Genomic DNA, 122,111 nt, shown 5'->3' with positions numbered 1-122,111 from the left:
TTCTGCTTCTGGATGCAGAGCAGAACCAGAACCAGAAGATCTGAGAGGTCTAGACGGTTGGTACAGCAATAACAGATCTTTAATGTATTGTGGTGCTAAACCGTTCAGTGATTTACAAACTAACAGTATTTTAAAGTCTATTCTTTGAGCTACAGGGAGCCAGTGTAGGGACTTTAAAACTGGTGTTATGTGCTCTATCTTCCTGGTTTTAGTGAGAACGCGAGCAGCAGCGTTCTGGATCAGCTGCAGCTGTTTGAATGATTTGTTAGTCAGACCTGTGAAGACGCTGTTGCAGTAATCAATGCGGCTAAAGATAAACGCATGGATGAGTTTCTCTAGATCACGCTGAGACATCAGTCCTCTAATCCTGGAGATGTTCTTCAGGTGATAGAAGGCCGACTTTGTGACTGTCTTAATGTGGCTCTGAAGGTTCAGGTCAGAGTCCATCACTACTCCCAGGTTTCGGGCCTGAACGCTGGTTTTCAGTTGTAAACTGTTGTAGACAGTGACAATAACATCAGGAAGGTTTACTGATAATATAGATCAATGTCCACAGAATCTGAAAGACAGGAGAGGAGGTTATGGGATGTGCAGTATGCTCTTTTCTGTGCATTTTATTCGCAAAGAATAATATTGCATAACTGATACTATTATGTTGTCTGTATTGTCGATCGAATTGCTTCAGGAAGAGATAAAGCTCACATTGTGACTGCTATCCTTTTCTCCTAATTTGTGACAACTCTACATAACCCTACTGAGGATTTGCTGTCTCAAACTCATTTACCTCATTACATATGTATGTTATTCTTCTTCTTCTCTTCTAAGACTTCTCTCCAGAAGAGGTTTTATCAAAAGTACAAGCAAATGTATTGCTGTTAGCTAAAGTTCAAAACAGCATGGAGAAATGTAATGAAACATTGTTTTGAAGAGGAAAAAGTTTAGCAGAAATGCTCAAGAAAATATAAAGAAAACACAATGTGACAAGAGCTGCTGCACTGGGAGACGAGAAAGCTAATTAACCCACCAACATCCCGCAGTGCAGTTGGCAAACACTGGGATGTTTCTTTTTCCATAATTCAATTTGTATAACCAACAGAAAAGCTACCATAACAATGTTATTTCAACTGAAGGAAGACAGTACTGCAGCAGTTGCCAATGGAAGTCTGTCCTTTCTCCTCTCTGCTCCTTAACTCGGATAACAGATTTCATTACGCTCATAACTATAGAAGGAGGCTGAGCTCATTATGGCCCATAATCCAATCTGAGCTCCCTGAATTGGCAGTGCAATGACATAACAATATCGTCCTTGGTCTAGAGAAGGTAGAAATGTTAACAAAATTCCAGCATTGCAGCGGGAAAAAAAAAAAAAAAAACATTTCTGGCTGTTAGGCGGCACTCAATGGAATCACAAGGTTGTAGAATAAGAGCTACATTCATATGGCTAACAAATGACAGCAAAAGAAAACTAATAAATAAGATAGCTGATAAAAATATCTTCTGGATTATTTATTCAATCCTAATACTGGGTTCAAGTTGCTAGGACAGACGAGGAGTAATTTTAACCAAACATTAGTGGGAGAATTGCCACCAAATGTTGGACATCAATTCTTCACACCAGATTTGCTCTGTAGTAATGTAAATGTCAATGAGTTGTTTTAATGATTTTAGTTCATACTTAGAAATGAGTTTGTTCACTCAAATTAACAGTGGCATTTTGCCTGCTAGCAAGCTAGCACATGCTACTGCTAACTATGTTCAGCATTCAGACCTTGACAAAAGAGTTAAGTCAATACAGACAGGCAATGTGTTATACATTGTTAAATGCTATGTATTAGTTTTGAAAATCTTGAAATTGCTTCTTTTAAAATTAAAATCTTAACAAAAATTGGTCAAAATGGCCACACAGTTTGGGTACAAAGATATTAGAAAGATAGCCATTTTCAATTATATGCAATAACTTGCAGGGATCACTGAACACCTTCATGAGATGAAATAAGAAATGAAAACTAATAAAAGTATGTTATATAATGATGTAGACTAAACATCTGTGGGTTGTGTTAATAATCTCAGTTAATTCTCAAGAACGGGTTTGTTCATTTAAGCTAATATTTATATTTTACCTATTGAGTGGGTAGCACAAACTAAGGCGAATGTTTAACATTCACACTTTGACAAAAGATCTGGTCATACAGTCAATGGACCTGCAGATAAATAATATTTTATACAGTGGTGTTTATAAAGAACACATTTTGTTAACCTAATTGTTTGTGTGCAAAATGGTTTTGGTAGGGAGGCTGAGTCAATTTGTCTCTTCACTAATTTGTATCAATATTTGAAACTATATTTTCATTTAATCCCTTTTCCACATAATTTTCTTCAAAGAGAATGTACCTGTATGAAATGTTATATTGGTAGCTCTCATGCTGCAGTCTCAAAGGAGATTCTAATCTGTCTTGATGTGGAATAAATTCAATGACATAGTTTCCCTAAAGCATACAGACATCAACACACGCTTTTGATTAAAACCTGCCATACACAGTGGCCCTCCAGCTTTTACATTCAGAGCACACACCAGACCTGCAAAAGAGCATAAAACCCTGTTTGGCATAGCAATTGTGATTAATAAGACAAAGTTTTTGCCCTCGTTTACTTTATGTGCTTAATGTAAATATCCCAGATCAGTTGCTTGCTAAATGTTTCCCTTTCCTCTTCTAGAAATTTCCAGCAGTTCCAACCTTCATTTGTGTTTTTCTGAGCATTTCGTTTCCTAATAGGTGATTAAACTGCTCCAAACGCACAATATCTTCCTGAAACACATTGCAGCATTGCCCAGCACCCACATCCTTGAACAATGACGAGCTTTAGGAGAGGACAGAATTAAAATTCAAAGACAAGGCAAGTTCATTTCAGTCTCACAGACCTCTGTGCAAAAAGCACTTGACTGATTTTAATCACATTCTTATTTATTTCAGCTTGGAGCTCGGCATTACTATTTGGGAAGCCTGCAGCGCCTTCATCATTTTGTTGGTGTGTGGCAACAGCGCCATCTAGTAGTCTCGTGCGGGAATTAAAGGAGACCCGCCAAAGCTATTAGATGTCAGTCTAAAAGCTCTGCCTTCACAGCACTGCTGAACAGCAAACATTAATTTGCAGAGTATGGTTTCACTAAGAGCGCTTTATCTCCCTGTTTGTTATCCACCCCATTCAGTCAGTGTTATTGTATACATCTATCTGCACTTTTGAGCTATAAGACTGCCAAACAGAGGGAGTGAGTCATGGAATACGATTGGCATTTGGCAAATACAGGAAAATATCCATCTGAGAGCCTCTGCATTGTGTTCCTTAGAATGAGAAATGAGAATGTAAACAAAATTTGCATTGAAAAGGGTGGTTTCTTTCTCAGAGATGACCTTTTTTATGTACTGCTCTGACTCCTATAAAGAGCTAAAATCAAAACAAAGAATAATTCACATGCAGTACCTTTAAAAAGTATTCCTACCCTTTGACCGATTCAAGTTGTGTCAAATTACAAAAGCACATTTTGATGTACTAATTAGGACTGCATGTGATAAACCAACAAAAAGTAGTGCATAATTGTGAAGTGGACAGAAAATTAGACATGAATTCTAAAATAGTTTTTTGTTAAATGTTACGTGCAAGTAAATTATTTTCCTTTTTTTTCTGATACCTTAAATAAAATTCAGTACAATCAACTGCCTTGAAATATCTCACAGAGGACTTTTTATGATCTGATGAATTTCTTCTACAAACCACCTGAATCAAATGAATTGCTCGTTACCAGGCGCTCTGCAGAGCTGAGTGACATACCGATGAGGGAGTTTAACCATTGGATTCAGGTGTGTTGGAGCAGGAACGCACCAAAAGGCGTAGGATAATATCTCCATCTCCCCGTGATGGAGGCTGCAGTAGACTTGAGTCTATGGCGGTAGTGTGCCCTCCAGCAGGACAACAGGTCTATACCTAAAGTGAAATAGTTTGTATCATAACCATGTCCTACAATGACCCTTTCAAAGACCAGACCTAAGATTCAAATCAAATCTGTGGTAAGACTTGAAAATTGATGTTCACAATTGAGCTCCTTCTAATCTGATGGAGCTTGAGGTGTTTGAGAACGGGGGGGAAAAAAATCATTCTCATCATGTGCAAAACGTGGAGGGACATTCTAATGAGCCTGCAATAATAACAATATTGATTGTTGTTGCAAACAAGAAATACACTTTTCTGACATTTTGGGGAAAAGTTCTTAAAACCACATTCATCACATTCTTTCCTGCATGCACTGCTTTGTATTGATCTACCGCATAAAGTCAAAGTAAAAATACTTGACAAAATATAAAAACATTAAAGGGATATGCATACTTTTGCAACTCTTTTATGTCACCAGAAACGCCTTTTTCACAAGCACAACTGTAATTATGCCGTATTATTAGCACAGCCCTCTGCATGGCCAAACTATTTTCATTAGAAACTGAATTGGTTTGTGGGGAAGCTTCATGAGCTCATTATGGTTGTGCTATAAAAGCAGACTGTTACGACTGGATTAAATGTGTGGGCTAATCTTTACTGCGGTTGTTTCCCTCATCTGAAACACTTTTTTTTATGTTTAAAGGCGGTGTATTATGTAAAACTGACTTTTTAAAACTTTATATGATGTTATAATGTTGTGCCCTCATCAAAAACATACCTGGAGTATTGCTTTAGATCTTCCATGCAAGTTTGAGAAATCCTTCAATCTTCTGCGAGTTTAAAGAGGTGCCTAAACACTTGCTCCCATAAAGTGTCTCTGCACCTTCTCCTCTCAGCTCCACTAGACTAGTGACAGCAACAATTAGCAAACACCTGGTGGAACTGCGCATCTGCTGAGGTCATCATACAAACTACTTCTCAATCCAACGCACCTCAGAACAGTTGCTAACGGCATAATAGAGGAGCATTGTTGTGATGAGGAGCTAAAGGCAGTGTGTTGGAAAGACTAGGATCTTCTTAAAGGGACAGAAGCCCATTTTCAAGGCATCCAATAAGGTCATTTTTTAAAGCTGTGTTTGACATTTTTAAAGCAACTTCAGGCAACACACTTGATTGTGGAAAATACGTAATGCCATCACTTTAACAACATTTTAGCCCAGTCCACACATTCCTTTTATTTTTCATGCAACTCGGACAGAAGTATTTGTTATTATAAAATCCATTTTCTCTGTTTGTCTCAAGGCCCTTCCCAGCTGGGTGTCTGACAGTGTTTGTGTGCACTCTGCCATCATTAAAAATGCATAACCTCTCTGCAAACAGTGTCCTGACAAGCATCTAGAGCTCACTGGATATCAGTCATTAAAATTTAGCAAACAGGCCAAAGCGCAGCCTGTAGGTGGATAGGCATCAGGTTCCCCCATTCAGGCAGTGGATAAATTTTTCAAAGTCCTATTACCTCAAGGCGGTGCACTGTGACATTACAGTTGTGTGTCTCGGCTGGAAAAGCAGTCGAGGTTTCAGAAAAGCCGAATCCACAATAACAATATGAGTCTCGGGGTGGCCATACTGATTCATTTACTACTGTTGGTTGACAGGGCTTATACTAAAAAAGGTGAGTTGTCATTTTTTATCCTGATGGAATACTATTTAGATTTAATAGGAGTGTTTTATTTTGTAGAGGCTATATATACAGATAAAGCTGGGCCTCCATTGTTCAAAGTCAGAGTGTAATACAATTTCATGGATTGTATCAGCTGCCAAGAAAACAGTGATATCAGTCAGGGATAAGCAGTAAGCCTTCCCATATCTTTTCCTCTGAGCTAAACTAAAACATTGCTTTTGTAATTTCTAGGTGTCAAATGTGGAGGCATCCTCTCCGCTCTGTCAGGTAACATTTCCAGTCCAAACTTCCCAGGCTTGTATCCCTACAACACTGACTGCTCCTGGCTGATTGTAGTGGCTGAAGGCTCCTCAGTCCTCCTCACCTTTCACCACTTTGAGCTGGAGTACCACACCAGCTGTGCTTACGACTACATCAAAATATACAATGGCATATCTGAGGACGAGGGGAACCTCCTTGGGACATTTTGTGGTGACATTTCCCCACCTCAGTTCACCTCGTCTTGGAATGTCATGTCCATTATTTTCCATTCGGACCGCCATGTGGCCCACAGGGGCTTCAGTGTTGGCTACAGAAAAGGTAACTGGTTAGATTTAATGTAACATGACAGATATATTGGGGCTAAACTCTGCAAAACTTCTGCTGACTTTGTAACTCATGAATTGTACCTAAACATCCTGGCCTTGTGTACATGTCTAGAATTTAGATACAACAATCTTAGACTGTTTTTAAAGTTTTCTATTGAGCTTAAACATTTTTACTCTTAATGTGTGTAAAATAATGCTCTTTGTAGACTGTTGTCAAAGAAATTCACCTCAAACTACCTCAAAGGCAGGGTGGTATAGTTGAGCCCAAAAATGATACAGACCTGGTAGATTTAGGTTTAAAGTAATCTTAATTTTGTCAACTTGCTTTTCCTCCCAAGGGGTAATTTTTACCTTTTTGTGAGGCCCAGGCAATGTCCCAACTTTACTTGGCTCCCTTCAAAGATGTTCTAGCAAAGATAAGAGTGATAGCAATTAACCTCCAACAGGGCAATGATCCCATCCAAGCATTTATTTTATGTTTTACAAGAATAATAAAAAATCATCACCAAGAATAAATCATCAAACTATCAGTGGAAATACAGAAAAAGATAGTCAGCCATTATAACAAGGGCAAGTGGAGTACAATAGACTCCCAGCATTCGCATATGTTAGGGACCACAATCACCAGCAAATATATGAAATCCGTGAATATTTAAGACCCCCTCTTATAATGCTTGGAGCCACATATTCCAATTGTTTAAACACCAAAAAATATGCCTCAGCACATGCCACAGTCACTGGCTACCCTACTGAAGAGGGCAGCATTAACAGCCTTCTCTAGGGGGTATAGAATCAGTGCCAATAATTAGCCTGTCAATCATTCTAAGGGGGGTTGTCAGCAATTGACCAATTGGCAGTCGCTATTTGTTTCAAAGTATGTGCCCTTATGCCTCCAACAACGAAACCCGCTAATTGGACTATTAATTCGGACAACTTTGGTTAAATGCTGCTTGAGTTCAAATTTGCTCTCAAGTGAAATATTGTTAGTTCCTGTTCCTTTTAAAATTCGTCCTAGAGCCAAGGTTCATGACAAAGGCAGGGAGATTTTGCTATGACAATGATGACGGTGCTGTGGACATTGTGTACAAAGCTGGTTTCCATCTCTTTCAAGCAAGGACGACTCATTCCTCACAGATAAAGCCAATCAAAAAAAGCTTTCTTATTTTCTGAAAGCCTTTGGGAAAAAGATGAAAGAGGACGTGGATTTTAGATTTCAGAATTCAAAATTGACAGTCAGAGCATGTGACATTTCTGTATTTTTCAAAACTTTTAAAGATTAAAAAGAACCATATGAAAAGAGAATGACAATTCTGGAGAAAAACATCAGCCAGGTAGTAGACAACTGGAGGATTGACAGCACATAATCATCCAACAGGGCAATGATCCCATACTGCCAATGTGATCATTGTATGTTTTAAAGAATTTAATCCAATCTAATGTACTTAGCAAAAAAATCAACATAAATGTTTTTGGAAAGGTTAAAGTTTAGACTTAAATCAGATCCTGAGATTTTTGAGGGCCTAAGATATTTGACCAGACCGAGAAAAGCAAAAGTAAACAATGGAGAACTGACGTTTGTTTATTGCTCGCCAAAATGGATCAGCAAGCGGTCAAGCACAACTTTCAACTTTGGACATTAGACATCTTTTGCCTTTGAAATATGCCTGAGGTGCTTCAATGGTTCTTTGATCTTTCTCAGATTACAACAGCATTTTAAAAGATGTGCTTCACATTTCAACAAGTAACCATTTTTTTTTTCTTTTTTTTACAATGTTTGATCAGTGTAAGAGTGTAGTGAAGTGAAGGCTTTAACTATAGATAAGGGGAATTTTACCTCCACACAGGTAAAATCTGAGAAGGTAAGGAGAAATGCAGAATAAAAAAAATAGCAATTAGAATTAATTTGCATTTCCAGACAGTATTCACCGTGCCTTAGTTTTTCAGCATTACAGTTTTATACCCTTCAGTGGATTATAGCAACAAAGTGAAAAAAGTTGAAACTGGTGCAATTTTATTGAAAATTAAAAAAGAAAACCGCAAATACTGTGTACTATATAAGCATTCGCAGCCTTTACTCTACACTTGTCTGAGCACCTTCAGCAGCAATCACTACCTCGAGTCTTTTATATGCCTCCCTCTACAAACTTGGCCCATTGTTTGGGGCATTTTCTGCTGTTTTTCTCTGGAGATGCTCTCTGGCTCAGGCAGACTTAATGTAAAGAGTCAGTAAAAAGGACTTGGTCTTTACAGCGATGTTCAATTAGATGAAAGTCCATCCTCTGACTGGGCTGCTCAGAGATATTTGCTGACGGCTCCTGATGCCAGTGTTTGTGAGCTTGGCTGTGGGCTTTGGGTCACTGTCGTATAAATCTCCCAAATTCTTGCTTAGGTACATAAATAAGGGAGATGTTTGATGACATGATCCACATTGAGTGATGGTTTCTGGTTAAAGGCATTTTTCTTACCATTTAACAGTTTTTTTCCCTTTTTGCCTCCTGTCCTCACTAGACATGTGTGGTGGAGTGTTGACTGGACTATCCGGTGTAATTTCCAGCCCAGGCTACCCTCAGGAGTACAGCAACAATGCAGACTGCTCCTGGACAATCCACATGTCAAATACAAGTGTTGTCACCTTGGTCTTCCTGGACTTCCAGCTGGAGAACAACGAGGGATGTAACTTTGACTTTGTTGCCCTGTTCGATGGGCCAACAGTCACCCACCGCCATCTCGGCAAATACTGCGGGACAGATAAACCCCTCAACACAGTCACTACTGCTAACCAACTCCTGGTAGTCTTCAAGTCGGATTTCAACATTGGTGGGCGAGGCTTCAAGGCTTACTATTACTCAGGTAAGAACATTTCCTAGACTAACTGTCAATAGAGTGGAAAATAAGGAAAACATTGAATTAAAAAAAGCTCATTGATGAAGCTGAATGTCTAAAACAAGTCACTTGAAGGACTAACAAGATGATTCAAATCGAATCCTTTGAATTGAATCAAAGGCTTTTCACATTCTGCAGCAATGTGAAAACCCATTAGTGGTCCAGTCAAAGTCCAGACTGGAAAACGTGTGAGTGTGACTTTGTTGAGTGTAAATCTAAAGGCATGGACAATGTGCACAAATGTTACGTCTGACTTAAATATTTCATTTTTTGTCTCAATTGCAGCTATGAGTTTTTGATCGATACCAGATCGATATCTGTACTGTGTTCCATCAGTAGCTAAACTACATGAAAGATTATGGTTGAGCTGCGATGCAGATATAACCTTACATCAATCTCCAGCTTTTTACCACTTGAGCTTTAACTACTTGCTGCTAGATTTTGTATGGACGAGTTAAACTTTAGAATGCATAACCTACTCATTACGTTTGTGCAATGCAAGTAAACAAATGAGTCAGATTCCCAAAACTGGAAACCTATAAACTTAAAGGGAGTCCTCATAAACTTCAATTACCTGCTATAAACTTTAGCTTTTAATTTTAAGACTGCTTTAAATAGCACCCTTGAAAAGAAGTAGTAAAGTAAACACAGAACAGAAACCTTAATGAAGATGGCTAACTACTGACATTCACTTCAAATAGGTGAATGCCAACAAGTTCTATCGGCTGTGAGCGGCAACTTCAGCAGCCCACATTTCCCCAACATCTACCCGAACAACATCAACTGCCATTGGAGCATCACCCTGGAAGCTGGGTACCGCATCAAGCTCTTCTTTCCTGTCATGGACCTGGAGGGCCGCAACAGTCTGTCAGACGAGTGCGACTACGACTCGGTGTCGGTGTATGACGGGGACAGCCAGGCAGACACGCTGATGGGGCGCTGGTGCGGCAGGGAGAAGCCTTCTTCCCTCGTTTCCAAGGGGAACAAGCTGCTGGTTGTCCTCAGCACAGACAGAAACGAAGCTCACAGAGGGTTCACCGCTTCTTATCTAGGAGGTAAATGTGTTTGTGTTTGTCTTTTATCAGGAGCTAATGGGACTATTAATTGAGTGTATCCTGTGGGGACTGCAGGTTAAAGATATGTACTCCCCACTGAGTACACTGTTTGCAGTATTAATCCCAACTAAATTTGCTCTTTAAATTCTAAACATTCATCCCAGCATACAGCTCTGCTCCGTGTCGTTCCTATTCTGCTCACGAAATGCTTGAATATGTTTTCCTCAGTGGTGCCGGTGAACGTTAGCTGCACCAGATCAGAGTTTACCATCCTGATTCCTCAACGGTCGCTCCCTCAGCTGGACCGAGAGAGCATCTACCTTGGAAACCCGACATGCACAGCTCAGCTGACAACCACCTCATATAAAATACTGGCCCAGTTTGTCAACTGTGGTACAGCCAGCCAGGTAACTGGCTCCCATACTCTATAACATCATGAAATGATTTCTTGTTTAAAAAATAATTTGCTTTTACAAAGATCTGTACAAAAAAAAAAAAAAAGGAAGTGGAATATTAAAAAAAATGGTTAAATATTTTAGTTTTAGTGTTGTAGATTTAAAATCAGACTTAAAAAAATAACAACTGCAAGCAGTTATTTCAAGCACTGCCCCGCCCCGCAAATTCTACTCTCCACATTCCCACGAGGCACCTTTTAGCATGTGGACCAAGTTAAGGATTTGCAGGACAGTGATTGCCATTATAATAAGTTTATTCTATGGTTGGTAGAGTACAAGTAACTCATGTCTAAAATCTATGAATCTATATTTTATAAATAAATGACCAAACTATTTCAAGGTCATGTCTACACGTAGAATAACATGAAGCTTCTATCATGTCCAAGGATTCAAGTGCCAAGATTTATAGAATATGCAGCTGATAAAATATGACTAAACTTATTTTGTACCCATTTTGTGACTGATAATCCTTTACAGAAACACCGCAACATCACCATGCTGGTGAACAAGCTCTACATTGATTTCTCTGATGGGAAGCAGCAGAACGTGCAGGAATACAAGGTGCAGTGCGACGCCTTAAGGAAGGTCGCGTCTGTGTCAATCATTTCTGCGGAGGAGCGACGGCTGGAGGAGCAGGCCCAGCAGGCGGAAAGCGACAACAGCGGATACGTGGCAGAACCAGAGGCAGAACCTCATGACTTGAGTGATATTGTCTTCATCAGCATCTGTGTTCTGGCTGTCATCCTCATGGTGATAGCGATTGTTTGGTTGGTGCTTCTTTAGTGAGTTACATAGAGATCACCGACAAGTTCTTAAGTCTCGATTAATTTTTATACAAAAAAAAAAAACATACAAAATTGAAAAGAAAACATAACTTTATGATGTTGACACTGCTCTCTACATACAGCTATATGTTACCTGCAATGCTTTGCACAGAAATGTGCACCAGTAAACGTTTCTGAATGTGTCATAATAAACCAAGATCTACTAACAAAAATTTTAACTTCTAACTTTTTGTACTTTTGATTGTTTTGTACATAGATTTTCAGGTACATGAAGGAACTGCCAGCTATGTAAGGTTTTCTATCCATCTTGCATCAATGAATGTGATTCAAGTTGTGCTGGGGATGCTACTTAAGTGCTTTGGCAACCAAATATTTAATGTGACTTTCTAGAAGCTAACTAGTTAATTTGTGAAATGTGGTGGTGTATAAATTTTTTTTTAGCAAAGTGATAACTCTTAAGAAAATTTTTCTAGCTACTTTCTGACTTAGACATTGAAAAACCTAAGATGGTTCTGTAGGAGTACTTTGGGAGATGAAAATATGCTGTTTTTAGTTTATTTTTGTTTTTGTAAGGTTTTATGAAAATGTTTTGCTATTAAATACAATATAAAACATGGTCTGTTTTGCATTTTCTACAAGTGACATGTTCAAGACATTGTAATAATAACCCCCCAAAAATGTGAGAAGACATTTTACTAACTACTTTTTAATTATTCTGGTACAGTGAATCACAGAGATCCTGCCCAGTCGGGCTTTTACAAAAGTTCAGGTTCAAACTTTGATTTGACACATTCTTACACAAGGTTTGAGGAGATTGTAAATTTTCATACTAAGGTCTTGCAAACCAACTGAACTCAAGATTAAATGCTGAAACTAAATCAAACGGTGGCTTAGCAAAAACTACTGGTTAAAGGGCATTTATGCAACCAGCTTTTGTGTGTGTTTTCCCCTCTGATAAATTTGTTTTTCCACCGGAATGGCACAGAATATATCATGTTAGAAAATGATATATTCTGTAATTATTTATTACAGTCCTATTTTTACACCGTATTTTAACAGGGCTGTGTGTGTGTTTGAGCCACAGTGGGGTTGGGTTTTTTCTGCTTGTTTTTAAGAGTTTTAATTTTCAGACAAAGTTGAACTGACAAGAGGTGAATCCACAAAGAAGTTTGATCTGTTCTTCTCCACTTGTCATGATAAAGTGTCTTTGGGAAACTTATTGAACTCATATAAAGGGTCAATAGTGTTAGATACAATTTATCTTCCAGAAGTATCGTTGTAGCGCTGTTAATGAGCTGCACCAGCGGTGACCAGGTCCAGAGCTACTATCCTGCAACTTTAAGATGCATTCTTTCTCACACCTGACTCAAATGACTGAAGTCCCTCATATTCAGTTATTCTGATCTGCATATGCCCCTTACTGAGCCATTCAAGTGTGTTTGAGAAGAGATGTATCTAAAAGTTGCAGGATAGCCGTCAAGGACTACATTTGAGCTGTGCTAAATAATTGGTGAATGAACCTTTACTGTAAAAAACCTCTAAGGCAACACTAAAAAAAATTATGAAACATGTATGTTTACAATAAAAAATGTCATCAATAAATTTTGTATTTAATTGACATTTTTTTCATTCGGTTTTAAAACAAAATTAATGACATATGGTACAGTATTGTGAAAGTGGAGATATGCTTGTCATATTAAAATTAAAGCATTTACTCATAAAACAGCGTACATTTACTGGCGTGCCTCAAAGTACAAAAATATTCTGCATTTTCCCAGCCAACAGAGAACACAATGAAAGACTAAAAATAAAATTTAAAAAAATTCACAGGCATTAAAATCTCTTCCATAATAGGTCAGAGTCACCGTCCGTCTTGCAGTCACTTATTTTTTGTATTTCGAAACCAGCTGGCTGACTGATATTTTGCCGTCCTTTACTTCACTCCTGACGTCAGGGTTGTGTTTGAAGGCGAACACCAGCGCCCTGACTGTCCGTCTGTATGAGCTGCTGACTAACCGGGAGCTCTGGTGGAAAACTTCTCTCTCTATGTTGTCTATCAGACCAGAGTCCTCCTGTATCACATACAGACCAACAGACAAAAAATACTTTTCAATTCAGTTAGTTCAACAATCTGTAGGAATGAAATAGAAAATTACCAAAGTGTTAGGAAATAAACCAGCAAATAATAAAAAGACGATGACCACAGAATATGAAACCAACAAACCTGATTTTAACAAATAGCTTAGTTTTGTTACAATTTCAACTAACAAGTACAGAATTTGGTGAGAGTCTCACTTGTTGCTACTAAATCTCCAAGAAGAGATTAACTATAGTAAAATAAACAAGACACCTTTAAGGATTAAAATCTATCCTATTTTTTATTGTTATTGTGAAAGATTTCTTATTCTGACCTGTATTTATCACTTAATGATCATAATAAATCCAAATTATTATGTCTGAAATCCACTTAAAGTTGTCTGTTTTGTCAAAATTGCAATTTACATGTTTTACTCCACCATTTATTCCATGGAAGGATCAATAAATATCAACAAATTCACAATTATTTAATAGAATGCACATAATTTGTGCAGTTTAGTGATAAAAATCTAATTTCTTTATGGATTTGGAGTCCTGAAGAAGACCCGAAAAGATGGTAAATGTGTGAAATGCCATTAAAGTTCTTTGTCCTGTTTCTCACCTTGACCTCCAGTGCTTCAGACAGTAGTCTCCGAGCGTTGCTCCTGAGCCCTTCAGACTGTTTGTCAGAGCGCACTTCAATAGACGGCTTATTTGAATTCTCCTCAATGAAAGTCCTCCAGTCAGTGTAAACTTTTGCTGCCAGAGAACTCACTTCAGGGTCTGGATGCTTCCGTACTTTGTCGACAGTGTGACCTAGGAAAAAAAAAAAAAAAACCAGAAGGATTAATTTAGCCTCAGGTTAGTACGCAATAAGCTTGTGACAAACTGGACTTTCAACAATAAAGAGTAAGTAATATTTAAGACTGAGTTTTGAACTATGTCCAAAATGAAGACGTATGGTAAATCTGCTAAAAGTGCAGCACAAACATATTTTAACCTCTACAGATATCTTCTGATTTTAGTTTTTCATCGTACTTAAATGTTTCATATCCTTAAACAACTTTAAATATCAGACAAGCTGAGTAAACACAAAAATAATTGGCAATTAATCAAAGTTTTTAACCGTAATTACCACACTAGATTATTTTTCCTTTATTGTTTCTTTCAAGCAATAAAGAAAAAGTATCCTCGGTGGTCAAAATGGTTAGTAGCAGTTAGTAGCATTGTCAGCTTGCAGCAAGAGTGCTCAAATCCCTTTCTGGGATCTTTCTGCAATGAGTCTGCATGATTCCCAGGATCCTCAGAGAAGGACCCATGAGTCGCTGGTGGGATTATTCGTTTCTCAGCTGGACTGGGAACGCCTTGGAGAGAGGAAAGTCTGGCCTTTTCTGCTTAGGCTGCCAGATTTGGCCAAACACATTAGATGGATTACTTATGTTGTTGTTTTAAATCAACTATGACTGCATAACTTTGGGCTGTATTTCTTAATATAGTAATAGAAAATGGCCAGTATTTTAGGGCCAAAATTAATTATCTTGTTTTTATTTTGACCGTTTAATAACAGATCTCTTCTGTGTGGTATATCAAACCAGCAAAGAGCAGAAAATGATGATTTAAAGGTTTCTCCTGTGTGTACCTATTTTAGTGGACCTGAGCACTTCTTTGGATGGGATCTTCTTGCTCAGCTCAGTCAGGGCGTTCATCAGGTTCTCCTTGCTCTGATCTGGCAGTTCTAGCGTCGACTTATAACGTAGGATGTCCTCAATCACAACTACCCTCTTGAAGAAACATTATGAATAGTCTATCATTAGTTTTAAATGTAGAAACGTATGTTGTTTTTATTCACACTATGCTTAATATCTCACCCGTAGAGACTCAATTGTAGCTTGTCTGTAAACTCTCTCGCCGCTCTTCGGTTGTTTGGGTGTTTCTCCCTTGGGAAGCCGAACGACAAACTTGTCCATCTTCAAATAAAAGTATATTTCTTCAGCTACAGCTTGTTAGCGTTAGCTGAAGTAAGCTAACCACTGCTAACGGATACAGTTTGCTAGATAAAAACAATGTTCTCGTTAAATAATTTGCAATTAATATTAAAGAGAGATTTTATACATTTGATCATGCCATTTGTTTGCACTCTCTAACCATGTTTACGTGTGAGAAAATAGTAAAAAATAGTTTCAATAATGATATTGAATTACCGACGGAAGCCTGTTTGTAGCAAAAATTATGTTGCCTTCAGGTATTTAGGGGAAAAATGTCTCTAGGTTGAAATAATCAACTAGTATAAAATGATGAAATGACTGTCAAGTAAACATAACTAAAGAAAAGAATAACATTTGTAGGTGCACTCATACAATATCCAGGTTAGTTTAAATGTTAAAAATAAGATGTGACTTTAAAAATGGCAATAGGAAAATATATTTTTGAAAAAATTTCAAATATATATGAGATAAAACGTAACAGAAAATAAAATGACATAAAATAACATTTTAAAACATTTCACATTACATCTCTAGGTAGAAATTGGGTATAAATTACCACTTTTAAAAATATGAACACTTATTTATGAGTCCGTAAACGCAACCTTAACGCTAAAAATCTCGCGAGATTTACAGTTCCGCTTAGGGTGGACGGGGAAGAGGAGTGGAGTTGTTTGTTTGGGTTTTCACAGGCAAAATGGGAACCTTTTCTTTCGTTGGTAGTATTTTGGGACTTAATGTCCTACTTGCTTGCACATTGGCGTCTTCAGACGTGTTTGACAGCGTTCTGGGAAGCACAGCGTCCTGCCACAAGTCCTGCGGAATGACATACAGTTTGCACACGTATCCACGGGTGAGTGCTTTTATCTTGCTTATGTCAGCTAGCTTGCGCTAACGTTATGCAATTTAGCTAGAGGAGATCATTTAGGTTTACTTATTTGAGTGCAGTTCTATTATTTGATGCATTGTTGTATAGAAATCGTCGAAAAGTGCGTCATTTTTCGCAGAGGTATTCAACTGGTCCTTCGGGTTTGTTTTTGTGCTTTCAGGAGGAGGAACTGTACGCCTGCCAACGAGGCTGTCGTCTGTTCTCCATTTGTCATTTTGTCCGTGACAGCGACGATTTAAATCAGACCAGAACCGAATGTGAATCAAGTAAGTGTATGCAATCTATCATCTTCCACCTACAACGTTCAGGATCGTCAGACTGTTCAACACTAAATGTAAAGCTCCACCTGACGCTAAATAAAGCTCCACCTGACACACACAAGGTTGATCTAGAATAATCTCTAGTCGCATTTGAGTAGTTTTCTGGTGTAAAAATAAGTTTAGTCATTGTGTAAGCGTAATTGACTGTACATACTCGGTACTCCCACCCCTCTTGTTTTCACGTTGAAAATACAAACTTTAATGTGTTTTTATTGGGATTTTATGAGTTAGACCTACATGAAGTAGTGCATAAGTGTGAAACGAAACTAAATGGATACTTAGTTTCATAAAACATATTAAATACCTCACTTTAAGATTTTTTTTTTTTTTAAATAAAAACTTCCACTTCACTATGATGCACTACTTGTGTGTGATTCTCCCATCATATTAAATGACATGAAATATGAGCAGGCACCTTGCATAACAATTAAACAATAAAACCTTTCTCTTGATACATTTTGTTGTAGTCTTCTAAACCTGTCTTGCTGTCTGTTACTCCAAACTCATGCAGCCTGTCGGGAAGCCTACACCCAGCCTGATGAGCAGTATGCGTGCAACATGGGCTGTCACAATCAGCTTCCCTTTGCTGAGCAGCGTCAGGACCAGGTATACCGGGAGTTGAATCAATGCAGAATTTCTCTCAAGAAATAATGGCATCCTTAGTGTCTCTGTTGTTTTCTGAACAGTTGGAGGCCATGATGCCTAGGATTCATCTTCTGTATCCCCTCACTTTGGTCAGAGGATTTTGGGATGATGTAATGAGTCAAGCCCACAGCTTCATCACTTCCACCTGGACGTTCTACCTTCAAGCTGATGATGGAAAAGTTGTTATTTTCCAGGTATTGCTCTAATTAGTTCTAATAAGCCTGACAGTGGTAGGTCATTATATGCAACAGATTTAAAAAAATCCAGTTATCTCCTCTGCTTCCCAGTCTGAACCACAGATTAGGATTTTCTCCCAAATTGAACTGGACAAAGATTCAAAGGAGGAGCCCCAGAAAAGCCGTAAGCACATCAAATCTTATTCTTTTTATGCAGCGGTCTTCAATTAAGAACAAATGCAAAACGTTCTGGCATATAGCACAGCTCAACATTATCGTGCATCCACCTGCCACATGAATGTCAAACATTTTGTGTCCAGTTTTGAATCTTGCTAAATGTTTGTTATCCTGACACAGACCTATTACTGAAGCATAATCTATAGTTTAATAGTTGAATTCTGGGCCACGCTGAGCTTAACATTTAGGCTGCTTTTCCCATTCCAACACCAGTTTGTGATCATTTTTTCTTCCTTAACTCTGTCTAAAATTCAGCTGACAGAATAGGTAGAATTACAGCTTTTTGCTATTTAAAGATTTTTTTTCTACTGAGTCAATCAACAAATGTTTAAAAAAACGTTTCTAGTTTGTAGTGAAAAACTTATAGTCAACACTACAAGAGTGTTTTTTTTTTGTACATTTTCTTCTTATTGCAAAATACAGTACAAAAGGTTATTGCAAATTTTAAGTCCTCCCCCAGGTCCCCCACTCAGTCATCAGCTGTTTAAATCAGTTTTAAACAGCTGATGCAGCATTCTCAGGTTTTGGATGTTGTTTCACATCTCAACCAGCCTCATTTCATCAAATGGCTACATCTTTTATCAGATTCTTCTTATTAATCTTTTGATACAACAAGACAATATTTAGCAAGCTTACACAGAGCATCTTAAAATCTCGTTCTAATGTCCTTGACCTCAATTTCATGTAAAATATCTGGATTATTTTAAAACTTGAGAATCTGCCTGGAAAGCAACCGTGATCTAGAAATGCAGCAAAGGAACTGTAAAGATAAAACATAAAGGTGCATCCCTTATTTTTGTAATTCTCCTTTTTTTTTTTTCTTTCTTTCTTTTAAAGTCCCCCGGCTGAGCAACCCTATTTACAAAGAATACCATCGGACTTTAATCCAAGAAAGAGACAGAGAGCTGAGTGGTGAACGCAGCTATGACGACGGCTACAATCTTTTCAGCTGCCTGTCGAGGTTTGCACATTTCTGTTGCCTAAGCAACTTTAGTAACACCATGGTTCCACGTGCTGCGGAGCTACACAGACCAACTGTGATTTTCTCCACAGGAACCCCTGGCTGCCTGGGTGGATCCTAACAACTACTTTAATTCTGTCTGTGTCGGTCCTGATCTGGATCTGCTGTGCTACTGTGGCAACTGCTGTGGATCAATATGTACCCGCTGAGGTAAGCCCGGGGTTATTTTCTTTGTCGTGGTTTCTAGGTTGTTTGTTTAACCTTCAGACCTGTTGCTCGTTGTGGCCATTTTCTTTTCAAAAGGTTCCAGAAACCTGAAGGTTTTCTGGAACATCAAACTGTTCAAATGTTCTGGAAACATTTGAAGATTAACATGAAGTAAAACCTACAGTATTCAAGAGCAGTTCAACATTCAGATGTTACTGTAAATTATAGACTATGAGCTTATACTTACTACTTAAATGTTTCTGTGACACATTACTTAAAAGCATGCACTTGTTGCCCCTTCAACATTTCATTTTGTCCTTTTTAAATATCAGTTTTCATAACAAAATGTGAAAAGTTTAAGGAGTATGGATACATGTCGAGATGTCTTTGTAAAACCTGCAGCCGTTCTGACTAGCTTAACATGCAGACTGAATGCATAAAGACTCCGTTTTGTTTTCCTCTTCCTGTAGAAATTGAGCATCTATGGGGACAAGGACTACATCAAAGAGCAGAAACTGATTCCTTACCCAGCATCCTCTCTGATTATCATCACCTCCAAAGGGCCAGAAGAAGAAGCGGGGCCACTTCCTTCCAAGGTGAACCTGGGACAGTCCAACATCTAGAAAACAAGACAGCAATCCTAAAGGAAACTTTCCTATTGATCATTGATATTCTGTTTTTTTTGTTTTTTCTTTAATCTCCAATTTAAGGCCTGAGCTGGTTGTGGTCTCAGCAGAACTTTCAGATCATTTACGTTTAACTGGTTTGTCCCTGCTTTATTTAAACCTGACATTTGGGTAATTAAAACTTTCTGTATATTGGTATAATTGTGTTAAAGTATATTGAGGGTAATAAAGGAATAAAATGTTTTAGGGGTTGTTTTTTTTTCCTGCAAGTGTGCATTAGTTCTGTGTTTTTATTGAATGTAATGAACTGACTTGAAGTGATGCAAGTTTTTACCCAAATCCCCCTTTGTTAATGTTTGTATTGCAACATCCTGATTCATTTTACAGTAAAAGTATGTGCTCCTAATTAAATGAAATGGTACATGCAGTTAAGTCTTTCTTGCTCTGATTGTTTCCTTGGTAATAAATACAAATAAAATATACAACTGTGAAATTGTTGAATTAGAATCATATTTTAACCTTTTGGTAAATTACGGAAGAGAAAGGATGACGATATCGACTCTGCAGCAGACAGTTAAAAGCAGAACTGGTGAATTAGTAGGGAAAGTTTAAATTTGTACTCTACAAATCAGCCAAAAACAGAGAGCTCAGGAAAAGTAGGTCTGGCATAAAATATGTGCAAGAATACTGGGGGTAAAACATCCTACAAAAGTTTTGATGATCATCTTACAGTAGGTAATGTCCATCGTCTATATAGAAAATGTCAGTGAGGAATTCTACACATATGGGTTTTGTTACTGTGTGAGTTACAGGAAACTTGCATATAACTTGATACTCAGTTTTATGATTATTAAAGTACATTGTGTAGTAAGTTAAAAGCTGCAGAAAAAAAAGGCACTCTGGCAAAATACAAAATTTTATTCATCTTAAAAAAAATAAAATAAAAAATAAAGCCAAAACACTTCCTTTGTTACGTATATGTGAACTGCTAATAGTTTGTGTGAATGCAGCATGTTGACTGCCGCTCCCATGTCTGATTATTTTGGAATGCTGCCCAGAGGATTCCATTATTCAATAGCTGTTCAACAACTCCGTGTCCTCTGCTGTGAGAACTAATGAGGATGAGCGTTTTGTCTTAGTCGGAGGGCTTTGATGAGAAGCGTCACACTTGCTTGACTCTTGCTTCGTCTTTGCAACGTTACAGGTGGGATTCCTAGCTTGGAGACATTTTGTTGTGGATGGATCCATTTTCCCACACAGATGATTGTTTCCTGTTGGTTTGTAGAAGTGTAATTTCTCCATATTGGTCTGCTTGCCATCCTCACTGACCAGTGGTGCTGCATTCAGTACCTCTCTGACAAACTTTTGTCTGCCAACTACAGAAAAAAAAACACCTCAGCACTCAATTTGTAAATTAATTAACAAATTAAAATGAAAAATGTAACAGACTTACAGAAGCGAAGTGCTGAGGCCCTTGACTCTTCCATTTTCTTCGGTTTGGGCGTCTGGCAGCCACTCGTTTCCCACTGATTTACAACCTGGAAAGAAGATGAATGTGGATAAATGATTCTGCTTATTGAAACAAATTATCTGCTCTCCTGGTATTGGCTAAAATTGATTACCTGTTCTGCCCATCCTTCTGTTTTACACCCCGAGTGATCAAAGGTGTTCAGTGGTTTCTCCGAATGAATTAGCCCTAATAAGTTCCACACGGTTGTCTTCAATCCTGTGCCAAGCTCATATATAAACGATAAGTTATTCCCAGGCCCAAAACAAAACAAAAAAATACCCAGATAAGTATAATACACCACAAATCGTGCCCGTTAAGCAAGATGTATTGTCTTACATCATCTACCCTAATCCCTGGTTTTGACATTTTCAGCTTTTTGATAATTGAAAAAGTTATATTTCAAGGAGCTACTTGAATTTATAGTAGTAGTGAAAGGTGCTTTAAGAGAATGTAGGCCACAGTTGTCCAACTTCATTTGTAAAATAAATGTAAAACTAGGTATCCATTTCCTTGAGCTTTACAGGTACATTCTACTTTGTGTTGGTCTGTCACATAAAATCCAAATCAAATACACCGTTTGTGGTTATAACATGACAGAATGTGGTATGAATCTTTCATGACACACTCTTCTCGTCTTACTTTCATGTTGGTCCCAGATGCATCAAGCTTCACCAGCTTTGGGAGACAGGTAAGGTATCTCAAAGCCATTTCTGAGAGGGGATTGCCTGTATAAGAAAGAAAAAAAATCTATAATATTATACAGTTTATGTTTGCAATTGGTGCTCACCAGACTCCATTGAAATTACGGACAGGAAACATCCAGGAGTTCCAGGGAGTCCAGTCCTTTCTGCATCACCCGGACAGGCGCGGTCAATCTTTGCAGGCCAACATCTGACAGATGGTTGCCACCAATAAACAGCCGAGTCAGGCTGCTATGGAAGACAGGATTCAGAGTTAATGCTATCTTTTCTGCTTAGTGCATCCAAAAGAGCCAAGCCTTACTTCGCCAGTGACGTGGAAGTGAGGTGATGGAACAGCTCATGATCATCTCCTAGTCTGCAGCCAAACAAATCCAGAGACTTTAAACTATGAAATGCTTTTATCTCGGTGATCCGCTCATGCAGGAGTGGAAACCTGCAGAATAAGAAAAGCAGACATGAATGGCTGCTATCTACGGCAAAAAGAGGCAGAGAGGCATGGAGGTGAGGAGATAACAATATACCCCAACCTGTTTCTAAGACAGAGTGAGCCCAGCACCAAATCTCCATATGCGTCACTGAATAATTTCAAGGCTTTCTGAGAAATATCTGGGTTTAAAAACACGCGGTTCTCTTCTGCTGCCACAAAAAGTCTGTCGCCTATTTGCTCTGGGAAGCCAACCAAAGAGTCCACATGCTGGATGTTGTCAGTAACGAACAGCAGAGTGATGTCAAAGAGGGATTTAGTGGTGTATCTCAGACTTCCTTCCTCGTTGTAGGTGAAAATGAAATGCTCCTTCCTCAGCACAAACGGATTCGTCCTCCTGCATGATGATGACGGTGGTGTTTTTGGTTGTGCCAGAATAATGTCACTCACACGACGAAGGTTGCCTCTTTCTCGAACATAAATGTTGCTGCTGTCCATTACAGACACGCAAAAACGTCTCTTAACTTAACACCAGATTTGAATACTCTTAAGTAGATCACAAATTCACCCCAGAGGGTCATTAGCTTAGCTTAAACCATAAACAAAGAAGCTCCTTTGTGTTCGAGGTATTCCCAGCTACACCTTGTCATCATTCTCAGTATTGTATGTTAGATTCCTCACGACCAGTATGCAGCTTTCACAGGCATGATCAGATCCCTTTGCTATCATAGAGCATAGACACATTAGAAGAGCAAACGCATAAGAGGCTTCTACGTCGCTTCGCCGCCATATTTATATGGGGTTCCATTTGTGTCAAAAATGAAAGGGTTCCATTTGTGTCAAAAATAAGTAGAAGTCATGTGTTGATGTTGTTGGTCTACTTTTAGATGTGCCTCTGCTGCATTACACCTGAATAGAATAATTAGGTCATTAGCAAGGCTCTTGAGAACTTATGTACACAGGAAGGAGGTAATTAAGCTATTTCATTCCAGCGTTTTGTACTTGTGGCGCATCTAAAAACTGCAGGACAGTGGCCCTTGAGGACTGGAGTTTTGACACCCCTGCTTTAGAAGAACAATTTCACACTGATTTTGAGTCAATGGAGCACATGACTTGGAAGCTATTGAAGAAAACATGATATTATTTAATATTAAAATTATTTAAAATATTGAATATGACTTAAAAATTCAATAGAGAATAGTGTGTCTCATGTAACCCTATAACTACGACTTTTCTGTGTCAGTTCGTCACAAGGCAAGGCATGTATTTACATTTGTTTGTCAGGAGTGTTTGGTTAGGACATTTGTTGGCAGTCCCTAAGTGAACCTCGTTTGAGGAGAGAGCGGGAGGGGGTGGTCGATGATCAATCACAGAAGTTAAAGAAATTCAGACAACTACTTGAACCAACAACAGGGGGGAGTAACATAAAAAAATAACTGCAAGTGGTTCACTGCTTTACTGCAGATGAATTGACAAGATGACAGTGAGTAATAACCACGACGCAGCAACGACATAGACCAACATCTACACGACTTCTACATATTTTTGACACAAATGGAACGCCATACATTGGCAGTTTATAATCTCAGTGTATTACCGCCATCAACCGGACTGAGGTCAAATTTAACTAATCCTAGCTTTCAAATGCCTTTACTTTATAAAAAAAAGTAAATAAAAAGTAAATAAATTCTCTCAGCTAACTTTGTGTCCTTTAAATACTTTATAAGTTATTAATTATGCAATGTCATTGAAGTTTCTGTAACCATAGTTATTGCTGTGTTCCCTAACTAATTTACTGGCTGTTTAATCCTTAAATTTACAATAGAGAGTTCAAATAACCGAGGATCTTATTAGAGTTTTACTCCATGCTATATTAATCATCCCCAAATACCTTATAACTCCTTTGTTATGATCACATTTCCAACATTTCTGCTCAGCTGTCTACCCACAGCTTTTTTAAAGGGCCTTGGCCATGTCCCACAATCACCAGTGCAGGGGAAGAGTTTCACCCTGTCACATCAGCAGTAAAGGCAATAAACCAAAAATATTATAAATAGTAAAATCTTAAGAAAAATATTTAAAGATCACATGTCTATAATAAAAAACGGTTGACTATAGTATTTAGCTGCAATATCGAAAACATATTAACTGAGATAAATGTTGGTTTGGTATTTTCAGAGGTAATAGTTGGTCAATTTTAACTGACAGATGAGAACATCTGATTTTCATTTGTTGTTTACTTTTTCTAAACGATAACCAACATTAGTACTAAGATGTAAATTAAATATATAATATATATGAATCAATTTGATGAACATTGTATAGTTTTATTCTGGAAATTACACTTCTAATAACATTTGTGTCGTTTTCCAAGGCTACTTTCCACCCACAATATGGCGGACTCTGTGACCTACACTACAACGTACCATTGTTTCATTCAAACTTCAGAGTAAGAGTCTACTAATAGCAGTCCTTCTGTAGATCTGGATATATGCCAAAAACACACCTCAGTTTACATTACTCTTTTATAATTAAATATTTTACAGTTATGATAACTGTTATTTCACCATGTCCGCTAAATACATAGCCAAATTCATGTATCTAAACTCTTATTTTGAAAATATCTCACCACAGGAACGAGTCATGTTTACCTCGTTGGCATATCCTGCTTCGGGTTTCCCTAGCTAATAACGATGACATAATTTTTACGAATTTTTCGCAGAATTTGGTAAGCATGGGTTTAAGAAAATCGACACCTTTATACTGTATTTCACAGTTACAATAGTAATAGGAGTTTATTTATTTATTTTACTGATATATTGAAGTTTACCAGTCGAAATTGGTTCCTAAGTAAGCTAGCTTCCTAAGTTATTGTGTATCTATAGTTTTAAAAATGCATTTAACCTGGAGTCAACAGATGTAAAACGTCAACAGTCATGTTCTTTTTTTCATTCACAGCTTTTAGGATTAATTTGTTGCCTCTTTGCCAGCCTGCCAGCAGATTCTCAAAGAACAAACATTTCTACTGACAAGGGAATGGCGTCGAAAAATGATCCATTTCAATTTCAAGGTGAACGTTCTCCCTGAACTGTCTCTCAAAATTTAATGTCTTATAGATATAACACATTAGTAAGTAGGTGTCTATTTTTACATAGATTTGATAGTTAAATTCATAAGAATTTTTGTCAAAATAAATAAAGATTTAAAGAGCTACCCACGATTTTTCACATTTTGTGACGCAATCACAAACTAGTGTGTTTTTTGTAGCGAGTGTGTGGCTGAGCAGCAAAAAATAGTGCTTAATTTTGAAGTGGGAGGATACGTGGTTCTAATATTTCTTTACAAAAATCACAAAAGTGTGGCCTGCATTTATATATTAATTCAGTCTAACTTTACCTGAGTACAACCACACACCACGCTATTTTGTAGCAATATTTAATTATAACTCAAAAACTACAGTACATCAATTTATCAGTCCATGGTGTCATTTTGTCCTGACATTTTGTATGTTAATGTGCGTATTGATTTTCATGAATGAATGATGATCTGCAAAATGAGCAAGTTTTAGTAGGTACACACTTTCCTGAAAGAACAAACACATTGATCCAGATACTTAACATCTGTCCCATCTAACAGAATTTGATGAAGCTGGGACTCTTCTGGAATCTAACAGAGATGCAGTCACCATTAGCATTGACGATGAGGATTTAAAATCCAAGAGGCAAAGAAGTGCAGTTGGTTTTGCTCAAGATGTTGGTGATGAAGAACCACTCATCAGTGAGGACAGAGAAGAGGTCAGACCATGACCCTGTTATTGGAAAGTTATTTGCTTCTTGAAATGTGTATAAATCAGATGTTTAGATAACTGTTTTTTTTTTTTTTATTCAAGCTTCTGTCTGGGAAAAATAAAAATGCTCCTTTCTGGACATTTGAATACTACCAGAAATTCTTTGACATTGAAACCCATCATGTAAGTCACTTTGTTTCGTCCCTGTCTCAGTTTATATCATCAGATTAATTACTTCAGAGCAAATGTATCTCAAACCTGGTTGAAATCTGACGTGTTTTTAACTCTTTCTTTAGGTAAGGGAGAGGATTCTTGGCTCACTGGTGCCGTGGCCTGGAAAAAACTTCATTCAAGTTCACCTTCGTAAAAACCCAGATCTTTATGGTTAGTTCTGACTTAGTTTGCACAGTTGTTGTCACCGATTATTTGTGGTGGTAGGCTGATTTATTTCCTTTTACTATTCATAACACATTGAAGTTGTAAATAATGATGCTTTAAATATAAGTATGTGTGTGTCTGTAGGACCATTCTGGATTTGTACCACCCTTGTGTTTGCCATTGCTATCAGTGGAAACCTATCTACTTTCTTGCGATACTTTGGCAACTCAAACTATAAATATACCGCAGAGTTTGGAAAAGGTGAGTTCAGTTCAATTGACGCTAAACATGCTTGATAAACGTCCAGCTTACCTCTTGCACCGTACGTGTTTTCCAGTGAGCATAGCTGCCACGGCCATCTTCAGCTATGCGTGGCTTGTGCCGCTTGGACTCTGGGGTTTGCTGCTGTGGAGGAGCAATAAAATCTTGAACTTGGTGTCATACTCGTTTATGGAGATTGTCTGTGTCTACGGATATTCGCTGGCAGTTTACATTCCAGCTGTGGTAAGTCCTATAAATATGTTAATTATGCTACTGACATTGTTCTGCAACAAATTGAGCCTTCTAATGCTTTAGTGAATCATATTATTTAAAAAAATTATTATCTATGCAATGCTTTGCATAAGTTTTCTCAAGCTTCATGTCACATTTCAACAAACAACCTCAAGAGATTGAGTTGATACATTTACACAAAGTTTTAAGAATTGTTTTTCTATTTTCAGCGACAGCTTCTTTCTTGGATTTTGATCTGTTTGCTGGCTTGGCCATTCTAACACATCAACATGCTCAAATCAGTTGAATGCAAATAAACCTTCCTGATGGTTTGAAAAGGTTTTTCTTATCTGATCAGCCCAAATCACTCCTTGCTTTTACGTAAACCGTTGCTTTGAAGCGGTGTGGATATTTTTGCAAGGCACTGTAGCTGCATAAGTTTTAAACAGAAAGCAGAAGACATGAGAAGGTTAGGGTTGAATATTTAGAAGCTGTATTTGTTAACAATAAACTTGTAGTAATTAAAAAATTAATACTTTTCACTGATGCCATGACAGCTTTTGAGGAAATATATTTCTGTATGTCATAACTCTGACACAAATTGTTTCAATACCAGGTCCTGTGGATTCCGCACGTTGAGTGGCTGAGGTGGCTCTCCATTGTGGTGGCGCTCTGCCTGTCCAGCTCAGTACTGGTGATGACTTTCTGGCCTGCACTCAGAGACGACCACCCCAAAGTCATCATAGCGACCGTAGCAGGCATTGTGCTGCTGAATGGGCTGCTGGCAGTAGGCTGTAAGGTAATAATGCTGGCTTCCGATGCTGGATATGTGAGCAAACAAATATGGTCTAAGGTTTATTATCTTGATCTGGCTCTCTGCCTTCACATCGTTTCTAATTTAGTTGATTCTTTATAACCAGTCCACGTTGGCGTAAGTAACAATGATTGCCTGAGTCTCAATTGTTCTCAGTGATCTCAGAGAACAATTGAGACGGCTTTGTTGTGTCAGTCACAACAAAGCCTTGTTATGACTGACACAACACGGCTTTGTTGTGTCAGTCACATACAAAGCCGTGCCATATTTGCGCAGCTCCTACCTGTGTGTTTCTGGGAAACAAATGTACCTGGTAGTGTCAGGTTGTTCTCCTCTTGTCAATGGAAACTTTGACCATGCTTGCTAACTGCTGGCACAATGGGCTGTTTGATGACTTCTTAATGTGAATACTGTCAGGTCTGCAGCCATATCCAATGTCTTGTAACATCTATGTAATTGCTCTACAAAGTACAGTAACCCTATGTCTGAAGAGGTAATAAGATAAATGGGTTGTAAGACTCTTGCATTCTTTTCTCTATTAGCTCATATTTTCCTCGCACCTAAATTATAGTCTGAGATTGATTGTGGTTTTAGCTAATGGATTCAGTTGTTTTTCTTGACATATTTTAGCATTGAGCTTTCAACAGTTAATTGCAGAGATCAGACTTTGTGAAGAAACCCAATCTGGATGCCTTCTTATAAGGTCTAGTATCTAACATTTTTGACCTACGAATCTAGAAAAGGTAGCAGTGAGAAATTTTCTCTCTTTTTTCCAAGATGCATCTAAAACTTTTTTGTATCACTGTATTCAGTGATGTGTTTGACACATTATTGATCACATTATTCTAAAGGTGATGCCTGCTACTGTGCTATGTAAGAATTACTTGTGAGGTTCCTCAAGACTTAATTTTCTGGTCAGTTTTATTCTCCGTGCTGCCAGGACCCAAGCTGACCAAGAATAGGAAATTTAGTTTTTCTCTGAAAACTTGAGATGTCTAGAAACTGTTGACTCATGTGAAAAAGGATTGAAAACCTTATTGTTCAGTGAAGAATACCTCATCAGTTTGTTTTTAACATTTCTTACTTTTTTGGTTTATATTATAATTTTGACGTTTTTTTCTTTTTAAATTATTCTTTAATGTTCCTTATTTCAATTTTTCTTGTTTTTAATGTCTAATTGCTTCACTCCTTTCCTTTGTTTTTACATACATAAGTTATTTTGTGTATGATAAACTTGCCTTGCCTTTGCCTACAGATGTACTTCTTCAGCGAAGCGAAGCTCGGACCAGGGCATGTCAGTCCCCCTGCAGCAATTATCACCAATGGAACATCGTCATGAAGGACCTGCATTCACCGGGTGAAGGTAAACAACAGAGCTAAACAGGCTTATTTCTTAAGTATGTTTACTTTAACATTGATGTCACAATTGCTTTTTTTTGTTATCAACTGCAGGCCTATATTAATAGCACCTATTTTTTATTTGGGTAAAGGATCAAGTGTCTCTTTTTGATCTACTTGAGTCAAAAACCAGACCACAAACTTTTGTCTTCCCTAAGGTGTGCATTATTCTGTATTTTTAAATTACAGGTTCTCCAGTTGCATTATTAGAGAGACTCAAGTTCCTGCGTTGATGAAGTCATGGGTGGACTGGATTTCACTGGCCCTTCCGGATTAAGGCCTTAAAGGCCAACTTGTAACTGTGGTGCAGCGGCATGACCTCTGAAAATGAAAACTGTTCTCCAGTATGTTACTTCTAATGGGATGGCTTCTAAACTTACTTAAGTTAATTGGGGTGTAGTATTACACAGCACACACAATGTTATTGTGGTGGTGATGTTATTTCCACTTTACAGCACTGTTAAAATGTAAAAAAAAAAAAAAAAAAACGTGGTTGGTGATTGCAGGATCAGTGGTATTTCATTGATCTATTTCTTTTTATAATTTTTATAGTTGTTTCATACATACCCTCTGAAGGTAAAGGTGTTGTATTTTCTTAATATCAAGTGCCCTTAACTATTGCCAAAGCCTGGCAAGATGTCAAAGTAATGTCTGTAAATATTCTATAAATAATTTGTTGTCATTATGGCAAATTATAGTAAAATCTATTAAAATCCATGTTAATTTGTGTGTTCAAAGTTAATGTAGAGGCAAAAACTGCATACAGGGCAATTCTAGGGGAAAACCTGATGGCGGTTACTGGAAACTTAAGAATTAGATCCACCTTCCAGTCGGGCAACAATGATAAACATACAGCCAATGATACGATTAAAATGATTGAAGCGTATTAAAAATCTTGACTAATTCAAATGGCCTTATGGAAATTGCTGTCTACATTCACTGAACATTCGATTTGACAGATGTTGGATTGCCTGGCAATAGTGGTAGAAGTTTGCCATGAAACTCCTACCACTGCCTTTGTCATTGTGTCCTTGGGCTAAACACTTTATCAACCTTGTCTGTTGGTGGCGGTCAGAAGGGCCGATGGCACGATATAGCAGCCTCGCTTCTATCAGACTTCCCCAGGGAGGCAGTGGCTACAATACAGTTGCTTACCATCATCAGTGTGTGGTGTGTGAATGGGAATGACTTGATCTCATGTAAAGTGTCATGTAAAGCCAATGTCATCTCATTTTACCTTTCTACTTCAGAAGATGCTCTACTTTGTATGGATACTTAAAATCTATTGAGGGTTATGTGTAATGTGACAAAATGTATAAAGGTTCAGTTATTTTTCAAGGCATTGAAGAAGAACTGAAGAGTCGCATTAAAATGTCAACATTTGCAATTACTTGAACTCTTTGCCCTTTTGGTGCACTTTAAGGATTTTAGACTTGAGAACCTAAAGTCACCCCAGCTGTCATCGGGTAGCAACGTGACCCTTCTGCCAGTGTTGGAAGTTGCCTGTCCACTTCCACAGTTGGACATTTTAAATATTTAAAGGTGAAATTGTAACCAATAGGTATAGATTCAACATTTACAAGAACGTGTCTGACTTTAAAAGCGAACGCTGGGCTTTAGTCGCCATCCAGCATCGGACTCATCCATCTTAGCTGTTGCATGGAGGGCTAAACCGATAAAATCTAGTGTGACAGTTTGAATGACCTGCGGTGGAAAATCTTGAGCCCTGCAATGGACCACATTCAGGCACACAGCATAGTTCTGTTACAGGGAAGAGATTGTCATTAAGACTTGGCCCATTGTTTGCACTGATTAACAAGGGCCGACGTTTTTAGATTAATTAACAAAATAGGAAAAAAATTGGGTCACTTGACACGGTGTCAAAGGGATGGTGGCGCCATAATTAATGGTCATTCTAGCCTCAGCTTTGAGTTACACTGGAGCCTACTTGTCTAACTGATAACCCTCTTAGACGAATGTCACCTACCTGAGTCGCAGACATGCTTGCGGATTCATTAACACCCCACTAAAGGATTCCGTTTTTCCCTAAAGATATGTAGTAAGAATTTTTCCTCCGTTCTTGATTTGGAAACCTCTCCGCAGGATGGCTTCTGCAAGTGGTCGAGCTGAAAAAGCCTCAAAATTTGAGATGCTGAAACTTTTGGAGAACTGCCGGAAGGAAAGAGATGATGCTTTACAACGGGAAAGTGCTCTCAGGGAAAAACTCAGGCAGAATGAGACGAGGTTGCGTTCAACTGAGGGCCTGAAACAAAAACTGAAGATCTTGACTGTGGACAACAAAGAGCTTAGAAAGCAAGTGAAGGCTCTTCGGACTGATATCGGACTGGAGAGAAGCCCCAACTTTGCGGGGAAGACCACCAAAGACATAGTCAATGATTTTGAAGAAAAGGAGCGTGAGTGCAACTCCTTAATAGACAAGACCGGGAAGCTTAGAGTGACCATTGATGACCTGACGGCAGAGCTGTCCAATGTGACCACCTCCAAGATGCTCTTAGAGGACCAAGTGCAGTCATTACAGCAAAATCTCAAGGATATGACAAATAATCAGCGGCGTCTGCTGAAGCTATGGGACGACAAGAAGACCCAGAGGGAGCAGCTCGCTCTTCCTGCAATTGTTCAGAAATCCTTCACCCACAAAGAAGTTCAAACTGACATGTCCATAAGCTCATACCAGAAGCTCCCACCTAATGCTTTTGAGACCAAACAGATTAGACAGGATGGAGACAAGGACAATTTATCTTCCTTTGGTAATGTCTTTCATTATAGCAGAAAGAGTTCTGTGCACAATGAAACCTAAGGACTTCAGTTCTGGCGGTTCATGCAAGGATGGTAACAGTGAGACTAAAGTGAATGATTCAAAGAATTTCTGAATTACTATGCTTGATACATATCTGTAACCAAGAGGCAAATCCTATAATATGACATGTCAGTTGAAACTGAACTGGTTCAAAGAACAAATTTGTATTGTGAACAATGACTTAGGCTTTTTTATATAAGTTGTTGCTGTGTTGTCTTTTCTGTCTTTTTATAAAATAAATATATTGACTTTTTGTGTAAATAATATAATATTTTTAGTACACCGTACAATGAAATTCCGTAATGGTAGATATAATACCTGTTGAGAAGCCAGTGGACACATTGGGACTGTGTCCACTGGCAGAGGCCATCTGAGATGTGTGTATATATATATATATATATATATATATATATATATATATAGATGCCAATTTATTAGGCTGCAAGAATGTATAAGCTTTAAATTGATTAATTTTGAATATTGATGGCATTAAAAACATGTATGATGTTGAACATATTCTAATTTAATACATGCACATTTCATTGACATAGAAAATCATCTAAAAGTGTATTTATTTCAGTAACATGTTATTCAGACCATGTGGCTGTTTATTTTAGCTAACTGATGTCTGGGCTTGCAGCTATTGAAATGTGTGATGTGATAACTGGAGCAGCTGAGGAACTGTTCAGCCTGTTTTTTTCATTAGTCCAGGTAAGGTGATTCTGACAATGTCTCTGTTTCACTAACATCTTAACACAAGGACTGATATAGTTGTAGCCCATTTGGATGCCTTTTTCAGGCAATAACTCAAGCTGCACCACACATTATGAATTCAGCTGTCTCTCTATGAATTTTCCCAAATGGTCTTTAAACCAATGTGTGCTATCCCTATTGCTTGCACACCTTTCTCTACCATATTTTTTTCTTCCACTTAATTTCTAACATACTCTGTGAAGAACCAACATCTTTATTAATGGTTTTCGGTGGCCTTCCCTTCTTGTGGAGTGTGTCATTTTTACCATGTTTGTGCAGGTAATCTCATGACAGTAAAAAGCATTTCTGTATTAAAATATTTTTATTGGTCTTATTTGTTGTCCTAATTTTCAGGATATTTTATGAGCTGTAAACCATGATCATAAAAATTACCATAAATAAACAGCGTATTGAATCTATATTAAAAATCAATTTCACTTTTTGAAAAGAATTACTGAAATAAATGACAATTTCAATTGAATTATATACTGTTGTACTTTATCAAGCTGGTATTGCCGAAGCTTGAAATTGCGCCGAGGACGATTAGAGACATTTTTTTGCGGAGCTTTCCAAACGATTCTGATCCCAGAAAGTTGTAGGAATTCCCATTGAGCCATTATTTTCGTGTTGATTTGTCTTGATGCCTTGAGTTGAGTTTTATTAGTGTTATTTTACTGCGTTTTCTGTGGACTAAAACTAAAACCATTTTAACAATTATGTATGTGTCTCATTACGTGTTACCAACTCTGTACTGCATTTATGTAGAAAAAATATATTTAAAATAAAACATTTAACAGGCAGTAGAACGGGCAACTTTTAATCGGGGTCCTTCAGATGTGTCTTGAATGCATGTGGCGCGATGTAGACGATGTGGATACCGTAGGCTAAAATAATTTGACAGCCCGAGAGCTGAAGACAACTTTTTCGCAGAGTGGAGTAATTTTCAAACAAGCATCATGTTTCCTTCAGAAACAAGCTGCTGGTTTATCCGCAAGGTGAGTTCTTTTTAATAACAGTTCACTTATAGAACTACAAAACTGGATCGCTAAGCTAAGAGGCTAACCTCTACCCCATTTGTTTATGCTAGCTTCCTGGAGTTCAGTTTTATAACTTACTGTTTTTAATTTCATTTTGAGTTAGCTTAATTTATGTAAAGCAGATAAATAAATAAAAAGCAGGAGAAATACGTTATGAATTTAAAAGATCCAAGAGTTGGGAAACAAAAAGTTTGTGAATATAATATTAGCAATGACATATTGTACGAATATTTGCATTAGCAAAGACTTGTATGTTTAATAGTGCCTTTCTCGGTTTGGTAAAAAATATCGAAAAAATGTCAGTCACTAAATAAAACTATCTAATTTGGCGAGTTGGAGCTTTTCCAGATAGTTTTCAGAAGGTAGAAGAAAAACCGGCGTGCTGTGTAGGTTGTAAGTTTTTGATTATGCTTATCTGTACAATATACAATCAACGGGTTTCCTCTAAATGTAGACTTTAAACAACACCTTTGAAGTAAACAGAGCATTTGAAAACAAATTGAAAAGTTGGGTAAATTTGTCACAAAATGCGCTTTTGCATTGCAGATTTTCTCATTCAGTAATGGGTGGTAGGTTGATTTATAATAATAATAATAATAATAATTAAAAAATAGAAATCATTGATTCTCAGTGTGGAAATTCGGGTTGACCAGAAGCAAGGTGACAAGTCGAAACATTCAGATTTACTCAAAAATAAAAATATTAGGAACAGAACTAAGAGTAACATAATATAAAGTGAGGGTAAATTTACAGCATAAGAAAAAAAACTGTGGAGTTCTTGAAAATGGCATAAAAATAGACAAAATGTATGTGCATCTTTGTACATAAAAAACAATAGAATATTTACAAGAAGTGAAACAAACCTAGCAGCAGGGATGTTATTTAGAGAATAAATATGGCAAGCTAGTATTTACTTTACTTACAAATGCTTGAGGAAATGATCAGTTGGGTTTTGTAGCGTAAATGTTTTTCTTTTGTTGGTGTAATACTGCTGCCTTCTCTGTTCAGGTTATTTGGTGGAGAGCTGCTGCCAGCATTGCCTGGTCTGTCCTGTTGTTGCCGCCCACCACAGCAGTTTTTGTATTTGTCAGCAAGTTCAGTTTTCTGCACCCCATTCAGACTATTTCAGGTCAGTCGCCATGTTGGTTGTGCTCTTTGACCTGTTTATCTGACCCAGTTGAAAGTGTGCTTTAAACAATAACAACAACTTTTCTTTTGATACCAGAATGCCTGTCTCTGCTGATGAGTTCCTGTTTGATTTTCTCCTTCATCCTGCTTGGTGGAGTGGTCACCATGGTTGGGTTCTTGAATTTAGAGTACTATACAGGTGAGTGGCAGAGAGCAGTAAGATTTTTTGGGTATTTGGGACAGATGCTTCTTGAAACTTGGTTTTAAGAGAAAATAAAGAACTTCTTTGCATTTTAAATGGCATTTTTATCTTTGCTTACTGCCTGCTTTGAGCAAAAATACACAGTAAAAACATTTTTTTTTTACCATTTCTATCATTTTTTCTGTTTCTGGATCATTACTGGGATGTTAAAATAATTATCAGTTCATTATTTTCAGTTTTTTGCCAGCGGATTCTGTCCAGTTGTTCACATATCATGTATTTCTCTGTATCTTTAGTTATCCCGACTATTGCCTGCTCTAAAATCGCTTTGCTGGGTCAGCTGCTTCACCCTCGCCAGGTTATCAACTCCTTTGCCCACTGCCTGATGGGAGTGATTGTAGGTTGGTGTTGTGCAGTCACTGTTGGTAGCAGATATGAGACACTCGGGTGCCCGTGTAAAAGTAGCGATGGGTAAGTCGATGCCAGGCCAAATTCCGTTTTAGTTTTCAGTACTTTTCTCCAACTTTAATTGCTTTGGTGTCTTCTCATCCTCTGCAGAGTTCCTCAGATGGGGCTCAATGAGTACCACCTGGTCTTTTTGCTGGCGGGAGCATTTGTCGGCTTCTCTCACAGCCTCCTGGGAGTTATCCATAACATAAATTATGTCTCCTTCACTGCTGTTCAGGTAGGAGACAAGAGGGCTGCTTAACCATGCTGTTCAGTTTTCATACACTCATCATTAACGTGACTGATCTTATTTATTGCCTTTAATAATTTATTTGAAGCTTTTTGCTAAAAGCAAAGAATGATGGAGTAATAAACAACTGAGTTATTTTTTTCTTTTTTTTATGTCGTGGATTGTTTCCAACTCCAACAGATTACTGGAGGTGAAGACATTTTTCTTCTTGGCAGAAGAGGCAGAACTCTTTTTAGCAAAAGAGAAGCTCCATATTTAATTTAGATTTATGCACAAAGTTCTTGTTTACAAAACTTGTTTAACTTGTTTGTTGCTAAATGCTTTATATGCATTCACAGGAAGGAAATAGGAAAGATTTAAGATTATGCTGGGCGTAAACATCTTACCTGACTGATGGCCTTAACTCAAATAGCCAGCATTAATCCCGAGCTAAACTGATTTCTACTTCTATACTAACAGTCCACCGGTTACTGTTTCCTCAGCAATACAAATATCTCCACTTCAAAGGGTCCCTGCCCTTAGTGCTGAAGTGCAGCGCCATTCAAGCATTTTACTCTATCAGGAACTTCACTGTTGCTTATTTCTTTCTGGGTGAGTGACTTGTTTCCTAAAGAATTTTTAAAAAGTCATCTTAACCATAGAGTTTAGCTTTGTACTGTTATTCATTGCACCTCATCGCAATTGTTATCAGTTTTTTTTTTTTTTTCCCCTGCACATTTTGATATAAAATGTTTTATTCAGGTTATATCCCAAAAACATGGATCTGCAAAACTCTGAATCTTCATTTGGACAGGTTTGTGTTTTATACATAAGTTCCGTAAATGTTTTGGGCCTTCAGAGCATTGTGAGGAGTTGGATAGGCATCGTTGTGTTTGAATCTCCTCTTCCTCCTCCAGCTCTGTCCATCGTCTGGACAGCATAACTGGATTTGTGGACCTGTCCCTCCTCTACCACCTCTGGATCAGCGCCACCTTCCTCCTCTTCACCTGGTACACCACATTGCTGCTCTTTAGGATCTTTGTCACAGAGGTATGTGAACTGATTGAAATGCTTTTTTCCAAGTCAGACCCAGTAGAAGTGACTTTATATTTATTTGCAATGGTTTGTTCTGAATTATTACATGGCACTATGTGATACAGTTTTACTTTTTAGTAGACTCAGCTTTGACCCAGTTGTCTTGGCTCGCTGCCTTCCTGCAAAATACAAATGCACGCCATACATTTCAGTTATTTGTAAAAATAAATAAATAAAACTCAGTAAATCAGAGGAAAGTTTGTGTTGTAAAATGTCAATGTTGAATAATTCAAGTGGTATCAATATTTTGCAAGCCACTGGCAGACATGTGAAAACATTGTGGATAATGTGTATATATTTGTGTATCTTTTGCAGGTGTACAGTTTTCCTGTGCAACCAACTTTTACTGAAGATTCCCGCCAGTGTCTTCCCAGAGTTCTCACTGACCAACAACCAATGATCTTGAAGGTATAAATATCGACTCGCAGCTTGTTGCGCAGTCATATTTTTGTTGTTTGTTTTCTGACTCTCTTCTTCTAAATGTCAGTTCCTAGCCCTGCAGGACTTGGCTCTGCTGTCCAAACATTCTCCATCCAGGCGCAGTGAAGTCTTCAGTCTCAGCCAGCCAGGTCTGCCACGTTTTCCACATGCAGCATAATTCTTTGTGATATTTCGTTCTTTTATTCAAGTACATATTGATATCCAGTTTGGCTTTCAGCAGTAGTTTTTTTTCCGTCTTTTCTAGGCGGGCATCCTCATAACTGGAACGCTGTCAGTAGAGAGTGTCTGGCTCTGCTGGCCGATCTGACGCAGAGACTTGTGGCTTATCATGAAACCGTAGCAACCAACGGGAGGGCCAAATCTCTGTCCAGTGGCAGTGAAAGGAAGACGTCATCTGACACATCATGTAAGTTGCTTACAATCGTTTGATAAAGGTGAAGCCTTTCAGATCACTAAAGTTTGATCATTTTTTTCTTTACCTTAAAGTTTCCTCTGGTACAGAAGACCTGATGAGTCCAAGACCAACTTTCCTAACCAAGACTCCCACTTCGGTTTTCGCCCGCTCTTTTGCCGGAGGTCCACACAGCCCTCTGACGGCACCGTTCACGCCCGACCTGGACAGCCCCTTTTCCTCCCCCACCTTGCGGCGGCTCACCGGTCCGGTGGATCAGTGCTCGCCTTGGCACGGCTCAGTGCAGAGCCCGCACATCATGAGGCGGGCGCCCAAACTCTGGTCCACCTCCGCAGGTTAGAGGAGGGTTAAACAAAGGCCACACTCTACCTTTTAAATCTCTTAATGTTTAGCAGCAAGGCCATTACTTATTTACTTCTGATGTTTGCCTATTTTGAACTGTATGGTGGTAAGTAATGAGAATATTGTTCTTTCAGAGTCACAGGTCAGCAGCAGCCCACCACGCTCTCCAGCCTCGGTTCCCAGCCCCAAACAGGAACCCACCAAACCAAGTTTCCTGGCCCAGTTCCTTCAAAACAGAAAAGAACAGGTACTGAAATGTCACAGTTATAAGTTTGTTACAGTGCCTTTCAAAAATATTCACCTCATAATTTGATATTTTGTTGTTTAAAACCACACATTTCATTTATTTTATCATATTTTATTTTTATGTGTTAGACCAACACCAAGTATTACATGAATTAAAGGAGAAAAGTGCTTCCAATGTCACATCAACTATAACCAGTTAAAACCACCAAAAATGAACATAAGCAACACTTAATCAGACAATACATAATTATTAACTTCAATAACCTGATTAACAATTAATATTCCTAAATAAAAAAAAAATGTTTGCTGAAAATTAACTTCATTTTAAATATGTTGTTTTTGTTTAAAATATTCTTGAAATATCTTTTAGAGAATATAAAAGAACAACTTAGATTTGGATTAAACTTCACTGAAATCACATTGTTGCATTGAACTGAGTCTTTTTGCTCTTTCATTAAAGTGAGAAATGTTCTGTGTTGTATTTCTAGCAGGGTGATTATTGGGATAAATCACTATTTTTATTATAACCTTTTTTATAGTGCCTTTTACATAAGATCCCATTTGAAACACGTTGAAGTTTTAAACAATCAAAGGTTGTGAATACTTGAACAAGGCATTGTATGAGTCTGTCCAGCTCTGCACTTCAAATTTAAGGCTTTCTTCACTCAAATTCTCTACAGAGATCATAACTATAAAATAATTTCATGAGCTTTTTCTGAATTTGTTTTTTTTTTTTTTTTCTTTTTTAATTCAAGGCTTTCTGAATTAGTAAAAGTGTTGAAACCAAATATACAAACACCACCTTATCACTAACGGGGTTTGAAAATCACGTTTGTTTTTTTATTTTCACTGGAAATATGCCTTCACCTTAAAAAAAAAGGTCTTAGTTGAGTGTGATCACTTGATTTAAGCTCTTTTTCTGTTTGAAATCAAAACATTTCTGCACTTAATTGTTTCTCCCAGGTTAAAAATTTCATGGCAAAGCGGGTGCTGATAATGTATTTGTTTAACAAGGTAAGGACGTGTGAAGCATGTGCATGAACACCGAGGGGCGGCTGCATGCTCTTATCTGACATCACAGATCTTCATTTGTCTAACAAATCACTAATCTACCTTCTGGTTCTGGGCCTAATCTTGCCGGCATTACTAATGTAGCTCTTTTCCATCTAGCTGTTACACTGAGCCTGGCTAATTACCTTGAAAGCTTGGATTAAGGAGTCATGTAACGCGTGCTTTGAAACTCTTGCTTGATGATGAAGCCTGTGTTATTTGTGCTTATCAATTATTGACAAAACTTTGCTTTTCTAATCACGCCGGGACTTTTGTAGCGCCAGATATCTGTCAGCGTCGCACAATTGGTGGTACTTTGTCTCCTGAGATTTATGCTTCTTCCTCTAATTACTGCAACATGTAATGTGGCCCATAGACGTGTCCAACTAACAACTCTTGAATTTACAGCTGCGATCATTTAAAAGAAACCCGACCAAGACGGCTTATGCACTTAGATTCTCTAGAGACTTTTGCGCTGCTAAAGTACAATGTTCATAAAATATTTGAATGATTTAAAATATGCAGTTGGTCATATTTTGAACCAAAGAACCCAAAATTATGCTTGGAAGAATCGAATATATTTCCATACAGGTACATCTTCATAAATTAGAATTTCATCAAAAAGCATATTTTATTTAACATTTACCTTTTAAAAGAGTAGTATTTTGTATTTGGGAGTGTTTATTTTAAAAACTACAGTTAATTTTTTCTCTGAAAATTATAATGCATTAAACAGAAATGATTGGGGTTTTTCTGCTTTGTAATGCTACGTTGTGGACTACAGTGTTGAAAGGATGATGTAGAAGTTAGCTACAATGTTATTTCTTGGAAAATGTCATTTGAGAGAGTTTTTTTTTTTTTTTTTTTACTGGTAAGTACTGATGAATACTTGGGTTTAAAGACTTTACTCAGTTATTGAAAAACTTTACAGTTTCCAAACCATAATGTTTTAAAACTGTGCTACCTGCCCATGCTTCATCCATGCAGGTGTTTGAAACTCAGCCGTGTAATGACAGAAACGACACGGCACAATGTAAGACTTAAAACAATTCGCGTTTTAGTGATGATCTAATTTATTGGGATGCACCTGTAGTCTTCAGAGAATCTTCAGAATCATAATCGAAAACTTGAATTGCCATCACAGCTGATCTGTGAAGCCGTATGGTTTCTCATTAGTCGGTGTTGCATCTCACAGACAACTCTCACTGACTGACTTTTTGTCCTGCAGCTTCCAGAAGCCTCTAGTCAGGCCCTCTTCGCCGACAGCCAGGCTCACATCTGGGCGTTAGAAGGTAGGACGACATGTCTGTGTTTCCGTCTGGATCAGATGGAACTCGTTAGTCCAGCTTGTTCATCGTTGTCTCCTGCATCTGCCCTGCAGCGCTGTCATACCTGGTTCAGGCCTCCTTCACAGAGGACCAGTTTGGGGTTGTTCAGACTACATTACCCAGCATTCTCAGCTCCATGCTCCACTTACAAGAGGTAAGTTGACATGGTTTAATGTGGCTCTTTACAAGGTAAATTCACTGAATGGTGCAGTTATGGTTTTCTTAGTTGCATCCCTTATATTTGGTTCATTGAAAGTGTGTATTCAGCTTAATGATGGTGTTGGACTCAGATTAATTATGTTGATTCATTTCTAATTTTTCATGTAAAAATCGATCCCACATGAGATAACAGCTTTCAATAATTAAAATGTTTAAGATTAGCAAGAAGTAACTCGGTACATGATTTTTTGTAACATAAATGTAAATATTCATGAACTTTAGTATCGTAGAGCAAGTTTATAAACTCTCTATGATCAAAATCTCTAATCTGACAGCAAATGTTTTTAATTATAACATGTGGTTCACATGAATGACCTACATGTGATGAGCCCTAATTTGCATTATTTGTAAAATGTTGGCGGTGGCGCCACTAATTCCTTCCCAAATGCTTCCCGCGCCGCACGTCAGAAGCCATCTGGTGTGGAGAAACGACGACTTTCGTACAAAACTGAAAGTCAGCCATATGAACGCTCAGTTTTAGTTTTACAGGAGACCGTGTGTCTCTTCCTGTAGTTAAAGTCCAGCTATGTGATTGTCTCAGTGTGATCCAGTATTTTTTCTGTTCCAATTCATGCAATGCTGGTTGTGCCTTTGCATTAATGTGGCTATTCATATTACCTTGAGTATATATTTTAAGCTAACTTTCTTGACTATATCACTATTTCAATGAAAAGTTAACAGCTTCTTCCATAGCAGCCAGATTGCAGCTTCACATGTTTGACAGACTAACGTTTGTTGTTGCCTTTTTCCACTTCTAGGCTGTAGATCGACACTTTAAGCTGCCTCATGCTTCCAGTAAGCCGGTCAGGTCCGCCAACAGCATGGAGGACTTTACCTACAAAACACTGCGCTTTGCTCTCAGAGCCACGCTCAAGACTGCCATTTACAGGATAACCACCACCTTCGGAAGTCATTTAAAGTAAGCTGTGCTTGATTTTTTTTTTAAAATACAGTAATGGATGGATTTACCCTTCTGCATACTATGATTAAATCATTTTTTTTCTGAATTTCAGCGCTGTCCAGATGTCTGCAGAGCACCGAAAAAGACTGCAGCAGTTTCTGGAGTTCAAAGAATAAGACTGCTCTGGTTTCTGCTGCTCATGTTTGATGTTGTGCAGATTTTTGCTTGTTTGAACACAGACTTAAAAGAAATGAGTGAAAGCCTGATGGTGCCTCCTGGAGTATTTTCTCAGCAAAGTTACAGAATGTTTTAGACGTCTGATCCCGACTTCTACATGCAGGAGAAGCAAACAAGCTTCAAACTGTAAACGATGGACTACAAAAACCTTTGTACACTCGGGTCCTTCAACAAAAGGATTGCTGGTGAAGAAAAAAAAAAAAAAAGATTGGTTTTGATATGCAACAGCCTGTCTTTGCCAAAGTTCTTTCTGTGTTCATCTTTCAGTAATCCAGTTTCTTCTTGGTGCAAGTGAAACTGCCACGATTAACAGAACCAGTTTTGAAGTTAAATGTCTAGTTGTTTAAAACCTGTTTAGTTCTGATTTTGGAGTTTCCTTCCAGTTTTTTTTTTTTTTTACATCTTCTCAGTTAACAGATCAGATCTCTGGGTTTAAACATGTTTAATGTGTGTGTGTGTGTGTGTGTATCAGGATTTTTGCTTGATGAGGATGTCCTGTCGGATGAGTCACATATTTGATGCCGCTCTTTGAGTAAATGTTTGCCACTCCTATTATGAGTTTGATTTTCCACTCAGACTTGAATAAAAAAATGAAAAACTAAGATTTATGATATTTTGAATTCTTATAATGAAAACCTACAGACCTTATTCCCCTGGGATCTAAGATTCTAGGGTGAAACCTAGAATCTTTCAGTCAAGAACTTTAACATTGCTAAAATCTTTTCTCTCAATTACTGGCATCTTCATACGTCTATAAAGCCTTCAGATAAAAATCCCATGTAAATATTTACTCCAATTTCACAAAAATCTGTAATTGGTGTCATAACTTTGGTCATCCATAATTTGTACCATCTATAGAATACAAATATTTGGTTTTCTCAGCCACACTTCAAAATGGGAAATACAGGAGAATATGCCTTTCAAGTTAAATCTTTAAGAAATGGTAAGAAAAAAAAGGTGACCAAAAAACAAATCTCACTGGTGGAAAAACTTGAAATTTCTAACATGAAATGAATCTGAATTTATTTTAAGGTATATATTTATCAAGATAGATCTGTACCAGTACTGACCATTTTTGTTCTAGGACCAAAGCAATGACAGACCACTTCATGACAACATCAAGAGCATCATCTTTTTCTTTATTGCACAAATTGTACATATTTCCAAATAAACCAGTAGAATGCAATATTAGGCAGTGGTGGGAAAAATAGTTTAATCAAAGCCTTTTCTTTTATACGTATGCAGGATGCCAAAAAACAATAGCACGTGGGAAAATCTGGATAGAACTGTTTGAAGTTATGGAACAATAATCTGAACAAGAATCAAAGTTGCAATACTCGTAATGACAGCTGTCAAGAAACGGGGAAAGAAAAATGAACACGTCAACGTTTTCTCCTGTGGATTTTAAAAGTATTTTGTCCTCATACAGTATAGAATATAAATCTCTGCATCAATACCAATCAAATGTTTTGACTTTTTTTTCTCTCCTTTTTTTCTGAAGTCAAACAGCATTTGCTAAAGTTTTTTTTTTTTTTGTTTCTTTTTTTTTTCTTTTTCGTATTTTACAGTTCTAATATATATTTATATATATATGTACATATAAATTCAAACTAACTACGGTTCTCATAGAAAATGAGAAAAGCTCGACTTTATCGCTCTCACACAGCAACTGGCTGGCAGGCAGACTGACCCAGCCGCTCCCTCCGCCCTCATCTTTCAGCCAGTGTTAACAGCGCAGACAGGACTTATGTGCCGAGTGCAAAACCAAAAGCCCTCCAACCTGGGTCAAGTGTTCGTTTCAAGAGTTCAGTTTAGACCTTCTTGCCAAAAGCTTGAGGGATTCGCTTTTAATGCTCGAGCATGATGCTTCAACACAAAACTTGTTCTTTACAGTCATGGCAAGAAAGGATAAGGTGTAAGGGAACAACAGAAATCACTGCAACCGAGATTATTACGTTCTTTCACTCATAGGCAGTGTTTACATTTTAACTGGTCCAGGTGGGGTCTGGCGCTTTAAAAAAAACAAAAAAAAACAAAGAAAAAAGCAATCACATAACCCCCCCTGAGAGGGTAAATTCACCTCTGATTTGTCATGTTTATCAAGAAGTGAGTTGAAGCTTTCCTGTTGTAGATGAGTTTCAGTTTGGAGAGAGAGGGAGGAAGAAGAAACAAAGGACACGACCTCTTCTCGGTCAAGAATCACTCAAGTGCAAAATATCCCACCTCAAAAGGGACAAAAAAAAATAAAATTAACTCCGCTTCTGTGTTTCCTATGACAAATTCAAGATGATGGCTCCTCCCCCATCATCAAGCTCGCTAAATCGTCCCTGATTCAAAGTGCAACCAGTAGTGACGAAAAGAACAGGAAAGCACGAAGATAATTATGTAAAAAAAAAAAAAAAAAAAAAAAACTATCGTCTCAAGCTGCTCCAAATTAAAAAATAAACAAGCAATTATGAGACTGGGGTTAAAGCGGAGCTCGCCCCCTACACAGTCTAAATCTTAAAGGGAGTCACATTTAGGGGATAGTTGAAGGTATACGCCTAAATCCTTTCCTTTCAGCTGAACTCTTCCTCGAGAGCAGGAGTCGTTTAACCCAGATTGTGCTTATGGGTCTGCTGGTGATGTAAAGCTCGCTGCACATCGCACCCGCCTTTCGCCACACACAACTTTCCGAGAATACGTCAACAACACGTGGAGAGACAGGGGGCCTCCGAGTGGTTCAGAAGGTCGTAAGCGCTCACTAAGCCTCTGTGCACAAATTCCCACTAAAGAAACAGGATCGTGGAAGTGTCGCAGTCTACAGTCGGCGTGTGCACACATCGTCGTCGCTCTGCTTCAACAGTAATAGTACGTTTAGGTAAATGTGTCTGCTTGCTTGTGTGTGTGTGTGTGTGTGTGTGTCTGTGGCTCATGCCAGTGTGTCAATAGTGCTTGCCAATGTGCATCGATTCGAGGGCAATAAATTGTGAGTATCAGTTGATGTATGTGGGTGTACGTCTGTTTGTCCGTGGCTCAGGACGACATGCACTGGACGTGGTCGGGACCGCCGTCCTCTTCGTCGGAGGAATCCGGAGAGCTCCAGGACTCGTCGGTGTCTGCGTCTGCTCCCTCGCGCCGAGCCTGCGTTGAGACGGGATTACTTTCACTGAAAACACAGCTGCATCAGGCACATCAGGCTTTAAATCCATTTTGTAGAACCTGTGCACTGTTAGGGCGCCCACTTTGATCCTACATACTTATTTGATCTGTAGTTTTTTAGACTTCAGTTTATTTATTTTTTAGATATTTTTTGTAATAGCCAAGTTTGGCATTTACAACATAACACTGAATAAAATGTTATCAAAGGTATCAAAAGCAATTTCATTGACGTGTTTTAACTTTAATAAAAAATGAGCAATTAGGGCTCAAAATTATCTATTATCACTAATTATCTATTATCAATTTAATGTAGGCATCCGATTGTTCCTCCAATAACAAATGACATTTTATTTAGTGTTTCTTAAATTTAAATTTATGAGGAATTAATTTTTGATTAACATCTGTGTGCCAAAAAAATAATCTTTTGATTAATACAGTTTTTACTTTAATCTAAATGAGAAATATAAGACCAAATGTATTAATTTGATCTTTTTGGCCATCCATCTCCATATATGCTGTATACTTTAAAGTGCAAATCTTTGTTTACATTTCATTTTGTAGTTTGCAATAAATTGAAAAGGTCACATTAAACAGAGAAATAGCTTTTATAGGAAAGTTATTGGGTTTCAAAAATAATTCAGATTTTTTTTTTGTAGCAGCAGCCATAATTAATCCACCTTGTAAACCAGTATTTTTTCTGTTAAAAGTATATTTTTAACATGAGTTTTTAAATTTTTAAACTGAAATGTTGCATTTTGCAGGAATATTGGCGACTTATTTTGTTTAAAGCATCTTTGTTCTACCTAAGTGGTTCCTGCCAATATCCCAAACCGAACACAGTGAAAAACAGATCATCTAATGAAATCTTTGACTCACCCTTGGAGGTCGTCTGTTTCTCATGTGTCTCATCAGGAACCACAGCAGCTGGGTGTCATACTGGTCGCCATGACGCACGCTGTCTTCATCGCGCTCCCTCTTGTTTTTCTTCATCACCTTTCAGAAAACAAGAAGTGATCGGTGTAATATGAAGATGAACATCATAATGACCCCATTATGACCCCAGCCTTTAAGCAATTAGGAAAAGGATTGAGTTTCAATTAATCTGACAAAAACATTTTACCAAATAAAGAGGCAAGGACTCACTTGAAGCCTTTTGTACCATATTAAATAAAACCCTTCTGTAATTTCCCATAATGGAGGCTCTTTGTTTTAGTTTGAACAAGGAAAACCAGACAGAAACTTACCAAACCCATTCATAGTGGTTATTTAGATTCCAATCAAGCAGGATGACTTTAGAAATCCATGTGTTTTACTTTATCCATCAAAATCAATTTTAAACAAATGGGATTGAGCAGGAGTCATACCTCTTTCAGGCCCTTGAGTCCAGTGGGGTTTTCAGCAGTGGGCGCCCACAGTTTGATATCATGGTCCAACCCACTGGTCGCCATTCCTGGCAGATGGGGGTGCGGCTCCAGACAATTCACCTGGAGTTACCAAACAATCACTGAACATCACAAATCCTAAACTTAAAAGCAAAAAGTGAACGGAACAAAAATCTGGTGAGATTTACACAAACCGACTCCTTGAAGTTTAAGCTACAGTTTAGCCAACTCTTGTAATATTTGAAAACATACATTTTGAACTCTGCTGATCAAACTCACCACTCCTCCTCTGTCTCCCTCCATGAACTGGACGATGCGAGCAGAGTTTTTGTCCCACAGGTAAATATGACCACAGTCACTGCCGCTGACCACAAACTCACTGCAGGGACCGTAGAAGTTCACACCCTTCACTGTGAAACAGAAGAAATGCAGAGTCAGTGTGAGAGCTGGAGGGAAACTCAAAATGGCCGATTCGTTTTACAAACCAACGGATCTGAGAAGTAGAGAGACGTACTGACCCAGGCATGCAGATTTTAATTTCTTTTTAGAACAAAACCTCATTATGGGATGAGTAAAGTAACAAAAATGAGTTTCACTAAACTTTAAAATGGCAAGTTACAAATAATCTTCCTCCCATAGTAGAGCAGAGTGCTGCTGTTAGTGTAACAATTAGGTATAGTTTGTTGAGACTTTTAGTTTTTTCCAGTCATTATTGAGACTAACATCATCCATTTCCAGTCAGATGATTTCTTCTTCTATTTAAAGTTGCTGCTTTATTCGCAAAAAATAAATACCTGTGGCGTTATTGCGGTGCCCCTTATATCTCCTGCGATAGTCTGCCCCGTCACTGTGGTTGGAGTCAAATAGGTAGATGTCTTCGTCATTGTAACTGGCCAGGAGTTCTGAAAGGTCAACAAGTAATTTAAATGTCGCAACATTTTATACGTGTTAAAATTCATAAAAACAAAACAACCAAAAAACAAAGAGGAAGAACAAAAAGGAGGACAAAATCCAGCACATAAGACACAGAGGACAGAAGGAAGGACAGAAAGGAGAAAAGAATGATGAACTGAGAAAGGACACAAGCATGAACAGGAGGAAGGACAATACAAGAGAGGGATGGAAGAAAGAAAAGGGTGAATATTGAGAAACATAGACAAAGAGAAAACAAGATGGAAAATTGGAAAAAAAAGTTACTTTTTTCACACTACCCAGATCTAGAAAATACTCTAATTTAAAAGTTCCTACATTTCCTGTTGATTCTAGAGTATTGTGTGTGAGCTTGAGATAATTAAACCTTCAACTATTGTTCAAAGCTCATCCAAATAACTGATAAATGTATACAGCTGATGCTAAATCTAATCTTAATGTCCCTCTGCACAGACAAACACACATAGGAAATCTTTTATTGAGAAACACAACAGGTCAGACTGAGACATGTTGGTACTTTAAACTGACAGTAAGCCAAAAGATGAAAAACGATGTAGTTCTACCTGTGCCGTCGTGACTGTACACAAGACAGGTTATGTTGGTTTTAGACTCGCTGGAGACCAGATGTGAAGGACAAAACTTTTTCAGAACACCGTTGTTTTCATTTTCATTAATCTTCCTCTGATCATAAATTCTAAAAAAATAAAATAAAAAAAATAAAACAAAGAGGAAAAAACGTGTAAAAAAAAAAAAAAAGTCATGTTAAATTCAGAGGTCTTCTAATAAATCAGGCAGGATAACCAACACAGGAGCCAGAGCACAGCTCATACCTTACATACTGATCCCTCCCACCAACTGCAAACTGCTGCGTCTTTGCTGGGTTGACAAAGATGGTGTACAGTCCCACTTTTTTATCGCCCTCCTTTACAACCACCAGTTTACTGCCAAACAGGATATAAGGAGACAAACGGGAAACATTTGTGAGCTGTGTGATGACCAGGATCATTTTAAGATGCGGTTCTTGTTCTTTTCTTGCTTCAACGCGTTGCAGTCAAACCCCAAATGATGAACAGAACTCACTTGGCGGGACGATCCAGGCGCAGATCGATACCGAACACCACGGCGTCCTCTCCAGCTGACAGAAACGAACAAGGCGAGTCCGGCTCCAGGGCCAGCTGATGGAACGAAGAAACACAAAAGTGAAAATGCATAAGAGTTGGCATGTCACCTCAGAAGTCTTTCACTTTCTGGTTTGCAACAGCCTTTGTCGGCATGCTCACCTTGTGTGCTGCTCCTTTGTGCTGTGCTACCCGCTTTGTGTTCTTGCAGCGCTGCGTGGCCGAGAGCTCAGCGACTCTGATCTGACCGTCACGAGCGCACATGGCCAAGGTGGAGTCTCCGCTGTGAGGCAGGAACTTCGCCTGTTGGAACCCAAGAGCAAGAAGAAAACTCATATGAGTCACATGCAGATTGTAGTTTTACTTTAATCATTTGTATTTATTTTAGTAACCTTTTACATTTTTGTATGAGATCATTCTGTGTTTCAATCAGCAAAATGTCCTTTGGTTTGTGACCTCCTAAATACCATCAGTGATAAAAAATTTGTAATTTTTTTTCTTTTTACTGAACACAAACATTGCAAAGAATTGACAGGGTTCTTACATTTGCTTCAGGTCAAAATAATTTGTTTCCTCTCATAGTTTAAACCTGATTTTTAAAATAGCTTGAAAAAGTGTTTGCTGATGATATTTCTGCAGGTACTAGGCATTAAATATGAAGCTACGACGACGAGAAAAACTGTAAAGAGGATGGATGGACAAAATGAGAGAGAACGCATGGATGGCACTAAAGAGGATAGATATATGGACAATGATGGATGGACAGACAGAGGTTGGACAAATGGACATTTCTACATATTCAGCTCCTGATAAACTTTAAACAACCCAAGAATAAACTGACTGCAGATTCTGATCCGTTCCTCTCGTCCCCGCACCTCACCTGAAACACATTACTCTTATGTCCGCTGTCAAACTCCAGCTCCGCCCGCCGGATGGCCCAGTCCCAGATCACCACCCGCAGGTCGTCGCTGCCAGACGCCAGGCGCGTCCCAGAGGGGTTGAAGTGCAACGTGTTGACGCAGCCAGTGTGCCGCTCCAAGCGTCCCTGGAGCTCCAGCCTCTGCACGAGGCCGCGGGCTCCACACACGCGCCGGACAAACTGGTGTGAGTTCCTGCCGATCTCCCTGGAGCGAAGAGAGGGCACCGCCTGCCACGTCGGCCCACGGAGGTCGTGGAGCTCGGCGCCCAGCCAGGACTCCATGGCCTCGTTGTCATCGTCGTCGTCATCGTCGTCCTCCTCCTCCTTTGGCTCATCGTCGTCGTCGTCGTCTGAGCTGGAGGAGTGATTAGTGCCCCCTCCAGGTCGGATTCTCTTTCTAGCGGCCCTTTTCCCTCGATCCTTCTCTTTGGCCCTCTCTCGTCTCCCACTCTCGCTCTCCCTCTCTCCGTCCTCCGTGAAAGAAAACAGTCCACTGCCGTCCATGCTGTCCGTGTCTTCCTCCTCCTCCTCCTCCTCTCCTTCTTTGCTTGCAGCTGTCTCTCCTTCTGCCTCTGGTATGCCTTTGTCTCCAGACGCTTCTACTGTTTCTTTGGGAGCTGTGGAAACAGGAAAAGGCCGAGATGTCAAGGCAACGCAGTCTCCGTGGGAGATTCACAAAGATATCGTGCACAAATTAAGAAAGTTTTTGTATTAATTGACTAAAACAGACAATGATGGAATCTAAACTTTTGCAGAGGAAGCTGAACATCTTGTGACAGAGTCTTTTCAACAAAACCAATTGCATCCCTACATCATGGCTGTTGTAGTTTAGTAACAACCAAGTTAATCGGCCAGAACTACAAATGACAAATGCTGCCACATTACTTGTTTAAAAAAAAATGACAGAAGAATCAATAAACGAACAAATGTAGAGATTCAATACTTACTGGAGCATCCTTGAAAAGCTGGACATATTTCTGATTTTTAAAAGCCTATAATTAAGATTATACAATATAATATTGCTTATGATTCTTTAAAACCTTGGAGAAATGTTTTTCAAATTTAGAAAAAAAGCTAATATGAGCAAGTTAATCAGTTAGCAGAGCATGCAGGTGGCCGTTTCTACTGTAGATTCCCAACTGTAGCTTCAGAACATTGTTGCATTAACAAATGGAGCAGCGCTCATTTCAATTCCAGATCAGGGCTGTCTGTGTATTCAAAGACCAGAAATATTTCTGAACAACCAAATATGACTTATGATATAAATATTGCAGTAAGATGGGCAGTAAAGGTAAATGCCACTCTCGGTTTAATTGTTCTTACCCTCTGTGACCTTTAGCATCTTATGGATATTCATGCTTCTGCAGTTTTGTGTTTTAAATGAAGGCTAGAGACGCCCAGCTGCCTTCATGTAAAACTCGTGAAGATTAAGTCCTGAACGACTGATTCTAATATATTTCTAAAATTCCTAATTTAATTACAAAAGAAAAAAAAAGCTGATAAGCATTGGATTAAGCACACAGGTGCAAATTGGTTTGTTTGGAAGTAGTAACAGACAAAATGGGGACAAGGAGGAACCAAATGGTGAAGTAAACTGACCTGGAGCACACTGTGGCTCCTAAAATTTTCAATGAAACAGAAAAAGAATACAAAAGTGGCTTTACCGTCTTCAGAGGAAGATTGTGTCTGACTGTCTTTACTTCCAGAGGCGTCCCCGTCCTTGTGCTGCTGCTCTTCTCCGGGCTGTTTCTCATCTGAACCACCTGATAAACACAAGTATTTTTTTCTGATAAGCTCGCAGGTCCAACAGGCACAAAAGCATACATGGCTATGATTAAGTCTACAAAACTGTGCATTTTTATATACTGCACCATTAAGCACAGGGGATTTTTCGTCAGCTTCAGCCATTCTGTCTCCTTTGGGTCCTGCGTCGTCCTAAGGTAGAAACTGTAAGATGTCAAGCAAGTAAGAAGCATTAAATATATGCTTGCTGACCAAGCATGAGGATAAAGTAAGAAAAGAAAGCGAAAACAACCAAAAATTAAATAATCTCCGTCGCAGCTTAGCCGTTTAACTTTAAAACTTACTATCAGCCTACTTTTACCAGGTCTACATTGCTGCACCTAACATAACACAACTGACTTCCCAGCTAGCCGACACAGAGGCCCAACTAATGCCGTGTTTGCTTTGTGGTGTCAGTCTTCTGCGACTGTTGTTCAACCTGACACTCGTTTCATCGAAAGTAAAAGCTACATAGTATGTGTAAGGCGAACAAACATCGAAGCTAAGAGAAGGCATTCAAGTTGTACTCAACAAGCTAGCTGTCAAAATGCGGGTACTTTAAATTGCTAACTTAGCATAGCTAGCGTTACCTCTACTCGAAGGCCCGACGAGGCGCACTTCTTAGTTTAGTCCTAATCTTTATTGCAGATTTGTTTTCTCCACCTCGCTACTTGGCAAACGAGCTAAGTGCCCTGACTATGAGTTCTCTGACGGGAAATACACGACATTAGGAGAGCCTGCATTAAGCTGTCTCTTGCTAAAAAAGAAAAAAAAAGTCAGACAACAATACGAGCTAGCTGCGTTCACACAAGGTTGTCTTCTGCTCTGTTTATGTTTTGACGATCCAGCTTCTTTTTTTTTTTCTTGCACAGCTCCATTTCCGGTGTCGTACGTGCTTCTTCTGTTTATGATTTTTTTTAAAAACCGGAAGTTCTATTAAAAAATAGTCACACCACTATTATTATTATTATTATTATTATTATTATTATTATTATTATTATTATTATTATTATTATTATTATCAGCAGTAGTTGTATTTACTTTACTGGGCTTTTTGTCTGCATTTATTTATTAATATCTGAATTATGATTATAGTAATATCCTATGGGAGCTGGTTAGAGAAGTTAATAAATTGTACTCAAGACTTTTACACAAGTAGAATTAAAGTCAAAATTACTCAAGTAAGTCCAAAAAGTATTTTGGTAAAATGGTTATTCCAACACTGTTTTATCATAACATATGAATTTATTTGTGAAAAAATATGGAATGAGTCAGGTAACGTAATATTTTGTGCAAATTCTTGTTTAAAAAAACAACAACAAAATACTAAAATAGTAATTGCAAAAACCAAATAAAAATAGGTTACATCAATGCAAAATGACAACTTCAGGAAGAAGAGACAAACATATCCAAATCAGTTGTTTTCACAATGTAAATCTAAGTAGTCAGTAGGACATTTATATGTTAAAACAGAACAAAATACTTCCAGTGAGACGCAGTAGCTACTGTTCGGTGTACCTTCATTTTACCTCCAAGTGGCACAACAGACTTAGTAGATACAAAATACCAGAACAATGAAGCTTGTATGCAAACAAGACATTTGACTTTAATTTAAGTTGGAAGTAAGTGTCTGATGCAGTTTGCCTTGTTATTTATTCAGAAAGTAACTGGAAGTGGCTAAAATAGCCAGAAAGTGTAAGAGTAGCATTATTAACAATATTACTCAAGTAAAAGTAAAAACGAAGGATGCAGTAAAATTGCTCTAAGTAGTTTTTTGTTTTTTTTTAAAGTTACTTACATAAATATAACTGCTTAAACATACTCTGTGTGCTTTATTATCTATATGAAATATATACAGCAATAAAGTATTTGCTTTGAGTAATTGTACCTCTGTGATATAATCAATGTATGCCCTAACCTGGAGGAGGAAAGTGAGTATAAAATGGCCACTGTTTTGTAGATCTTTTTAAAAATATGTTTAGGCATTAATGAGACATTAATACTGAATATTCCTGTATATCTGGCTGCTATAACTGAACATTATTTGACAAAACAATCAACCAAAACCTTTCAAGTATTATGTTTATTGGGATGATGTTCTCATTCCCTGTGAAACTGTGTTTATTGTTGCCATCAAAACCCAGTTGTATTATATAAGGTGAAGAATTATATTTGGTGCTCAGAGGCTGTGATGTTTCTGTTTTATTGCAGTCAGATGTAAATAGAAAAATATCAGGGGTTCAACAGTGGCAGAGAGAGAATTTGTTCTGTTGGAGGTGTTTTGGGGTCAACCCCTGCTATTGAGCCTTTGGCATAAACACAGGAAGGACGGAGATCCCACGTTTCATCCTGAGTTAGGGAGCCAGATGTTTCTGAAGTTTCACATTATGAGGTAGACAGAACAACAACAAAAGCAATTCTTTATACTTCAGTATGATAAATTTAACATAATGTCACACAAGTTTACATATTATGTCATAACTGATGAAGTGAGGGGGTAAGACACAGATCCAATGTCCTTATCCTTGCAGATGAAAGTATTCAGCTTCATGATGACACCACCAACATGTTTCCCTGAGTGGGTGGTGGGTTCATTTTACTGAGCAGGGTTAGTCTTCAGTCATGTTTGCAGGCAGACCAAACATTTCTGCTTTGATCTGTCCACCACGTCTTCTTCCACATGTTTGTTGTGTTCCTCTGTGGGTTATGATAAAGTATGAACACTAGATGGTATTGGTTTACTTGCAACAGTCACTTTCATTTTGCCAGATTTTTTTACGTGCACAGCAAACAGGTTTTGTGTGAATTTCTGAACTGTGAATTTCTGCAGTTCCTCCATAGTTACCCTGGGCTTTTTGGCTATTCCTCTACTTAGTGCTCACCTTGCTAGGCTAGTTAGCATTTGCATTTGTGCCATACTCTTTTGATTTTCAGATGATGAATTGAACAGTGCTCTATATGTACCTGTAATTTTGTAATTTAACCCTGCAATAAATTTCTCCACAACCTTACGCCTTAAATAAAGCAAAAAGTATATATGTAAAAATAATTTATTTTCAGGCGTAAATTGATTACATTTCAACAATCCAAATTTAAGTAAATAATCTCAAATCTTTAAATAAATAAAAAGTCATAGGTTCATGGCAACTAGTTGCATTTACTTTTTGGGAGGAAGAAGTACTTGGTTAATGTTATTCTGAAGGATAGCTCTTGAGTACAATTTATGGATACTCTACCCACTGTGAGTAACTTCACTCAATGAATAATATATTTTAGCCATAAATGCACCAGACACTGACACCCACCAGTTTATGTTAAAGTGAGACTTATTGTTTGCAAACAAGATTTGTTGTTTTAGTGTTATTTTCTATTTGCTGAGCCTGCTGAGCCATTAGGATGGCACACCTATACACACACACACACGCACGCACACACACACACACACACACACACACACACACACACACACACACACACACATATATATGTATATATATATACACATATATATATACATATAAAATATACCTTCATAAATCTTTATAAAGTCTTTAAAAAAAACAACCCAGAATTTGCACATTACATTTGTTGGCTTTCTGATTGTAAAATCTAAATTCTGATGTTATCAAGCAAAATACGTTTTTACTTTTACTTTCCATAACTTTTTACTTTTATTTGTCTACAAATATATTTGAGTAGTGCTATTTTTACCTAAGAAAAAAATTTGGTTGCTGAACCCACCTGTGATCACAGGGAAGATGAATTTTTCCCCATTAACAGCCAACCTTTTATTTATTTATTTATTTATTTATTTATTACATGAGACAAACCTGTCACAGCCTCAAGCACACAATTGACATTTCCTCTTATGTAGCGAAAAATTAAACAAAAACAAAACAACAGCAACAACAACAAAAACCAAAACGTATAGCAACGACACATCTGCACATATGACTTCTACTTATTTTTGATACAAATGGAACCCCATAAAATGGAACCCCACAGCATCGCCTATTTAAAATTAAAAAAAAATTGTGGCGGGTTTATGATATTAAGTGGCATGGAAAGTTATAGCTATGTCTATACAAGACTTACTAAAGGAGAGGTAACGGCGAGTTCTGTGCAGGAAGGGGAAGTTTAGACAGTTTGAGGGGGGTTTCACATCAGCCAGCCGCCCCCGTGAGTCGCAGGAAAAAAAGCTGCAGCGACTCGGTGGTCCCTCCAGAGGCGATGCTGGAGTTCACGGACACGAGTGAACGGCTCGAGGAGCGTCTTCTGCTATGACGCGCGCGGATTTAAAGCAAGATCAAAGTTTTTAATTTCATTTTCGCGTTGACCCGCTGTTCACAGACAGCGGAGATGGAGTACTGGAGGCAGTGCGCGGTGTGGCTGATCGGCTGCAATGTTCTGCCGGCGAACCACCGGGTCACGGCGGACACAGCGCAGGTGTTCGACCTGGCTCAGACCCTGCGGGACGGGGTGCTGCTGTGCCAGCTGCTCAACAACCTGAAGCCCCACACCATCAACCTGAAGGAGATCAACCTGAGGCCGCAAATGTCACAGGTAACGCTCAAACACACTACGAGTCTGCTCGTTCTCGTTACGCGTGCGGGGAAAATGTGAAATTGGCCATGAAAACGATTTAATAGTAAAGCCAGTCATAGCCAAAAAACACAATCCAGACTGTTTCTGAACAGTCTGAGTCGAATCATTTAACTTTTCATGTTAAATGATTCGATTCATTTAGTGTGGATCAAACTGTTCGATAAACACGACATACAGGCAGCAGGAGTGAACCTACATAGCCTTGTAAGTGATGGCCAGATGGGGCCCATAATTTACAACACCAAAACCAAAACCGACAACAGAATTTCATTCACCCCTTTGCTTCTTCCCCATTTATTTCTTCATTGTTTGTTCCCCCATAAATTAACATTATGCCCCTCAATTAATTAGAATATCATTACAAAGTTAATCTATTTTAAGAATGAAATAAAAAACAAAATGAAGCTCATATAATCATTACATACAGATACAGATCTATATAGACCTTTTCCTATTCTAATTTTTAAGACTATGACATAACCTGTGAAAATGCAAAATTCAGTTTCTTAGAAAATTTGAATATTACAAAAGGACAATGGTAAAATTATACTTAATACAGAGATGCTGGCATGTAGAATCATATGGAAGAATGCTGATCGAACAGTTGTTCAGTAGAAAGTCACTGACATCCTCCAGATGGTGGTTGTTGTACAAACATCTTAGCTAAAGATGTTTGTCTGTTCAGACTAGTATTGAAGCATGTTCATGGAAAGTAAAGTGAAAGGAAAACGTGTGGAAAGAGCCTTTTCAAGCAGATATAGGAGTGGACATGTCAAAAGCAGCTGGAGAAAGGCAACACCAGTAAACAGGGGCGGCTCCTGCATGTTTTATGAGACCTGTCCAAACTCTCTGAGTTTATTTTGTAAAATTTTGTTACTATGACAGAATTTGATGTTTAATCTAATTTAAGTAAGCCTGTAAATTAAGTTTTTAAGAATTTATATCCTAAAAAGCATGTTGAACTGATAATCTAAATATGTAACCATCTTGTCAATTGAGGGCGGCGAAGGGAGTCAAACACATTAAAAAAGGGAACGAGAAAGCATCCTAGCATAATATTAGTATTGTAATTAATTACAAATTATGCCTTTAAAAGTCCTGTATGTATAAAAATATGCACAGAGGACAATAAAGCAACACAGATGAAAGACAAGCAGTTTTTAAGAAGATTAACACACCAGGCTCACACAAATTTGAAACACAATTTATATTGGCACTCTGTAATATAGTTTTGCATAGTTATGAACCAACATTTACCCTTAATGCACTGCAAAAAAAAAAAAAGCTTATCAGATCAGCATGAGTTTTTTTCTTTCTAACTTTTGGCTCGATTTTAAAATAGATCTAATAATAAAGACTTGACGCTTCAGGCAAACATCTGGAACAAACTAATCTTCAGCATCCAGAGTTCTTTGGTGTTTTGCCAGACTGATTGGTATAAATGCATTCTTCGAGTTATTGTCGATGGCTTTTTTTTTCAGTGGGTTAATTCGTTTAAAGCTAATTAATTTGTTGGAGTTTATTTATTTATTTATTTATTTATTTTTGCAGAAGCAAGTTGGAATAAAAATTTCCGTAGAGTATTAAAGTCTTTGCAGCCACTGGAGAGGGCTGATAAAATCCTGACTTTGATCCACCCGTTAGACAGGAAACGTGCCGTTTTTGCAGCAGGAGAATGCTTGCTTGAGGAGGAGTTTGAAGCCCAGTAGCAAACACTTTTAGACATAAAGAGTGTTGAATAAGAATTAAAAACATAAACATTTTTCTCAGGAAATTTAATAACAAGAGCTTCCTTGTCTATGTGTTTGTGATCACTGTCTTGTTATTAAGAATGCCCCAGTTAATTTCTCCATTTGTCTTTAAGTTATATGTCTGCTGACGCCACATGCTGAAAAAACACGCTGAAACTATGATGCCCACCTCTCCAAATTTTGTATTTTGGCATGCTTTTGTAAAATTATGCGGAGTGACTGATTTCAGTTCAGTTTGAATTCAGTTTATTTATACAGCGCCGATTCCCAATGTCATCTTGAGACACTATACAAAGAAGTCATTTCAGTTCAGTCACACATACCTTCCACTTTGTCCTATTTATCAAACAAACAAATTCAGCTCGTTATTCAGGTTAGTTTACGAAGTTTTATTATCTAATGAAACCCAGCAGTTTGCATTGAATCATTGACTTGCAGCAACTTTAATTTTGATCTCAACTGACTGGGTCAAAAATTTATTATTTGATGCATCAAGATGCACACATGAATGATGGTAACTTTTTCAACAAAAGAAAAAACAAAAACAACGTCAAAACTCGATTATTGTAATTTTTATTTACAACCTAAATATAAGGAAAAAAGGAACTGGGGAGCACCTAAATGCAGCACCCAGACAGTTTATGGTGAATATAGCATGCTGGGAAAAAATCCCATGACAAGATCCATGCCATATGAGGGATGTTTGAAATGTTCAAATTTCAACAATGAGGTGGAAGTAAAACACTGCAAACTGGAAGCCTGTCAAACTGCAGATGCTAAAATTCCCACTAACTCAGGAAAGCTGAAGATAATTACAAAGATTGTTCCCACTATTCCCATTATAGCAGCTTTGTAGCAGCCTTTGGATTTAACATCCGCCCTCCAAGATGCTTCATAGAAGATACTTCATACCTTACAATGAGACTAAAACAGAACAAGGCGATTACAAGCATGTTGTGGCGAGCCATAGTTTCTAGAGACATGCGTGTCTGGGGAGGGATGTGGGTAACTGTCAATTGATTATGATGGCATCTTAACCTTCTGAATTGTAATCACGTCAATTCAGAGTCCCCGAAGACTCCCAGTTCCAATCCAGAAGCTTAGAATAAAGTCTGTAACCAATTTTATCAATGTGTTTCAGAACATGTAAGGCGTGTGAAGGTCGTCACAGAGCATTTTAGTTTTACACATCATGAGCAGCTTCTCGTGTGACACCTTGGCAACGAGAGACCTATTTATAGGCTGTCAGTTGATATTCATTCTTCATTAATGGGGAGCTGGATTGTACTCTGGACAACGGTCAACTTCACAAACACTTTGACATGTTCGGTATTTGTTTTCCCTGCTGGACAGATTGCGTTTTCTCATTTGTGTATATTCTGACAAGACAAAAGACATTGCACCAATGTGCATTAGCTGAACGTGAACAAAGCCTGGTAGGTTAATTTGCTTCTAACGAAGGCAAACAAGTCACCGGATGAGTTGTTGTGGTTTCCATAATATTTACGGATAGCTTATAGGTCACTCTTTGAACCTTGCTTCCTGTGCAGTCACAAACACAGATAACGTCAGAAGTGACAATAGCTTCTAAAAGCTATGAGTTAGAGATCATAAAAGGAAACAGAAGGAAGTAGATCTAACAATAACTTTGCAAAAAGCTATTACTGCAAAAAGAAGAAGAGAACGTACACAATATCGCAATTTAAAGCGGCACTAATTGGACTTGAAATCCTTTCTGGGTAGATACATTTTCATGACCTAATTATGAACTGGGGTGGTTGGTATATGCTCTGGCCGTTCCATCTATGTCCTTTTTCCCCCTTCATTTAAAGACACTCAAAGTGAACTCGGAGTACAAGGACCCAAACAAAAGAATCTTGTGGCCTGCAGCTGTAGGCCATATGAGTATACGGTTAAGAGAGGCATGTGTGTCAGTGAGCTCCAGATTTGTAAATGGCATTTTCATTGTTCTCCACCCTCCCGAGCTATAATTTATAGAAATGAAAATGGGGACTTGAAGTGGATGAAGACAGCGAAAGAGGGAAGCATGCTATGAAGTCAACGTGTTAAGTTCAGCTAAACATTTTGGTTTCAATGCAAATCTTTTTAGCACAATGTGTCTCACCTCTTCATAAAAAGCAAATCACAAACAAAATATAATTTGACTGTACACAGAAACATGAATCATCAAAGTAAAACATGAAATTAAGGCTGCATAATACAGGTCTGCAAGAAATGTATTGCTTTTGCAGAATCACTGTATGCGTCGCATGCATAACATGAACTGCTGAAACTGGCTTTTAATGATTATTTCCATACAGTTCTTCAGTCATAATACAGTACTAAAAACATCAACCCACAATAGCATTTTAAAGATAAACCACAAGATAGTCTGTAGCTTTTTTTTGTTTCATTCTGCCTGAAAGAAACAGAACAGCTACGGTACAAGGGACTGTACACAAGAGCTCTGACTCTAGATTCAGAAGCATGAGGCTTCTGGTGCTGCACAGCCATCATGTTCAAGCACTTCCTCTGCAGAGTACCAGGGCCCCAGGGGCGGTGGAGTGATTACAGGCGTCTCCACGATGAGCCGATGAGATAAAAAGGAGCCTATCTGTTCTCGAGAATCTTCAAAGAACCTTCTCAGGTTTCATTTTGAGCGATTGCATAATCACATTTTAGATCAATTGCAGTTTCACGAGGGTTTAGAAAAATTAATTGCACTGGTAAATTTGTTTATCCATTATTTTTAATTTTGATTTATTAGAAAAAAAAACAACCCAAAAAACATTTCTTGTACGACACAAATGGTGAATATGAATTTCCGAACTCTTTAAATCCTCAGTCATAACCATACACGCTCATCGTATAGCTGACACCTGGCTTTCCACTGACCCATAGATCCTGGTGGGAAGTGACACTAAAAGAGGGCACAGTTTGGGGTTTCGTTCGTACTGATAAACGTTTAGTTTTCACTTTCAGTTTTCAGACCATGTGGATCACATTCACTATGATAGGAGTAACTTCATACTCCTTGTGCTGCCGGTATATTGTGTATGCCAGATTATATATATATATGTATATATATATATATATATATATATATATATAAATCACTGAAGATGTGCGTTAGTGATGGAGTGATGGTCTTCTTTAATTTTCAGTGCCGTACAAAAATAATCATGCCCTTTTTTTTTTTTTTACATTAAATTTGCTAATATTGGTCTTTTTTGAGTCATCTGTATATAACTGGCCAACATAAGGTAGAGTATAACTGAAAAATTAAAGGAAAACTGAACAAAGCTTTCCCATAAAAAAGAATAAAAACCTCAAATATAGTTTGGATTTGTTTTGTTGGCCTCCTTTCGTCTAACACCTAAAAATAAAACTGCAGCAGAGGTCTAAAAATAAGGGTCAAGTAATAATGTATAACAATGTGTGAGTACTTTATTCCTCGCACACTGTTCTAGATTTTTGCACTAGAACTTCAGTAATTACTTGAAGTATACTTAAGTGTGTAAGCACATAATTTAGAGTGACCAGATTAACAAGAGAAAATTAGAGAGGGAAATGTGGTTTTCACACTGAGTGATGAAAGTCAAGAAGCTGAAGTTGTCGCCTAACTAACTGCTTCTCTGATTCATGTTGTGGAAACCAAACACCTTCTTTGTGGGTCTATTGTGAAGAAATTTTTCACATCACGTCATTAAATAGAAGAACACTAAAAATCTGTGCAAAACAGATTATTCTCAAGAAATATGTTTTCATGTTGCTATTAAGTTTATTTTTGTTCCTAAACTAGCATAAGGCTAACTAACATAAGGATTTTTTACGATAACTACTTGTATTCAGCTGTAACTAATTACCTTTACTGTAAATGCTTATGTTGATTTTCTTGATTACTCAGTGTGATGGTCTTGTGGAAGTGCAGAACTCAGAAGAGATCTTTGAAAGCAAAGTCACTCATAAAGCAACAGAAACTGTGAGATAAATGTCAAGTATATGGTGAAGAATTTCCCAGGAAACTTCTGCTGAATGAAATGAAACCAAGCTCAACTTTCTTCAGAATTCAAAATTTACAGTTTAATTAAACATCTACAATAAACGACTGCTTGCATTTGTAAGCATGCATTTTTGAGAAATTAATTTCAGGTAAATGCAAAGCAGAACAGTATTTTCAAAAGTGTTTATTTTTTTTGCTGAATGTGATTGTCTTCTCCTTTTAGTTCTTGTGCTTGAAGAACATCAGGACGTTCCTGTCTTCCTGCTGTGATGTGTTCGGCATGAAGAAAAGTGACTTATTTGAAGCCTTTGACCTTTTTGATGTCAGAGATTTTGGAAAGGTGAGCCAACCACTTATCCTATCTTTTTATTGCTGCATCTCTGAGGAAGTCTGTATTCGAAACATGGGGAGTTCAACTTTACTCTACTTTATGTTTATAGCTGCTCTCCTGTGATTTTTAGCTACCGCTCTTTAGTTGTCTCAGATTGCATGTTGATATCATAGACCGCAGGATCTTTTAAAAATGTTGACTTTAGATAATTATATTTTCTAGTTCATGTTTTAAAATACAATTGGGCTAAGAAATGTAAAACTGCTTTGGGTTGTTCCTCTATGATCATACATTAAAAATATTACAAACGTATCACCGTTTGAGAAAAAGACGACAAAATGTATATTATTTTTCTATGGAGTAAGATTAAAAAGACGCCCTCCAGATATTTTGCATATTTATATCCTCTGTGTCTAACTCTCACACATTTGTATAATTATCTTATAATACATATAATGTCAGAACTGGTGACTGCTGAAGGATGCTACGCAAAAAAAATTTGATTTGATTTGAAGAAAATGGACAAGCGGCCGACATAAACAAATTATTTTTTCACGCCTGATCACATCTGATATGATGAATTGTCTTACATATTTGCTTTTGTATTTCCATTTTCCTCATCATTTTGTATAAATTGATACAGTCTGAAGATCTTATATGAAAAGCAGTTTGAGATACCCATTTAAAGAGCATGGCTAATAATAGATAATAATAGTATTTTTCTGTAAATGTTGCCATGTGTTTAATTAACTTGTCATAATCTTGTGTATATACCCATATGAGACTAAAAGGATTTAGTTGTGCAGCCATTTGCCGCTTCTTACTCAGACACACTTCTGAAGGATTATCTGCCTTTTCTGCTTGTGCTTTATTGTGATAGCTGGTTCAGAGTCTAAGTGCATCACCAGGTCAGCGTGTCAGTGTTGCTCTCTGCCTTATTACCAGAGTGACTCCTGTTCACAGTTGAAAAGCCAAGTGTAACACCTCTGAAGAAACCGCACAGACTGAGACTCGTCTTGTTCTCTCCATTTCCTTAGCTGAGAGCACCTGAAAGCAACTTTTTACCCAAAGCACAAACATTCATGTGCAGCCTCTCAGGAAAAAATCTTTTTGAATGTTTTGAAGCCTTCACCTATTGGGTTTTTGTGATGCAGGTCCATCTTAGTAAATTTCACTATCATAGCACATTTTCAGTGATTGAATTAAGTGATTGAATTCATACTTGTGTTATAGATTCATTGTCAGGGTGATGTGTTTCAAGGGTTAACTTCAGGTTTTTGATGATTACAGCTATAAAAATCTAAATCCAGTTTTTCCTGAAAATTAAATTACTGCATAAGATGAGGGGGAAAAAATGTCAATATATTGAATAAGTTGAAAAATATTTTTCCATTTACTATTTGCACCTAAAACGTGGTTGAGACTCTATATATATTCATTATTGGGTCATGGGATGAAAGTGACCAGCCTTGTGGTGCTTTTGAGATAATAAGGAAGTCCAGGTTGCCTCAGTTGTGGGTGTCAGCTCATGTTCATTGTTGGGGAATCTGCGTGGACAGATCACATTGCTCCTGAAAACATCATTGACTGTGCAAATTTCACCGTGGATCTCATAAATTTGGATTCTGTGCCTCTCTGTTTTTCTTTCAGTTTGTAGGATCAAAATTTCAAAAGACATGCAAAATCTGAAAAGAGGTCTTTGGACCAATAAGCAACAGTCCAGTCCTTTGTGTTCTTAAACATTAATGGTGATGGAGTGGGTCCACACCAGGAAGGAGGCATTACAGCCCATGTCCTGGAAGCCTCTCTTTGTAAAGATCTGACACCACCTCTAGTCCAGGTTTTGTGAATCTCCCCAAGCTCTTGAATATGGCTTGCTTCATAATTTTTTGATGGCTGCAGTTATCCATGTTGCTTGTGCATTTTTTTGTATCAGCGTTTTTTTTCTTCCACTAAACTTTCTGCATAAAATGCTTGGATGGAGTACTCTATAAACAGCCAGCATTTTTGGCAGCAGTCTTCCTCATGATTCTGTATGTCATAGCCAAACTATGATGTAATGTTTCTGTATTAAAATTACATTTTCGCTGATATCAATTAGTTTTCCCACATTTTCCTAAATTCTATTCACCAATTCCCCCACTAATCTCTGTAACTTCAGCCTCTCAGCCACATAATGTCAACATCAGGTGGACGCATTGAGAACAGCTGGTGTCCATACTGGCCAAATATATTATCCTTATGTGGAGCATGCACTGTTGAAATATATCTGACCAAATACCGCATTCAAAGTCTTTGGTGACTGAAGTGTTGCACACTGCGATTAAATATATGGTGTAGTTTTTGTCTTCTGTATTATTGTTAGTGATAAGTCGAAGTCTTCAAACATGCTAAGAATTTTACACTTGAAATACTTTTTAGTCTTAAAACTTTTGATCTTTTTTTAGATTCTATTAAGTTTTGGAGGATATAATGTAGTTTATGACTGCCCCTGAATCTGAATAATTTAGTTTGAGCTGTGTGCATCCCTGTTACTTTCCTTTCTTCAGTCCAGTGTGTTGTGACCTAAAGAAGCTTCCAGTTAATCTGGCTGCTGATAATCCCACAGGGGAGGTGCCCTCTGCAAATATGTACAGTACATGCAAGCCGGGCTGCATAATCTCAGTCATGTTCAAGGGTTATCCATCAAGTGGACATGCTTGCGGTGGGAAAAGGATTGCTCTGTAGCATAGAAATATGGGTTTCCGTAGGTTGGACTGTGTGATTGAGTTGGATTTGCCCCAGAAAGGGCTGTACAGCTAAACAAGAAGTGGTCAATCTCTTCCTTATTTTGAACATTCACAAGAGAACATCGTAAATCTCAGGCGGTCTAATCCACTCGGGTTTGAGTTGTGCCAACTGTGCCCATAGACTGAGCATTAGTCTGCTGAATATCTAATGAGAGCTCTCTAACCTACATTCCTCCGAGTTACTACAAGCTGCGCTGCAGGCTGCTTCAATGAGTTTATGCAGCAGCATGAAGGCTCCAGGCTGCGGAGGAGAACTGAAGAAGCAAAAGGAATTTCTTTCTTTCTTCACTATGAAATAAAGTAGCCCCTTCTTTGCGTTTTTAATCTTAAGTGACACATTTTGGGGTTGGACAGTTTGAGGAAATTACAGACTGTAAATGTCTTCAGTGGGAATTTTGAGAGACCGTTAGCTTGTTCAGTTAGCCTGTTCGTCTTAAAGGTGAAAGAGAGAAGTCTTTGCTCTCTCTCGGTGTTGTCAAATTTTATTCCTAAAATAACAATAAAAAAAGGAAAATGATTAAGTTTGAAATAAACACATTTCATTCTTAATTGGACATCTTTCTTAATACTTATTTTAACATAAGAAATATGTATTTTTCTTTAGGGTTAGCATAAATCTCTGACGCTTATCTGGACTTGACTCTGTTAATTTTGGTCTTACTAGAATCTAACGTTTTTTCTAACTTGCTTTCAATTTAAGACAATTTGTAAATGGTTAAAGACATGTTTGTGCATAGCACTTTATCCCTAAAGCACTTCACAATACATGCAGTCATTCATGTAAGCATTCTCACAATGATGGTGGCAAGCTGAATTTGAGGTGCCTATGATCTTAAATAAAGTAAATTTGTTGATTCAGGAATTTAACAGGTAAGACAAAGCAGCACGTTTATTATTATTCACATTGTGTGTAAAAACACAATTCAAAGTGCTTTACAGAAATATCAAGAGTAAGGGATTAAAAGCAGATATTAAAAACACAGACAAAGGCAAAACAAATGAAATACAAGGAAAAAGCATTCAACTAAATTAGAAATAAAAAAATGTAGATAAAATGCTTTCTGCTGCCACATGCACAGCTAAAAGGAAATGTTTCCACCTTGATTTAAAGATTGTCAGAGTCAAGTCATGTCCCACTTTTTCAAACTGTTCTAGATTTTAGGAGCAAAACACTGAAATGCAACATCACCAGCCGAAGACCACTACCTGACGTTGAGTCTGAACTGGTTCATATGGCAAAGAAATGTGCTTTGGCGCTAGACCACGAAAGCACTTATACACAAGCTGTTTTAAAGTCAGTTCTCTGTGCGACAGGAAGTCTGTGCAGAGACCTGAGTGCTGGACTAATATGGTCGTATTTCCTGGTTCTAGTAAGAACTCTTGCAGCAGCGTTCTGAGTTTTCTGCAGCCGTATCAGAGCTCACTTAGAGAGCTAAGTGAGAGCCTCCTGCTGGAGACGAAAGCATGGATTAATCGTTCTCAGTCTGGTTTAAACACTGTTCCTTTGATCCGAGCAATGTTTTTTAGATTATAAAAAACTGTCTATGTTGTCGATTGAATATTGCTGTTAACATTTTTGTCTGAATTCAATATTATCCCTGATTATTAGGTTCAAGAGAGAGAGAGTCTCAAATTGATTGATCTGGAAATGTTCCAGTCTGAAGTGAGATGTTGACTAGATGAGCGAGTTGTAGTTAACAAGCTGTTCATTACAGATTTTAGGAATCTAGTCGGTAACTCATCAAGGCAGCATGTTGACGGAGTCCGAACAGTATTTTTGACTGTTTTGTCAGAGACAGATGTGAAATGTGTCAAAGTTAGATGTGCAACAGGGTGCAAAGGTATTTGTGTTGTGGAGATTTTTGATGCTTTGAACTTTACCATTAAAGAATATTGCAAACTCATTAAACTTCGATGAAGAAATAAGTTTAAAGAGCAAGATAAAAACTGGAAGGTTTGTTCATTTCTTTGTGGTAACAAGAGTTGTCCCCACAGTTTTTGATGATTTCAGAAAAGTAAATCTCCCCTCGTTCTCCGCAAAGTCTGGCCTGATCTGCAAGGTTTTCTTTGTAGGTCTCAAAGTGAACAAGGGGATTTGATTTGCGTCATTTCCATTCTGCTCTTAGCCACTCGCTTTCATGTGCCATAACAGAATCTTAGTTTTCTCCATGGTGCCTCGTCTGTCCGTTTGGTAGCCGCAGAAGTTTGCAAAGGGACTTAAATTCCATTTGTTTTCTGCCATTTTCCTGTCTCTACCAGGTCGGCCTGTGGTAGACCAACATTTCTGTTTTTCTGCATGACAACAAATACTTCCACATTATCCTCATTTCATGTTTTATGCACCAGTTACATGTGACGAGAGAATATTTGAGACAAAATAACAATTGGATCATGTTGCAAATCAGCAAAGTAAAATACAATAAATAAACGTTCTATTTCCATTTAAACTGTCAGCATTTATCTTCCTGTTGTTATTTTATAAATTAAAGTGGGAAATTTTTAAGCCTGCTTAGAAAACAACCTTGCAGAGACAAACTTTCAATACAACTGAAAATACAATTAACTAATTGGGACAACAAACCATCTGAAATGTGGGTACTCAAAAACAAAATGCAAATTTTTGATTGTTTTAAGAATCGTACCACTCCACTTACTAAAACTGAGGAGGTACAATGTCCAAATACACCAAAAACCAAGACTTCTTTACTTATTAGCACTTTTAAAACAGCATAACTGACCAAAGCTGAGTGAACACTTCAAAGTGGAGACAAGTGCTAAACTGTACAGTTAACCGAAATGACTGTTTCTGGAGGTTACTTTATGGCAGGAAAAAAGATTTATTTAACAAAATATCCTTTTTCATACTGCCCTCGGCGTAGAAGTTGCATTTACTAAAACAGGCCACAATAACCGAGGCGGTTGGACGTCAGCTAACTTTCTGGGTTTGCATTGCAAGTCACATGTGGCTTAACCAGACAAACTTGGTGTGAGAGCAGTTTGTTTTTAAGATTTAAAATCAGTCAGAAAAAAGTTTTCATCATTCATGATCAGATCGAAGTTTGTAATGCTAAGAAACTTGCAGCAGTTTTCTTGGATAAGCACTTTAGAGCAGAGTGGGATAGAGTACCCAACAAATTTACTCAGGTAGGAATAGCGCTGCTCAACTTATTACTTTTACCAAAGTAAAAGTAATTTGTATCCATCCAAAAATATTAGTCAAGTAAGAGTAAAAAGCATCTAACATCTAATTTAAAATTTAAAAATGATGTCAATAGAGAGACAAACAGTATGAAGTTGTGTTCAGATTTTTACAAAAATGAAAAAAAAAAAGATTACAAACAAATAAATTACAAAATAACAAATTAAGACAGAAGAAACACTTTTCAATGTACATTTTTTTAAATATATAAAACTTGTGAAACAAACACAGTGGTATGTGTGTGTTGTCTTTTTCACTATCAAATGCCTCGGCAGGCTCAGCATGTACAAACTAACATCAGAAGAACAAAGCTTGTGTTCAAACAAGAATTTTCATCCAGACATAAACTGTAGCTGTATATTTATATCTGGTGCATCTTGGGTTGAAATTTCTTTCTCTTCATTTATTGAACTTAATAACAGTGTGCAGAGTATCCAGAAATATTACTCAAGTAAGAGTTGTGGTACCAACTCCTAAAAGTAAAACGTCTTAGCTCCTACGTTTAGGAGCTAAGTCGGTGTAATAAAAAGGCTGTAAATACTTAAAAGCAACAATACTGATGTTTAAAACCATTTTGCATCCATGGGAAATATTTATTTTGCTTTAGGTTGAAAAAGAGCTTAGTTGCTTTTAATAACCTGTAGCGAAACAAATGTTGTTTTTTTAAAAGAGGTTTTCAAGCTGGTCTCAAGACTCTTTCAAGTTTCAAGTACACCTGTGTGCTCCAAAGCCGCAGCATTTATTCACACAGGAAGAGGTCATAAACTGCGGCTAGACAGGCTGTTAGTTCTAAGCCGTCAGATGTCTGTTTATGTTTTTATAAAACATTTTTGTAAATCCAAACCCCCTGAATAAAGCAAATAGTAATGCAGGTTATTGACATTTAATACTATTCTATGCCAGAGACTTCTGGAAAACGTCATAATAATAGTAATATGAGCTAAACTTTACTTTTTCTCATGCAGTGTCTAGTAGTAAGTTGGAATTGGAGAAAATGTGAATTATAGCACAGAGACATAATTATAGGAGAATTGCATAGGTGGATTTTATTTTATTTTTTTGTCCGATGAAAATATTATTAATATTAATAATATTATTATTATTATTTTGATGACTGCCATGCACTCATTCAATGAAGTAAACTTTGACGGGAAACAACGGAAGAATTGATTTTATCACTGTCACTTTTTGCACACTTTAAAATGTCATAACAGCTTCTTTTAGACACACTGAAACTAATACGAAGGGTTTCATATGTAAAGCCGATATGTGTGCGCCAACTTTCATCGTACTGACACACAGTGTGACGGACGGGTGTGAGTTGGAGGTAACGTGACCATTTCCTGCAGAGCACGCATGTGCGTGAGGCTGTCACCGTGGCTTCTTTCACTTTCATGATTTGAGTTTTAATTCAGTGACTCAATAAGTATTGAGTAACTTGTCACTTGAAATGATTAACTTAGATCACAACAACAACAATAATAAAAAAAACACATACTTGTTTGCAAATGTTCACTGCCTTCATGCAGAGTGAGTTTTTAAATTAACTTTAGAAAAATGTCTGAAGCTGTAGAATTGAATTACATGATATAAATCTAAAAAAAATATTCAATTTATTAAGATAAATTATACTCACCGGCCACCTTAGGAGGTTAAATTGCTTATTAACACAAATTGCGAATCAGCCAATCACATGGCAGCATCTCTGTCTGGAGTTGCTTTGAACTAAGAAAGAAAGAAAAAAAGACATAAACATGAACTGAGTTGAAACTTTTTGCCAGCAGTTTTCAACTTGGTATACGCTGGATTGAATTATTTGCTTTAAAAAGTTGTAGCACAAGCAAAGCTCCCTGGCAGCTCTGCCTGTTGCTTTAACTTGTCCAAACGGTGTTGGAGTCTCAGTAGAAGCACACACTAGACTAAACAATGATGTTGTCAAGAGGACTCTGCTGTCAGGAGGTGTTTTCCCACCAGGTGTTTTCATACGGTGCATTCAAGTGCAACTCGTGCACCAGGATGTCTGTATATCAAAACATCTGAATATGGTTTTAATAATAAATGTCTGCACAATCTTATTTAAAAATCACCAAGAAAAACAACATTGCTTTTCCAGTGTTTCTTATTTTTATTTTTATTTTTTTATAAGAACAAGTATTTTAAATGTAAATCCACCTAGTTTCAGTTATTCTTGAAAACACAACTTGAAAAAGATATGTGATTATTTGTACACAAGTCACAAAAATTGTCTATAAATGTTTCTATAAAAATTGACGTTTGGCAGCCGCATCATACAAAATACGACAGTGATAGCACGATTTTCAAAGAGAAAAAATAAATATGTCTGTGTGTAAAATGAATGATAGCAAAGTAGTTGTTTTAATTGGCATTATCTGACAGAAGTGTCAAGTTTAGATTTAGGCAGATGCGCATCATGAAAACAGGAAGGGTGTGGGCACAAGCGGCAAATAAAAATATATAATATAATGTATCTGTCGATTTCTGTGCAGTTAATGGGAAGTTGATATCTCCTACCTGTGGCTGAGAATAGTGGGACTCTTTTTACATGGTTTGTGTGAGACTCTGCTGATTTTTTTATGGCCCCAGGATTGAAATGATTTTCTGCGTTTTGATCTTTTGGGAAGGTGGGTGGGGTGCCAGTTTTGCGAGAACAATCAGTTTGGTTAGTGTGTAAAATTTCCCACTTGCCCCAAAACAGGGTTTATTTATCCAGTGGCCTGTAACACAAAGACATGTTTTTATTCTTGTGTCTTAGTTAACTTTATAGGTTAATGAAGGCACCATTTATGCTGAAGAACAGTTCTGTGAAAGAAATGCATTCACATGGATATTTGCCTCAAATTAGTAAGGAAATACCAAACCTAACCCTGCATGTATTCAGCCAGCACACATTCTTCAAGTCGGCTGTTCAAGCTTGTTAAGCAACTTGTGAAAGAATATTTCACAGTTTGACACCTGTAGCATTGGTAAGATGCAACTTTAAACTATTTTAAAGTTTCAAAAGTCATTCAATATACATTTAATTTAAAATCTGTTGAAAGGAAATAAGAAGGATGAACTCTTTCCTAATCAGGGAGTCAAATTGTTATGAACTTTGGAGAAAGAATGAGGAGAGTTTGTGTATTTTTCATCAATATCACATCACAGATCAAAGTAAATAGGCATAATGAAAAAATGCACTATATTTCTAATTTATATACTTGAATAAAAGAAGCAGTTGCTTTCAGAAGGATCGTTGACAACCACATTGTTAGAAGAAGCAAAATCAGACCTGTCAAGTTTTAGACTTGAGAATACCGGGAAATATATATGAGGAGGAAGAAAGGGGGCGAAAACTACGAACTACTGTAGAAGCGGGGGGGAATGCGATGTAATTACTCTAATACGGGACTGTTTCTAGGTCAAAGTGAGAGACTTGACATGACTGTGGTCATTGTGTTACCTCTCAGTGTACCAGATTAGGGTTTTTTTCTCTCAGTTCTCTCTGTTCTGTGTCTCAGCTCAGCTCAGACGGATGTTCAACACACACAGGGTGGTTGTTCTTTGGCAGAGTTGTAGAAGCTGCCATTCTCTCGCCAAGAATCACAAAGTTGTTGTTTTTTTTACATAATTTCCCAGTTTTAATCCCTCCTGAACTAAATAAAAAAACAAAAAACAAACAAAAAAGAAACCTTAAAATCTTACAGATATCACAAAAATATAACGAGCTAAATGAAACTTTATTTAACGAGCTCTTTAATCCACCCGGCAGAGGCGGTCCTAGCCTGTTTGGCTCCCTGGGCAAAAATCTTGTAAGTCGATCTGACCTGAGTTTGATTCAATTTGGGCTTTTTATTTTGGTCATGGGTTTTTTTTTGGATTCTTCTCTCTCTGTGTTACATAAACCAAGACTAAAGACTTCTTAGACTTATTCCTTAAAGCCTCGTGAATTGACATGATCTGAGACTCGAGTTGTATTTCTATCATCAGCAGTGAAAGCGAGCCAGTATTTTAGCTATAGACCACAGTAGTTCTGACAGTTGATGTGCTGCACTAAGCTTGAATAGGCTTAAAATAAGCTTAAAATAAGCTTAAATAGTCTCATAGCAATCTGTAAATGTTAACTGCGGCTTCATAATTTAGACTTTTGGGGCCTTCTCTAATTGTTAAGCTATTGTTTCATCACAAGGACAGTTACTGCTAGGAAATATCAAAACAAAAGTACTTCCTGTCCAGTTTATTGAGATTATTTTGTATTATTTGCACAGATGATAAAAACAATGGTAATGTATATCCAGATATTTCACACACTCATTCAGAAACATGGTTGTTTTTGTTTCGCCAGGTTATGGACACTCTGTCAAAGCTCTCCCACACAGCAATCGCACAGCAAGGAGGATTCAAGTAAGTCCAGTAAATATTTCTTATACACATTTAAACTACTTTCTGCTTGCACCTCTGTTTCATTTCCATCCAGCACCTCTGCCTCCGCCTTCCCTCTTTACCGACACTGCAGCCAACACTGCAGCCGCAAGTCACCCACCAATTTCCAGTTAACTTCATTCTAAGCAGTGTTGAATGAAGTTAACTGGAAATTAACTTCCAGTTAAAAATATTTTTTTCTTAATAAACAATTTGATTATCCAACAGTAAAAACAAACAAACAAAAAGAAACACAAGAGAGAACCAGACGTTAATAAAACCTAAGTTTTATTTAGGTTTTCGGATTTAGTATTTCATCTCTTGTCCAGGTTTTGAGAAATCTCATCAAACACATCACTACATTTAGAGATAAAAAGTCACTTTTGCTCCTCTTTTTCTCCTTTATTGACTGAAGTCTCCCTGCTTTCCCTTCTCTTCCAGGCCGTTTCCGCTGGAGGAGAGCCTGAAAGACGAGGAGATTTACAACAACCTGGAGGACCTGCTTGAGTACGTATGAGTCTTGTCTCTGTGGGCCCTTTGGGGGTGTTGATGGCGCCCGATTATTTCATTCAGAAGAAGATTTAGCTTCTTGCATCCGGGCTCTCCAGGGGGTCTGCAGCCACCCACATGTTTGGTAAAAGGCTTTGCTTGGTTTCCCTCTTACTGTCAGAGAAAACAAATGAGTAATTTGGCACGTTTTTGCTGAGTCTAGCTGTTCCACCCCCATTAAGATTCTCAATGGGAGCTGTTGACAGTGTGATTGATAGAAAAGAACAAAATTTTGAGAGCACATGGGGCAACTGCAATGTTTGTATTTGTTTCTTGCCACATCAGTGTTACAGACCAGTTTATTTGAATCATGAGCTGTCCTGCTGAGGGATTTCATTCTTTTATATCTGCATGTGGGCATGATGAGAAAGAAAATACTTTACTGTAGCTGCAAAACCCTTTCACAATTTACACATTTTGGTTTGTGCAACAAGGTACCCTACTTGTGACAGATGGTTTGCATGGTTTTGATTCGTTAAAGTTTGTGCGCTTGTGTGTATGTGTGTGTGTGTGTGTGTGTGTGTGTGTGTGTGTGTGTGCGTGTGTGTGATAGTGAGAATGTTCCTGAGGACGAAGACGACTTGTATGCGGCGGTATACGGGCTGGAAGATGAGTATGCAGGCGGCGAGATCTATGAAGACCTCATGAAGACTGAACAGCATGCACCACTGGTACCACAATGAGTCAGACTCTCTCACACACACACACACACACACACACACACACACACACACACACACACACACACACACACACACTAAACATTACTGGCGTTATGAAACTGCAACCTCTCGCCAGGTGTATCGCTATCTGGTGTACGTCAACAATACAGTATTTTCTTGTAATGAAAGTCTTTAAAGGGCTTATTTGTTTTTCTTACCATCACACTGTTTTTTTGTTTTTTTGAAGGTGTGAAAAGAAATTACCCTCTGTTCAGTTAATGTTCATTTCCATTACTCGCAACTGAAGGTTTTTTTTTTTCTTTTTCTTTTTTACCAGAAATTAATTTCCTGGAAAATGTTCAGCCACTTTGGCTGTGCTTTGTGTGAATTTTTGACTGAGGGTCTGAAACCAAAGCCCTTTACCTAAAGATTCATGTCATTTCTGATCATTTTCCAGTCTTTAGGTTCTGAAGTTTAAATAAAACAAATTTCAACTCAGAATTAGTTTAACTTTAATAATTGAAAGTCAGGGAGATGTGTCTTGTAGGAACAGTAACCACACAAGCACACTAATGCTGAGCAGATCTTCAGTCGGCATCTCAGAACATTAACGTTTAAAAATATTTGAACTTGACCTTCTAAATTCTCTTTAAAGAGCTTTGAAAACAATGTTTGTCTCTCTCCCGCTACGTAACTGGGGAAGTCCATGCTTTCTTTAATTAAATGTTTCCTCTAACATTGACAGAGTTTAATGATGTATTTTAATGAAGACTTTGTAAAACACTGCCATATTCAGCACTGTTGGCATGGTTTAGATGTTAAGTTTTCAAACAAACAGACCTGTAGCCATGTAATTTAAAGTTAATAAAACAGTGGAAGATAAACACACCGATCACTTAAACAACCCTTAATAAATGTTTTAACATGAAGTCCCGCCCAAATTCAGGGTAGATCTAAATGTATTAAGTCTCTACCTGCACTGTTTTAGATAGATTTTAACTGCTTTTGACTGATTTTTGCCCTGACTTGTGCAAACCTACTCCAGAAAACTAACATGTCTACTAAAACGCCTGTTGCAGTGAAAATGCATCTATTGTCATTACACATTTTCCATACCATTTTTGAATAATTCAAACTTACTGTTGGTCTGTTTCACACCTCATCCTCACAAAATATGTTGCGGTTGTGTGGTTGTGATGCGTCGAAATGTTAAAACGAACAAAACTAAAAACAAAAACAAACAAAAAAACCGGCTCATCTAAAGGTTGTGTGATGAATGTTGATGGAATTGTTTAGTCACTTGCCAACGTTTTGGATTTCCTTTTCCTTCAGATGCAGTAAAGAAAACATGTCTCCCCATCAGATGGCGACATTCAAACAGCATTTCCTCTTGTGTGTCTTCCTAGAAACAGGCAGAGGTTGATGTGCGTAGCTGCTGCCTTTCAGAGATTAAGCAGACGGAAGAGCGATACACAGAAACACTGGAGTCCATTGAAAAGGTGCTGAACCAGTTTCATGTGAAATGTGTAGATTTCATTCATCACGACTTGGATTACTTATTTTTGTACCACGTTAACACAGCTAGCTTTAACTAGCTGTTTGTCAGAAGTAGAAATTATTACAATCACGATGTCAGACTCGTTAATCTTAATCTGATTACACGATGATCATTCTGCATGTAGACTTTTCTAGATGTTTGGGGTTTTGGGGGGAAATTCCCAGTTAACAGTTCTGCATTTCACCTTCCCTTCTCGCTCTAGTGTCATTCATCAAATGATACATCTGTGTGGTTTCAGTATGGATGTGTGATTATTTCAAATTATTATTTAAAAAAAGTGTCAAGAAGGAGTTTCAAAGTATTTTTCTGACGTTCTTGTTTCATTTCTTTCTAGTATTTCCTAAATCCATTGAAGAAATTCTTCTCTGCAGCTGAGATTGACAAAGTTTTTGTCAATATTCCTGTAAGTCAAATTGCATTTTTCATCTCTTAATAGCAAAATATGCCAGTAAGACCATCTGTTCCGACGCTCATGGCTTTCTACTACAATGCAGGATTTGGTTAAAGTTCACAAGAGCCTAATGGGAGATCTGCAAGACTCCATCCTGAACAAAAATGCCCTCAATCTCTACCAAATCTTCATCAGCTATAAGGAAAGGTACTAAACAAGTCCGGCACAGGATATAAAGTTGCCTTGTTTTAATTATTGGTTCAAATGTGGGTGACAGATTAATGCTATTGCTACAGACTTGGAGATTTTTTTTTTTTCATTATTATTTTATTTGTTGGTGAATTTTCTAGTTAAAGTGCAAATTTTTCTCTTTTATCAGTTACATTTTTTTTACAACCATTCAAATCACTGAAGTATTTGCATTATAAGTGTCTTTTTATAGAACTTCTGTATTCTTTGCTATGGTTTTAGTGATGATAAAATCTGAAACGTGTGGCTTTCGTTTTTTTTTTTTTTAATCTCCTAATCACTTTCATCAAGCAACACTTCTTGAAGCCATTTTACAGCTGCAGCACTTCAGAAGAATGTTTCTGCTCTCTCATCTTATCTAGAGACATGAAATTGTATCCATTTGCTCTTAAAAAAGTACTTTAACAAATGAGACAGTCTCACAACCAGATTTAGGTTTTGCACTTTGACTTGGCCATTTTCACACATGAATCTGCTTGCTCTGAATCATTTTTTTTTTTTTTTTGAGCCGTTTGCTGGTAGGCTTGCAGCTGTGCTGTGTTCGTTCCATTATCTGGTGGAGTGAGCAGTGCTGAAAGCTGGGATATGGTTTAATGACGTCAGCTTGTTTTAAACTTCTTCTTTTTAAACCTTTTCTCCCTGACCCGTCTGGCTCCTTAGTCTTCATGATGCCGATTTGTGCTCTTATGTTCTCTAACGAGCCTCCAAAGCCGTCCCATAACAACTTCATTTATACAGAGGTTGAATCACACACAGATGGGCCTCAGTTTTCTAATTAGAGACCCTTTGAAGGAAATTGGTCGCGTTAGATTTTATATCGTGGTAAAACGAGTACCAGTGGCTAAATCTAACTGTACACAGCGCTTCTCAAAATTTTATTTGCAAAAATAGTTAAAATCAGGTCTTACTTTCCTTCCATTTCACAATCTTTATCTCCTTTGTTTTGTTCTTTCACATAAAATTCCATTAAAATACATTGAAGTTTGTGTTTGTAAGCTGAAAAAAAAAAGTGATTATGCTCAAGGGACATGGATATTTTTTGCAAAGTACTGTATGCTTTTATGGTTTTCAGGAAGTTTTGGATGCCTTACAGTATGTTTTAATTTACTAAACCATCCTTTCATTCCCCATCACAGACTTCTCATTTATGGGATATACTGCAGCCGGGTGGAGATTGCAATTGCAGTTTTAGACCTCATCTGCAAAGAGAAAGAAGATGTTCGCTTGAAGCTAGAGGTAAAACTTTTGAAAACCACTTTTCTTTTCCAAAACTCCTCACGCCTATGCACTGCACAAATGATATTTATTAACCTGTACTGACCCCTAGTGTGTATTTTTTGCATTACATATACCAATGCTTTACTCTTCTGGAGGAACACATTCTGGAAATGATAAACCAATGAAATTGAAGAAAAATATTTAAACTAGCAAAAAAATACTTATGTTTGAACAAATCATAAGCTTATTCCAGACCAAAAATATTAAAACCTTTTTAACACAAACACATACAGAATCTGTCATTGTCCAAAGTGATTTACACAGATCCTAATATGCCCGTTGTATATTTTGTAGGAATGTTCCAAAAGGGCCAACAATGGGAAGTTCACACTGAGGGACCTGCTGGTTGTCCCCATGCAACGAGTCCTGAAGTACCATCTCCTGCTACAGGTAAACCCGCTTAATTTACCAAACTGAAAAATTTGTAAGCATTTTTTTTATAAAAATTAGAATTTTATATTTAGAAGAGCTTGTTTCATGTTGAGCCCATTCATGTTACTGCTTATGTTTCATAAAAACACAAATCCAAACCTTTAGAATATGGAGTTTTTCTTTTCATTAAAAATCTGCAAGTAAAACACTAGGGGGCGACATCCTCCACATGTTTGTTCTATAATTTTTCTTTAAGACTCAATGAAAAACACTATATTGGATGAGTAAACACACTTTGCTTCACTCTTGGAATCTGAGCTGGCATACCAAAAAATTAAGAAAAATAAAGAAAATCAAACTAAATCACAGTCTAAATATTTTAAGGAGGAAACCTCCTGTTATGTGACCCAACTGAATATCATTTATACATTTAATAAAATAGTTTATTTTTTTGTTTTTGTTAGAGGAATAATGATTATTTCCAGTCATAAAAACAGAAGATTAGCTTTGCGCATCCTCTGTCGGATGCTTTTATTCTCTCGGATGAAAGTGGACTTCCTGCCTTTCGGACTCGCACCGGTTCCTCCACCTACTGATAAACCGTATGACATCGTCTCCTCTGGTTTATGTGAATCTGAGGTCAGATTACAGCTGGCAGGGCAGAAAAGGCCAATGCGTACAGAGTGGTTTTAAATCGTTGTGGAGGGTAAAGGCCTCTGTGGTAAATGGTGTTGAATCAGGGAGTTCTTAGCCATTCCCTGAGGAGAAACCGTGATGGAGGGAGGAAAAAGGAGAAGAGGGGCAAGAGGAAAAAGTGACTCAGATATGGTTGTTTATCTTTTCATTACTCATAATGTTCTGAGAAATGTTATTGCAGCTTAAATCATTCCACACCCTTTTTTTTATGTATATATATTTTTACATATAATAGGTATACTCAGTGCATAATGGTGTGAAAATGATTCGATTATCATAATTATTAAACACACACACAGACACACACAGTTAAAACAATGTTGGCAGCTTGTGTGGTTAACAGGCAGCATCTGCCACTTTAGAAATTAAAACTTGGCTTCAACACAAAGCGATGTCGGGGTGCGCTGTGAGGTTTCCAGTGGAAGTGAGTGTCTTCCATCACACTTTGTTTGCACAGCACCAACTACAGTAATGTGTTAAAAAAATAAAAATAAAAATGGAAAGATATACATTCCTGTGGTTGTTACTTAGGTATATTTTATTTAGCACAATCTGGAGATTAAATATTTCGAATTAAAACACAACAGAATAGTGAAAACAACAACAGCAACATTGCTAACATGTTAAAATGTCAAACTGTTCACAAATCACAGTGTGTCTGTATACATTCAACAGTCCCATAACATATTAAATTAAACTCTTTTTATGACAAATAAAAGAGGGCATCTACATATTCTGATATAAAAAAAACACTGACTTCCTCAAAAGATTACATTAAAAATCAACAACTGCTAAATTTATTAATGAAACTTATAAGCATTAACATATGTGTAGAGATGTACTGATGCTTAATAGTCTTCTTTAAAAAAATACATCTGATGATCTCAAAATATAAAGTAATTAATCAACTGATTTCCTGAGCTGCAATAAATTGAACAACCTAATAATGGAATATAAAACAAGAAGCGGTTAAACCTTGTCTATTTTAAACCCTGTCTGAGGATCTGCTGCAGCTAACTTACCTCGTTAGCTGCTCTAAAATCAGAGAAACTAAAAAGAAAGTCTTTCAAATGAAAACAGCTCCCCGTCTTTGTCAAATCAATACTTCGGGTTCTGATTTTGAATGTACTTGTCCACGTAATTGTGTCTGCGTGAGAGAGTCCAGCTAGCAGACGCAGTCTGTAATCGTTTTTCTGTCCTTTTTCTCCACCAGGAACTCGTCAAACACACGCATGATGCTGCTGATAAGAGCAACCTGAAGATTGCTCTTGATGCCATGAAGGCAAGTGCCTGTTTTGAACAGCATGTAATCACAGATACATAGCAGATCATTTCATGTTAGAAGCTGCTTATTTCATTAAAAAGGTTAAATAAGCTTTACATTTAGAGTGCAAAGAAAACTTCACTAATACTGAGATTATCTCGAGTTGCTTCGGCAGCTAATCTGTAGGCTTTGCAACCTACAAACAGGACAGACACCTTTAATCATGAAAAAAAAAAATATATATTTTCAACTAATGAAAAGCAGAGTATTACACTAATTACACCATTTTTAATACAGAAATGTCAGCTCCTGAAACATATGTCCATGCAATGATTGCCATTTTAGTTGACTCTTGTCCCTTTGCTTGACATTAATCCAGTATAATGTTCTTTTTGTCTGTTTCGTATTTAGGACCTTGCTCAGTATGTCAATGAAGTGAAGAGAGATAATGAGACTCTGAGGGAGATCGACCAGTACCAGAGATCTATCGAAAACCTGGTAAATAAAAAATAAATAAATCTCTTCCTGGAACTATAACCAGCTTTTTAAATATTTTTTTTTATATGTTAAGCAAAAGGAAGTAAATGATGCAAACTCAAATTCCTTAGAAACATGAGGCCCGGGTGTATTTTGAGATTTTAACTGTTTTTTTTTCTTTGTACCCTTCTTAACATCTGACAAACACCAGTAGCTAAAAATATATATTTTCTCTTCACTGTAAACCTTTCCAAAATGGTCAACTGCCTAAACGTTTTGGAATGTGATGATTTCAGTGAAACCACTCTGGAAATGCAGGTTTACATGCTCTTGAACAAAAGTAATCTTATTATTTTTTCATTCTTCTTCTGTACTAGCTAAGCTTGGTAATAGCAGACTAAGCTTTTTTTTTTTTCTTTAATTAGTGTCCTGAATTTTTTTTTATTCAAGTAATTACTAAAATCTTCCTCTTGGAATAATCATAGCACACTGTCTTATCATCAGTAACAAAAGCAGCCCCTTTTAAACAACTCAAACTGTGAAGGACATTTTTCTGAAAATTGTGCAATGGTTAGTAAAAAATACATAGTATTTGATCCTCATTACACAGAAAATAACCTAATTGGGTATTTATGTGGACGTTCTGAGTAAGGAATCGAAAAGCATTTAAAATTGGACCCTCAGATGGAAACACAGTGATGCAATAATATATAGCTCATGCATAATTAGGGCATAAAATAACTTGTAGGCCACAAAAACATCAAACTCTTCATTGCTTTACATACAAATACACCAAAAAAAATACCTGGGATGTAAGATCTCGAGCGCGTTTCAGTAAACAAGGCGTTTCAAACCATGTAACATAATATAGTAATCGATTATGGAACAAGCAATAGACATTACAAAATCATCGAGCAGATATTCATCGAATATATTGATCAGTGTCACAGTTATTAACAATCAAAGCCAGCTCTGAACAGGTGGGTTTCTGTTTTCTAGTACTTAAATACAGGACATAGACAGCAATGTGCTACATGCTGTTTGACCGAGGTAGTTGTGCAGTTGAGTAACAACAATATCCTCATTTATGTGTCAAAGCATATTTTGAAAATACACCAGCGCTTAGCTCCTGTGTGTTTCGCCTGCAGAATCAGTCACTTGTCACTTTTGGTCGACCAAAAGGCGATGGAGAGGTGCGCTTGGTCTCCAATGTTGACAAGAGGAAACAGGACAGGTTGGTATGCTTCAGGATCATTGCCCTTAAGAGAAAAATAAATCTTTAGACAGTAAAATTACTTGTTGAAGGCTGGATGAATGAAATTAGTCCAAGGATCAAGCTTATTTTGACTAAAATGTCAAGTAAATCTTAATGGTAGAGAATAAAGACAAATAAATAAAATAACATGCTCTTGTTTTATAGGCACATATTTTTATTCGATGTGGCAGCCATTGTTTGCAAGAGAAGGGGAGACAACTATGAGATGAAGGATATACTGGATCTTAACTTCTTCAAAGTTACCAACAATCCCACAGCTGACAGAGAAGGCAAAAAGGTCAGTTTACTGATGCTCATAAGCATAGGAGTTGTTGAGAATGCAAACTCTGCGTCCATGTTCCTGTTTTCCACATCAGACTCCTAAATTAAACTCTGTTCTCATTGTGCCTCGCATGAAAAAAAAAAAAAAACAACAAAAAAAAAACGGATCTGACTGCAGGTTGCACAGTTCCAGCTGCAACTCTGAAGGTTGCTCACTGGCAGCAGTGGATACGGGGTCCACAAAGAACTTCATCCGTCGCTGCAATGCGGGGAAAAACTTAGAAATGATGTTTGAACTGCTCCTGCAATTTCTCGATATCAGTCTTGTATTTGCGGAGTAACTTATCATTCTGAAAGATACGATTTCACTTCTCAAGTGTCTTAAAATCACCTAATTTATGCTGAAAAGCGGTTACATGTGCACACAGGTCAACACGCTGCAACCTTGCGTTCAGGTTATTCAAATGCAAAGTAATGTCAGTAAGGAAAGCCATGCCACTATGTTTGCAAGTTTTTTTTTTTCCAGTTTTTTTTTTTTTTTTTACAGTACAGTGACACTCAGAATGCTGTCCTCCAAAAACGCCGGAACTTCAGACTGCAGTGCAAAACCCCACAGACTCCTCAAACGGACCTCTGTGTGCATTTGTGCATCCTCATACATAGCGCCCACCTCAACCAAAAATGTTGTAGCCTGAATGATTTGTTGCTTGGTTTTTTTCATTTGTCCAATCCATAACTTTAACTGAATTCAGTGCTTTGACGCGCAGAGACAAATGAAATATGCATTAAAATGAATCTATATTTGTCCTGCATCTCACTTAAAGCCCAGTTTTATGGACTGCACTTCTAATAGCTTTCCTATTGGCAGATTTTCCCCAACTGAGTGCTGGATCTCTGCAGGTCTTCCAGATTTACCATGGGCCTCTTGGCTGCTTTTCTTATTGATGCTCTCCTTGCACGGCTTGTTAGTTTAGATCAGTGGTCTCAAACTGCATTCCTTGTGGGTCAGAGTCCTGCAACTTTTAGACGTGTTCCTTGAATTACATGGTGAAACTTTCTCACTAGCATGTAGTCAAGCTCTGAAGAGCCTTGCTAATGAGCTAGTGTTGGTCCTTGAGGAACACAGTTGGAGACCCCTCTTTTAGATGGACAACAGCAAACCTTCATCCGTTATGTCATACTCTTTCCATTTTAAAATGATGAGACCCACAAAGCTTTAAAAATTGTTTTATATCCCCACCCCACTTTATCATTCTCCACAGTTTTATCTTTATCTTCTCAAACACTTTAGATATGAATGAGAAATTGAAGGACAATAGAGCAATAAGGGGGACTGAATTATTTGAATATTATTTGAATGTTATGTTATTAGTTCCCTTCTGCTTCAGAGTTACGCGCTGCTTTGTGTTGTTCTGTAAATAAAATCTCAACAATATAGACAAAAGGTTGACATGAGATTGTGACAAAATGGGAAATAGTTGAAGGAATTGCAGGGCTCTGGTTAGTGTGAATTTTTTTTTTTAACCAAATGTTTGGCAGGCAGCATTGTTGTGTCAGAGACTTGCTGATGTTGTGTTGATGGATTCCCGCAGATGGTGTCTTCTCACTCTGGTGCTGATTGCTAACATGAAAGCGACAGCTCGCCAAAATACGATGTGGTTTTCATAAAAGGGAGCCTATTATCATAATCATTTACTCTATTAAGCCATTGTGAGATGTGTGTTGGGGTGGTGTTAGTGCAGCACAGTGACTGGTATTTAACATCTCATTGCCTAAACGTGCCTTTCGGTGGTTTTGTCTTTTTTTTTTTGCAGATACTTTGAAATTAAATATGAATTTAGTTTTGAGACCCTTTCCAACCTTGAGCTGTGTGTGTTATACATTTCCTGTTAGTTGCACAAAGCAACACAACAGCACCTCTGGAGATGTTTGGGCTTAATTTTAACCTGTGCCTGGAACCACCACGCACTGCAGGACCGAGATGCTAATATCAGGTGATGAATGTGTGTACTCTTCCAAGGCTGCTTAACTCTATACATCATTTTCTGCTAAATAAAACTTCAACCTTTGAATGCGGCGCTGCTGAACAGCACCCACACAGTCATCAATGATTTAAGACCCAGCAGAGCTCTAAAAGACTTGGGGCTCCGCAGGTCAGCCTAATCACTGTCGGGGAAACTCAACTACTTTTCACATTACTGTATATGACACAACCGGCGGAAGCAGATTGTTGGCGAGAGCAAGGGACCTTAATTTAGAAATGGATAAATCTTAACGTGCTACTTTGGAGCTACTTAGTGGTCAACAGGTTAAAGAAATCATTTCTTACCTGAAATGTAAGAAATGTTTTAGTCTCCCTTACGCGTTCTCAGTAGCTGTGTGGCCCCTGCTAGATGGGGTCTAAATCATTGGCGGGGATTAAGTTTTTAGAGGTAATACTTATGAATTTATAAATGTAAAAGGAAGTTGGTTCCTCTAAAGGTGCATTTTTACAGCCTGAACCTTTCAGTGCTCTCCAGGCTGAACTCTGGTTAAACTCATATTGCAGGAGCAGCTCTGTTGATGTTGAAAGAATTCAGCTGCCAACATATTTTCCTTGATCTGTGCAGCCGGTGACCTCACTGGCACTAAAACCAGGGAGGATTGCTGACAGCATTATGTCAGAGAGCTGCCACTTATTCACCCGCCATACTTACCTTGTCATTATTAGGACTGGATAACTGGCAGGGTTACAACTTAAAGGCTGGCTTAGAGTGATTCACATTTTTTTTTACATAAATATATATGCTTTTATGCTATTAATTATTTATCAAGTGACTCAACTCTAGAGCAGTTTTCATAATCACTGTTATTCATCTCTAGAACCAAGATAAATGTTTGTTGCACTATATTTTATTTAGGGGTAACAGAGTAGAAAGGCTATAATCATATGTACAATAGAATATTAAAATTTTTTATTTGTGAAATTATTTAAAAACCTTTTCCTTCCACCAACTTGATTATGTGCAATATCGTGCTGGTCTTACATGAAATAAAATAGCTGTAATGTCAGAAATTGTAAAAAGGTTTTGCTTAAAGTTTATGAACACTGTATGTGTCTGTATGTACTTTGAAAGGCCATTTGTATGGTTGCTAAGAGACATCTGTCAGGATGTGCATTGGAGGGCAAACCAGGGACAGTTGACACCCTTTTTGCTTTTTCCAGAACTACACAAGAAATATTGAAGAAATATTGAATACCTTTTAAAGGATGCATCACAAACTCCTTCTATTTTCTGGCTTTTGAAAAAGGTATATATAAAAAAAGAAACATAAGACCTACTAAAACACTACATCAACCTGCCCTGAAAATAAAACCTAACCCGATTTTTGAAATCCAAAATTAGGTCATTGTACTTATTCTGACTCATACGTATGTGGTGTCGGAAAATGTCATTTCCATTTTGTCTTCTCGATGTCTACAGTGGTGCTACGGCTTCTTCGTGACTCACCAGCAGGGACATATGGGCTTCGAGCTTTTCTTTAAGACCAAAGAGCTGAAGAAGAAGTGGTTGGATCAGTTTGAAATGGCAATGTAAGTACACAGAGGCAAAAACTCCCCAGTCGTGAACGGTAACGGGTTGCTTGACACAGGTCACTGTATGCATGTCTATGCATAGAGCTTATCTACTTTTGTTTGCAACTGTGTTGTTTCAAAGTGGAGAGAGCTGTTGACTTTCTCATGTGTGCTGTTTGATCAGGTCTTAGTCGTAATCAAGCACACACGGCTGACAAAAAGTACAAAAACACACACATGCACACACTTACACAGCTATGTGTTGATATAAAGTGAGCTGCAGAGCTACAGTAAACTCACTCTGCTGTGATGATTCTGCAGTTCAGTGTTCTGCGGAGATAAACTGTTGTGTTTGTGTTGTTCTGTAACATTTGGAGGAGTTTATCGGCAGATATCCTCTTTGTCTTCTTTTGTTGATTGGAAAATGCTATTTCGGTTTCAGATTGCCTCGTCGGACTGGAACGTCGTGTTTCCACACTCTCCCTTCATAAACACTTGAAGCTTTGACCTTGCTGAATACATTAGAGCTTTGAAATTGCCGTGATGTTCTGAAATGTTTTGCGGTAATGTAAATTGCACCCTCCCTGGACCACAAAACCCCCGATACTTGCCCAAAACATAATGTGCATTTCACAAACATTACAAAAATGATTTTTTTCCCCCTTCTCTCTCTGGGCTCCAAACTGTTTTTTCTACTGGGTTTTAGTCAGAAATAAGCTATGCGTGCTTCTGTGCATTGGGTAATGACACCAGAAGGTCCAATTCTGGAAGTGAAAATTGTGCCATCTGAAGAAGATGTGAGCTCACGATGGAAGACTCACTTAGGGGAGCACTCAGCTGGTCTCTGGATTGTGCCTAAGCGCTGAAAACATATTTGTTTATTTTTGTCATGCATGTTGCTCCGTCTATACTTCAGCTCGTGCAGAACTGCAATTATCTGCACTCAATTACTCTCTTTATTGTGCTAAGGACTATACTTGCTTTATGAAGACATTCACTCACACTGAAACAATATGTGCTTGTTTTTCTTTCGATAGAGATGCAACACTTATTATTCTTTTGGCCAAAGCCAATTTTAAGTGACTACGTTATGTACAAAATAATAAAACAAATTAACGTAACAACTACTGAGTATAAGAAGAAAACATTGTGCTGCAGGTCCTTTGAGCTACAATGCAGTTACAAAAAGTATTTGCCTTTGTTACAAATAAATGCTTAAAGTTATAAAACAAATGTTAAAATCAGACATAACACAATCCTAATAAATACAAAATCCATAATATAATTTATAAAGGAAAAAAAAAAATCTTTCCAGGACTGACTTTGTTCATTGATGGATATTATCAACCTCTAAACGTGTTAAACGGTTGTGCCATCATTTAATTTTACTTGGCTCAGGATAAGTTTTGTCCTGCAGAATTGTCTTAATTTAGACAGATTAATGTTAATGATGCTAACATTTTAGGCATAATCGATCTTTCGTAGATCGTGCCACAGTATTGCAACTGGATTTAAGCCCAGACTTTGTCTGCCAACAGAGTATTTTCCCAAAAGTCTTAAGAGTCATCAGTATGTTCTTTTGGAAAATGTGAGACGGGATCTTGTGTTCGTTTCGAGCATTGTTCCATTGATGACATTCTTGCTGTCTGTCTTTTACTGCCGAATCAAATGAAGCATGAACTGAAACATTTCCATTTTACAAAGGGCTAAGTTGGTTTGTATATCTGTTTTCTCTTATTAAACGAGATCATCAGTTGAAAACTGCTGTGACGCTAACATTTTTGATAACCTGAAACATTTAAGTTTGACAGAAAAACATAAACTCCGTAAGGGGCAGGGCTGTAAAAACGAGATAAACACCAGCCTTCAGAAACCTCAGGCAGTAACAGAGTGGTCTCTGAGTTAATTAGTTTCTTAGGAAAACAGACAACACAAAGACCAATATTCTCTTGTTCCAGGAGGACATAAAACATCATCTTACCCACTCAAGACTTCACTGGTTTTGAAAATAAATTGCTTACTTTTAGAGTATGATTTTTGAAGCAAACCTGCAACTCTTTCCATCTGACTGTTCAGATATTAGATGGTTGAACTGAGAGTTGTTTTTTTTTTTTTGTTTGTTTGTTTGGTTCATTTGGGCCTTGCTACTGACTGGATACCAGCAGCAGGTCCTGAGTTTGTTCCTAACAGTGGGAGAAGTAGATGTGAGAGCAGATTGTTTGTCAGGTTGTTTTTAAAGTGAAGTTTCTGAAGTTATTGAACATTTTTTTTGATGAAAATTATACTCTAAGCATCTCCAGGTTTTAAAATGTCAGCTGAGAAAGTTGCAGCCTTGTTGAGATCTAATCTCAGATATCAGTAGTAAAATTAAATATGAAAGACTAACAAGTGTCAGATTTATCTCCCGTCAGACAAGAACTTCATGAAATTCTTCAAATAAACTCTGGTATTCCTCAAGTTTTATCGCCAAATGCTGTAAATTAGTTACACAAAGTAATTTTATATTTGTCAGTTTTGCTGATTTTTCATCTGCGGGTATTCTTTTTGCGACACCTGCTGATATATAATGCATGACACCATTTTTTTTGTTTTATTTTTTGCTCTTAGCTCAAATATCCGACCAGAAAAGGCTAACCACAACTCCCACCAGTTCAAGATGCACACATTTGAAAGAATCACTTCCTGTAGTTACTGTCACCTTTTGCTCAGGTAAGATTTAGAGAACATTAAGACTAAGACTAATCTGAAAATAATTGTGCATTCCTGATGAAGAGACCTTACGATAGATTTTAGGACGTGCAGAAACTTCAAGTTCTCTGCTGGAAAACCATGGTTTAGTTCTGCTACACCTAATGACTTTTTAAAACTCAGGCTTTTAACTTGTATGAAGTACATACTGTCATGTTAGCTGTTTCTGTTTCCTGTGTCATTTCATTTATTTTGACAGTGGGACAGAAGCCAGAAATCTCTTTATGTCACTTGCTTTGTTTTTTCTTCTTTTTTTCTTCTTCTTTTGTTACTGTCTGCAGGGGCATCTTTAACCAGGGCTATCGGTGTCAAAAATGTGGCCTGGGGGCTCATAAAGAGTGTCTGGGTCGACTGGGAGCCTGTGGGAGAACAGGTGAGACTTAACACTAAATTAGCCAATTATTTGTTTAATTACCACTCAGACTTTAGATTTAAGCAAGCTGAGCAAGTATTTTTTGTCTGTACATAACTGCCATTATATGACCATGTAATCTATAGAGCAGAGTTCTGCTTTTTAGAGTAAAATGTTTGGAGAACTTTATTGCAATTCCATGCATTTATTTTCTGGATTGCAGAAGGCAGAAATGTGGATGCTTTTTCCCCTCACTATTTTCAAATTAATATATGTAAAAGTAACATTAACCCTGAACCCTCCTTTCGCTCCCAACATCGTATTTCCCTTCACATTCTGTATAAGAAAAGTGCCAAATAAAAAACATTTTCTCCCTGCTTTTGCAGCTTAAGACTAACAAAAAAAAAAAAGTATTTGCTGAATTTTAATGCTGCGTCTGGAACAGCCTCATGTGTGCCTCCAGACTGGTGCTTTTAGATACATTACCCTCACCCAGTTCACACACAGCTAAAGCCAGCTCAGGAGCCTGACAAGCTTCCTCTCTTTCACAACCGCTGCGGTTTTTATGCATTCAGAGGCATGATAAGGGCCACCAGAGGTTGACAGTTGAGGTTGGATGTCAAGAAGCCACCATAGTCTAATATTGTATTCCTCTCACTGTGTCTGTTTCCCACCTGCCTGCAGATCCTGTCAAGCTGAGGCCCAAGGTAAGACCTGATCTGTTTCTCTTCTTCGACTTAAGACATCTTAGCTAACGTAACGATTCAGGCATGAAGCAGCAGCTGGACTCTTATTTTGTCTGTGGTTGGAAAGATAACGAAGGCTTTTGCTATTAACATCAACAAAGCTACAGGTGACCTTCTTATTGCAGTTTTAACTTCACTCCTTTTGTGGGATGAAGTTGATAGGAGATGTGTTTTTTTTAAATAATAACTGTCTCATTTCATGTTTAAATTTAGGGCGTTTTTTTTTTCTTTCTTTCTTTAGAAGTTTCTACTTTTTGTTTTTTCCAGATTAGGTAAATAAAGTGTTGCTAAAATAAAAAAAAAAAACTGCTATTAAAAAATGAATTTGTCTCATAAATCAAACAGGCACTGTGAATTGTGAAAACAAAATGTAATCACTATTTGTATTAAACGTACAATGAATGGTTTGTTTATCCAACTATCCATTCATTCACTATATTTCATTTATATTTAATGAAGAGAGTTAGCTGAGAAGAGCTACTGCTTTTAGCATTTTCAATTCAATTCAGTTTTATTTAAATATGGCCATTTCACAACACATGTCATCTGAAGCCTTCATCAAAGTGATTAACAAACAGATTCCCATTCAAGAAAATCTAGCAGATTGAATTTAGTTTTTTTTTTAAATCTGCTACAACCTTTTAAAATCCTCAAATTGAACCCTTATTGGTAAGAAAAGCCAAAACTGAACGACCTACCAGCTCACTGAGTCAATAACAGGTTTTTAAATCGTTTGCTGCTGGCAGAAAACTGTAGATATTCTCAAAATTTTACCCTAAAACTAAACAAAATACTCTTGGCCTTTATCGTTGGTGCTAAAATGGCTAAATCACTTAAACAGCGTAAACCATCAACGTGATTGTGTGACTCGTTCCTCATGTCAATCTGATCCTGTGCAGGCACAATGAATATTTTACCTCTTACTATTTTGTTCTCTTACTTCCTCTGTTTTTTTCACAATTTACAGGAGAACGCAGCACCGCCAGGCCCAGGTCAGCATGATTTGACCACTTGAGCAAGTTTGTTAACCTGCAGAGGGCTTCACACACTTTTTCTTTTAAATCATTTCATCTCGGCCTTGTAGCAGAGACTTTAAGAAAGATGGAAATAACTGATACAGTTTCAGTCATGGAACTCGTGCATCCATGAAATATATTCAGAATGCTATTTTCTCATAAGTTAGGCCACGAATCAGCTCTCTTCTGGAGCAGAATATCCAATTGACTTAGACATTTAACAAATTTTAATGACCAGATAAAAGTATGAGCAAGGGATCGTTAGCCAGAGCCAGAAAGAAAGCCTCTTTCCTTCTGCTCGCCATGGTGCCTAAACCCTTGATCGCATTGAGATGAATTGGAGTGGGTGGAATGATTATGAGAAGCACGCAGGAGAAATACTGGAAAAGAAATGCAGACTCACTCCCCGAGCAATCCGCCGAGCCTCAGCCTCGGCTGCTGAGCCGAGCGAGCCTTTGTGATAAATCAATTTCCATAAGGGGGTTTATGAGGAAGACAGCCGTGCTTATTGTTCTTATTAAAAACATGAATGCGAGCTATTCCATTCATCTGAGGTCACAGTCAGCTAATAGTTTCCTCAGGCTGGTTTGCAGGGGAGCGGGAGCTGGAAGGGTGATCTGTCTGAGGCGGGCTAGATGTGTGAGTCAGCGGAGAGTAAGTGGCTGTGTCTTTTAAGTTGGCAGGGGTGTTTAGTCTTTGCCTCAGCCCCATGCTTGTGGCTGTGTTGGCTCTGCCGTGCAGAGGAAAGATTGGTGTGCCACCTTTCAGGATTCAAAGAGATGGATTTCCTGTGACGGTAAATTGGTGGTTTTAGGGTGGAAACGTTTTAAGTGCTTCAGATCTTAAAAGACCTGGGAAAGAGTCGAGAATGAAACCAGTCAATTAAAAGCAACGGAATAATTTGCGCTGGAGAAAGAATAGAAAGAATTTGCTGAATAAATGATAATCTCAATAGCTTTTGATATGTTTTCTTTGTTCTGCTGAGTATCGATAGGCACAGTCAGTTACATTTTGCCTGATGCAGTTTTGTATCAAAATGTTGAAGAGTTCTCCTTTGAGGGACGTCCTGACCAGGATTTTAGTTTTGGTCCAGATACAGATCCAACTCATTTAAAAGTAACTATTTGCAGACCAGTGTCAGCCTGATGTTTCATCAAAACCTGCATTTAAAGTCCCGTAAAACAAGACACTGCATTTCATCAGTATAGCTGCTGAAACAGGCGGTTATAAGTGTTTGCTCCCTAATCCCTGATTACTTACAGAATATTAGAGACTGAGAAATCACTTTAGTAGAACCGGCTGAACAACACGAAGTAGGCTGAGAAATTTAAGTAAATGAACACGTCACATCCTGATCTAAAAAAAAAAATAAAATAAAAAGTTTTTTAGATCAGGATCTCTTTAATGTTTTAGGATTTTTTTAATTTTCAGGACTTCTGAATTGTAAGGATTTCATACTTTGAAATATTTTGTAATTGATCATTTTTTTTATGTTTTTCAATAGTTATTTTATCTTAGTAGTTCTCTTTATAATATGTACTAACTTACTCACATTATTTAACTGGATTTTTTCTGATTTCGTGCAGAAAAGTAGCCTTTATTACACATTGTGAGATTCCTCTACTTTGCCTTCATAATACTCTGAACTAAAAGCAGAGAACGTGGAATCTGACTGTTTGTGTTCCCTGTCTGCCAGGTTTACCGAGGATGATTGTGATCAGAGACTACAGCGGCATCCCCAGTCCCCTGTGTGGGCCCCCACTAAGCATTCAGGCAGGGGATGTAATTGAGTTGATGTTTGCTGACCTGCACAGCTCCTGGTGGCAGGTGTGTGTCACAGTCTACTCATTCCTGTTTCATGTCCACATCTGTGACTTTATGAAAAAATAATATGTTCAGACTCACTTGACTGGTAAGACACATGAAATGTCTTTCCACTAACACTGGTTTGAATGTGTTTTGCGTTTGAACTCCATCGTATCCACTTTGAGACAAGCGAAATCGGTGGACTATTAGCCAGATGTCAGCGTAGCAATGGCAACGGTTTATCTTTTGTGGCAGCTTTCTTCCTGATGAATTGCTGATTCTGTTTGTGGCTGTTCATCAGACTCTCTGTGCTGCCTTATGAGGTCAGCTGCCATCAGAACTACCACATGAACTCCACTGGACTCCAGCCACCTTACAGATGGGATATCTGTCCTTTCTGTCACTGCTTAGATTGAATCAGAGCCATCGGATGATCTAACCAATTAGTGGCTTCAGTTGATTAATTAGGTGACACAATGAAACGATGAAGCTACAAACCCTTTACCCCCCCCAGGATGTTTTACTGCTTATTTGCCACTTTGTGCTCCGGCAAATTGTGCAAACCTCTCACGACGTAAGCCAGCAGTTCATGGTCTTTGACCTTATCTATTTTGAAAAGACAGAGTTATCTGTGGTCTGTTGGCAGCCTACCTCACTGCTTCCGGCTCTGTTTTATGGTGACATCAAAGCCTCATTCTCCTTCTGGTGCTACTCCAATCAGAGCAACCTTTGCCAGCAGCCCAGCTGGGAGTGGGCAGTTAGCCCGATTTCTGATGCCCTATGATTCTCTCTGTTGTGTCACCGTACGAGTTGGAGGACGAGGACATGAGTGCCAGGAGACTTGTTGTAAGCTGGCTGAGTAGCAACCAGAATGTCATGCCCTAGAACTGATGGCACTGCATTGTTTGCTACCATGGCAATGGTGCATGCTGTAAGAGCATAATCGGAGCAATAAGGTGGTGAAACACATTTCTGCGTATATGCCTGCTGCATAATGATACCGGGAGCTGCCTTGCTAAAGGTTACCAGTGGTAGATGTGTGTTTTTCTAGAATATTTCCCAGACAGACTTATTACCACAGACAATAATGTTTTTTTTTGTTTTCTAAATAAATATTTATGAATTAAATTTAGTCTTGCCACAAATTTTCAATCAGATTTAGGTCTGGACTTGCGCTGGGTGTAAACCGTTTGTCATAAATTGGTGATGAGAAGGAGACAAGAGGTACGCAGGTGAAAAGAAACAGTCCTTATTAAAATCAAGAAAATTGTAGCTGTAGAGACAAAGACACATAAACTGGAAACCAGTAACATTTCCTTCATAAATTCTCTTTGAAAATCAAAGGAGATGATTGCGGAGCCTTTGGGATGTTTGTGCAAAGCTGTCGTTGCCCTAACCAAAGGATCATGGGAGATTTAAGATAGTAATAATGAAACTATATAAACGCCTTCTTGTTTTAAAGGAAGGATGATTCTCGGGGGGCTACTTGTAACTTCGGAGATGATAAATAATTTATCCAGCCATGAGTGAGCTCATGATGACTCGCTGTATGACACAGAGTTGCAGTGTTTACCAGGACCACATGTTTAACAGCTGAAGGTTTGCACACAACTAATAACTCCACAAGATGGTAATCAGCTCTGGAAAGCAAATTCAAACAGTCTTCGGCTGAGAACGTTTCATGTGAAATTACACTTAGAGTAATATATAAAGTTAATTTTGTTCTCCATTCATTTCATTATGAAGTTTTGTTGTGATTTTGAAACACGATTCAAGCTGGGAAACCCGGCGTTCCAGTGCAGGCGATTTCCCTGCTAAGTGTGTTTTTACACCAGGACCTTTCAGTAGGAGATCAGTGACATATGAAGTTCAGCATAGCCCATGGTGAAGTGCCTGTTCAGAAATACCAAAGGGAAGATGGGTTTGCCATAGATCAGCTGAAGGAATTCTGTTACACGGGCTTGTTGAACGTTTACAAAATTTGACACAGATGCACAATTTTGAACTGAAAAGGGAGAAGAAGTTGGATCCAGCGCTGCTAAAATGTGTCTGTTAAGTACTGCATTTGAAAACTATTCAATTTTAATAGCAGGTCACAGCATTTTCAGATACTATTTGAGACAGCAACGACATTTCAGGATTTGCCTTTATCCCCCATCTATTCATGAATGCTGACACTTCTGTGGGGAAGATAAGATAATTTTATTAGTCTCCCGTAGGAGAAATTTGTCTTGGAAGCAGGGGCGAAACTGCAATACAACAATAAAAGCTCATCCAAAAGGACAGTAACCATAAATAAATACATAAAACCAAAGATATGTAAATAGTGATCATTTCCAGCTGATGGAATTGTTCAGTCCAGAATGGTAACACTGGGATTGGCAAACATGCATGTACACAGGCTTGTGCCAGTGTTTCATAAAATGAATTCACATAATTTAAAGATTGTTTGCTTTTATATATTTTTACATTAAAAAAATACAGTTATTTAAAAAGCAAAAATCGATTTTGACAAAAAATAATCAAAATATGTTCATGTAGCCTGCAAATTCAAACTGCTTTATTTGGATCCCAGCTACTTGCAGTGAGAATGAACTAAAAAAAAAGGATTAATAAAACAAAAGATTTTCTAAACGGTTTCACGTAAACAAGTTTAAAAGGTCTTATAGTTGCACACAATACAATTTGGGGGGAAAAACACTGAATCTGAACAGAACCTTGTTTGTTTACAATGAAAACTCCACAGGGTGCCTTTAATCTTCAGCGTCCCTGGTGGCGCCAGAGGATGGAATTACAGAACACTGAGAATTCATATCCCCTGTTACCCAGAAGGCAATTATCCCCCATCCCCCTGGCAGAACAATACAATCAATCACTGTAATTTCATTTGATCCTCTGGCTGCTGCCTGTTTATGCCAACAGAGTAATAAGTTTAATCTGTATCATACGCTTATCGAAAGCATAACGAATAGAGAAGGGCTCTCTTAAAAACCTTTGATGAAATGTTATTACACAGAATGAATCATAGAGATGGGTAAAGATTCGCTATCCAATTTAGTTACTGCCGGGGCTTGGATGGCTCCAAAAAGCATTTCATACCCTAATAAAGAGGAGTGAAGAGGGAAGCATAAACAGGGCAGGAAGCTGAATGAGAAGCTTAACGTGTCCCCACCACTTCTTGTCTTCTCATGTTCGCTCAATGGACTTCAAATTGACCTCGAATTTGAACTTGTAAGCCCGTATTATTAGGTTAATGCTGACAGATGTTCTTATTGTTTTCGAAAACATGTTGGTGGATTAAAGCTGTACTAGAAGCTAAACCTAAACTTAAAGTGTCTATTTAAGTTTAGGTTTAGCTTACTCCTGTTATAATGCTAGGTTTGTTTGATGTAAAATGAAAAAAAAAAAAAAAGTGACAAGGAGAATTCATCTTAGAACTTTTTGTTTCACATTTTGTAGTGACCTGTAACCTTTAACCTGAAAAAACAAACAATTTAGGTAAAATAGGTGGTGGCATAGGTTTGCTCACCCTGTTGAGTCAGCACAGGTCCTAATTTAGCTGTTTTTTTCTTTTACCACTTTGCAAAATCACTTAAAATCTGTCTGATTTTATGGGCTCCAGCCTTCTTCAGGGTTTTGGCCAGATTCACAGATCTGGACTCTGACCAGGTGATTACAAAACTGTAATCTTCTGTTAAAGTCATTCTTTTGATGATATGGATGTGTTCTTTGCATTGTTGTGATGAAAGATGAAGTTCCTTTTAATTTTGAGCTTCCTAGCACATACAGGTCAGAAGGTTTTTTTTTCCACAAGTTGCCAACAACTATTTGAAATTATGACCCAAAATTTCAGCCTTGGTTTTTTCATACATTGAAATGTATTTTTTTTTCTTTTTACATATTTGTTAAAACTGTCGGTATGCCCTGAATATGAGACAGATAATCTGTGTAAAAAGAAAAAGTAAATTTCCTCCCAGTGGTCCTACTGCCAAAAACACACCACTCCTAGTCAGAAACAACCAATCAGAGGAAGGGGGAAGGCCTTAGCACTGTCCATTTGTTCAAGCTACTCACACCTATCCCCTGTGTACCGTCATTTAAGCTCAACATTGCCAGTGTGCTGCAGCTCTGCTAATGACACAGAAACAGCCTATAAATAGATAACAAAAAATCTCTCAGCAATGATTGGTTAAAGTTGAGAGATATCAACAGGAAAACTGTTGACATCTCAAGTTCTCGGCAGGCTCAGCTGTGGAGGGACGACTGTAGGGCAGCAGAGATCAAGGTGGAGCGACCTGTAAGGTGTGCTTGTTCAGCGTTTCAGTCCATGGTTTTCTCAGAACTCATTATTGCAGCTCTAACACATTTTTCACAAGATGCCAAATGTCTTTGGAAGATGGCCGACTTGCCATCATACGTCATAAGCCCAGACTTACGGTGATCGCAAGAGGAGTTTGAATGTGGTGGCTAATTCTGAACGCAGCAGCATCCTGGTGTGTAAACATTCCCTCTTGTTTTTCTGTTGAGTTGCACATTTTTAAAGGTGGAAAAGGCACTTTAGCAGGTCTGTTTTCTATGTGTGGTGTATATGCGTTAGAAATAGAGAGGTTCATTTTAGCAGTAGGTTTTATTTGACGCAGACAAAAGTTTCTGTTGTTTGTTTTAAAGAATTACAGATGAGCACATAAAACTTGCGATTGCTTTGGGCAGGTTTCCTGAAAAGCAGCCGCGTGTCTCTGGCGTGAGCCCGCGCTCACACTATTTAGATATTAAAAGACTAGAATACGATCCATTATTTAGTGTTAAAACGAGGCTCTTGTTTTGATGCAGTACAAATCTAACTGCCGGCAGACTTTGAACCATAATTAACTCAGGCTGCAAATTAGATGCACTGCTTGTTGTGTGCTAATTGCTGAGGATTTACTGAACCGAGAGCGGGGGTACAGGAGGATGGTTAAAAAGGGGGGGAGGGGGAGGGAGAAAGTTGATCTTAACCCAGACAAATATAATGCGATTAACAAACGGCTGCCATTGCAGGGCAAAATTCTGGCGACAAGCAAGACTGGCTTCTTTCCAAGTGATGCTGTGAGGCCTTACCCATGTGTAAGTGTTTGTATTTATCCAAATCAATAACAAAATCTAGTGTGATTACAACGCATTCAGTAGATAATGGCTACTATTGACGTCTGAGCAATGAGGTGTTGGACTTAGAATTGCCTTTTTTCACTGAAGAAGACTTATTTTAGCCATCAGATGTGGCTTGAATATCACATTACCTCTAATGACCTCCACCCTTTGTATCGATCGCATTAAAACACAAAATAACCACAATTCCTCTCTCCGCCAGGTTCCAAAACCTGTCGATTATTCTTCCCAGCTTTGGTAAGAAAACAGAGATTGTGTATGATAACCATGATTCATTTCTGCACTATGTTATTGATTGCTATCCACTGTTTTCATTGTTATGTCATGAATGGGCCGCGGTGTAAGTGCAGTAGTTGTTCATTGATTGCTCAGGTTTGCAGGGCTAATGGAGAGATACCAGGCTGAGGTGGAGCTCATCGACAGAGGGAACAGCACTTATCTGGTTCGGCACCGGAGCAAAGACTGCAACGAATATGCCATCAGCATAAAGTGAGTCACGTGACGGCATTCTGAGTCTTCCACACTTCATTCAAAATGAATAGCAGAGCAGCAGAAGAGGATCATCCTGTGAAGTTCATCTCAATAAAACCTAATTATTGGATTGAATTAGATTAGATTGGAAACTTTATTAATCACTAGAATAACATGATTTTATGACACAAAGCAGCACATACAGCTAACAACCTGATGTAGAGAATTAAGAATGAATTTAGAATAATAAAATTCAAAATCTAAGCCTCGCATCTACATGTGTTGATCAATAGAGCAAACAGTTGTAGCTGTATGGAAAGCAGTGCAAATGAAAACAGCATGGTGGTCTCCATCTCAAGCCCACTTCACAACAAACTCAGAGCATTAGAATAAAGTCTGTGTTGGAGAAATCTTCATAGTTGCAACAAGAATGCAATGTGCTCCCCGTTACTCGTTATGGAGCTTGAGGAGTTCCCTCACTCATTTTAGCATGTTGATGTGATGAACCTGTGGTCCTGTTGGTGTCAGCATATATACGGGTCCTGGTTCAGAAGGCTAGTAGCAGCATATCTAGTGTCTAGATGGGGCTACGACTTCATCCCACCCACACACAGATGGTAGTGTTTCAATTAATGTAATGTTCTCGGCAAAGAGCTGCATAGATGAGCCATTAAAGGGAAATTCTATAGATTGTAAAGAAGCATCTCATTACTGTGTGGAAGGAAGGCCAGGGACGCATGGAAGAAAAACCTTCTTAGTGATTAGTAAGAACCCAGCAGCATCGTGAATACCTTCACATAATGAAACAGACGACGGCATGATCCAACCGATCCAAATGATGATTGAGATCCTGGAGACCGTGGAGCATTGTTCACATCTTGTGCAGAGATAAGCTGACTGCTTATCCAGGTTGTTGGCGTTACTAGTTTAATTGAGGGTGAAACGGAGATAGTACATGACACAATACACATTTCTGTGCAAATAACCATCCCAAAATCCCAAAATGTCATCTGTTTGCCTGTGACATTTACCAGTGTTTGTCATTAAAACATGGATTCCACTGTTAAAAAAATTATCACCATGAAACATGCAGCTGTTTCAGAACTGACTTAGTAAAAATTCTTAAAACCAAACGTCTTAGCCAGGGTACAATCCTTACATTACATTTTCCTGAATAAAACTAAAGAAATTGCCACCTCAATAAAAGTAAACCACATTTTTCTCATTCTAAAGTGCCTTTCATTGAATAAATATGAACGTTAACGCTTACAGGATACTGATTCCTTTGAATGTACGATTCGCCCCAAATTCCAGGTCAGTCTACCCTTTTGGATTTAGAAGCAGCAACAGTGGATAAATGAAAAAAGCTGACAAAGCCCAATTTGTTGTAGTCTCATACGAAAGCTTTTACAGAGCAGCAGGCCTTACGACTGCTCTACCTACAAAATAAAGTCCAAGAAAGAAGATTCAGTGAACCGCTACAGGATCCCTACTGCCGCCCATTGTACATTGATGTGTAGGAAGCAAAGGTGGTGAGATCCTGTAGATCCCATTATACAGTCATTAAATTGCTGTGAACCTTTACGCCGACTTTAATAGAAAGGTGGTAGATCACACAGTGTGCTGCTGCTTGCTTTTTGGGCTGTACAGCTGTAGACCAGTAAGGACGCCCAGGCTGAGCTTTTTCCCCTCGCTCAAAGTGTCTTTGATGGACAGGCGAGTGTCAGAACTGGATGAAGCAATGGAACATCAGTGATCTGACCTGATGAATCGCCTTCTTCTTTTACATTGTGTGGAAAGCAGGAGAAAAGATGACAAAGGAATGGACAGCAGGAAAATGGCAAACTGACAGAGGCACTATGTTAGGCTGAGTGATGATCACCTAGAAATATCTCACATCCTGGAGGATGTGGACGTAGGAGGTGGGACGACATCTACATACGTGTTTATGTCGTCGAAATATCTACCTGTATATTTTGACGAGTCCTACATTGTTCTTATATTGCTGCACTCTCTCGACTTTAGTTTTCCTGATAGTATTATACTGTGGTGGTACTTCCCATCACGGGAAGATGGATGGAGCTTAAAATCAGAACAATCTTTAAAGAAAATCATAAAACATAAAAATTTTTCTGGTCACTATGTCGTGACAGTATAACAGAAGACAATTAATCAATGAAAAAAATCAAACTCCTTTGCTTCCTCCCTGTGGTCCTACTACCATCTGCAGAAATACATCCGTCAGAAACAAACCGGCAATCAATCATGCTTATGTAAGCGCTGCTCACACTCTTCCCCCATGCAGCGAATGCACATGTTAGTTAGCATGGCCTCTGATGGTGGCAGATAAACAGTTTACCTTTAATGGTACGTTGTTTTCCACCATTTGAACAGCTGCAGCAAATTTGTAATCCAAAGCAGCATGTACACGAGTATGATTGACAATACTAAGACCCTCCTCCTGACTCTTATTGGTTGTTTCTGATTTGCAGTGGTATATTTCTGCAGATGGCAGTAGGACCCCTGGGAGAAGACAAAGGAGCTTGATTTTTTTTTCACAGATTATCTGTTTCTTGTTTTACTGTCACGGCAGTGACATTTTGAACAAATGTGTAAAATGCATATTTTATGAAATTTACCTACTGCAGCTTTAGAGCAGACTCTTCATAAAATCTGACTGAGCAAAAGCTGCCCTGGAAAAAAAGGGGTGGCATTTTCTTTGATCTTCAGATGTGCAAAGGTTTGACATTCTGCAGAAATATTTTCAGCTGCAGTTGGGGTGAACGATGGCTCTAGAAAGTATTGTATCACTTGGTAGAACGCATGCATGCCATACGTATTACACTGTAATGTTGAAGGGTTTAAAAATAAGTTGCCTTCCACGCCCCAATTATTGCCTTGGTCTATCACATAAAATCACAAAATGATGGAGTAAGATGCACATTTGTAATGAGGCTACTCTTTTACAGTTTTTATGTAAACATATAAGACTCTGATTTAGTGTAAACATGATCGTAGTTGGCTTAATTCATGCATATCGGGCAAATGTGACTTAGAGAAAAAGTGGAAATGGATTGTCGTTTCAATATCCGGCTATGCGTCTCAGACATAAGGAACACTTGATAGCTTTTGATGGCACCACTTGACGCACTTTTGTTACAACTCTTAGAAATGCATTTCAAAAGAGGGTTAACAATACCTTTGAATTGTAGATACCACGCACAATCCCACAAAGCCCCAATAAAAGGCTGCCTTATCTAGAAGCAAAGTGGCTTCTTGTCTCTCTTTTGAAAAGCAACTTTGTCTGTTTAACTAGTGAACATCTTTCAAGCCACATCAAAGCGTGTACGGTCTTTTAAAAGAAATAAAGGCCCACCGAGTCCTCCTGACCTGGCATGACAATTGTGGGAGATTATAACGACGGAGAGCGCACTCTGAAATAGTGTTTGGATGTTAAGACTATTTAGCCAGTGACACACCATTCCAGCCCATTTATTTCTGGTCGGCTCACGCAGCTACTCATTCCTTGCTTTGATCTAGTGGGCCAGTTTCTGAACAGTCCAATCCTAATTGCCCGTCTCAGTGCTTAAGATCATTATCAGGATGGCTGTTTGAGATAATGGAGCTTTACGCAGCAAGCTCTTACCGATCAACTAGAGCTGTTTAATGTCAAACTACACCACAAGTGGTTGGCCTATGAGCATATATCTGTGTTAAATGCAATATCTCTGTAGTTTCCAGCCCTGCGAGTATGAGAGAGACTCTGTTCAGAAAACATACCTTATATGTCTCAATGCGTTATACCACAACATATACTGTATAAATAATATATTACCCCTCCTATATTTATAATGCATCAAGGAAAACACCAGATGTGATGGAACTCTTTTTAATGTTTTGCCCTAGATCTTACGTGCCAGTCTGTTTCTCTTTGTTTCCCACTTTTGGGTTTCCTTAAGTGAACACATTTTGACTGTGTTCACTCAGTCTTGTACGTATGTTTTTCAGATAGCTTTTGTTATGATTTACAATATCTTTACTATGATTTTTTTTACATAACTGTGTAAATAAGAAGTCTTTTAACATGTTTAACTGTGAACATTATTTACAATGTTGGTTCTAAGTAAAACATCAAACTAATGGAGGATATAAATGGAACGGTAACACTTTATTTGAAGGGGGTGAATAAGACTGTCATGACACTGTCATAAACATGTCATGAACATGAGACAAGAAATCATTACTGACATAAATTTGTTATAAAAGTATTACTGATTGCACTTTAAAAATTAGGTAACTTTATGTTATTAAAGGTAAAGTTTAAACAGTAATGATTTCTTGGTTAATGTCAAGTTGTCATAAAGACATTTTGAATAATGTCAACTTTGTATTAAAAGTGTCATAATTTACCGAATGACGCTTTATGACAACAGTCATAAATATTCACGAAGGCTTATTCATGTTCATGACAGGTGTTATGTCATGTTTATGAAAGTGTCATGACAGTCTTATTCACCCCCCCTTCAAATAAAGTGTTACCAATGGAACATTATTGTAGTTTTAATCCTGGACTCTTTTTTTAAGTTTTAATGCATACGAAGTTTTGCAAAAAACTTTTCACAGACATACATCGCAAAATGCAAAATAATAAGACATACATAAAGGCCTGTCTTTATGTATGAAATAAAAACACCTTCAGTTATTTCTTAGGAGTGTGTGCAGTCTGCGAATCGTAGGGACATTGGGACGATGTTCCAGAGCTTCAGAGCCACACAGGAAGCAAAGAAACACACACCTGGTAATACAGCACCAAATGAGATAAAAGAATGTTATCGTTCACTATATAGGAAGCAATTAGCTGCTGCAACTCCACTGTGTTGGTTCTTGCATTGTACACAAATAATAAAATATGATTATGATCAAAAATGGTTTAAGATCAACCATTTAATTTAGCTTGAATGTAGGAAACTGCTTCCCAACATTATTCTGTAAATCTTAGAAAACCACGTTTACTTCTTAGAGACAAGAAAGGGGAAAAAGGGAGAGTTTGATGATCATGAACTTAATCTATTAAGAGAAACAGAAGACAAACACCAGCATGCATCTACCAAGCATCTTCCCACGGCTGTAAAAGACGTGATCACACTGCTCAACACGCCATTTCTGCTCCTGGCTGTTGGATTGTTTACAAGGCTGTGACTAAGTAATTGGATTAATTAGTTGTTTTTTCTGTTTTTGTGACAAATGTGTTATAATAAAAACATATTCTATACTGTGGTGATGAATGCCAAATAAATAAACATTATTAATTGAACTGTAAGAAATTGCTTTGTAATCCAGCAAGGTAAAAATGTATTCACTTCTTAGAATATGCTCTTTGGGTAATTGGTTTATTACATAGAATTTTATTAATACCTCCTTAATGGCATAAAGTCTTATGAGTAAAGTACCAGTTTCTAAATAATGCATTAAAAATATAGCTTAAAATACATAATTACTAGGTGTAATTGATGAGGTCTACGACACTTTACGTATTTATTCAGCGAAAAAAAAAAACTTTTTTCTATTCAGTTTGTTATGCAAACATACTTTCTTGCATGACAACCAACTAATCTCTCAGACGGCTACTCCTTATGGTTCACCTTAGAGACCAAACGGAGGTAAAAGTATGTATAGTTGATTATCAGTCCATGTCCTTTTTACCCTCCACAGGTTCAACGATAAAGTCAAGCACATTAAGATTCTGACCAAGGACGGATGCTTTTACATCGCTGAGAGCCGCCTGTTCAAGACTGTGCTGGTAACGCATTTGACTTTGTATGGATTTTTTTTATCTGTTCCCACAGGACTCTGTAGCGTTAATTGACAATACTTTTGCTGCTCAGTTGAGATATATGAACTTGTTTTGTTTTGTTTTTTTTAATCTTTTTTGTATTCATGCTGGAAAATGAGCAGCTAAAATATGTAATTAGCAAATACTTGCAGCACCTGCAAATAAGATTTTCCATTAAAAAAATATAAATATATGATCATGAGTCAACATCAAGATATGTCAAAATCAAAGGTGCAATACCTAAACTTTGGTGCAAATGTAACCCAGACTCAGCCCCTGTTTCGTTGAGGTATTTTCTTGTGTTCGTCTCACACAGGACTTGGTGGAGTACTATAAAAAACACTCACTGAAAGAGGGATTCAGCAGCCTTGACACCACTCTGCAGGTTCCTTACCGAGAACTGTCCAATGGAAACATGCCTAAGGCCATTACCAAGGTTGGCAACGGTGAGTCTGCTTCGCAAACATCCAGGTTTCTTCCCTGACACTTTCTGCTTGATAGGTGGAAACGCTACATGCTCAGATCACATCTTGAGCCGGTTATATCTGAAAGACATAAGCAACGCTTTTGTTTTGACCTGCTTTCAAGACCAGCATTTGTGGCTTTTGCTATAAAAAATAGATCAGATAAAAAGGAAAAAGGTGATTTTTGTTCTTTTTTTTTTTTTTGGAATGCTGCTTACCTGCCAACTGTGTATAACAGGCACAGTCTGTGCTGAATCCTTTCTATGTTATCACATAAAATAAATACAAGTTGTTTAATGAAGCAGTTTGCTCAGATCTCACCCAACAACCTTAACTTTTTGCTTCAATCAAACCGTTTCGCTCTTGGGAAGATGAGATAATATCTGTCATAATGTGTAAAACACTCTAACTTATAAAGCAGTGATTCTGTCATGAATAGCACTCTGGCTGAACCCTTTCTGCTGTGTCCCCTACGCGTCCCGCCCTACTTATGCTCCCCATTTTTCAGATGAAGACAAGCCTACTCACCTTTTGATCAGTTAAGTTTTAAAATCTGATATGCCAACTAATGTGTCCAGCTCTGGCCATGTTTCTGAGCAAGGTAAGAACAAATTGGATCCAGAGTATTTGAATCTTAAAACGATGACTTCCCTTTAATAGATTTCAAATGTATTATCTTGAGTAACCTTTCTTATTTTCTTGCTTGTTTTCCTATAGTATTTACTCTATAACTGTGGGACAATGTACAGTCATGTTCAGAATTTTAGCAGTGTAGACTAAAAAGAGAGTAAAATTCATAAAATTCCTTTAATTTAGCTGCGGATCAATGGTAAGATTAAATATCTCACCATTATAAAGATGTTGATTTTATTTCAGCTGTCATGTCAGTGTTCCCTTAAGCAAGGCATTTAACCCCAACTTGCCTACTGAACTGCCTTTTGCTGAGTGAATGTTGCGAGTCTGGTTGAGTGAATGTTATTCTAAGTTGAAGCACTTTGAATGTTCAATATGAGTAGAAAAATGCTACACCAGATCAGGCCATTTATAAAACATTCAGCAGATGAAATACACTGGGAACACTGCGCGTTCTTTTCCAAATCAGAGAATGAAGAAAAAAAAAAGATCAAATTTGTTCTTACTTCGGAAAACGTGAAGAAAAGTGAGTTCTGGGATGTTCAAAAAAAATTGTAGTGTCTGCATTTTTCATAAAACCTCAAACATTTACTGCATAAATGAAAACATAGCTTTCTAAGAACTATTTGTACTCCATACATTTGTTGCTTGGAGTTCACCAATTTCTGAAAACTATGAACAAATATAGTTTTCTGCATCCATAACTCTAGATTTCTTGGTTTTGTCTAAGAAACAGCATGTTTGGTTTTCTTTTGTATTCAGGTTTGGGGATTTTACTCCATAACCGTTTTTTGGTCTGAAACAATGATTCTACACACTTACTGGTGTGGTTGGGGTCATTGCCCTGTAACAAAAAATAATTTCTTATGTTGAAGGCAACATAAGGCAACATGGCCTCTTCAAGTTGTTGATGCATTCAAACTGACCCATCATCTTTGGTATGTGATAAATTGCCCTGACACCCCGGTGTGAAAAACATCCCGTAACAAGCGGTGTGTTCGAAGGACACAAATACAGACAAGGAGGGGAGCAAAAGCTGAAAGTTTTAATAATTCAAACAGAACTTAAAGAAATCCAAGGGACAAAGTCTAAAAAAAGTCCAAAAGGAAACATGAAGCAGACATATCCAAGAACTGAGAAGAGAAACCTGGAGCACGGAGGGTTGACAATCGAGCAACCAGAGTGAGAGCAGCTAAAAGAGAAAAACAGATAACAGAGGGGATAGAAATGCTATGAATGGCAGAACATAAAATAAACACACAGAGACCCCAAACTAGAAAACAATACGAAAACAGAACACAACTTCACAAGAAAGAGCCCAAAGCCAACGGGAGAAAGGGAAACTCAGCAGGGAAAGTACAGAGAGCAGAACACAGAAAGATCCAGAATAAATCGTTAAACTACAAATCAGAAACTCTGGACTGCATCTCTAGATACATGAAACTTAAGTGTGTAAAATAATAGAAAGTTTGACATATCATTATGCCTCAGCCACTATGCTTCATAGTGTACTCTGGATTAAATTCAGTGTTTTGGTGCCATCTGGCAGACAGTGTGTCAATAAAATGTCGCACTGTTTGTCTTTAGTCCAGTTAATGTGTTCTTTGAGGATTAGTGACCCATTTAGAATGTCATTTTAAAAAATGGGACCATAGGAGGGTTTCTTCTTTATGCTACACTACTCACTGGCAGGGTTTGAGTTGGAACTGTGCTAATGCCCATGTACGTTTATCTGTGTTAGCTCCTCCCTACTAAGTGTCTCTTTGAGAACTATATTTTATTTTAGCAAGCATTTCAGTGAAAGCACTCAGCAAAGGATCTAAACCATTCCTAAGAATAAAATTGGTCTTGATAAAAAACTTTTTTTCAAGTTTCTGGAAATTCTCAAAGTTTATCTTTCAAGTTGGGCCTCAGGATTGTTTTGTTTGTTTCCTAAAATTTGTGAAGTTCATCTGTTCATGTGTGACTTATTGAGGCAGAAGAGTTTGTAAAACTACAAACTATTGATACGTTCTAAAAAGAAAATACCAAAAAGGAAAAAAAAAACAACATAATGTCTTGGCTTCAAAGAGCTAGTACCTCTACAATCATGACTACAATCTGCTGGATAGGCTAATAAATAGAAGTAAAATAACAGTCTAGCAGTTTCTGTGCTACTTTATGTTTCCTTTCCTATTTTTTTTAGTTAAAGTATGCCGTTTTTCTGAACAATGTTTGAAACAACCCAATTTTACTCAGTTTCAGAGAATAACCAACACGTTACAGTGCTGCCTCACCTGTTTGCTGCATGAAAGCTCACAAATGACCTCACTGAATGCCAGTTGGATCTACTCATTACCTGTTCCTCTGCTACACCTGAGCAGTGGTCGGACTCTCCCTTCATCAAAAACCAATCCAACACTTATACATTATAATTTCTACCAAAAAAGCAATTGATCTAGTTCTTTATTTCAACATTTCTTTGTTTCTGCTGCCGTTTTCTTTGTTAAAAGAAAGATGCATATAGGAGTAAGGTGATATAGAAAGTAAGGGGCTGAGCTAAAAACAACAGAGAGATTGGGAAGCTTACTGACAGATAAATAAAAAGGAGCCTGAGCAGCTCACCAGTCTTGGCAGGGAGGTCCCAGTTAGGGCTAAAGCGCCTTAGGCAACCACCAAGAGCCTGCTACTCCAAAACGTCACACTCCGAACTCTGCTTAGCTGCGAGATGGCTTCACAATCTTACTGACAGGACATGACATTTCACTTGGGCTGGCTCCAGCAACGGGGAAAAAAAAAAAAAAAAACAAACCTTGTGACAGCCGCCTGCTGACATACACCTGGGGGAATACCCCGGGTCCAACGGAGGGACCACGGCGGCTTCCGCAAAACTGGGAAAAGTTTGCAGATGTGATCTAATCTAGATGAGCGGGAGGCAGCTGGAGGTAAACTGTCTTAACTTAAAGAGAGACGCATGTGTAAACATCCAGCAGCCAGGGAGAGCAGATGAGCGCTGGAACAAAGTCAGAGTTGGGCCTTTGTGTCTGTTTGGATGTAAAATTCTGCTGCATCCTTGTCCCTCTGCTTCTTTTGGCAGAGTCGGTCTCAGAGCGCGCGGAGCTTCAAAGTGTCTCTGTAAGAGGTGCTTTTGTGTTCTGCTGCCACTCACAGCACTACCTTCTCTCATGAAACCTTGACAGAGCCACGGCTGCCTCTGTGCTTTGCGGGGTGGATTATTATTGCCTTAAGTCGTCCACCCCCGTCGACGCACTAGTGTGGGCACTGTATTCTCTGTCAGGTAAACAGCCTCTGTGGAGAGATAGATGTCATGCAAAAAGCAAAATGATAATAATAAAAAAAAAGGTTTGAATCTCAAAACAAGGTGCTGCATAGCAATGAATAGAGAAAAATGTGTGACTGAGCAAACACACACGGAGATTCAGAACTACAGAAACGCTATAAGTTTATTAAGAAAAGTCGTTGGGAAATCCCCTTCTAAACGTTTTAATTGTGACTGACTTGGTGCTTGTCATTGTCTGTGTGTGTTAATAATGCTGGGGACCAGAAAATGATTTGCTGTGTAATGATAATTAAATATCTGCTTGGAAAATCTTTAAGAGATGACTTATCTATAGTGTTTTCTGGTTGTATTTCTTTGATGAAAATCTTAAAGCCAGTACGCCTGCAATAAATCGATTCTTTAAGTAAGTTGAAATGATACACTTACCAGGTTTAAGATTTGATTTAATTTAATAATCAAATTGACAGATGCACAAATCATAATCTGCATCCTTTGTTTTAGGTTTCATCTGACTTAAATCCCTTCTTCAACACGTTTGCTGTGTTGATTTGAATTTTTTCAACATTGACTTTCTTCTTTCCAATCTTAGTCGGCCCACATCCTTTCACCTGAGCTGTGAATCTCTGCAGCTCCTCCAGAGTCACCATGGGGCTCTTGGCTGCTTTTCTGAGTAGAGCTTTGTGGATTGGTTTTAAGCTGATGACCTGAACAGAGCTCTGTGAGACGCTCAAAACTTGAAATATTGTTTCAGAACCGAACCATGATTTAAACTTCTCCACAACTTTCTTCCTGACCTGTGTGGTTTGCTTTTTGGTGATTTTGGTTCATTAATGTTCACTAACACAGAGCATCCGGATTTACACTGGGATTTTACTTCACACAAGTATATTTACTAGTGTTTTTTTTTACTATTTACTAGTAGTGTACCTTCTGAAATGACCTGTCTGAGTTTTTAGACATGTCCCAGTCAAACCACCAATCTTGACCACATTCATTTGGTTCTGCTCACCTGGATTGAAGCTGAAAGGATTGCTGATCCCAATAGATTAGATTATCAAGATCTCCTAATCCCCAATAATTTAATATTCCTGAATCCATCCATCCATGAATCTTTCGATATGTTTTACTTTTGTTACACTGACGCAGCCTTGTCAAATTATTGGTCTCTCCACCACTTACTGTTATGTCTCTGCTTAATACCAATACTAAAATGAATGAGATGTGCCTCGTAAAGTGACAGTTTTGTTTGATTGCTTCACTGTTTTTCCCATTTCTCTCACAGCACTTCAGCAGTATTTTCTTTTTCCTTGTATTTTTGACTTTGACAACTTTTCTGCTTTCTCCGCTCCTCTCCGCCATCTCACACACACTCTTTCTGTCAAACTTCTGTTTACTTTGCTTATGTTTTCTCTCTTTGCTCCCACTACGGACTGAACCTCCCGCCCCCCTTACCCACCTCCCACTTCCCTCACTTCCTCCTCCATCTTTTGCTATGTTTCTCTGTAGTTCCTTCTGGCGGCTGCGGCTTTGTTCCTCCCTCCTTCTCGCCTTTCTGGTCAGGTACAGGTGCAGCTTTTCTGCTCTTCTTTGTCTCTTTTGAGCTGCATGCTCATATTTCAGAGTTCTTGAAGCATAACTGTCTTCATTTATTACATTTTAAGTAAGATATAGATACATCTGAATGGAGCAGAATGGTTCATTTTTGCCAAACAGTGTATTTATTTCAGTAATTCAGATAAAAGTAATAAGATTAATCACACACACTGTGATAAATTTGAAACTTAATCAGAAATGTTGACAGTTTACAGCATGCTGTATGCAAACATATGAGTGGAAAGTTTAGTGTTACAAAGAACTGTGGCAGAAAGAGGTGCACAAGCAATACCTTCAGCCTTAAGAGGCCTGTAAAATGACGCCAATTTAATAATTTACTGAAGATTCACAAAGTATGAACTGCGGCTTGAGTGTTTGTGCTTCCAGACCCACCACACACACAGGTACCCAGGAAATGGCCTGCAAGTGTTGCATTCCTGCCGTTAAGCCACTCTTGAACCAAGGATGACAATTTTGTGCCTCTGCACTCTTTCTCCACAGTCTGGAACTTTGTTTTCTAAATCAAACACAACGTCTGTTTCACCTGAAAAGATGCCTTGAGACTCCTAAGCAGAAAGACGCTTCAGATGCTGTCTCTGGTTCAGAGATGGCTTAACACAAGGAGGGCAGAGTTGCAGGCCAAACTCTGGATACATGTGAGTGGTGGCTGCAGTTACCCTTCTTGCTTGTGAATTTTTTTTTTCTACCATACTTTTTCCTTCCACTCAACTTTCCATTGACATGCTTGGATACAACACAAAGTTAAAAAAAATAAGTTTTCAAGCAGGGATCTTATGCAGCTTGTCCTTGTGGAGGGTGATTGTGTAGGTCATATAACATTTTTGTCTTAAAAAATGTTTTCAGTCTTATAATATATTAAACTTTATGAAAAATGAAGTTCTGGGTTTTTAGAAATAAATTCTTAAAATATCTCACTTTGGATGTAATGCATTTTGTTATGTAATTTCACTTTTTTCGTTGAATCACTGAAATAAATTCACGTTTTAGTAATGTTTTATTGATAGTTCGATACATCAGCATGTTCTCCATCGGTGTTACGACTCTATCTTGTCCCATAACGACAAATCAGAACATAAACTAGTGATTTAAATTTATAGCAGACGTTACTGTCCTATCTCCAGTTTGTTTCAGAGTTACTTTGAAGTGGCAAAAAGGAATGCAATTTACATGTGTGCACTTTTACAGGTAATCGGTCCAAGATATGTTGAAAATGAAAATTGGTAGAATTTTACTGAAATGTCAGGTTTGGTCAAAAGAGTCCAGAAATAGCGAAGAAACGCTCAGAGCATGCAATTTACTGCTCTGACGTAAATGCACGGCAATACCGAACATATTATCATGCACTCACCACGTAACAAATCGTATTTGGAACATGACGAGTACAAATCCTGTACAGGTGCATATTTATTTGATGGTAAGAGCTCCTGTCATCTTATATTGTGCCTTTGTGTGCACTCGGGAGTGGATACGCTCCTTTCGTCCGGCGTATCTTCACAGCTGTCATCTGTATTTTCTCTGATAAGGCAGACAAACCTTTCCATACCCGTGTTCACAAGTGACACGAGGCCTGACCTGCACGTGTAAGGAGGAATGTTGTTTATCCTGATAAGGGAGGACGCATTACGTGAACTGACTCCTGGATTGACTTTTAATAAGTTCAGCACAGAGCTACAATAACCATGACCTCTGACCTTTACTGGGCCCCAACCTGCTGGACTGGTGAAGATGTCTCCATGCATACCAGGCAACCTGAAGTTCTCTTGTAGTTTTTATTTACTTCAGCTTGAATCTATCTGGATTGCAAACATTTGAACTATTTTGGGATTGCTATGAAAGTGAAAAGAGTGAATCGCAATAAAAATAACAGGATCTTTCCATGTCTCAGTTATTTCTCCCAGGATAGTCGGTATCGCAGTGGCACGTTACGACTTCAGCTCCAGAGACACGCGGGAGCTCTCTCTGCAGCAGGGAGACACTATCAGGATCTACACCAAGATGACCAACGGCTGGTGGAGGGGAGAGGTCGATGGCAAGGTCAGTTGCCGCTGCTTTTGATTAAACGGTTTGAATTTAGGCTGTTTTTTTTTTTGTTTGTTTGTTTTTTTGCTAGACAAAAAGAATACTTAGTCATTGTATTTTTATTTTCTTAATCTTTTTTATGTCATCTTATAAGTGAAATGTAATGGGACGATTCTTGAGTGAGATGACGACAAAAGCATTCTCTTCAATGTAGCCAGAGTAGGAAGCTTAGCTAATTCATACGTCTGATTTCATCACTATTATCAGCAACATTGGAAGTATTAGCATGCTCTCTGGTTGTACTGAAAATGTTTCTTTCTTCACAGGAAAATGTTTGTAAAAGAGTAAAACAATCCGTTTTCTCACCAATAGCCTAAGGGCACAGCGCTGCCTCGCTCTCATGGCACGCTGCTGCTCAACTTAAAGTCTAAAAATGCGTCACAAGATATTTATTTTTCTTCAACAGCACAAGATCATTTCATAATGATTAACAGCTGCGCATGGGTATTATTTTAAAAGAGAAATTTACACCCCAGTTTCAAACCAAGATGAAAAACACACGCTGTGCTCTGAGATGGTGATACCATCAGGATTAACAACATTGCTCTAAAAACCATTTGCCTCTTACAGATTTCTTCTGTTTTGTACACAGAAAAAACACAGTTTGAAATGATAAGTTCATTTATTAAGAGGAAAAGATTTTCAAAATCAACCTGGCCCAATGTGAAAAAGTAATTGCCCCTTAATCCTAATACAAAGTTGCTGCACCACCCTTGGTGACAACAATTGCCATTTAGCATCAAATTAGGTTTTTTATATATATTTCTGTGGAGGAATTTGGGCATGCTTATCTTTCTAGAATTGTTTTAATGTAGCCATAATGAAGGGTTTTGGAGAATAAACAGCTATGCTTTCTGTGATGATATTTGCCCTTTCTCCTAAAGTGTATGTTTGAAGTTTTATGGAAGCACATAAAACACACAAAAGGGCAAAGCGTGGCAGATGTGAAATAACCAATTAATAAAAACTTCCACACGATTAGTGTGGTTACAGTACAAAAAGAAAGAGAGTGGGTCTGTGCAACTTGGTCGTCTTTGTTATCCGATTCTTCAAAAACTCTGCATATGTCAGGTAGGTGCAGACAAAACTAAAATAACTAAGTTTAGCCAGATATGGATGTTAATACCTGTTCATTTCAAAAACTTTATAGACATAAAAAAATATGCAAAGTGTTGATGACTAAAAACATCATCTCAGTTTAAAATTTCATTGTATTCTAATTCCTAAATCTAAGCCTTCAGAATTATAAAAAAAAAAAAAAAAAATCCAGTCTGTTCCTATATATTCAGTCCAGGTAGTTGGTTGTTTTCCTCTCATTAACTCCCTCACTTCCTACATCATTCCTGATCACGTTCATTGCTGCTGATGCCTGTTGTGAATGATCTGATAATGTCTGAACATTGGTAAAATCTCTCAGAAGTGGACTGGGACTCTCGTATCTGCATTAGTGGATCATTAGTAGACTCCCCTCGAGGAGCGGATGTGTCTGGACAGATCCCAGTTTAAGAAAATCTCCCAAAATGCATTGTGAACAGCAGAATCAGTACCTGGAGAATGTCCAACAGGAGACGCCGAGGGGGCATTCTGATCAGATGTCCCAACCACCTCCACTGAGTCCTTTTGATTTGGACAAGCAGTGGCTCTATTTTGTGAAAGAACTGAGTGTGTGTAAGTTCAAGTGAGCAGTGATGTCACACTGGATGTTTGTCGCTTTGCTCTGTGACGTGTTAATTTGCACAAAATTGGGGAAAATGTGAACTGATCGCTCAGAGCGAATTTTAATACCAGCTGTGAATGATCACTGTGAAGCCTGTCTACTTACATTACTGCCTGAGTAGGATTCCTGTCAGCTCTGATTTAGTTATTCCAAAAATAATAACTGTTTTTCTGCGACCGGAGATTTATAACATGAAAAGATCAAATTGGCAAGATTCTTTTGGGTGTGTGTAACTTCGAGCTGGTGCCTGATTCTTTTCTGTTCTGCTGTTTCTCAGGTGGGCTGGTTCCCCTCAACTTACGTGGACGAAGAAGACTAACTGCACTAGGACGATAAGCGAAAGTTGGCGACGTGCGACGACGGCCACCCTCCGTACCTTTACTCAGATCTTTCCCGGATAAAACCGGGACATGAGATGAAGCGGTGCTACCCTTTAAGATCTTCTCCTGGTCGCCGGTAGACTCTCACATGAGGAGGAGGAGGAGGAGGAGGAGGAGAAGGAGGAGGAGGTTGGCAAAATGGAGATTCCAGAGATGTCATGCAGTGTTGTGGTTCTGTCTGCCCTCTCTGTTCCCTCTCACCTTCTCCTGTTATTGATCACTGCTTTGGCTGTGGTAATACCTGCCTTTGCTGTCATCATGTTTCGACACCTGGAAGGCTCAGTCGTCTAGCCGAAGCGCAGATCCTGCTGACAGTGCACCTCCCAGGTACTCTCCCCCCCCAGGGATGAACTCAGCTGCTGAGGAGCTTTGACCGTGGCAGGAACACAGGAGTCCTCACTGCTTCTCTTTTCGTTTGTGTTCAGCATTTTTTTTCCCTTCTTCAAACTTCAAAAAAACTGGACAGATTTGAACTTTCATTTGTTGCTATCCCGGACTTTTTAACATTCTTCTTTTTTGAAAAGAATTATGAAATGTTTCAGTATTATAGCTTGTTAGACTCTGTTTGACATGAAGAGGAAGGACGCCTGTTTGGGGGAAAAAAACTCATAAAAAGGATACATTTCCACCAGATTATGGGGCCAAAATTTCAGTTCTAATAATTCCTTTTTGTATAGAACAGTTTAAATGGTTTACACCCAGATAGCTTCTGTTTAAACCCGTGCAGCTCTACATGATGTTATTTCAGTCAGTCACACATTCACACACCAGCAATGCGCATGGTCGCCATTTTCAGGAACAGAATTTCAAATCCACTCCAAGGACAATTGCACCTGTCGAAGGAATAGCGAACGATTGCACTCACACATGTGAGACATGTGAGATCACTTCTGACATGTGAGAGGACGGTGCTTTAAAAGATACTTTTTAATGTGCATTTATTAATGAAAACGTCTTATCCACAAATCCAATCAAAGACAAAACAATGCAGAATAAGTGGGTGATGTAATTAGTGGTACAATCTCATACCTCACCGTGAGCATTCACCGTGGATACCTGAGAGTCCTTTGCATTCCAAAGATTTTAGTGTTTACCTCAACTCTTCTTACTTTGAAAATGAGTGATTCAAGGGTGATGTAACAGCTGTTCACTGTGGAGCAAAGTAGCACAAGGGCGTCAAAGTGATGAATTTTCCTTCAAACGCCAACGACCCGCTAACCATGTGTGTGACATCAATATTTAATAAAAGCTTTCCATTCAAATTGTACTTTTGAAATTTTGATTGGCAATTCTTTTCTCCTTTTAAGACAAATGTGATATTGCATTAACAATGCCACTGCAGTTGCATCACAAACCCCAGCTGGGTTGGAGACGGTTGTGGAGGAGCAGGCAGAGAACTGGCGGTTCTCAAATGCGGCTAAACAAGCAGAAGAGACAGACACCTGAAAGCAATTATGCTGCATGGAGGATGGTGCTGCAAAGCCTTGTTTACTTTCTAATTTCTGGAAGCGAATTTGGCGAATTTCGCTTCCGGCGTCTCATCCTTCCAGCAAAATACTACTTTAAAATCTGGGAATAGGTGCATTATAATAAGTTAGAACGTCATCAGAAACTGTGTCAGTAATTTTAAAAATGAAACTTATTTATTGAGCTGATTCGGTAAGTCACAAAAAGATTTATTTCATGTTGTTTTCAGTTCAAAGCTGGATATTGTTGTACAATTTTTGGATCCAAACATACAGTCAGTGAAGAACAAGCGACATATTTACAGTCATCTTGAACTTTTTTCTAATTTTGCCACAAACAGCTGCAAAATTCAATCTATTTATTGTGATTTTAATAAATAGATAAAATTTTTTTTTTAAAAATAAATAAATGGATAAAACAAAATAAATATCACAAAATTAAACAGTGGAAACAAAATGATGCATTGGTTTGATGTTAAAATATCTAAAAGCTGCACACATTTGGACCCTTTTTAGATATTTTAGAGGGTTGTTTTACTTAAGAAGGGTCATGAAGGCTAAGGAAAAAAGCAGAAAAATCAGGGGTCAAAATATAAGAAATTTCACACCGGGTTTGTTTATAAGAGAATATTCCAAGGTTTCAACATCTCAAAGATAATTCTTTAGTCCATCTTTTGAAAATGGAAACAGTAAAGCAGAAACACAAAGAAATATTTGCTGTATCGCACATACAATCAGCTTACAATAAGAAATAAGGATACATTGGTGTTGGCAGCTTTCTGTTCATGCATTTTATTATGTATTGATTTTTTTCATGATTTTTTTTCATGAAAACAGTTTTCCTGCAGCAGTAAATTTCATTGGCCCACATTATATACTCTTTAGCACCTTTGCCTTGTACTTTCCAGGCACTGAAGCTTCCCAGTATTGGTGTTGCTGTAATGTTAACTGTTCCTCTGCTGCTCCGCTACCTCCCTAATGATCAGACTCTGCAGAGGAAGGGCTCTGTTGTGCTATAACAGTGAAACTTGCCATCACAAAGAGGCAGTGCAGCTAGTTTAATGCGCTTTCTCTCCTAAATCTTCCTGCTCCTGTCTTAGGCAAAGAAGATAAAAGACTACAATGGAGATGTTCGAGAGCAGCCAGAGAGGTGCAGCTGCATAAGTATGCAGGGACATTGTTCATAAGGATGGGCGTTTGTGCAAACGCATGCATGTGAGAGAGCCAAAGGCCAAGGAGTGAAAGGTGGTCCTGCTTTCTCTTCATCTGTGTAAATGATCTTCTTAGCATCGCTCTCTGCCAGCCATACTCCCTGGATCTTTGTACGAAGGTTAAACAGGGATTTAGTGAAAACTGGAGCTGCCCTTACAGTAAATACTCTCAATCCCTCCCCAAAGAGCTTGGCTCTGCAAAAGACTTTATTTTTCAGATTTATATTCAACTACTGAGTTGTGACCACCAGTCACTCTGCAGTGTTTTTCCCCCAAAAAATGGAAAGTTTCAACTGGATTAGTTTGGCGTGAATTACGTTGTTTCCACTTTGACATTGTTGGAGTAAGAAAATATCCAGGTTGTAGTGTTAATGTTGTATGCAGAGCACTTAGTTTATATTTCAGTGTGATGAAAAACTACTTTTCAGCTGCTTTATGGCAGTTGCCAAACTTGAACCTCTTACCTTCCAGTTTTTACCTGAAAATCGTAGCATTAAATGCATTTACTGTACATAAATTCAACGCGTTGTCCTGTTAAGTGTGTCCCAGTCGCTTGTCCATCTTTTCCTATCACACTCTTTCCTTCCACACAACTCTTAGTTAATATGCGTGGACACACTCGATCAACGGGCAGCTTCAGAAACAAATGCTCGAAACACATAATTCTGCGACTCCATGTAATGAGGTTTCACTCCGCAAATTGATTTACAGAAATAAATTAACTTTTTAATATTAACTTTATTAAGCTGTGCCTATGCGCAGATATTACCGTCGAACTACAGATTTAAGGTCACTGTGTCTCCAGATTACAGGAGTTAGGAAGGGAAGGTAGAAACAATCCCTCTGCATTCTTGTCGGCATGATGTTGCTGAATCTTCATTAAGACTCTAACAGTGCTGCCCAGCAATTAAGACCTCCCAGATCAAAGCAGCCTAAATGAGCTAATCCTCGGAGAACTGCTGATCTATCCCCCTCTATCTCCTGATTTCCCCTTCTATCTCTTGCTCACCCCAGTTACTTCCTCTTGACTCATGGCAGCGCGCGCTGACTGGGCTTTGATGCTTGCCAGCAGTTGGTCCTCTAAAAATAAAATGTTGGATAAACACAAATTAATGGGTTTCACTTCATATCCTTAATCACAACTTGCCCGAGCCGGGGAGCATATTTTCAAAGGTCTTAATATGTAATCGGAGATCAAGCATCTGGAGGCACTTAAATGCGAGGCCCACATATGGAGAAGCTCGATGGAGTACACAAACCGACGGCGGTTGCATCAGCAGCCTGGCATTTAGGACACTGCGTTAAAGCTCGTGGTGAATCGAGCCTCTTGTGAGTGTGCTGAGGTGGAACTGGCAATGGCGTCAAAGCGAGTCACAGCTCTGAGGTCAGTAGTTGTTCAAAGGAGCGTGACGCTGTTTCGCAGGTCTGTCATTATCATAGGGAAGCAGAGCGTCTGCCTGCGGTTCCTGGGGACAGGTTTAACAAGGTGGCGCTGCTTGTCCTCTTTGGCAGGAGGCTGTCTGTCTCCCAACCCACCTGCTTGCCTTCGCTTTCCAACCAGCCCTGCCAACAGGAATGCTCAGGTTTGCTGTGGTCACTTTCCTTTAGGGAGCCTTTGGCTTCACTGCAGCCTTTTATGGTAGACATCTTCTGTGCACACTGTAACAAGATTCTCTTTGTTTTTGTTTTCGTGTGTGTGTATTTTCTGACTTTAAATTGTTTCTGCTTAGCATGTCAGTCTGGCTATGAGTCAGTTTGTTGCCTGTGGTTTAGGATTTTGTATCAGTATTGTCAGTCCCTGGGATAAACCAAATATTTCATTGAAAGAGGGACAAAATAGATAGGTGGATCAGTTAATTTTCTTTCTCCTTAGTTCTTCAGAGCAATAAGCTGCTAATGCAAAGACACATCTGACATTAAATCAGACCTTCACTGTTTTGGATTGGTTGGAGATACCAAACCAATTCAGTTCTAGGAAAAATAACCTCATCTCCTCCAAGAACCATAGTAAGGTTGGACCTTCTGATTGTGTGTTATTGTTTGAGCAGATCAACACGGCGTCTTTGAGCATCTGGAAATTAGAACCCAGACTGAAGACCAAGTCGTTTGCAGCTGTACAATTATCTTCCAGATGTAACGGCTGACTAACTGATGTTAAACAGACAATAAGGCGGCACGGCAATAGTGTTAACATGTCAATAAACAGCTGCCATTAAAATAGAGATGGAGAATGCGTCAAACAATGCAAAATGTAATTAACTATTAGCACTGCTATTTACTTTACTTTGATGATTACTTGAAAACCTTCCACAGTTGTGCTTACACCAATACAAACTCACATTCTCCAGCTGTGTTGCTTCTGTTTTTCAAGTCAGAGGTAATCATGATGTAATCTCCAATAACCAACCAACCAAAAATAAAAAAAAAAGGCACAGCTTCCCTCCCAGCAAGCTCAGAAAAAGAAGGGATAAAGCAATGTTTTCCAAACCCAGATACTCTGGAACAAAATGTGAATGGCATATTTTATTTATGAACTATACCGCTGTGATGTATAAATATTTTTTTCCACGGGGTGATAGGGGCTTGCTGTGCCAAAGTCAGCTAGGGCTGATTTGCAATTTAGTTATGGCAAGAAAATCCAAAAGTACTGGATTTGGCATTGAGGAATAAACTGCTTATGAGACCTGTGATCGCGCCTGAAAATGAATAGGATTACCTTTTGTGACTGACTTAAAAGAAGAAGAAAAAAGAAGGGAAAATCAAATTAGTTTACTTGAAATTACAAGGAGGAAAAACTGTTTTTCAAACCTTCACCTGGTTAAACTTCATTTTTTCCCACCTCAACTCATTTACAATATTTACGAAGCAACAACATAATTGCAGAGTTAGGAGATTTAAACATGCAATTTTTAACAATCCCCATCCTTCCTTTCAGGGGTAAATTAGTAAGAACAGAGCCATAATAGGGGCCTCTTGAAAGGTCCACTGCAAGAACAGAGTAATTGGGAGAGAAGGAAAAATCATTTCAATCATGCTGTAGAAGAGGCAGCTTAACTCTGTCTTTGTTCTGTCTATTGATTCTGGTGTAGTCTGGGCTCTGTGTGCCAAGCTAGCGAACCACCCACCAGCTGTCCTTGCAATGTCAGAGATGTGAATAGCAGTTTGATAAAGCCACATATGGCATGCTGCTCCAACCTTTCCATGAGTGCCGTTTCCTTCTTTTGTGTTGTTGCACAAATAGGGCCGAAACACTTTCTAAAGCTGTAGCTGAAAAGAATTGATTTGGGAGGAGAGGACGGATGTTCTCATGAAATTAATAATATGGAATTAGTAATGCAGGGAGGATTCGCCTCACTGAATGAGTTCAGTAACAAATGTCTTGAACCTAAATATTAACTTTAACAAGAAAACCTTCACTTCTTTTGTTGACAAATAAGTTTTGATAGAAATATTTTTGAGACCTCTAACTTTTACTTATTCTTATTGAGGGCATATATATATATATATATATATATATATATATATATATATATATATATATATATATATATATATATATATAGCTTACTATATTTTAAGCATTGTGTTGTACATTAACAAATCAAATGGGCATGTTTGTTTAGTTATTATAATTAGCTAAACTGAAAAGTCTAATGCATCAACTGTGATCCAATAACCATAAATTAGAGTGATAAATTCAGCTTTAAAGTATTAAATTGTAAATCTCTCAATGTTCTTTGACAGTTCTGACAGTTAACACACCAACTATGCAATGCTACTATCAACAATCTGCCTTCAATGCATCAACATTGATTTCATTTTCTTTATAAAAGAAGCCTCACTGTGCCCTCTCAGTGTAAAGTGTACTGCACTTCTAGGGCGGCATATCCATTCATTCAGGCTGCTGGATCACAGCAGATAACAGGAAGGTTAATCAGAGTACAGTATAGGTGCTCAGTTTTATAATGTCGCATTTGGAAATAAAGAACTGCATTGTGGGTGTTTTTTAACCTGTTGGTCTCAGGTTGTCATTCATAGGGGTGTCAAACTCCAGTCCTCAAGGGCCGCTGTCTTGCAGCGTTTGGTTGTGCCACAGGTAAAAAACAGTGGAATGAAATGGCTTAATTACCTCCTCCCTGTGTAGATCGGTTCTCCTGAGCCTTGCTAGTGACCTAATTATTATTTTCAGGTGTGGTGCAGCAGAGGCACATCTAAAAGTTGCAGGACAGAGGCCCTTGAGGACTGGAGTTTGACACCCCTGGAACCTGTCACGAGAGGACCCAAATTTGGGTCCTCTCGTGACAGACAGGTTAAGGTCTTTTTTAAAGGATTTTTTTAAAAGCTTTGAGATGTATAACAAGTGGAGATTTACTGCTTTACATACACTGAATAAAAAGACATATTTACATTTTTTTTTTTCTGTCCAGTTACAATTACCAAAATTATTTCTATTTACTAAATGCCAGAGAACTTAGACAGAGATGTTTTTAGATAATTTTCTGTAACTATCTTTGAATTCAGATGTTGACACATATTTGGTCAGAATCAGAGATAACTCTCTTATAATGCATGAGTTGGATTAAACAGTTTCCTTTCGCAAACCGACAGTTTAACTGGCACATTCGAGTTAATTTAAGGCACACTGGTGGATGCATTTTAAGACCAAACCTGGAGCACAATGCTTTCTTGTCTGACACGATTGGAAATTCAAAAGAAATCAGCCGAAGTATCAGGAAGAGAATTGTGGACCTGCACAAATCTGGGTCATCCTTGGGAACAATTTCCAGATGGCTGAGTGTATTTTGCTTCAAAATGTACAGATGGACCCCATAACAAAGGCCAAAGACCTCGTGGAGATGCTGCCTGAAGCTGGCAGAGCAGTGTCATCCTCCACAATGTTTGTATTTCTATGTGGCTTTTGTAAACGTCTGGTTTCAACTGTAAACTGAAAATATGTTTTTTTTTTCTTTCCTCATCTGAATGTTTGATCATGATTCATATTAGAAACAGTGGCAATGTCATTTTGGATGTGTGAAGATGTCAACGCTATAAGAAAAGGTTTTTCCTCACTTGAAACAATGAGTGCTAGAAAAAAAAATATTTAGAATTGTTGGTAGTTATAGTTCTTAAAATGAAGTCGGATAGTTAAAGTCGGTAAAATTGCTTTTCAAAATCGGAGATCAGGAAAAAGCAAAAAATAATAATAATAGTAACTGATAAGTTCATCTCTTGTGGTTTAGCTATTAAACCTCAAACATCTAAACTTTAGTCCATTCCATATTAAACCATATGTTTGAATCCACTAGTTTAAATATGATCCCTTCTTTCTCAAACAACTTCATTGTAACAATGAAGAATCTAATAATAAACGTTAATAAATAAATAACTACATACATTACCTGATGTTTGAGGTTTATGACAAAAAAACATTATTCTTCACAAGCAAGTTATTATAGGGAACAAACTGTTGTAAAGCAAAATGGGACACACTGTCAGTCATTTAGCCAGGAGACTTGTCCATGCATCCTCCCAGGTCTGGTCAGCTTGCCTCAGCCAACTCAAAAAAAAAGTTTAATAGGCAACAAATTATTTATTTTGAAAGAGGTTTGCATACGGCTCACTCATACACTACAAATAAAGTGAACCTGAAAGGATTTAATTGTGGGTTATGTGCTGCAATGTAAAATAATTTCGTCCCACGAGGACAAATCACCTTCTAGCGCACATATGTCAAACTCAAGGCCCGCGGGCCACATGCGGCCCGCCATGTCATTTTATAGGCCGATGATTGACTTAAAATAGGTTTTCAGCACGAATTGACTACAAACTACATCTCCCACAATGCATTCCGATTACCAGCCAACATTACGGCTTCTCGCCACTAGAGAGCAGCAGAGTCACCTCAAGCTGCTTATTGATTTTCCCAGCGAATAAAAATGAGACAAGCTAACATCAAAACGTCCAAGAAAAGAAAAATCGATTTGCAAGTACGACTGTGAATGAAGATGTGTGTGAGTTGGTGTCAGGGCGGCAGGTCGCGCTAGACTTTTTTTTTTTTTGTTATCCGTTATCTTGACCGACAACATAAAAAAAAGAAATAAATAATCGGTCATGTAGCTACTATTTTTATCCGTGAAATTACAATCATATTAACATCGGCCATTTAGCTGCATTTTTTGCGGTTTAGTTCATATTCACTGTGAATCCAGATCCCATCACAAATTAAGCAGATAAATGCATCTACATTTTTCTCCGTAGTGACAAAAAAACCACTGACTGAGGCCTCAATAACTTTTAATAAATTAAATTAA

General features: G+C 38.0%; 9 protein-coding genes across 14 annotated transcripts; 6 read left to right on the top strand and 3 right to left on the bottom strand.

The window, feature by feature from the left end:
* Positions 1-4,769: 4,769 nt before the first annotated feature.
* cdcp2 (CUB domain containing protein 2) lies at positions 4,770-12,900 on the top strand. The gene is made up of 6 exons (XM_015034538.1): positions 4,770-5,599; positions 5,840-6,187; positions 8,704-9,045; positions 9,780-10,133; positions 10,362-10,540; positions 11,066-12,900. Exons 1-6 carry the CDS (start codon positions 5,533-5,535, stop codon positions 11,369-11,371), a joined length of 1,596 nt encoding a protein of 531 aa, XP_014890024.1. The 5' UTR covers positions 4,770-5,532; the 3' UTR covers positions 11,372-12,900.
* On the bottom strand, positions 12,475-15,722 carry tceanc2 (transcription elongation factor A (SII) N-terminal and central domain containing 2). Its single transcript, XM_015034539.1, has 5 exons — positions 15,651-15,722; positions 15,318-15,416; positions 15,089-15,230; positions 14,072-14,265; positions 12,475-13,445 (listed from the first exon to the last, which is right to left on the bottom strand). The coding sequence occupies exons 2-5, from the start codon at positions 15,414-15,416 to the stop codon at positions 13,257-13,259; spliced, it is 624 nt and encodes a 207-aa protein (XP_014890025.1). The 5' UTR covers positions 15,651-15,722; the 3' UTR covers positions 12,475-13,256.
* Positions 15,723-16,058: 336 nt separating this feature from the next.
* tmem59 (transmembrane protein 59) lies at positions 16,059-19,985 on the top strand. Its single transcript, XM_015034537.1, has 8 exons — positions 16,059-16,284; positions 16,481-16,586; positions 17,152-17,246; positions 17,327-17,479; positions 17,573-17,645; positions 18,536-18,659; positions 18,752-18,869; positions 19,337-19,985. Exons 1-8 carry the CDS (start codon positions 16,129-16,131, stop codon positions 19,487-19,489), a joined length of 978 nt encoding a protein of 325 aa, XP_014890023.1. The 5' UTR covers positions 16,059-16,128; the 3' UTR covers positions 19,490-19,985.
* Positions 19,986-20,389: 404 nt separating this feature from the next.
* Positions 20,390-22,994, bottom strand: lrrc42 (leucine rich repeat containing 42). 3 transcript variants are annotated; one of them, XM_015034535.1, is made up of 7 exons: positions 22,231-22,993; positions 22,005-22,136; positions 21,813-21,931; positions 21,642-21,727; positions 21,115-21,228; positions 20,946-21,030; positions 20,390-20,868 (listed from the first exon to the last, which is right to left on the bottom strand). In XM_015034535.1, the coding sequence occupies exons 1-7, from the start codon at positions 22,623-22,625 to the stop codon at positions 20,564-20,566; spliced, it is 1,236 nt and encodes a 411-aa protein (XP_014890021.1). In that variant the 5' UTR covers positions 22,626-22,993; the 3' UTR covers positions 20,390-20,563. The 3 variants fall into 3 exon arrangements, with proteins under 3 accessions (XP_014890021.1, XP_014890020.1, XP_014890022.1); XM_015034534.1 differs by having other exon boundaries at positions 21,813-21,934; positions 22,231-22,992; XM_015034536.1 differs by lacking the exon at positions 21,115-21,228 and having other exon boundaries at positions 21,813-21,934; positions 22,231-22,994.
* A 1,753-nt stretch (positions 22,995-24,747) lies between these two features.
* Positions 24,748-29,904, top strand: yipf1 (Yip1 domain family, member 1). 2 transcript variants are annotated; one of them, XM_015034531.1, is made up of 10 exons: positions 24,748-24,855; positions 25,086-25,197; positions 25,764-25,921; positions 26,017-26,097; positions 26,211-26,298; positions 26,437-26,553; positions 26,630-26,796; positions 27,401-27,583; positions 28,854-28,961; positions 29,186-29,904. In XM_015034531.1, exons 2-9 carry the CDS (start codon positions 25,164-25,166, stop codon positions 28,935-28,937), a joined length of 912 nt encoding a protein of 303 aa, XP_014890017.1. In that variant the 5' UTR covers positions 24,748-24,855; positions 25,086-25,163; the 3' UTR covers positions 28,938-28,961; positions 29,186-29,904. The 2 variants fall into 2 exon arrangements, with proteins under 2 accessions (XP_014890017.1, XP_014890018.1); XM_015034532.1 differs by lacking the exon at positions 24,748-24,855 and adding an exon at positions 24,892-24,977.
* Positions 29,905-30,487: 583 nt separating this feature from the next.
* Positions 30,488-33,256, top strand: LOC106948695 (uncharacterized). Its single transcript, XM_015034533.1, has one exon. It carries the CDS (start codon positions 31,101-31,103, stop codon positions 31,812-31,814), a length of 714 nt encoding a protein of 237 aa, XP_014890019.1. The 5' UTR covers positions 30,488-31,100; the 3' UTR covers positions 31,815-33,256.
* Positions 33,257-33,413: 157 nt separating this feature from the next.
* ndc1 (NDC1 transmembrane nucleoporin) lies at positions 33,414-42,485 on the top strand. Of its 2 annotated transcripts, XM_015034527.1 has the most exons (18): positions 33,414-33,562; positions 34,613-34,733; positions 34,830-34,931; positions 35,231-35,405; positions 35,493-35,619; positions 36,114-36,222; positions 36,373-36,424; positions 36,528-36,660; positions 37,021-37,113; positions 37,193-37,274; positions 37,391-37,552; positions 37,633-37,893; positions 38,035-38,147; positions 39,110-39,160; positions 40,425-40,488; positions 40,578-40,678; positions 41,502-41,662; positions 41,757-42,485. In XM_015034527.1, exons 1-18 carry the CDS (start codon positions 33,524-33,526, stop codon positions 41,818-41,820), a joined length of 2,010 nt encoding a protein of 669 aa, XP_014890013.1. In that variant the 5' UTR covers positions 33,414-33,523; the 3' UTR covers positions 41,821-42,485. The 2 variants fall into 2 exon arrangements, with proteins under 2 accessions (XP_014890013.1, XP_014890014.1); XM_015034528.1 differs by lacking the exon at positions 39,110-39,160 and having other exon boundaries at positions 33,415-33,562.
* Positions 42,486-44,759: 2,274 nt separating this feature from the next.
* On the bottom strand, positions 44,760-52,032 carry dcaf8 (DDB1 and CUL4 associated factor 8). Its single transcript, XM_015034530.1, has 13 exons — positions 51,744-52,032; positions 51,243-51,318; positions 51,036-51,134; positions 49,333-49,988; positions 48,615-48,755; positions 48,415-48,509; positions 48,165-48,275; positions 47,898-48,028; positions 47,199-47,306; positions 46,684-46,814; positions 46,387-46,506; positions 45,899-46,015; positions 44,760-45,004 (listed from the first exon to the last, which is right to left on the bottom strand). Exons 2-13 carry the CDS (start codon positions 51,277-51,279, stop codon positions 44,897-44,899), a joined length of 1,854 nt encoding a protein of 617 aa, XP_014890016.1. The 5' UTR covers positions 51,280-51,318; positions 51,744-52,032; the 3' UTR covers positions 44,760-44,896.
* Positions 52,033-55,196: 3,164 nt separating this feature from the next.
* LOC106948691 (guanine nucleotide exchange factor VAV3-like) lies at positions 55,197-114,390 on the top strand. 2 transcript variants are annotated; one of them, XM_015034525.1, is made up of 28 exons: positions 55,197-55,716; positions 61,736-61,852; positions 72,174-72,232; positions 72,692-72,757; positions 73,353-73,470; positions 74,868-74,960; positions 75,354-75,422; positions 75,514-75,617; positions 76,796-76,895; positions 77,232-77,327; positions 79,219-79,287; positions 79,681-79,767; positions 80,895-80,980; positions 81,167-81,299; positions 84,748-84,857; positions 87,447-87,548; positions 87,869-87,960; positions 88,624-88,646; positions 89,653-89,677; positions 91,398-91,528; positions 96,545-96,610; positions 96,855-96,889; positions 97,025-97,141; positions 102,836-102,923; positions 103,273-103,402; positions 108,840-108,893; positions 110,833-110,981; positions 113,021-114,390. In XM_015034525.1, the coding sequence occupies exons 1-28, from the start codon at positions 55,513-55,515 to the stop codon at positions 113,060-113,062; spliced, it is 2,565 nt and encodes an 854-aa protein (XP_014890011.1). In that variant the 5' UTR covers positions 55,197-55,512; the 3' UTR covers positions 113,063-114,390. The 2 variants fall into 2 exon arrangements, with proteins under 2 accessions (XP_014890011.1, XP_014890012.1); XM_015034526.1 differs by lacking the exon at positions 108,840-108,893 and having other exon boundaries at positions 55,198-55,716.
* Positions 114,391-122,111: the final 7,721 nt, after the last annotated feature.

Source organism: Poecilia latipinna, unplaced genomic scaffold, assembly GCF_001443285.1.
Source record: "Poecilia latipinna isolate Pla-1442-1.1 unplaced genomic scaffold, P_latipinna-1.0 Scaffold302, whole genome shotgun sequence".
Lineage (NCBI taxonomy): Eukaryota > Metazoa > Chordata > Actinopteri > Cyprinodontiformes > Poeciliidae > Poecilia > Poecilia latipinna.
The sequence above is the reverse complement of the archived record's forward strand: the minus strand, read 5'-3'. Positions and strand labels throughout refer to the sequence as shown.

Bases quoted from the DNA above. Each gene is read 5' to 3' on its own strand.
- LOC106948691 (XM_015034525.1), top strand. From the start codon at position 55,513: ATGGAGTACTGGAGGCAGTGCGCGGTGTGGCTGATCGGCTGCAATGTT. The intron at 87,549-87,868 runs GTAAGATTTAGA...TACTGTCTGCAG, and splicing joins TACTGTCACCTTTTGCTCAG to GGGCATCTTTAACCAGGGCT. The intron at 96,890-97,024 runs GTAAGAAAACAG...TTGATTGCTCAG, and splicing joins GATTATTCTTCCCAGCTTTG to GTTTGCAGGGCTAATGGAGA.
- yipf1 (XM_015034531.1), top strand. From the start codon at position 25,164: ATGGCGTCGAAAAATGATCCATTTCAATTTCAAG. The intron at 25,198-25,763 runs GTGAACGTTCTC...CCCATCTAACAG, and splicing joins TGATCCATTTCAATTTCAAG to AATTTGATGAAGCTGGGACT. The intron at 27,584-28,853 runs GTAATAATGCTG...CTTTGCCTACAG, and splicing joins TGCTGGCAGTAGGCTGTAAG to ATGTACTTCTTCAGCGAAGC.
- cdcp2 (XM_015034538.1), top strand. From the start codon at position 5,533: ATGAGTCTCGGGGTGGCCATACTGATTCATTTACTACTGTTGGTTGAC. The intron at 6,188-8,703 runs GTAACTGGTTAG...TGTCCTCACTAG, and splicing joins CAGTGTTGGCTACAGAAAAG to ACATGTGTGGTGGAGTGTTG. The intron at 9,046-9,779 runs GTAAGAACATTT...CACTTCAAATAG, and splicing joins CAAGGCTTACTATTACTCAG to GTGAATGCCAACAAGTTCTA.
- dcaf8 (XM_015034530.1), bottom strand. From the start codon at position 51,279: ATGGCTGAAGCTGACGAAAAATCCCCTGTGCTTAATG. The intron at 48,756-49,332 runs GTGAGGTGCGGG...GGGTTCCAACAG, and splicing joins ATAAGAGTAATGTGTTTCAG to GCGAAGTTCCTGCCTCACAG. The intron at 48,276-48,414 runs GTGAGTTCTGTT...CCTGTTTGGCAG, and splicing joins CGCCTGGATCGTCCCGCCAA to TAAACTGGTGGTTGTAAAGG.
- tmem59 (XM_015034537.1), top strand. From the start codon at position 16,129: ATGGGAACCTTTTCTTTCGTTGGTAGTATTTTGGGACTTAATGTCCTA. The intron at 17,480-17,572 runs GTATTGCTCTAA...TCTGCTTCCCAG, and splicing joins GAAAAGTTGTTATTTTCCAG to TCTGAACCACAGATTAGGAT. The intron at 17,646-18,535 runs GTAAGCACATCA...TTTCTTTTAAAG, and splicing joins GGAGGAGCCCCAGAAAAGCC to TCCCCCGGCTGAGCAACCCT.
- lrrc42 (XM_015034534.1), bottom strand. From the start codon at position 22,625: ATGGACAGCAGCAACATTTATGTTCGAGAAAGAGGCAACCTTCGTCGT. The intron at 21,935-22,004 runs GTAAGGCTTGGC...TGTCTTCCATAG, and splicing joins ACTTCCACGTCACTGGCGAA to CAGCCTGACTCGGCTGTTTA. The intron at 20,869-20,945 runs GTAAGTCTGTTA...TTTTTTCTGTAG, and splicing joins GGCCTCAGCACTTCGCTTCT to TTGGCAGACAAAAGTTTGTC.
- ndc1 (XM_015034527.1), top strand. From the start codon at position 33,524: ATGTTTCCTTCAGAAACAAGCTGCTGGTTTATCCGCAAG. The intron at 36,425-36,527 runs GTTTGTGTTTTA...TTCCTCCTCCAG, and splicing joins CTGAATCTTCATTTGGACAG to CTCTGTCCATCGTCTGGACA. The intron at 38,148-39,109 runs GTACTGAAATGT...TGTTTCTCCCAG, and splicing joins TTCAAAACAGAAAAGAACAG to GTTAAAAATTTCATGGCAAA.
- tceanc2 (XM_015034539.1), bottom strand. From the start codon at position 15,416: ATGGACAAGTTTGTCGTTCGGCTTCCCAAGGGAGAAACACCCAAACAA. The intron at 15,231-15,317 runs GTGAGATATTAA...TGTTTCTTCAAG, and splicing joins CTACAATTGAGTCTCTACGG to AGGGTAGTTGTGATTGAGGA. The intron at 13,446-14,071 runs GTGAGAAACAGG...TATGTGATACAG, and splicing joins CTGAAGCACTGGAGGTCAAG to GAGGACTCTGGTCTGATAGA.
- LOC106948695 (XM_015034533.1), top strand. From the start codon at position 31,101: ATGGCTTCTGCAAGTGGTCGAGCTGAAAAAGCCTCAAAATTTGAGATG.